General features: G+C 41.7%; 2 protein-coding genes and 1 pseudogene across 4 annotated transcripts; 2 read left to right on the forward strand and 1 right to left on the reverse strand.

The window, feature by feature from the left end:
• Positions 1-27,959: 27,959 nt before the first annotated feature.
• On the reverse strand, positions 27,960-28,366 carry LOC132216537 (cytochrome c oxidase subunit 6C-like). Its single transcript, XM_059665805.1, has one exon. It carries the CDS (start codon positions 28,309-28,311, stop codon positions 28,084-28,086), a length of 228 nt encoding a protein of 75 aa, XP_059521788.1. The 5' UTR covers positions 28,312-28,366; the 3' UTR covers positions 27,960-28,083.
• Positions 28,367-29,078: 712 nt separating this feature from the next.
• LOC132238552 (broad substrate specificity ATP-binding cassette transporter ABCG2-like) lies at positions 29,079-37,987 on the forward strand (annotated as a pseudogene).
• Positions 37,988-51,350: 13,363 nt separating this feature from the next.
• On the forward strand, positions 51,351-100,252 carry LOC132216519 (broad substrate specificity ATP-binding cassette transporter ABCG2). Of its 3 annotated transcripts, none has more exons than XM_059665776.1 (16): positions 51,351-51,480; positions 62,928-63,149; positions 71,805-71,864; positions 72,478-72,592; positions 73,181-73,333; positions 75,914-76,071; positions 78,925-79,076; positions 80,569-80,673; positions 81,570-81,823; positions 86,631-86,713; positions 91,957-92,046; positions 92,989-93,113; positions 93,939-94,093; positions 96,761-96,850; positions 97,652-97,734; positions 100,041-100,252. In XM_059665776.1, the coding sequence occupies exons 2-16, from the start codon at positions 62,947-62,949 to the stop codon at positions 100,186-100,188; spliced, it is 1,974 nt and encodes a 657-aa protein (XP_059521759.1). In that variant the 5' UTR covers positions 51,351-51,480; positions 62,928-62,946; the 3' UTR covers positions 100,189-100,252. The 3 variants fall into 3 exon arrangements, with proteins under 3 accessions (XP_059521759.1, XP_059521768.1, XP_059521776.1); XM_059665785.1 differs by lacking the exon at positions 51,351-51,480 and adding an exon at positions 51,583-51,915; XM_059665793.1 differs by lacking the exon at positions 51,351-51,480 and adding an exon at positions 52,354-52,372.
• Positions 100,253-104,010: the final 3,758 nt, after the last annotated feature.

The following is a 104,010-nucleotide window of genomic DNA, read 5'->3' on the forward strand; positions in this document are numbered from 1 at the left end:
ACTGATTATTGATATGTCTGAACTAATATCTACCATATTTGTTGTTGTTTTCTATTGATTGTGCTAAGTTTTTGTTCTTATTTTTGTATTCCACTCTTTTTTTTGTTACCAATGATGGATTAATTGAGCATTTTATATGATTCCATTTTCTCTTCTTTTCTATCATGTAAATTATTTATATTTTAAAAAGAAGACATCTTTTAAATATATATACCAGAGGCCCAGTGCACGAAATTTGTGCACTGGGGGATGGGGGAGGGGGTTCCCTCAGCCCGGATTGCAAGAGGGCACAGGCCAGGCAGAAGGACCCCACCGGTGCATGATCAGGACCAGGGAGGGTGACCAGCCTGGGAAGGACCGCAGGAGGGTTCCAGGGCATATCCCATTCTTCTCACTCAGTCTGGATCGGCCAGACCCCAGCAGCAAGTTAATCTACCAGTCAGAGCGTCTACCCTCTGGTGGCCAGTGCATGTCATAGCGACTGGTCAACTGTCTGCCCCCTAGTGGTCAGTGCACATCATAACAACTGGTCAACCGGTCGACTGTTGCCCCCTGGTGGTCAGTGCACAACATAGCGAGTGGTTGAGCAGCCTTAGCATATCATTAGCATATTACGCTTTGATTGGTTGAAATGGATAACTGGACGACCAGACACTTAGCATATTAAGCTTTTATTATATAGGATTTTTTAAATGATTTCAGAGAGGAAGGGTGAGGGAGAGAAAGAAACATCAATGATGAGAAAATCATTGATTGACTGCCTCCTGCATGCCACCTATGGGGATTGAGCCTGCAACCCAGGAAAGTCCCTTGACTTCCTGGCTCATAGGTTGACGTTCAACCACTGAGCAACACCAGCTGGGAAAGAAGATACCTTTAAAAAAAACACAAAACTTTTCTCAGTGGTTGCCCTAATGAAAAGGAAAACGGTGGGGGTTGGGATGGGGGGGCTTGCAACCTAGTTCAGTATCTGGTTAAAACTGTAGTCTTACTTCCCCACTCTGACTGACTTAGGCAGAGCTGCAGAGCCTAACACCAGGGCCCCACCACAGCTGGCTTGGGCAGAGCTGCAGGGACCCTCAGGGCCCCATCACAGGAGGAGATATATAGGTCAGAGCCTCCCCACGAGTTCAGTTCAGGCTTTGGATCTGGAATTCCCCTGGACTAGCAGATCTGCGAAACAAAGGTTAAACTTTCCTCCCTCAGAGTGCTGGCTGATTGTTCTCCTGTGCATTCTGCCCCAACACTGAAATTTCTGACCTATAAAAATTTCCTTCATTCTAAAAAACTACTTTGACATTTCTTGCAAGGCAGGCATGGTGGCAAGCAATTTTCTCAATGTATGTTTATCTGAGAAAGTCTTTATTTTTTCTTTACTTTTGAAGTGTGGTTTTGAACAGTACAGAATCCTAGGTTAGTGGGTTTTTTTCTCTCAACACTTTAAATATTTCACTACAGCCGAACCGGTTTGGCTCAGTGGATAGAGCGTTGGCCTGCAGACTCAAGGGTCCCAGGTTCGATTCCGGTAAAGGGCAAGTACCTTGGTTGCGGGCACATCCCCACTGGGGGGGGCGTGCAGGAGGCAGCTGATCGATCTCTCTCATCGATGTTTCTAACTATCCCTCTCCCTTCTTCTCTGTAAAAATATCAATAAAATATATTTAAAAAATATATATTTCACTACAGTATCTTCCAGCTTGCATGTTATCTGCGGGGAACTTAGATATAATTCTTATCTTTGGTCCTCTATAGATAAGATCCTATTTTTTCTTTGGCTTCTTTATTTTTTAATTTAATTTTAAATGTATGTGATATTTATTATGTTTATTTATTTATTTTTATTTATTTATTATTTTTATTAATCCTCACCCGAGAATATTTTTCTATTGATTTTTAGAGAGGGTGGAAGATAGGGGGAGAGATAGAGAGAGAAACATTGATATGAGAGAGACACATTGATTGATTGCCTCCCACATGTGCCCTGATGGGAGTTGGGGATGAAGCCTGCACCGAAGGTATGTGCCCTTGACCATAATCAAACCCAGGACCCTTCAATCCGAGGGCTGACGCTCTATCCACAGAGCCAAACAAACTAGGTTTGGCTTCTTTATTTTAGACTTTATACAGTTTGAATATATGCCGAGGTATAGTTTATTTGGTAATTACTCTGCCTGGTGTTCTTTGAGCTTCCCATGGTTTTATAGACTGAATAATTGTGCCCCCCAAATTCATATGTTGAAATGTTAACGAACATGTGATGGTATTAACAGGTATTAACAGATTGGTAGGCAATTAGATTATGAGGGTGGAGCTCTTATAAAAAGATGTGAGAGCTTGTCATGTGAGGACACTCCCTGCCATGTGAAGATACAGCAATAAGACAGCCATCTACAAACCAGGACACATGCCCTCACCAGAACTGAATTTGCTGCCACCTTGATCCTGTACTTTTCTGCCTCCAGAACTGTGAGAAATAAATGTTTGCTTTTTAAGCCACCCAGTCTATAGTAGTTTGTTATAGCAGTCTAAGCTGAATAAGACATGTGGTTTGGTCTCTGACCTTGATTTGGAGGAAATTCTCAGTTATTATTGCTTCAAATATTGCTCTTGTACCTTTCTTTCTCTCTTTCTTCTCCTGTTGCTATTCCCATTTGCATCTACTATACATGTTTGTAGTTGTACCATCTTTCTTGGCTATTATTCCCTTCTTTTTCAGTCTTTTTTTGTTGTTCTTTCAGTTTCTATTGACATATTCACAAGTTCAGAGATTTTTTTTCTCAGTTGTGTTCAGTCTACTAATAAGCCCATTAAAGACATTCTTTATTTCTCTAACATTACATTCTCTAACAGTTCTTTTTGATTCCTAGAATTTCCATCTTTATTTACATTACCCATCTGTTCTTTCATCTTGTCAACTTTTCCCACCAGAACCCTTAGCACATTAATCATAGTTGTTTTATTTTATTTTTTTTATTGCTTAAAGTATTACAAAGGGTATTACATATGTATCCATTTTATCCCCCCGCCCTAGACAGTCCCCTAGCCTCCCCTATCACCCAGTGTCTTATGTCCATTGGTTATGCTTATATGCATGCATACAAGTCCTTTAGTTGATCTCTTACCCCCCTACCTCCTGCCCCCCAACCCTCCCCGGCCTTCCCGCTGCAGTTTGACAATCTGTTTGAGGCAGCTCTGCCTCTGTATCTATTATTGTTCAAAAGTTTATAATGGTCTCTATTGTCCATGAATGAGTGAGATCATGTGGTATTTTTCCTTTATTGACTGGCTTATTTCACTTAGCATAATGTTCTCCAGTTCCATCCATGACGTTGCAAATGGTAAGAGTTCCTTCCTTTTTACAGCAGCATAGTATTCCATCGTGTAGATGTACCACAGTTTTCTAATCCATTCATCTACTGATGGGCACTTAGGCTGTTTCCAGATCTTAGCTATGGTGAATTGTGCTGCTATGAACATAGGGGTGCATATATCCTTTCTGATTGGTGTTTCTGGTTTCTTGGGATATATTCCTAGAAGTGGGATCACAGGGTCAAATGGGAGTTCCATTTTCAGTTTTTTAAGGAAACTCCATACTGTCTTCCATAGTGGCTGCACCAGTCTGCATTCCCACCAGCAGTGCACAAGTGTTCCTTTTTCTCCACACCCTCTCCAGCACTTGTCGTTTGTTGATTTGTTGATGATAGCCAGTCTGACAGGTGTGAGATGGTACCTCATTGCTGTTTTGATTTGCATCTCTCGGATGATTAGTGACTTTGAGCATGTTTTCATATGTCTCTTGGCTTTCTGGATGTCCTCTTTTGAAAGGTGTCTATTTAGGTCGTTTGCCCATTTTTTGATTGGATTGTTTATCTTTCTTTTGTTAAGTTGTATGAGTTCCCTATAAATTTTGGAGATTAGGCCCTTATCAGATATGTCATTGGCAAATATGTTTTCCCACACAGTGGGTTTTCTCGTTGTTTTGTTGATGGTTTCTTTTGCTGTGCAGAAGCTTTTTATTTTGATGTAGTCCCATTTGTTCATTTTTTCTTTAGTTTCAAGTGCCCTAGGAGCTGTATCAGTGAAGAAATTGCTTCGGCATATGTCTGAGATTTTGTTGCCTTTGGAATCTTCTAGAATTTTTATGGTTTCCCGTCGTACATTTAAGTCCTTTATCCATTTTGAGTTTATTTTTGTGTATGGTGTAAGTTGGTGGTCTAGTTTCATTTTCTTGCATATATCTGTCCAATTTTCCCAGCACCATTTATTGAAGAGACTATCTTGGCTCCATTGTATGTTCTTGCCTCCTTTGTCAAATATTAATTGAGCATATTGGTTCGGGCCGATTTCTGGGGTCTCTATTCTATTCCATTGATCTATATGCCTATTCTTGTGCCAGTACCAGGCAGTTTTGAGAACAGTGGCTTTGTAATACAACTTGATATCTGGTATTGAGATCCCACCTACTTTGTTCTTTTTCAGGATTGCTGCAGCTATTCGGGGTCTTTTTTTATTCCAGATGAATTTTTGGAGAGTTCGTTCTAGATCTCTGAAGTATGCCATTGGTATTTTAATGGGAAGTGCGTTGAATTTATAGATTGCTTTGGGTAGTATGGACATTTTAATGATGTTGATTCTACCAATCCATGAGCACGGTATGTTCTTCCATCTGTTTATGTCTTCCTCTATATCTTTTTTCAACGTCCTGTAGTTTTCTGGGTAGAGGTCTTTTACCTCTTTAGTTAAGTTTATTCCTAGGTAGCTTAATTTTTTTGGTGCAATGGTAAACGGGATTGTTTTTATAATCTCTCTTTCTGAAAGTTCACTATTGGTGTATAGAAATGCCTCAGATTTCTTGGGGTTAATTTTGTATCCTGCTACATTGCCAAATTCATGTATTAAGTCTAGTAGCTTTTTGATGGAATCTCTAGGGTTTTGTATGTATAATACCATGTCGTCTGCAAATAAGGACAGTTTTACTTCCTCTTTTCCAATTTGGATGCCTTTTATTTCTTCTTCTTGCCGAATTGCAATGGCTAACACTTCCAGTACTATGTTGAACAGGAGTGGTGAGAGGGGGCATCCCTGTCTTGTTCCTGTTGTTAGGGGAAATGGTGTTAGTTTTTGTCCATTGAGTATGATGTTGGCTGTGGGCCTGTCATATATGGCTTTTATTATGTTGAGGTATGATCCTTCTACTCCCACCTTGCTGAGAGTTTTTATCAAAAATGGGTGTTGAATTTTGTCAAATGCTTTTTCTGCATCAATTGATATGACATGTGGTTTTTTTCTTTCAATTTGTTTATGTGATGTATCACGTTTATTGATTTGCGGATATTGTACCATCCTTGCATCCCTGGGATAAATCCTACTTGGTCATGGTGTATGATCTTTCTGATGTACTGCTGGATCCGATTTGCTAAGATTTTGTTGAGGATTTTGGCATCTATGTTCATGAGGGATATTGGCCTGTAATTCTCTTTCATTGTGTTGTCTTTACCTGGTTTTGGTATTAGGGTGATGCTGGCTTCATAGAATGAGCTTGGAAGTGTTCCTTCCTCTTGAATTTTTTGTAGTAGTCTGAGGAGGATAGGTTTTAGTTCTTCCTTGAATGTTTGGTAAAACTCCCCTGTGAAGCCGTCTGGTCCTGGGCTTTTGTTTGATGGAAGCTTTTTGATGACTGCTTCAATTTCTTCCATAGTTATTGGCCTGTTGAGATTTTTAGATTCTTCCTGATTGAGTTTTGGAATGTTGTATTTTTCTAGGAATTTGTCCATTTCCTCCAGGTTGTCTAGTTTGTTGGAGTAGAGCTGTCCATAGTATTTTTTAACAATCATTTGTATTTCTGTGGGGTCTGTTGTTATTTTGCCTCTATCGTTTCTGATTTTATTTATTTGGGTCCTCTCTCTCTGCTTCTTGGTGAGTCTGGCTAGAGGTTTGTCAATCTTGTTTATCCTTTCAAAGAACCAGCTCTTGGTTTCATTGATTTTCTGTATTGTTTTTTTGGTCTCTATGTCATTTATTTCTGCTCTAATCTTTATTATCTCCTTCCTTCTGCTCACTCTGGGGTTTTCTTGTTGCTCTCTTTCTAATTCTTTGAGTTGTAGAGTTAGATGATTTACTACCATTTTTTCTTGTTTTTTGAGATAGGCCTGTAGAGCTATAAACTTCCCTCTCAGGACTGCTTTCATTGTGTCCCATAGGTTTTGGATTGTTGTGTTTTCATTGTCATTAGTTTCCAGGATGTTTTTAATTTCTTCTTTGATCTCATTGGTAACCCAATCAATATTTAATAACATGCTATTCAGCTTCCAGGTGTTTGAGTATTTTGGGTTGTTTTTATTGTAGTTTATTTCTAGTATTATGCCATCGTGGTCTGCGAAGATGCTTTTTATGATTTCAATCTTCTTGAATTTGGGGATACTTTGCTTGTGACCCAATATGTGGTCTATTTTTGAAGATGTACCATGAGCACCTGAGAAGAACGTATATTCCCTGGCTTTGGGGTGAAGTGTTCTGAAGATGTCTATTAAATCCATCTGATCTAGTGAGTCATTTAGGATTGCTGTATCTTTGCTGATTGTTTGTCTATAGGACTTATCCAGTGCTGTCAATGGTGTATTAAAGTCCCCTACTATGATTGTATTGTTGTCGATCTCTCCTTTGATATCTTCCAGGAGTTTTTTTATGAATTTGGGTGCTCCTACATTGGGTGCATATATGTTTACCAGGGTTATATCTTCTTGTTGTATTGATCCCTTTAGTATTATGAAGTGGCCTTCCTTATCTCTTGTTAAGGCCTTCACTTTGAGGTCTATTTTGTCCGATATAAGTATTGCTACCCCAGCTTTCTTTTCCTTTCCATTTGCCTGAAAGATATTTTTCCATCCTTTCACTTTCAGTCTGTGTGAGTCCCTTCTAATGAGGTGGGTTTCTTGTAGACAGCAGATGTATGGGTCATGTTTTTTTATCCATTCAGCCACTCGATGTCTTTTGGTTGGAGCATTTAGTCCGTTTACGTTTAAAGTTATTATTGAAAGGTACTTGTTTGTAGCCATTTCTTTTTGTGTGTGTGTGTGTGGCTGTTTTCTTTCTGAGCTTTTTATTTCTTCTTTTTATACCAGTCCCTTTAGCATTCCTTGCATTGCTGGCTTGGTGGTGACAAACTCCCTTAGCCTTTTTTTGTCTGTGAAGCTTCTTATTTCCCCTTCAAGTTTGAATGATAGCCTTGCTGGATAGAGTATTCTTGGATTCAGTCCTTTGCTTTGCATCACTTTGTAAATTTCAGTCCATTCTTTTCTGGCCTGATGTGTTTCTGTTGAGAAGTCATTTGACAATCTAATGGGAGATCCCTTGTATGTAACTTTCCGTCTCTCTCTTGCAGCCTGTAAGATTCTCTCTTTGTCCTGAACATTTGCCATGGTGATTATGATGTGTCTTGGTGTGGGTCTTTTCGGGTTCACCTTGTTTGGGACTCTCTGGGCTTGTGTGACTTTTTTCTTCCCCACCTCAGGAAAGTTTTCTGATATTATTTCTTCAAGTAGGTTTTCTAATCCTTGTTCATCCTTCTGTTGTTCTGGTACTCCTATTATTCGTATGTTGTTTCGTTTCATGTTGTCCCAAAGCTCCCTTAGGCTCTCCTCCTGTCTTTTAATTTTTTTCTCCAATTGCAGTACATTTTGGGTGTGTTTTGCTTCCTTGTCTTCTAATTCACTAATTCGGTCCTCCGCTTCTCCTAGTCTACTGTTGATACTTTCAATGGAGTTTTTCATTGCAGCTATATCACTCTTCATTTCTTCTTGGGTCTTACTTAAGTTGTTGATTTTTTCATCTGTTTCTTCTAGCTTCTTCCATATGTTATCGATTTTTTCATCTGTTTCTTCTAGCTTCTTCCATATGTTATCGATTTTTTCATCTGTTTCTTCTTGCTTCTTGAAGAGGTTGTCGATTTTTTCCTCCATCCAGTTTATGCACTCTAGGACCCTTATTCTGAATTCTTTATCTGTCATGTTGCATGCCTCTGTATTACTTAGCTGCTTTTCTGGAGAGTCCTCCTTCTCTTTCCTTTGGGGGTTTCTTTGTCTACCCATGTTTGATCTCACTGACATATCTAGATGTTGAGTCGTTCAGTGGTTGCTCCCTGGGTGGCAGTGACTCCTTGGTCTGTGGTTGCTCTTCGGACGGTTGAGGTAGCTGCTGCTCTTCAGTTGGCAGCAGCTCCTCTGGTGGGTGCTGTTCACAGCTGTGGTGGCTCTTCTGGCTGGTGGGGCGAGGTTTCACGTCCAGCTGCTGTTCCTCAGCAGAGGATGTGGTGCTCAGGAGGTTGCTGTTGCTTGGATCTGCTGCATTGATTTAAAGGCACAAAATACAACACAACAAGGCACCACGTACCAGGCACTATACACAAATATATTCACGATATTAATAACTCCAAATAAAGGTGACCACCTGAATTAAGAGAATTAGGGGATAAGGAAGAAGGAAGAGAAAAAGATAAAAGAAAAAAAAGAAATGAAAAGTAGGGACCAAAAAAAGGAGTGCAAAAATGAAATCGGGAAAAAGGAGGGGGGAAAATAAAAGCGAGAAAAGAAAAGAAAAGAAAAAAAGAGCGAAAAGAGAGAATGAAGTGGAAGAGGGGAAGAGACTTTTTATATGAGGAGAATACTCCTATAGAACAGCCATTAATCCCAACAAATTCCAGCAACAGCTCCCTGGATATGAATGCAAACTAGAAACAACCAATAATATAACAATGAAAATAGAATGGAGAACACTAATCCCAAAATAAAATAAAGAGAAAATAAAATGGCACTTTAAAAAATGGTAAAATGGTAGCAGTAATAATACTGGTTAAAAAATAAGAAGGTAGTAATTAAAAGGGTAAAATCAGGTGATGGAAAAAGAAAAAAAAAAAGAACAGAAAAAAAAAATTGATTTCTTAGCTAAAAAGTGAAAAAAGAAAAAAAAATGCAGTAGTGAAGGTCCTTCGGTTCTTCTATTCTTCAGTGTGGCTCGCCTTAGACCTTCCAGGTATTCAGGAGAGTGTTGAGTTTCCCTGCAATATACTGTTCCTCAGTGTTGTGAACCACAGTCCTTATTTTAAAGCATGCCGCATTTATTTCCCAGACTGCCTTATTTTGTGTTTAGCAAAGAGTCAGTTTGTGGGTCAGCCTCTGGGTGGCAGTGTTCTGGGGTTGGCCTCTGGGGCTATAGGGCCTCTCTTTCCAGTGGAAGTTCACTGCCCAGAGCTGACTGCGTAATAGTTAGTTACCGGCGCTATGTTGTTGCTGGGATTGAAAATCCCTCTATAGGCCAGACCCTGTTGACTCCCAGGGACTGATAAGGTTATTTTAATCCTTGATCTCGTACAGGGTGGAATCTGGGTGTGGCTGTGCTCCTTGCCTGGGGGCCAGGGGGAGGAGCCTCACTCTTTGGAGAGAGTGGCTGCCCCAGTCTTGGGCTCAGGGGTGTCTCAGCACTCAATTCGCTGCCACCTCTCCTGGCTCCCCCTCTCTCCCCAGTCTCTCCCCAGATTCCACTCCTCCGCACACTCTCCCTCTCTTCAGCACAGGTGAGTGTCTGTATCCGAAATGTCCCATGAACAGGATTCAGTGAAAACAGACAAACAAACACCGGCCGCGGAAATGGGGAAGGCTTGGTTTCTGTAAGCTTCTTCTCTTACCGGGACTGTATGGTCAGGTCAGCTCTTCAGGCTGCCCCCTTTAGGCTCAGTCCTCCGCGGTCACAGAACCCAGCTCTCAATTTCCCTGGCGGCGCCAGGAATCCCGCGGTTCTCCTTTCCCCCGTCAGGGGCTGTGCCTGTCCCAGGGGACGCGGCTGTCTGCCACGAGGTCTCCCTCCGACTCTCCGGGCTCAGAGGTCTGGCAAACTTTCCTGCCCAAATCCCTGGTTTTTTTACCTTTCCAGGGGAGTTCTGCTCTTCCCGGCTGCAAACCCTCTCACCAGCTGAGCAATTTCGCCAATTGGGTGTGGGTGTTACTAGTTTCAGCTGTTCATTCCATTTGCTCCGGGACACGACCTGGGACGCGTCTGCCTATATCGCCGCCATCTTGGTTCTCCCCATAGTTGTTTTAAATTCATGGTTTGATAATTGCCACAATCCTGTCATATCTGAGTCTAGTTCTAATGCTTGTTCTGTCTCTTTAAACTGTGTTTTTGCCCTTTTGTATACCTTTTAATTTTTTGTTGAAAGCCAGACATGTATTTGATAAAAGAAACTCTGGTAAATAGGCCTTTAGTTATATGGTGGTGAGGTGTGGGAAGAGGGGTGGCATTTTGAATTCCTATATTCTGTATTCCTATGATTAGCTCTTTAGTGAGCCTGTGCTCCTAGGTTAAAACTTCACAAGTGCTTCTCATCCCCTGCTCAAACCGCCCCCCCCCCCCCCCCCCCCAGTCTTAGATAAGTCAAGATGGCTATCTGGAGTTGGTTATTTCGTTTTTCCTGGGTCATTTGGGCTCTGATAAAACCTCAATTAGATTAGGATCTAGTAAATAATTTTTCTAGGGCAGGCTTTGTTAAGAACAAAGTGCTCTGGTTTGTTTCAAAATGGTTACTTTCCCTGAAGGAAGCTCAAAGGGATTTTTTCTCTGATCTTTCCTGGTAGAACTCTAGGAGGTAAAAGTCACAGAGAGGGGACCTTTGAAGTTTTTAGCTCACAGACTTGTCCATTCTGAGCCTCTAGCAAGTTGTCAATTACAATTCAGGTTTTTCTACCATAGAATTGGTCCATTAAGTTGTGATTCTGTATTTGTCTGACTGTCTCTCCAATTTTAGGGGTAGCCAGTTGCCTTGAATCCTTACTTTTCTGATAGCTATAAGAGAAGCTATTGTTTTTCAGTTTGGTCAGCTGTTTGTTTGTTGTTTTGTCAGAGAGGTGACTATGGATGAAAAGGGGTCTAAGAAAAGTGTCCTCATGGAGTTATCGGATCATAAATTCTTTTTTTAAAAAACAAAAACAGCTCTAACCGGTTTGGCTCAGTGGATAGAGCATTGGCTTACGGACTGAGGGGTCCCAGGTTCAATTCTGGAAAAGGGCATGTAACTTGGTTGTGGGCACATCCACAGTAGAGAGTGTGCAGGAGGCAGCTGATCAATGTTTCTCTCTCATCAATGTTTTTAACTCTCTATCCCTCTCCCTTCCTCTCTGTAAAAAATCAATAAAATATATTAAAATAAAACAATAACAATTCAACATCATTTATTGTCATCTGGTGGTAACATAAGGGTATTGTAAGCCAATATAAATAAACTTGAGGCCTGGTACACGAATTCATGCACCAGTGGGGTCCCTCGGCATGATTCCCTGGCCTGCGGGATCTGGCCAAAAATGGATCTCCAACATCCCCCAAAGGGTCCCGGATTGCAAGAGGGTGCAGGCCAGGCTGAGAAATGTGGGAGGTTGGCCAGCCAGGAAGGGACTGTGGGAGGGCTCCAAGGCATGTCCGGTCCATCTCATTCAGTCCTGATTGGCTGGACCCCAGGAGCAAACTAATCTACTGGTCAGAGCATCTGCCCCCTGGTGGTCAGGGTGCTCCCACAGGGGGAGCACCGCTCAACCAGAAGCCGGGCTTATAGCTGGCAAGGGTAGCAGCAATGGCGGGAGCCTTTCCTGCCTCCACGGCAGTGCTAAGGACCTCTTGGGGGATGTCTGCCTGCCAGGGAGTGGGCCTAAGCGGTCAGACAGACATCCCTTGAGGGATCACACACACACACACCAGCTTCTGCTTCTGGAACTCGTTTCCTGAGCCATCACAGCCCAGCTGGCTCACTTCTACTACCTCAGCAACATTCTAAATAAACTTTCTCCTATCATTTGAAAAAAATAAAATGTAAACCAGGTCGCTTCATTCTCAAACCTCTCCTATGGCTTCTTATATCTAAATAAAAGTTCAAAGTGTAACCGGACAATCAATGGGTCCGTGCTACCTGTCACTGCTTGAGCCAATTAAGCAAAGACAGGGTTGAATCATAAAGGAGCTTTTTTCCCAATACTGCCGGCACTATATGAGAGCAGCAGGTCATCTACAAAAATCTGCTCTGCACCCCACCATAAGCCAAGTGCTTATATTGGGTAGAAGAACAAAGATTACATGGGGAAGTAGGCAAAAAGGTTTGCCAAATGGGCAGTTCACAGGTTTGGAGGTTTGCAAAAGCCTGTGAGTATGCAAGGGCTGGGGGTCTTCAAAGAGCTGGTGATATGAAAAGGCTGGGGGTCTTCAAAGAGCTGGTGATATGCAAGGGCTGGGGTCTTCAAAGAGCTGGTGATATGAAAAGGCTGGGGGTCTTCAAAGGGCTGGTGATATGCAAGGGCTGGGGGTCTTCAAAGGGCTGGTTTCTGCAATAAGATTATTAATCTTTCCATGCTAATAGGAGCTCCCTGTTGGGGAGGATGGGCTGCATTTCCAGGTGAGCTCCCAGGTCCCGAGTGCAGTTGTGCTGCCAGCCAGGTTAGAATGTGCCTTCTTTAATCAGAATAAAACAATCACGATTAACAGAGCATGATTAATATTTCCTACAATTAGCTGGTCCCCAATATTGTATTTCTGTCCCTATCACAAGTACCATTAAGGTGAGGGAAAGGCACAGACTGTTACCAGTTAGATAATAACAATAGTCACCAAGTGGTGAGTGTTCTTCCCTTGGTAGTAGACACAGTGGTAAGAACTTTCATTTAATCCCCAAATAAATAAATTAAATTGAATAAATAACAACTCCAAGTACTAATGAGCTGCCTATACCATCTCATTCCTTGTTAGCCCTCATCCCATCAACTACCATTCTCCCTCCCAGACACAGGTAAGATGCTAAGTGCTTCCTGTCTCAGAGCCTCTAGCTGCACCACTCTGACCTCAGTATATTCCTTAGGATTTAACTTAATTGAAGGACAGTGGCATCTACAATATAAACATTTATCTCTCATATTCAAGAAACCCAAAGGAAGGCCCAAGGTTTCAAGAGCCCACAGTCCTTCCATCTTGTTGCTTTGCCCTGTGAGTCCCCTCAGTCCACGGCAGCGGCAGGAACTCCAGTCAACGCGTTTGGATTCCAGCCAACAGGAAGGAGGAAGAGGAAAGAGCGCTCCGTGTTTCTATGAAATGTTGGGCAAAGGAGGAAATGGAAATCTCGGTTTTTTAAATTTTTTTTTTGAAGTTAAACCTTTGCTGTCTTCATGGAAGCCTGCGAGAACAATAATGCGGTGTCCTTTTAAAGTGAGCCTGTTTCAAATGCCCCTTTTCGTACCAGTGTGAGAGTGTCCAAAGCTGCCAAAGACCAGGCTGGAAACAGGCTCCTTTCCCCGGGGCCTTGCATTTTCCCAGAAGGAGTGAATTTTTGTCTCTTTTGGTCATTCCTACCTAGGCCACTACCTGTGCACATCTTCTGCCCTCTCCCCCCCCCCCAAATCCTTTGAGATTAGATGCCCTGGCTCTTTCTCTCAGCTCCCAGAAGAGTCAGCGGAGAGAAGGGAATTGAGTGAGGGGGAAACCAGCTCACGAGGCAGACTAGGGGAGGGGGCCAACAGCCCCTCAGCCCCTACTTTGCTCCAAGCACATCAGCAAGATCAGTGCCTGTGTGCAAGGTTTCTATAGCATTACTCCCTTGTACAGATAAGAAAAATGAGGTTTAGGCTGAGTGCCCCTTTCCAAATGCTGGAAATGAGTGAAATAAGGGAAACAGGACACTGTTGTGAGTTCATTATTCTCAGATAATATTCTTCCTACTTTCTTTAGGATGGGGGCTATTAAAATGTCCCTTCTTTTATAATATCATGATGATAATGAATCTTAGGTTTTTAATTTTAAAACATGCTCAAAGCTGTAGAGAATTTTTATAAGAGTTTATCTGGGCCAAAACTTTCAACCATTGTCAGGAAGCAGGATCTCAAATGCTTCAGAGAATGACAGTTTTGCAGTTTTTTATGCATTTTAAATTAAGGAGGGAATACAGGAAGGTGGGGGAAAATAGGAATATTACAGGAAGGTGGGGGAACGCAATGTGGGAATTAGTTAACAGGATAGTTAATAAGACTATGTGCTCTCTTGAAGGTGCTTACTCTTATTCTCAAAGGTGTGTTAACCTAGATGCACAAAAACAATGGTCAGGGCTTGCAAGGCAAATAAAAAAGTTATATACTCCTAGGCAGCGACTGCCCACCATGCCTTCTCCAGTTTGGAATTTATGATCAGATCAGCCTGTGAGGTCACTTTTCTATAGAACCTCCCCCCCTCCCCCCATGTACCTATGGCCCAGGAGAATTTAAATTTCTTCTGTGTTAGCAACAGAAACCTTTTTAAAAATTAAAAATAAAGGCACAATTCAAGTACACACAAATATATTTATTAATATTTATGTGCTACAGCATTTACTTATTAGGAACTTAGTCAATAAAAAATAGAGTATTTTTAATGAACACAAAATGTTGTGAAAAGGGTTTTTTTTTGTAGTTGCAAAAAGCCTCTGAAATAAATTTATCTCTGCATTTGTTTTAGTTGTAGAGTATCAAGAAAAATCTTATTCATAAACTAGTAGTTGAAAATATTTTCAGGTTCGTGTACTGTTTCATATAACTGATAATTTTATAATTTCCTGATTAAACAGAGATGACAAGAGATGATGCATTCTGAGATACACATGAAAATAGCACAAGTGAACACTTAAGCTTCCAGTATGTCAAACTTTGGTAGATAGCACATGAAAGGGCAGAATATGTTTTTTTACAATTTCTTAAATGTTATAAATATATAAATAAATAAATAAAAGCTTCTCTATATTTAGAATAAACATGCTTATTGGCTTTTTAAAAAGCTGCTTTATTGAAATTCATTTACCAAAAATGTTAACTGTACCACTCAATGAATTGTGGTAAATTCATAGAGTTGTGTGACCATTACCAATCCAATTTTAGAACCTTTTGATCACCCCAAAAGCTTCCTGCGAATCTATGCTTACTGATGCCAACTGTGCCCCCTTCACTTCTTCCTCCTTACTTCCTAGTCTTCCAGCTGAGAAGAGTAGATGGTCCTGGAAACTGGTGTGTTAGTGTCTGTGTGAAAATATCTGTGGTCTGTGTTCTTGTAAAGAGTGTCTGAATATAGCGACAGAACTTGAAGTCACGGATCTTTTTTTTTTTTTTTTTAATACATTTTTATTGATTTCAGAGAGGAAGGAGGAGAGACAGATAGAAACATCAATGAGAGATCATCATTGATCGGCTGCCTCCTGCACGCCCCCCACTGGGGATTGAGCTCAAAACCTAGGCATGTGCCCTGACAGGGAATGGAAAGGAACTGTGACCTCGTGGTTCATAGGTCGACACTCAACCACTGAGCCACACTGGCTGGGAGAAGCCTTGGATCTCGGAACCCTACCTGAGCAGAGCACAGGCTTCTTATTGGGCTAGGAGGGAAGATTCTCTCAGTAAAGTGCTCTTACGTGGTAGCCCAGAATAGGAGAGAGTTTGTTTCCTCAGTGTTGGTCCTGCGTGTATTTCCATCTGACTGGTGTATTTTGCAGGGATGCCCTGAATTTGAATTTATATTTGTTTTTTTGTTGTTGTTTTTTTTGTCTTTGCCTGAGATAATTGAGTTCATAGTACCACCTCGTGGCCATTGTGTCTAATTACAGTCTGGGCTTCTTGCTCTGGATGGAGGAAAGCTATTTCATTTACCTTTGAGTGTGGTTTTCACTGGGAAAATGAGACGGTGGCTGCTTCCAGCCTTCTCTGGGGCATTTCTAGGCGACTAGAAACCTTTGCCGTATTGTTTGGACTCATAGTCTACCAAGTGCAGCCTGTCTCCCAGGACTCCCAACAGAACACACACCCCAGTTCCTGGGTCAGAAGGGCCATCTCTGGCTTGTGGGGAAGGTACACAGAAGGGCTTGGCCACCCCAGTATCCGAAATATCCACCAGGTATTCGGGCCCTTCTGAGACCTGTTAAGAGAGTAGTTACCCACCGCTGGGGAGGGGCACTCAGGGAGCAACACTCCACTGAGAGAAACAACTTCCTATCCTTGATTGGTTGAGAGGAATTTAGTTATGGGAAATAAAAACTCAGAAACTCTTCCTGTTCTTCTCCACAAAACACCAGCTGGTGCTATAAATAAGAAATATGAGGCTGAGTCCTGCACATTTATATGTAAACTAGAGGCCTGATGCATGAAATTCTTGCAAGAGCAGGCCTTCACAGCCGCAGTAGCTGCCTGGTTCCCTCCCTCACAGCCAAGTGCATGTGCAGACATAGCATTAAAAAAGGAAACCCCATCTAAACATTCCCATTTTTATAATCTTTTTTTTTAAAAAATATATTTTATTGATTTTTTACAGAGAGGAAGGGAGAGGGATAGAGAGTTAGAAACATCGATGAGAGAGAAACATCGACCAGCTGCCTCCTGCACACCTCCCACTGGGGATGTGCCCGCAACCAAGGTACATGCCCTTGACCGGAATCGAACCTGGGACCCTTCAGTCCGCAGGCCGACGCTCTATCCACTGAGCCAAACCGGTTTGGCGCCATTTTTACAATCTTATCCATCGTTACATTTCCATGTTGTTTTAACCTAATTGTAGCAGGATTCGGGCTTCACCCATGGGTTTCTGTACCACAGTTCAAGAATGCCCCTATCAAGAAGTCCTGGAAATTCCTCTTTTCTATCCTGAGGACATATACAAATTTTAATATCATCCTTTGTGGCCCAACATTTCACAGTTTGAATTCCCAGGCTGCTTGCCGTGACGGCTCCTTGGACTTTTGAAACTGACTAAACAGGCGCCTCCAGTCTGGCGACGCTGCTCACCACCACCCCGCGACCCTCCACGCTGCTGCCGCTGCCCTGTGAGTCCAGTCCCCAGTCCTGCTTTGCTGCCACCCAGCCCAGTTCCCCGTGGTTCCCTGTTGGCCATCCAGCGATGGGAGCCTGCAGGCTGGGGGGAGGGACTGAGAGGTGGTCAATGCACCTCATAGCAACTGGTCGATTGGTCATTCTGGTCATGATGCCTGGCCTTTTATTATTATAGACTAGTGGCCCGGTGCACAAGATTTGTGCGGGGGCGGGGGGGGGGGTGTCTCTCAGCCCAGCCTGTACCCTCTCCAATCTGGGACCCCTTGAAGGATGTCCTACTGCTGGCTTACAGGGATTGGGCCTAAACCGGCAGTTGGACATCCCTCTCACAATCCGGGACTGCTGGCTCCTAACCAGTCACCTGCCTGCCTACCTGATTGTCCCTAACCACTCTGCCTGCCAGCCTGCTCACCCCCAAATGCCCCTTGTGCCAGTGTGCTTGCCCTCAACTGCCCTCCCTGCCAGTCTGCTTGCCCCCAACTCCCCCCACCCCTTGCTGGCCTGCTTGCCCCCACTTTCCCTCCCCACTGGCCTGCTCACCCCCAACTGCCCCCCCCTGCTAGCCTGCTCACTCCAAATTGCCCCCCCACTGCTGTCCTGATCACTTCCAACTGACCCCCACTGATGGCCTGCTCACCCCCAACTGGCCCCCTGATGGTCTGCTTACCCCCAACGGCCCAGCCTCCCATCAGCCTGATCATCCACAACTACTGTCCCATTCTGGCCTGATCACCCACAACTGCCCTCCCCTCTTGGCCTCTAACTGCCTCTACCTCGGCCCGCCACCATGGCTTTGTCTGGAAGGTCTCCTGGAAGGTCTCCCAGTCTAATTAGCATATTACCCTTTTATTGGTATAGATAGAGGTCTGGTGCATGGGTGGGGGCTGGCTGGTTTGCCCTGAAGGGTGTCCTGGATCAGGGTGGGGGTCGCCACTGGGGTGCCTGGCCAGCCTGGGTGAGGAGCTGATGGCCATTTTCAGGCTGGCCACGCCCATGGGTTAGAAGCAGGTATCTGGGATTTATTTAACTTCTATAATTGAAACTTTGTAGGCTTGAGCAGAGCTCAGGGTCGGCCAGGGCAGGCGGGAAGCTTGGCTTCCTCCATTGCCGGGGGCAACCAAGCCTCCTGGCTAATTGTTACCATTCATCGTGTGTATAGCTTAAAATTAAGCTATTTACTTTTAATTCCCTGGGTGCTAATATTTATGGGGTTTTCTACTTTTCCAGTTTTCAACATTTAATACATTGTTGTAAATGTGATAACACTAGAGCAGTTTTTGGGTACAGAAATGATTGCTGAGAAATTCGTTTGGGTTTTTTTTTTTTTTTTGGCAGCTTTACTATGATATGCTCAGGTGTGATTTTCTTGCATTTATCCTGCTTTGTCATTCTTAGAACTTCTTCAGTCTGTGGCTTGATACCTTCATACCAAGTTTTAGAAAAAGCTTGGCCAGTCCTTTTTCAAATATTTTTATTTTTATTGATTTTAGAGGAAGAAGGAGAGAGAATCATTAATTGGCTGCCTCCTGCATGCCCCCTACTGGGGATCAAGCCTCCAACCTAGGCTATGTTCCCTTGACTGGAATCGAACCCGGACCCTTCAGTCCACAGGTTGACACTCTATACCCTGAGCCAAACTGGCTAGGGCCTTTTTCAGATATTGATTCTGCTCCATTTACCACCCCCAGCCCCATTTAGGTCTTCAGTTACATGTATGCTAGACATTTCCCCCCCCCCCCTTCCCATATGTTTATTAGGCTTCTTAAAATGTAGTTGTCATCCTTTTTAGTGTGGGATTTTGTTTTTTTCCAAAGTGATAATTTTTATCCAAACTTTCATTTGGATGTTTTCTACATACCAGCCTACCACTAATTCTCTTTGCTAATCTACATCTAAACTGCTATTAAACTTGATTGATTTTTATTAAAATTTTTTCCCCTTTATTGATTTTTAGAGAGAGAGGAAGGGAGGATAGATAGAAACATCAATGATGAGAGAGAATCCTTGATTGGCTGCCTCCTGCACACCACCTACTGGGGATCGAGCCTGCAGCCAGGCAGGACCAGGAATTGGACCAGTGACCTCTTTGTTCATGGGTTGACACTCAACCACTGAGCCACACGGGCTGGGCATGATTGATTTTTAAATATAGATTCTGGTTGCTTGGTGATAGTCTATCTTTTCATTTATTCTCTTAAATATATTAGTCAGTTATTTTAATGCCAATGTCTGAGTACTCTAATCTATAGTATCTGTGATTTTATTTCTATTTTTTTTAACATCAGGTCCTGTTTTCTGAAATGGCTGGTAATTTTTGTTAGAAGATTTGGATGTTGACATCTTTTAGAGTGGATTTAATTTTCCTCCGCTAGACAAATAAATTATGAGCAGAACACTTTGATCCTGTGGAGGCTGGGCCATTTCTGGGCCCTTATTGCCAGGGGGTTGCCCTTCTGGGTTTCCAGGGCTGCCCCGCTACAGTAGGCTTGCAACTTCAAGTGTCTCCCCAGCACTGAGAGACTGCTGAAATGCATGCTCAGCTTTTAAGCTTCCGTCAGCTCCTTTCTGCTGCTTTTTCTGGGTTTTGCCTCGTGTGTGCCATTTGTCTCGAGAGGAAAGGGCGCAGTGTGCTGGGTTTCCTGTCATGAAGTTTCCTCCTTTCCAGTATTTTGGCTCCTTGAGTCTTTTTCCTATTTTGAGCAATTTTCATGCTCTTCCTATTTGCTTATTAGATATTTAATTGATATCTAATTGGGGTTTATGTGTTCAGAGTTGTGTCTGCCCCCATGAGAGGAGTTCCATATTTCATGATGTGGTGTTCCGCGATAGGAGTTTTTTCATGATAGGAGTCCAATGATAGGAGTTTTATCACAGTGGTATGGGTTGTTTGTTGGGAAATGAGCTATTTATTACAGGGGAGTTTAAAATTAACTTTTAAAAAGTTAATAATATATCTTATTGAACCCAATAAATCCAAAATATGTTTATTCAAACATGTAATCAGTATAAAAATGACTAATGAGTTATTCTACATTATTTTTTTAAAAGATTTAGATCTCTATTATTTTTACTGTTTTTCATTGAGGTATAATTGACATATAATTTCCTAAAGCCTTTAGTTTCTGGTGTAAAACATAAGGATCCGATAATTGTACATATCATGAAATGATCACCACAATAAGACTAGTTAATAGCCATCACCACACATTGTTACAAGCTTTTTCTTCTCATGATAAGAACTTTTAAGGTCTATTGGTAGCAACTTTCAAATATATAATACAGTATTTTAAACTATAATTACTATGCTGTACATTACATTTCCAGGACTTATTTATTTTATAACTGTGGTGTTTACTACAACCTCATTTATCTGACTCTCAACTTACCTTGGCTTTTTCCTCTACAGAAAGGCAGATGCTCTCCAGATGTCTTCCGATAAGGACCAAGTTTTTATCCCAATGTCACAAAGAAACACCGATGGCCTCCCGGGGACCACCCCCAAAGACCTGAAGATGTTTACTGAGGGAGCCGTGTTAAGTTTCCATAACATCTGCTATCGAGTGAAAGTGCAGAGTGGATTTCTACTTGGTCCAAAGACAGTTGAGAAAGAAATACTGATAAATGTTAAGTATGTGCATGAACTTTGGTTTAAACAGCTTTATCGACAGCAGTGAGCTCCACAGGTTTAGCCTCATGCAAGCACAGGTGCTATGACATTTTATTTGTATACATGTCTGTAGAGATACATAGACACACACTTTCATTTCTTTGGGCTCAACTGGGAATGAAATGGTTGGATCGCATGTTGGGTATAAGCTTAAGTTTTAAAGAATGGCCAAACTGTTTTAAAGTGGTCGTATCGTGTGCACCAACTTTTGTCTGAGAAACTGAACGATTAATGTGCCATTTAGCTTTTCCTGGGTAAGCCTCGTGGTTTAGTGGGAAGAGGCCTGGCTGTGTGACTTACAACTTCCCGACTGTGGGGATAGAACTGTAATCTCTGTCTTCAATATTCTAACCTGTGAGAGAAAAGATCTGTCACTGTAGTTTACGAGACAGACACTTCAGGTACTTATGCCCTTTATGTTCTAGAACAGCGGTTCTCCACCTGTGGGTCGCGACCCCTTTGGGAGTCGAACGACCCTTTCACAGGGGTCGCCTAAGACCATCGGAAAACACATATATAATTACATATTGTTTTTGTGATTAATCACTGTGCTTTAATTATGTTCAATTTGTAAACAATGAAAATACATCCTGCATATCAGATATTTACATGACGATTCATAACAGTAACAACATTACAGTTATGAAGTAGCAACGAAAATAATTTTATGGTTGGGGGTCACCACAACATGAGGAACTGTATTAAAGGGTCGCGGCATTAGGAAGGTTGAGAACCACTGTTCTCGAAGCAAGAGTCAGGAGGTTGAAAAGACAATATACTGTGAAAGCTTAGCTTAAGTTATGCAGTGGAGGTCCAGCATGACAGAATTTAGGGTCTAAATCAGGGGTGGGCAAACTTTTTGACTCGAGGGCCACAATGGGTTCTTAAACTGGACCGGAGGGCCAGAACAAAAGCATGGATGGAGTGTTTGTGTGAACTAATATAAATTCAAAGAAAACATCATTACATAAAAGGGTACGGTCTTTTTTTTTTTTAGTTTTATTCATTTCAAACGGGCCGTAGTTTGCCCACCGCTGGGACTCTAAATCAATACTAAACTATGATTTTCATTCTCTTCCTCCATGAATGAATTTATCATGTGGTGGCAGAGTGGGCAGGAGAGTGAGGAGGGAACGGAGAAAGGAACCTCCTTGGGACCGCATGTCTCTGTTCTTTCACAGGTGCCAGCCATGAGGATTGTTCGTGTTTTTCTGATTTCTAGAGCATTGAGCCTGATTCTTCCTCTCTGTGGAGTGGGGACTGCATCTAGGTTTCTCGGACACCATGGCCTATGTGTTTTGTTTAGTTAGTGTGTTTGTTTGATAGGGGAGATGAGTATTCCTGGATAAAACAAGCACTTTCTCTAGCTCTCTGAGACTGGAGGAGTGGTTATAAGAGCCCATGGGCCAGGTATGACCTCCAACCTGTACAGAATCAGATGCTTCTCATGCTTTCCTGATGCGTTCTATGGGATTGTGGTCTTTTCTGTTAGTAGCAGCCAACTGCTCCCAGGAGGCTAGGACATGACAAGAAGGGGTGAAAAGTTTTGCATGTGGGTGGGGAAGAAAGAACAGGGACCTGGGATTGGTTGGGTGGTGGTGAGGTAGGGGCTGTGTGGAGTTGATAGAACTTTCTTCACGCAGCAGCACGTACTGTCATGCCTGCTTCCTTGTTGCTTTGTTGTATTGGTTAAGAGGCCCTGACCAGGAAAATAAGGAGAGGTAGGTAGTCACAAAGCTTTTATCTTTTGCTACATGCCTAGATAAAAGTGACTGACTTTTTTGAAGGCTGACAAGGATTTTGTGGAACATAACAGTCAAGAAAAATGTTGTGCTAAGTGGTAGGTAACGAATAATTTGAAATATGTGTAGATTGAATGAATTTCAACTGCATACTGGGTGAGTGGACATTTATCTTTCTTATAGTTTAAAGCTAGTAGATTAATAACTTGGTACACTAAAAGTGTCATATGCTCAAGGTTTCATAATGATTTTATGGTTCAGTAGTATGCATTCCAGCAATCTATGAGTTATCTTTATGTGCACTGCTGTGTTCATAAAAACTGTACCAAATAATTTTTTAATTTTTCAGTTGTAGTTAACATACACTATTATATTAGTTTCAGATGTATAGCATAGTGATTAGGCATTTATCACCTACTAAATGATCACCCCAATAAGAAGTCTCAGAGGTCATCAGAGTTTCTTGCTTACTCGTATTTCTAGTTTAGGCATCTATGAGAAAGCGCATCCCTTTTATTCAATGTAGCATTTTTTTTTATTTTTTCTTATCACTAGGTTCTACTAAGGAGCATTTCTGTCATGGGAAAAAGGTAGCTCTCATTCGTTTTATTCTTGACTCATGTTAGATAGCACCACTACCATTCAAAGTAGTAATTATATTCCAAAAAAGCTGATGAGAAGCTTGATTTTTATTTTTCCTCATTTTTAGAACTAAGTAACTAGAACCTGATATCCTCCGTGGGAAAAGAAGATACAACAAAATCTGACTATGAACATCCAGAAAGGTCAGATTTTACTACCTTATGGAAAACCATTCTGTTATGCTTTGTGTCCATACCTACCATTTCAGCTTTTCCTCACCAATGCTAAAGATCTATGGAAAAATGGTCCATTCCAGGAGTTGTGTGGATATCCTATAATCTTCAGGGAAATTCATTATCTACTTGGAGATTTCTTAAGTTAATAATTTATTTGGAAATAATTTCAAACTTGTGCAAACATACCCTTTTACCCACTTGTTAACATTTCACTTCATGTGCTAGTATGTTGTCTCTTGTGACAACCAATTGTCATTAGCATTTTTCTGAACCATCTGAGAGCTGTCCACATGGCACTCTATTATCCCTAACTCCTCCAGAGTCTATTTTTTACAACTAGGAACCTCTCCTGTATAACCAGTCAGTCATTGCCTGGGAGCAGCCCAGAGGATGCACAGCATCTTAATAGCTGCAGTGATGGGTCCTAAGGGGCTGTTGGCCACCATGGTCTTCACATAGTTGACTGACCATCACATCATGTCTCCTTAATCTCATGCAACCTGATATTTTCCTATCTCTCTCCAGGTGATGTTGATCATGGTGGTGTCTGCCAGCCTTTACCATAATGTCACTGTTTTCCCCTATTTCATTAATAGATATTATAAGCAGAGTTACCATGACATTATTCTAAAGCCTTATTTCACCACCTAAGCCCTCATTGATGTCTCCTGCCTGAATCAGCAGTAACTGTCACTATGGTAGCTACCAAGGGGTGATTTTCTGTTTTCATCCATCTCCTTCATTCTGCTTCCATCCATCTCTTCCATATGGACTAGTTTGCATTCTACTGAAAGGACAAACTCCAGTCATCATCTCTTTATTGATTTATGTATATCAGTATAGACTCATGGGTTCATATTATACTTAGTACCATTCAACAGTAATGCGTTGTCATCATGATTAATCTTGATATGCCTATTGTCCTTCATTTGGTCAGTGGGAGATCTTTAAAAGTAGGTCTGTTCTGTTTTTTGTTTTTTAAACTCATTCTCTCATATTTTGAGTATTTTGTTGGCACAGCAGAAGTTCCAGACTCACTGTCTACTTGCCTGTCTCAGACCTGGCATAAGCTGATCTTCCTTTTTGTGGAGTTTTATATTTACTAACTGAGATCTGGATGTTTGGAGTGTTCATTGGTATTGGGATGGCATAGCTCCTAGGCCTTCTCAGCAGACAGACCTAGGGAGCATATGTACATATACATGTATACACACATCTAAACCTTTTTATATCTGTTTGTATATATAGAGCAAAACCCATGACCTCCAATTCTGATCTAATACCCCAGGATTATTTCCACGTTTCCATGTTTGTAAAGCATCTTCTCAAAAAGTAAAAAACCTGGTTCTAGTTATTTAAATATATTTACTGATTTGCTCAACCTATTTTCTTATTTCTTAATAAAAGCAATCATGCCACCCATCATCCAGCTGTCTCTGCTCTTCCTCCCATCTTCCTTTACAGCCTGTGATATAGGGTGCTGGCTATTGCTGCTTCTCTACCCAGCACTTCCATCACCTTCACACGAAGAGAGAGGTAAAGTCTAATAGAAATGACAGATGCATTATGTGAACATGATATAAGTAGGAGTGTAACTAATTTTTCTTTCCAGTCAGGCTATACCTATTTTCCACAAGTCTTTTTCTACCTCTGAACATTTTTTTTAAATTGAAAACATTTGTTTTTCCTGTAAGTAATCTATACTAATAAAAAGGTAATATGTAAATTAACCTTTGGAGGTATATTTCTAGAACTCATAAATGATGAAAATCTCGGGGTTCTTGCTCTACGTGTTTCACTTTGCTTTAATTTGGCTTTAAAAATTATTTTCAGTCAAATTAGTATTTATTTCTAATTGGTGTAGCAGCCAACTTGTTTTCCTAAAGCCTTTCTTAGGACACTCTATCTCCCATCCCTCCCCCCTCTCTTCCTTTCTCCCTTCCTTCTGCCAGGGTTTCTTACAGACTGTCATGTGCTGGGCTCCCTTGGATTTTAACATCTGTGGGCAAAAGAGACAAAAGTAGCTCCCTGTGTGGGCTGTGCAGGATCAGGAAGGAGGAATGAGATGAGGGAGGGAATGATTTACAGTTGATGAGTAGACAGGAAGATTGGTTGGAAGACATCAATGCTTTGGGTGAAGATGAGCTTTTCAGGTTGTCATGGCTCTAGCTCAGTCCCCCTGTGCTATTCCTTACTTAGAGGTCATGAAGATGGGGTATTCTGCTGGCTGCCGCTTCACATGATGCTTTCAGTCTCCTATGTAAAGTGTATTTTGGAAGAATAAGTCTGAGCTGCTCCCATGTGTTGGGGGCCAGATGTAAGCTGGCAAGGCCCTGACACCCATGTATGCTTATTTTCATGTTATGAGTGATTGGGCCCATTTTGTTGGGGCTCTGTTCATGTGATTCTCTTTCCACTAAGGTGCTTTCCTGTCTTTACCTACAGGCCGCCATTGCCTGAGTCCCTTGCCTGGATTTCTAGGCAAAATAAGTTGAAGGAGTTGTTCTCTTCCTTAGAATAAATTTATCAAATTGATTGAAACAATACATTAAAAATATTTTACCTGTTATGAAATTGTAAACACAACAGAAATTTAGAGAGAATAGTCTGATTTCTATAGTTATGACATGGTTGTAGTATAATATGCTGGTGTGATTGCTAGAAACTTGGTTTCCCTGTTGTTAACATCTTCAGCTTTTTATTTCTGAAATATTTTAAGGAAAGTTATTAATAATTTATTTCTCCCTAAATATTCATTATGCATCTTTTTTTAAAGGCCATTTGCCTACATTACTATTATCAACTAACACAATTAAGAATATCTTTTAAAATATATATTTTTATTGATTTAAGAGAGGAAGGGAGGGGAGAGAGAGAAACATTCCTAATAGTTTATTACTGTTTGGCAGTACCTTGAAGTTCTGGCAATGGGTAGGAACTTAGATTTCTGAGAGAGGATGGAAGATGGAGAGAGGCATAGAAACAATGATGAGAAAGAGCCATTGATCCGCTGCCTCCTGCACACCCCCGCAACGGCATTGAGCTTGCAACCTGGGCATGTGCCCTGAATGGGAATCGAACAGTGACCTCCTGGTTCATAGGTTCACACTCAACCACTGACCCACACCAGCCGGGCTTTTTCCTAATGGTTTAACAAATATATTGACCTCATAGCCAGCTATCTTGTCAGTTGAACATTTTTGGAAAGGCCTAATACCGCCCTTCCCCCCAAATCATTTGTCATCTTGACTACACAAAAAGTCAAGGTAAGAGTTCAGGTGTGCTGTACTAGTAACGTCTTCTTGAGAATGCTGGACTTGTTCTCTGTATTGGATTTACAGCAGCATAATAGATGATGATTTAGACCTGAATTTAGCAAATGCAGTGGGTACCATTGCTAAACTGGGTATTCACATTCTGGCAGATCCAGGTGAACCCTGGAATTCTCCCAAACAGTCCTGCTATGCCTTAATTGGCTTTGCTTCAATAAGCACTGAAAAGAGCCAGAACATACTTTTAGGTGGTGAATGTTTCAGGGGTCAAGAGTTACGATAAGTAAAGCTATCTGGGAGACCCAGGTTGATTTGGAGCAGGTTTTGTGCCAGGAGACAGAGAATTGTTGAGATCTTGTGAGACTGAATATGTAAAAGGAAAGAGTAAATTAGTGAAGGCAGAAGAGAGGGAGAAGTCATTATATTCCGTCTCTCCCAGCCTCATCTCCCTCACCCCCTGAAAGTGAGTCTTTTTTTCCCAAGACCATCATGCTTGTGTACCTGGGTTCCCTTCTTCTGTAGGTCACCGCTGTGAGCCCTATAATAACCCTGCCGACTTCTTCCTGGATGTCATTAATGGAGACTCCTCTGCTGTGTTATTAAACAGAGAGATCGAAGATGGTGAAGGAATGTGCATCTGTCTAGAGTCACAGATTATCATCCATTTGAATTGACTGCAGTTGAGCAGTGTGGTATGTTATTAAAACGTGACTTTGTGAATTTATATTACTGATGCTGCTATCTGATACCAGTTGCCATAGTTAGTCCAGGCTGCTGTAACAAGACTACCATAGGCCAGGTGGTTTAAACAACAGACATTTATTTCTCATGGTTCCAGAGATGGGGAAGTCCAAGGTCAAGGCACCAGCAATTCGGTGCTTGTTGAGGTCCCTCTTCCTTGTTCATAGGTGGACCACCATCTTCTCATGGCCTCTTCACATAGAGAAGCGGGAGGGACCTCTTGGAGCCTCTTTTACAAGGACACTAATCCCATTCATGTGGGCCCACCTTCATGACCTAAGCACTCCTCAAAAGCTCCACCTTCAAACACCATCACACTGGGGATTGGGTTTCAGTAGATGAATGGGGGAGGGAGGCAGGCATAAGTATTTCATCTATAGCATCACTCAACACGTATTTTGCTGTCTGTGAGTGCTGTATTTTTAATATATAAGAGCACATTTATGTGATAGTGTCAGTTCTGAGTGTTTTTTTCATTTTAAAAATGCTCATTTTTATATAGTATCTTCAAATAAGAAACTTCGTTATTTATGCATTTGCACACAGTGGAAAGAAAGGCAGAGGTTTTTCTATTAAGAATTACAACTGCCTATGGTAAGAAGTTTATTTGAAAAGAATCAGGGTACACATCTTATAGCTAGGAAATGGTGAGTGAGTTTGCTGTATCCACCAGTGTATGGATACAGCAAGTCAGGCCATTAACTTATTTTTCTAATGTGTAAAGCAGTGACAGGTCTAATAATTTTTTATAGTCAAACTTAGAATTAAGGTGTTAGGGAAGAATTTAAGAAGCTGATTCCAGAAAAAATGGGCTACATCAGTTATTTTGTTAAAGTTTCCCCCTGTCCACTTTTTTTTTTCATTGTTTATTTATCAAGAGAAACTATTCCTTAGCTCAAATATTCATGTTTCATAGTTCAGGAACACAGGTCAGTGACAAACTTCCTTGGAATTCAACCCAAAGAAATTCTTTACATTCCAAGATCACTTTGTACTCTGAAAGATACCAGCCTTCCTCATCTCCTCAAAATCTTTCATGGAATCATAATTTCTGTAGAAATCTGCATATGCCTTCTTTCTTGGTTCAGCTACACCAAACTTATAGGAAGCTGCAACCCCCAGGGATACAATTACGGCTCCAACAATATGAAATCTCAGAGGCTTGGCCAGAAGGCCACGCATCTGAGGTTTTGGCAAAGTACTGGAAGACATGGCAGTTATATTCTCCCCAACACCAACGTCCGTCCTTCCAGAGGGAGAACTGGAGGACCCCTCTGTCCACTTTTATTCCAAGCCAAGGAGACTGAAGAGCCTTCCAAGAGAGATAAGCCACTCATAGAAAAACTAGCTGAGTGTTAAGTCAACTCCACCTTCTTCAGCAAAACAAAAGTTGAGTTAGATCAACTCTTGGGGATCAGAAACAGAAGAAGAGCACAGCCTTCAAGGAGATCACCTATGCCACCTCCTTCTGTCATCAACTCAGATGGGTTTCCAAGCGCTCCTTCAAAAACTTACTGGGTAATCCCCAGGCCTCCATAGCTCAGGTAACCTGACAGATTCTTCTAATTATGCTGTGAAATGTTCATGTGGGGGCATTAGATTCTGATACAATTTACTATAGATTATACTTATCCTCTGCACACACTTCCATCTCACTTCATTTGGGATATGGAAACAGACAGTGGCACAAATTAAACACTATTAAGTTTTCACTTAGAGAAAAAATTTTAAAGTAGTTTTCTGGACTACCTAATTCAATTTTTTGCTGACTTAGACAATCTATAATAGATCATCTTTGTATAGATCCCACCTCCCCCCACGCCCCTCCCCCACCCCCTGCTGCAAATGGTGAAGTAAAGGAATTGTTTGGCCACATTTGTGGTTTCCTGGTAGCTGCACACATTCATTTCCTGATTTAGTCAACAAGTTTTTATCGATCATGTGCAGCGTTTGGGAGCTTGTACACAGTAGTGAGCAAAATGGGTAAAAATAAAATCCCTGCGCTCCTGGAGCATACTTTCTTTTGAGGAGAGACAGCTGTTAAACTCATACAGAAATAAAATACATAGCGTGGCAGAGGGAAGAGTGGGCCACGGAGGAAGTCTAAGCAGGTAAGTGGAGAAAGGAAGAGAGAAGGAAAGGAGAAGGAGAAGGAGAGAGAGGGGACAGGGGTTGGTTTGCATTTTAAATCAGGTGATCAGGGAAGCCTTCATCTGAGTGTGGGAGGGGCCGCCGCTGTCTGAGAGGAGAGCCTGTGTGCAAACGCTGCTCCTTGTCATTGACCTGCATTTAGGGATTCTAGTCTAGGAGAACACTAGCCCCCAGAATCAGTTTTCCAAGAACACGAAGGTAGTAAGCAAACTGGACTTCCGTTAAATAAAGCTATTCACTGTCTGACTAATTTTATCTTCAAACTTCTATGCATATATGCATAACCCATGGACACAGACAATGGAGTGGTGAGGACCTGGGCAGGGAGAGGATGGGAACAGGCTGGAAGAAGTTAATTGGGGGGAAAAGGAGAACCTATGCAATACTTTCAACAATAAAGATTTCATTTTTAAAAAAAGATGAAATAATGTTGCCCTAGCCAGTTTGGCTCAGTGAATAGAGTGTCGGCCTGCAGACTAAGGGTCCCGGGTTTGATTCCAGCCAACGGCACGTACCCTTGGTCTGGCGTGGGCAGGAGATAACCAATAGATATGTTTCTCTCAAATTGATGTTCCTCTCTGTCTTTTCCTCTCTCTTCCACTCTCTCTAAAAAAATCAATGAAAAAATATCCTTGGGTGAGGATTAACAACAACAAAAAGATGAAATAATGTTCTTTTCATTTTTGGGCTGACGCTGTTGATAGTGGTTGATCATTGCTCCTGTATGGTTTTCCTGTTATTCTCAAGCTCACTGTCATAAAACACTCTAGTATTTCCTTTTCATTGGTCCATCATTTCCAAGGGTATTAGTCAGTTATTTTTGAGGTTGTTAATTTTATTATTGATCATTGAATTTCTGCTGACTGCATAGTTGGCTCTGATGAACCTGACTTCTTCCCACATGCACCATAATTTCCTACTTCAGTACTGTTGCCCTCTGATTATTAATACGAAGGGCCTCGATCCCTCTTTGAGAAGTACTGCTAATTGCTCCAGACATTTTTGTTATTTGGCACTTTTGTCAGAAATGAGCACTTTTGTGTACTATCAACCAAGGGTAAATTTCTATTCTTTTAGAGGAGATTTGATGTCTTTTGGAAACAGGTCAACGTTGGCCAACAGAGACACTATAATGGAGCTGCCATTTCAGGGCGAAAGCAGCCATAATAGCATGGCTGTGCTCCAATTAAACTATTCATGGACACTGAAATTAGAATTTCATGTGCATTTCAAATAATCAGTATTTGCAAATCATATACATTTTTCTTGTTTTCTTTTTTTCAATCATTAAAATGATGGTAAAGAAATCATTCTTATCTCATGGACTGAAGAAATAGGTGAAGGGCCCTGTTTGGCCTGTGGGCCATAGCTTTCTGACCACTGGTTTTGGAATTTTAAACTTGCTTGTATGTCAATTGCTTCTCTAAATGTTGGAATGTGTAGCTATAAAAGTGTTTTATGGCCTCCTGCTGTGCAGAAGCTTTTTATTTTGATGTAGTCCCATTTGTTCATTTTTTCTTTAGTTTCAAGTGCCCTAGGAGCTGTATCAGTGAAGAAATTGCTTCGGCATATGTCTGAGATTTTGTTGCCTTTGGATTCTTCTAGAATTTTTATGGTTTCCTGTCGTACATTTAAGTCCTTTATCCATTTTGAGTTTATTTTTGTGTATGGTGTAAGTTGGTGGTCTAGTTTCATTTTCTTACATATATCTGTCCAATTTTCCCAACACCATTTATTGAAGAGACTATCTTGGCTCCATTGAATGTTCTTGCCTCCTTTGTCAAATATTAATTGAGCATATTGGTTCGGGCCGATTTCTGGGCTCTCTATTCTATTCCATTGATCTATATGCCTATTCTTGTGCCAGTACCAGGCAGTTTTGAGAACAGTGGCTTTGTAATACAACTTGATATCTGGTATTGAGATCCCACCTACTTTGTTCTTTTTCAGGATTGCTGCAGCTATTCGGCGTCTTTTTTTATTCCAGATGAATTTTTGGAGAGTTCGTTCTAGATCTCTGAAGTATGCCGTTGGTATTTTAATGGGAAGTGCGTTGAATTTATAGATTGTTTTGGGTAGTATGGACATTTTGATGATGTTGATTCTACCAATCCATGAACACGGTATGTTCTTCCATCTGTTTATGTCTTCCTCTATGTCTTTTTTCAACGTCCTGTAGTTTTCTGAGTAGAGGTCTTTTACCTCTTTAGTTAAGTTTATTCCTAGGTAGCTTAGTTTTTTCAGTGCAATGGTAAACGGGATTGTTTTTATAATCTCTCTTTCTGAAAGTTCACTATTGGTGTATATAAATGCCTCAGATTTCTTGGGGTTAATTTTGTATCCTGCTACATTGCCAAATTCATGTACTAAGTCTAGTAGCTTTTTGATGAAGTCTTTAGGGTTTTGTATGTATAATATCATGTCGTCTGCAAATAAGGACAGTTTTACTTCCTCTTTTCCAATTTGGATGCCTTTTCTTTCTTCTTCTTGCCGAATTGCAATGGCTAACACTTCCAGTACTATGTTGAACAGGAGTGGTGAGAGGGGGCATCCCTGTCTTGTTCCTGTTCTTAGGGGAAATGGTGTTAGTTTTTGTCCATTGAGTATGATGTTGGCTGTGGGCCTGTCATATATGGCTTTTATTATGTTGAGGTATGATCCTTCTACTCCCACCTTGCTGAGAGTTTTTATCAAAAATGGGTGTTGAATTTTGTCAAATGCTTTTTCTGCATCAATTGATATGACCATGTGGTTTTTTTCTTTCAATTTGTTTATGTGATGTATCACGTTTATTGATTTGCGGATATTGTACCATCCTTGCATCCCTGGGATAAATCCTACTTGGTCATGGTGTATGATCTTTCTGATGTACTGCTGGATCCGATTTGCTAAGATTTTGTTGAGGATTTTGGCATCTATGTTCATGAGGGATGTTGGCCTGTAATTCTCTTTCATTGTGTTGTCTTTACCTGGTTTTGGTATTAGGGTGATGCTGGCTTCATAGAATGAGCTTGGAAGTGTTCCTTCCTCTTGAATTTTTTGTAGTAGTTTGAGGAGGATAGGTTTTAGTTCTTCCTTGAATGTTTGGTAAAACTCCCCTGTGAAGCCGTCTGGTCCTGGGCTTTTGTTTGATGGAAGCTTTTTGATGACTGCTTCAATTTCTTCCATAGTTATTGGCCTGTTGAGGTTTTTAGATTCTTCCTGATTGAGTTTTGGAATGTTGTATTTTTCTAGGAATTTGTCCATTTCCTCCATGTTGTCTAGTTTGTTGGAGTAGAGTTGTCCATAGTATTTTTTAACAATCATTTGTATTTCTGTGGGGTCTGTTGTTATTTCGCCTCTATCGTTTCTGATTTTGTTTATTTGGGTCCTCTCTCTTTTCTTCTTGGTGAGTCTGGCTAGAGGTTTGTCAATCTTGTTTATCCTTTCAAAGAACCAGCTCTTGGTTTCATTGATTTTCTGTATTGTTTTTTTGGTCTCTATGTCATTTATTTCTGCTCTAATCTTTATTATCTCCTTCCTTCTGCTCACTCTGGGGATTTCTTGTTGCTCTCTTTCTAATTCTTTGAGTTGTAGAGTTAGATGATTTACTACCATTTTTTCTTGCTTTTTGAGATAGGCCTGTAGAGCTATAAACTTCCCTCTCAGGACTGCTTTCATTGTGTCCCATAGGTTTTGGATTGTTGTGTTTTCATTGTCATTAGTTTCCAGGATGTTTTTAATTTCTTCTTTGATCTTGTTGGTAACCTAATCAATATTTAATAGCATGCTATTCAGCTTCCAGGTATTTGAGTATTTTGGGTTGTTTTTATTGTAGCTTATTTCTAATATTATGCCATCGTGGTCTGTGAAGATGCTTTTTATGATTTCAATCTTCTTGAATTTGGGGATACTTTGCTTGTGACCCAATATATGGTCTATTTTTGAATATGTCTTATGAGCATTTGAGTAGAATGTATATTCCCTGGCTTTGGGGTGAAGTGTTCTGAAGATGTCTATTAAGTCCATCTGATCTAGTGAGTCATTTAGGATTGCTGTATCTTTGCTGATTGTTTGTCTAGAGGGCTTATCCAGTGCTGTCAGTGGTGTATTAAAGTCCCCTACTATGATTGTATTGTTGTCGATCTCTCCTTTGATATCTTCCAGGAGTTTTTTTATGAATTTGGGTGCTCTTGCATTGGGTGCATATATGTTTACCAGGGTTATATCTTCTTGTTGTATTGATCCCTTTAGTATTATGAAGTGGCCTTCCTTATCTCTTGTTATGGCCTTCACTTTGAGGTCTATTTTGTCCGATATAAGTATTGCTACCCCAACTTTCTTTTCCTTTCCATTTGCCTGAAAGATATTTTTCCATCATTTCACTTTCAGTCTGTGTGAGCCCCTTCTAATGATGTGGGTTTCTTGTAGACAGCAGATGTATGGGTCATGTTTTTTAATCCAGTCAGCCACTCGATGTCTTTTGTTTGGAGCATTTAGTCCGTTTACGTTTAAAGTTATTATTGAAAGGTACTTGTTTGTAGCCATTTCTTTTTTTGTGTGTGGCTGTTTTCTTTCTGAGCTTTTTATTTCTTATTTTTATACCAGTCCCTTTAGCATTCCTTGCATTGCTGGCTTGGTGGTGATAAACTCCCTTAGCCTTTTTTTGTCTGTGAAGCTTCTTATTTCCCCTTCAAGTTTGAATGATAGCCTTGCTGGATAGAGTATTCTTGGATTCAGTCCTTTGCTTTGCATCACTTTGTAAATTTCAGTCCATTCTTTTCTGGGTATGGCCTCCTGCTGATAAATCTTGTATCTACAGTCTTAGAGCTGTACTTAGGTTTCAACTAGTCATTTACATGAGTCAGACTTTGCCTCTGATAATGCAGTTAACCAGAGGATGTATTTGGAAGGTCTTAGACTGAATAGATTCTCTGTATAAGAAGAATTAATGCTCATTTAACATGCTATGGGTTTTCTGATCCTCTCTTAGAGATTCGTTGTTTCTATTAGCATATTAAACATTTGATATGGATTATTTTTTTTTAGTAATGTTCATAAACATCCCTCAGAAACTCACCTTTAGAAATGTTGGCAAACATATAACCACAGACCAGATACACAGATACACTGACAGGGTCTCCTTGCTCAGTTGTGAAAAGTTAAGTTTGGCTCTTTGTTTCCCTTTTCTTTTTAGAAAAATATATTTTTATTGATTTCAGAGAGGAAGGGAGAGGGAGAGAGAGATAGAAACATTAATGATGAGAGAGAATTATTGAATGGCTGCCTCCTGCATGGAGCTCACAACCCAGGCTGTGCCCTAACTGGGAATCAAACCATGACTACGGCAGGGATCAAGCCTGTAGCCAAGATACTGACCCTTGACAGGGACTGAAGCCGCAACCCTTCAGGCCGTGGGCCAACATTCTAACCACTGAGCAGCACCGGCTAAGGCAAATTATTTGTATTTTAATTTAGAAGGCAGTCTAATAGCATACTCTTTTATATTTTCCCAAGAACTTTGGTCCAATCATTTAAAGTATCTATCTCAATGCTGTGGTTTGCTTATGTAGCCATATATATTATAATAATAAATGGTGTGTTAAGTTTTTACCTTTAATTGAAACTCTTCTTTCTTTTTAAAAAAGTAATCATAATAGTTATCCTGGGACTGGTTATAGATGCCATTTTCTATGATCTAAAAAGTGACCCCACAGGAATCCAGAGCAGGTAAGTACATTTGGATCTTGGTTTTGAGGACAAGCTATTACTTTTTGTAAGGTTATAGAAATCCACTAGGAGTTTGAGTTTCAGACAAGTATAGGATGAACTGAAGAGTAGAATAAGTCCGACTTGAAAGCTAGCTGTGTGGGAAGGTTACTTTTCATATGTGGTGTAAAATATACAGAGCATGAAGTCTACCCTCCTATCCAGGTTTAGGTGAACAGTTCAGTGGCGCTAAGTGCGTTCACATTGTTGTAAAACCATTGCCACCCTCCAACTCCAGAATGTTTTTCATATTCTGTTTTAGGATAGCGAGAAGCTAGAAAAATTCCAAGGTGGGAGAAATAGGGGAACCTGAGACAAGAAAATGAAACAAGGCCAAACTGTTTGGCAGCCTGCAGCCGGCTTGTAAATCTCAAGCCCTATGGTCCCCCAACCAAGGATGCTGGAAGGAAGTGGTGACTACCTCTCCAAAGACAGCAGAGGAGGGAGGAGAGGGACAGGAGAATGCAGTCTTCTCTCATCCCACTCCCTAAACAGGAGAGCTAGCAGTCTCAGGACTTGGCAAGATAAAACTGTCAGGTGCTTGTCACAAATTCTGGGATAGCCACAACCAAGTAAAAGGGGGACCTTGAAAATTAACTTGCACCAAGACATTCGGCAGAGGAACTTAAACATCTATAGACGGAAAAGCGTATAAGGCAGAGACCCCCCACCCGACCGGCTCTTCAGAGTAGCTTGAGATTTGCTTGCCTTGCTCCTTTGATAAATTTGCATGTTTTACTTTCTTAATAAATGAGTTTCTTAATGAATTCACTTCAACAACGCAATAATCTGGAGTCACTCATTTGAATTCATTCTTAGGCCAAGATAAGAATTGAGGTGGGGCCAGCCCTCTCCCTCTGACTCAGGGGGCTGTCCCATAACACCTCTCTGGTGTCTGTATATTTAAAATATGCATTAGGACCCTTAAGGAGACATGAAGGGTATGGAGTGCCACCTTAAAACATTAGAGTCTATTAAGTTATTTAACAATAAAACTTAGGATATGGAAGGAATTTTACTATCTACTAGTTCAGAATCATTATGAACATTATTGTACTGTTAAGTGAAAGACCTAACAAATTGAGCTGAATGTTGCCTTCTCCCATGTTTCTGAAATTAGCTTTTCCTATGATATGAGGCTTTTGTGTGTGTGTGTGTGTGTGTGTGTGTGTGTCTAGAAAGTTGCATATCTGCTTGTGCAGTGGGCCTGGCTATTTTTAATTTATTACATTTAAAAAAACACTCTCTTAATTTTGTGTCATTTTAAATAATATATCACTTCATCCCTTTTAGTTTCTGCTCACATCCTCAATGTTAATTAAGCTTTTTGGTTGTCCAGGGAACTGTTTCAGGAATTCTGGCATGCTGCTTTCATAAAATTTATTTATTTATTTATAAAATATGCTTTTATTGATTTTAGAGAGAGAGAGGAAGGGAGAGGGAGAGAAAGATAGAAATATGCATGAGAGAGAAACATCGATCGACTGCCTCCTGCATGCTCCCTATTGGGGACTGAGCCCACAACCTAGGCATGTGCCCTTGACTGGAATTGAACCCAGGGCCCTTCAGTCCATAGGCCTGTGTTCCATCCACTGAGCCAAACTTGGCATTTTCCTTGCCACTTTAATGTGAATAGTTGTTTAATGTTTCTCATGTGAGGAAACAGCTCAGCAGGTAGGAATGCCCTAAGAACGTGTAACTGACGCAGTGCTTTTCTTCCCCTCTCTCTCCGCAGAGCGGGGGTGCTCTTCTTCCTGACCACCAACCAGTGTTTCAGCAGCATAACAGCCGTGCAGCTCTTCGTGGTGGAGAAGAAGCTCTTCATGTGAGCGTGGCTCTGTTCCCGGAAGGGCGCTGTCCGGTGTCAGGGCTGTTGGTCAGACTGGTCACATCCAGAAGCTGGCCACGGATTGGTCCCTGGGATTACCAGTGTTCATTGAGAAAAGCAGCCTGGGGCTGGGAGGGACATCATGAGCATGTGGGGCCTGAGACCAAGGGAAAGGGAGTTTAAAGATTAGGGTATAGCTGCAAAGGCAAATGGCACAGAGAATGCAAGAGATAGAGGCTGAAAAGGAGCTTTTGTTTTAGCAAATAAGAAGTCACGAGGACCTTCACGTGAAAAGTTTGAGGAGCTCGGTGGAGAGAAAGTAGTGGGTTAAATTGTACATTGAAGGTAGGGAAGTAAAGTTGACAAAGAATATAGACCATGCTTAGCCCTCAATGGAAGGGCGGATGCAAGAGGCAGAAGGCAGATGGTTTGTTTCTTGTGTTTTTCAAAGTGGGAAGAGATTTGCCCATAGTTACAAGCTGGAGGACAGGAATTGTTAGGGAGGGAAAGAATGAAGATTTGTGGAAGAGTTTGGACTCACCGGAGGAGGAGGTCAGGAAGAGGAGGGACCTAGGTCTTCCCTGGGGAGGATTTGATAATTGAACAGGCATGTATGGTTGGGAGGCATGATCATTGAAGGAAGAAGTGTCATGTGTTTTCATCACAAGATTGGGAGGCATGAGAAGGTTTAGGGACCTGAAGATGTCCCGGGGGTGGGGGGAGAATAGCAGCACCACCTTCTTCATGGTCAGAGTGGGGAGAAAGCAAAGCCTGTGTGACCACTGAGATCATGGAAACCCAGAGTCAGAGGAGAGGGAGGAGAGGTAGGACGTGTTTACCTGGAGTGGGGGTCCTGAGGGCTAAGTGGGCGGCATGGGGAGGGAATTCTAGACTGAGAAGAGGGGTCCTTGCACAGAGCTCTCGGAACCAGACTGGGTGAAGCTGTAGTTGTTAGACCCCTGCTGGCAGCAGAATGGATTAATCATCTGGCCTGTGTCTTCTTGAACTAATGTGGGATGAATTTTTGTGTTTGAGGCATGAATATATCAGTGGATACTACAGAGTGTCATCTTATTTTTTTTTGAGAAACTCCTATCTAATGTACTACCCCTGAGGATGTTAGCAAGTATTATACTTACTTGTATAACATACTTCTTGTGAGGTAAGTGATAAGATACAAAGTATGTGTCTTTAGTCTCAGAGGGAAGCTAATTTCTTTTGGCAAGCATGATTTTGGTTCTTAAAACTATAAACCAAGCCACGAGATAAGGAAGCATCTGTCTATTGTGCACAGTATGAAGTAACTGTCCTCTAAGGTCATTTTTGTGTGTCAAGATTTTATCAAAACTAACTTTTAACCCTTTTATAGTTTACTGAGTGATGGCATGTCATATACAGATGTGGAAAGAATTCATTAACATATTGAGATTGGCTGGCTGTCGTGGCTCAGGGGTTGAGTGTTGACCTATGAACCAGGAGGTTAGGGTTCGATCCCAGTCAGGCCATATGCCCGGGTTGTGGGCTCGATCCCCAGAGAAGGGCTGTGCTGGAGGCAGCTGATCAATGATTCTCTCTCATCATTGATGTTTCTGTCTCTCTCTCTCTCTCCCGCTCCTTCTCTGAAATCAATAAAAATATTTAAAAAATATTTGAGACTATGTTGGAAGAACTGGAGCTGGGATATTAATCACCCATTTATATTCGAGTGTGTGTGTGTGTGTGTGTGTGTGTGTGTGTGTGTAGATAGGGAAAGATAGCAAATTTGGGGGCTTATTGGATAATAAACATACTTGTTCAATACATGTAGACAGATTCATTTGTGTTGTGTTTAGGCTTCCCTCCAAGCTTATAGTCTTGGAATTTCCATATAGTTCACTGATATGCACATACAGATACCAGTAATATATATATGTATATTTGACAAAGCACTATAGGACAAGGTCCACTGATTGAAATTATGCCTCAATTTTACAAATAAGGGGTGTTTCTTAAAGAATTAGGCACAGAACCAGACCCTCAGCTCCTGACCAGTGTTCTTGTGGCTGCTCCAATACCTCCAGAGTGTATGACCCGCAAAAGTGCCCCGTTATAGCTATACAGTAGTTTTGTGAAACTTCATTTAACCCCACCCTCAATCCCAAGCTCTGTGGTATTTGTCTCAGAGACCTGGCAGCACTCCCTCAGAGAGTGAAACGCCTGGAGGTCATGGGATCCTGATCTCCCAGTTTCTTCACTGTCACTGCTACAGCAAACGGCGAGGAATGCGGTGATGTCTCTGGGGAAAGCATGTGCTCTTGACAAGTTTCCTTTTTAGAGAGAAGGCGGTAGAATTCTGGCCAGGTGTGTAGCCTCCAGCCCCCCACCTCAGCACTCAGAAATTGGTAATAATTGCACAACAGGGAGCACAGGTGTTATGTTGTACAGTGCTTATGCAGTAGTATAAAAAAGAAAACTGAATCACTCTGTACAGTTATATGGGGGGCAAGAAAATTGGTTGACTCAGGTTAGTTGGATAGAGGATGAATTTTTTCACGCTAATATTCATTTCTCCAAATATTGTAGTGTTTGCACAATAAACAATCCCAAACACACAGAGAGCTAGGCGATTAGACAGGAGAGAGAGAGAGAGAGAGAGAGAGAGAGAGAGAGAGAGAGAGAGAGAGAACCAAGATAGATACTAGTAGACTACCCATGGAAAAAATGTTTCTTGGTGACATACAGTGAAACCTTGATGACTGGGAACTTGAAAGCCAGAAATATTTTGATTGGAAGTTTCCCTCATAAAAATGGCAGGTTCATTGCCTGGCTTCTGCGCTGGTGTTAGAGAACAGCTGGCTTATTTCCCAGCAGCTTAGCTGGGTTGTTTGGATCAAATACTGTCCAAAAAGCTAAGCTCCATGAGAAATAGGACAGTGTGTGGCATGGGTAGTCTACTAGTATCTATCTTGGTTCCTCCTCTATTTTCAAAAAGAGTGTTTTAAAAATAGTGAAAGATCCCAAAGCCCACAAATCCCCTCCTTTCTGGGTTCCTGACATTTGTTTATATCAGACCTTTTTTTTTTTTACATTTCCCTAAATTTTTAAGGGTCATAGATGATTAACAGGTGAAGGGGACCAGTTAGCACATTTCCCCATACTACAATCAAGTAAACAGGAATACTTACCCTATTTACTTAATACATGTCCTTTCTGCGAGAGTAGGAGATGTCTCTAAAATTTTGTAGTTAGCCGAAACTCTTGCCAAAGTTTAATTTTCCATTTCTGAGTTTGAAAACTATCCAATCTAAATAGAATTGAAAAGTGATAAACCTATAGTTTCATCCAATCAATAAAATGTCCTTTAGTATATAAAACTATTTTGCTTGATAGGTTGGATGCTTTGATTTATTATTATTATATTATTAATGGATTACATATAGAACTTTTAAAATCACATGCAAAACTGTATTTTACTGAGAGATGTTCCATATTAAAGCAGTTTGCTGGGTCAAGTTGAAGAATATGTATTTCCAACAGCATCAGTTCTTGTTATGCCCATCTTCTCATGGGAAGTGCCAGTTAGAAGTTTTGCATGAACCTCTTCTTATGTAGCCATCTCCTGCTGGAGCAGTCCTTCCTGGGGTCTCCATGGCAATAGTGCTTTTTTGTAGCTTGAAATGAAGGTACTGGTTCTGTTTTATGCTGCACTTCACATTATGCAGTACTAGTCCTAGGCTTTGGGTTATTTTAAGCATCCATTCTGAACCCCAAATTATTCCTAAAGTCATTTGGAGACGGAATGCAAACCCTGTGGGTCAGAAAGCTTCCTGTGTTAAGGAAGTATAGAGGCCCACCAGGTGCTCAGGATACGTTCTGGTGTGTCCACTGGTGGGAACACAGTGGTTGCATCATTACAACAGTCAGGACCATGGCCTTCCATTGTGTGCTGTTACAGAGAGTAAAAGCCTTGACAATTAAGGATCTTCCCATTCAATGAAACGTAGATATGTTGTCATTCCTTCACAGCCACAAACAGCCTCGGCTAAGAGAGGAATACCCATGCAAAGAGGACATGGTAAGCCTTTAGAGCAGTGGAAGAAATTTTAAGAAAGCGTTGGCCTTAGCAGAAATGTCTACAGGGATGTAGGGGGTTGAAGAGGGTAAGCTTTAGAATTCATGAATCACTCCCCCAGTTCTGATTGCTGGGATTCTCTCTTGTAGATTTTCTCAGGGCTGTTGGTCAATCTCACAACCGTTGTGCCTTGGCTCTCATGGCTCCAGTACTTGAGCATTCCTCGGTATGGCTACGCGGTAAGTTCTCTTCTGTCCCTGTGACTAGTCCATTGTTCCCCAGCTGGGACAAGCAGAAGCAGCCTGACCATCGTATGTCCCCAGACATGAGCTGTGGAGGTCTCCCAGAAATTTTCTTTTAGGAGCAGTGATGGAGCCTTTCCTGTTAAGCCTTGGGCTCCCTGATGATCACCTGGCTTTCCCCAGTCATCCTGCAGTGTGAGGGAGATGAAGGGTGGGGAGGTAGATCATAGCGAGGTAGAAAGCATGACGAATTCATGTAAAAATGAGATAATTGTATTTTAGTTTTATAAATAAGGAAATGGGAGGATAGGATCTTAGAATATGTTTTTTATATTGAAAGGGAAATTTGAAGAAAAATTAATACCATTTAATATTCAAAGCCACCATTGGCTTTAGAATCTAATCAACTAACCCAAACTGTCTATGTCTTAATTTAGTATAATTCAGTGTCTAACTCCCAAGAATTATACTTGATTTTGATTAAAACAAAAAAGTATAATACAAAAGATTATTATATAAATAAACAATAGCCATTGAGTATCACTGAACCATTTTAATTACAGAATTTATGAGCTTGTAACATTGGAGAGAGGAGGAGGATAGTGCTGTGGGGTAATATAGCCAGCAGTTTCCTGGCTTGGGGAGGACCAGGCCTGCAGGGGAGGCAGTTGGGGGTAATTGGGCTGGCAGGGGAGCAGTTAGGCATCAATCAGGCTGGCAGGGGAGCAGTTAGGGGGCGGTCAGACTGGCAGGCAAAAGTGGTTAGGGGCAATCAGGCACGCAGCCAGGTGAGCGGCTGGGAGCCAGCAGTCCCGGATTGTGAGAGGGATGTCCTACTGCCGGCAATTGGACATCCCCTGAGGGGTCCCAGATTGGAGAGGGTGCAGGCTGGGCTGAGGGACACCTCCCCTGGGCATGAATTTCATGCACTGGGCCTCTAGTATAAATATATCTCACATATATATATATAAAGAGAAATAGATATCTATACTTTATACACAAAATATACTTAAACAAAAATAGCCAAAAATACTAACAGTACCTACTTTTAAAACCAATAGGAATTTAATGATATCCTATCATAAGTATTCTCCCTTTTTATTATAATTATCTTTTTGTATAATTCTGTTTTTAATTATTATGTTAAGAAACACATGCATAGATTGAATCATCTTAACCATTTTTAAGGAAGAAATATTTTGAAAAGTATAAGTAAAAACATAAGTTCTATAAAGTAGAAGGAAAATATTAGTTTATTGGTGATCCATTTATTGTTTAATAACATGCTATTTAGCTTCCAGGTGTTTGAATGTTTTTGAGTTTTTTTGTTGTAGCTGATTTCTAGTTTCATGCCATTGTGATCAGAGAAGATATGATTTCAATCTTTTTGAATTTGTCAAGATTTATTTGTGTCCTAACATGTGGTCTATCTTTGAGAATGTTCCATGTGCACTTGAGAAGAATGTATATTCTGCCTCTTTGGCATGAATTGTTCCATAAATATCAATTAAATTAATCTGATCGAGTGTTTTTGTTTAAGCTCACTGTCCCCTTGTTGATTTTTTTGACTGGAAGATCTATCTAGTGATGTGAGTTGGGTGTTGGAATCCCCTATTATAACTGCATTGCTACCAATATTTCCCTTAAAGTCCACCTAGTTTTTTAAGTGTTCCTATGTTAGGTGCGTATATGTTTACAAGTGTTATATTTTCTTTCTTTTTAAAAAATATATTTTTATTGATTTCAGAGAAAGGGAGAGGGAGAGAGAGATAGAAACATCAATGATGAGAGAATCATAGATCAGCTGTCTTCTGCACGCCCCCTATTGGGGATTTAGCCTGCAACCTGGGCATATACCCTGACCAGGAATTGAGCCATGACCTCCTGGTTCATAGGTTGAGGCTCAATCACTTAGACACATCAGTTGGGCTCATTCAATCTACTTTTAATTCCTTCCAATGTATTCTTGATGTCAGGTGTGGTATTCTTATTTCCAACTGGCTCTTGTTCATGGTTCCTATTTCATTTCTCATCCTGATGTAGTTCCTATTAATTTCCTTGTGATTTTCACTAAGTTCCATGAGCATCCTTATAAGCATTGCTCTGAACTCTATATCTGATAAATTGTTTGCCTCCATTTCATTTAGCTTGGAACTTCCTCCCCCCTCCCCCCCACCCGCCATTTGGCAGTTGTTTCTTTGTCTCCCCATTTTTTTGCTGTCTCTTTGTGTTTATTTCTATGTATTAGATAGAATTGCTATGACCCACAGTCTTCATGGGGTGGCCTTGTGTAGTAAGTGTCCTGTTGGACCCAGTGGTGCAGTCTCTTTGATCTCCTGACCTGGATTCTCTAGGAATATCCCTTGTATGGGTTATTTGGTTTCTCCTGTTGTAATTGAGTCTTAATTATTGTCCATTCATGGGTGGGATCTCCCCTTAGGCTGGTTGACCATGTAGGGGTCTATTTGCCTATGCACATAAAAGCCAAATGAGATATGAATAGGAGTTTGCATCCAAGAAAGTGAGGATTTATTCATTAAGAAAATGGTGCCATGCCAGGAGTTGTAATAGCTAATGCACAAAGACAGGGCTCCAGAAAAGATAGATTTAATTTATATTTTCAGAGAATTTTATCTCAAAGCAGCAAATATTCTTTTCAAGTTCATGGAACATTTTCTATACTAGACCACATGTTAGGACACAAGACAAATCTCAATAAATTTAAGAAGATTGAAATCTTACCAAGCATCTTCTTCTCTGACCATAATAGTATGAAACCAGAAATTAATTACAAGAAAAACACACAAACACATAGAGGCTAAGTACCATGTTACTAAACAATGAATAGGTTAACAACGATATCAAGAAAAAAATCACCCCTGGTTGGTATGGATTTTCCCCAGTACAACCTCAAGATGAGAATGCAGCCCAGCTGATACTTTTTTGAAGTCTTGTGAAACCCTGAACAGAGAACACAGCCATTCCTGGCTCCTAATCCATAGAAACTGCAACAATAAATGCATGTCATTTTAAATCATAAATAGTCTGAAGTTCCAACAAGCAAAACAGGATTATGAATAGTCTCTTGTTAGCTGGTAAGCAGCCATTAACAGAATTGTCTTCCTCTTACTCTTCAGCTGCTGAAATTTAGAATATCTCAGAATTTTTTCCTTGTCATTTCCTCCTTTTTATCCAAATCTTTCAGAGAAAGCATTGCTGATGAAGGTCTGCATGATTTTAATTATGTTTAAATGGCACATTTTTGTTCCACGGGTTGTCCCATGTTGCTTGGAAGGCTTATTCCTAAGAGGTTGTATACTATGAAGGATGGAAGTTCAAGGATTCCATCAGGTGATGAGATGTCTTAGGCCAGTTGTGGGCCACAGAAGGTGTGTGTGAGAGAGAGTTTTACCAGTTAACCACTGCAGAAAATTTTAATTTCTTTGAAGAGTAACTTCTGGAAAGGTAATGGAACCTAGTTCAATCTGCCAAGTAAGCATTTTAGCTGGGGCTGATTTATGGTTTTACACAATTGAGAGAAGCTTTGGGTATAACATCTAAAAATGATAATAAAAAGAAGCAAAGTAGGATTATTGAACCAATTTGTAGTATTTTTCTAAATAATGAGCTCATCCCTGCTGGTCACCAACTGAAAGATTACTGTAGTATCTAAGTAAGAGCTATTTCTATGGAAACAAAACAAACAAAGAAACAAGAATAAATCCAGTATTCGAATCTATAAGGCTGTCAGTTGAGATTTCTAGATGTAAGGCTGGAAGCTTCTTTAGTTGGAGTTAAGGCAGGCAGTGGCAGTCTGGCCTGCAGTAGGAATGCCTTCAGTGATGTAATCAAGTGCTCAGGCAAACTCTGCCTGGTTTACTTAGCATCACTCACTGATATTGACTAAGCTGGTGTAGCCTTCTTCCTGCAGTTACTAATGGTAAGGTTCAGAAAAAGAATTTTATTTCTTAATAATTCTAAGTCAAAGTGTTAAGTAGGAAGTTAAATATGAGTGGCTGAGGTAGGGCCTGCCCTGGGGTCCTGAACAGGGGCTGGACCAATATTGCCTTTAAACTGCCTCTGTATGGGCGGCCCAGTAGCCAGCAGACCGCCAGAGGGCAGGTTCGGAACCAGCTGGTACTCTCTCCTCCTCTAGCCTATCACTGGTCATGCAGTTTGGTACCCCTCATCTTTCATATTGCTGGTCAGGTGGTTTAGACCCCCTGACCTTTTCCTCCCTAAAGATCACAAGTAGGCCTCAGTTGTATTTCAGCTCCGGGCCCAGAAAAGCAGCAAAACCAGACACGTGGTGCTGAGGCTGCCTTATTGACTAATTAGTTAGTTGGCACCAACTAATCAGTGGACACCTGACCCCAGAAAGAGCGCGCCTGGAAAGCTGATGAATATTCTAGTAAGACCTTTCCCTGAGGTGGAGGTCTCAGGGAAGGGTCTGGAAAGAGAGAGATAAATACACACAGGACAAAGGGCCCAGGGCATGCTCTCCCTCCAAGGAGCACGCCTGTGCCATTCCCCCACAGGCACGTATCCCTCAGCAGCATACTCCCCAGCAGCCACTCGTCCTGGGCCAAGCCCTGAACCTGTCTCCAAGGCCCCCTTTACTCTGACTTTCCAGTGAGCTACAGCAGCCCGGCCCTTCTCTCTCTCTGTCTCTTGACTGGCCCACTCCTTGTTTGGAGTAAATCTTCAATAAACCCCATTTTGCTTTAATTTTTGTTGACATTAACATCTTTTCTGCGTTGACAAAAAGAACCGAGGTCCCAGCTGGCAACCCCAATTGGTAACAAAAGGACGGAAGAAAAGTTTAACTCTAAAAGACATGTCTGTTCAAACCAAACTTAAACTAGTGTTAATATTAAATATTTCCCTAGAATGTGTGAGTTAGGACTGTAGAGCAATACAATCCTTAATGGCCATGTGTAAGCTTCCTGCCACAGGAGAACAAAAGAGCAGGAAGAAAGCTTGCTGGACACCAGGAGTCAGCCCCTACAAGGAACTGAAACTGTCCTGAAGACACCTGGTGACACACCTGCATTCCACCCACATTCCGAGCCCACCGACTCAGCCCCAAGCCCACTGACAACACAAGCTGCATGTAAGGATGAAACTCCAGCTCCTGGGTGTTGCCATCATCTAGCCACAGCTTTGTCTCAGTGCTGTGCAGCCCTTCCCTTTGGGCCCCCCTCCCCCATCCTTCATCCTTAAGTAAATTCACTTTTTCTTTAATCACCATCTAGATGGCTATTTAGCCTAACCGCGCACCAGCATGCTAACCTTCCATGTTCACCTTTCTTTCTTTTTCTTTTTTTAAAATATATTTTATTGATTCTTTACAGAGAGGAAGGGAGAGGGACAGAGTTAGAAACATCGATGAGAGAGAAGCATCGATCAGCTGCCTCCTGCACACCACCCACTGGGGACGTGCCCGCAACCAAGGTACATGCCCTTTGACCGGAATCGAACCTGGGACCCTTCAGTCTGCAGGCCGACGCTCTATCCACTGAGCCAAACCAGCTACGGCCCATGTTCACCTTTCAATGTGATCCTGAAAATAATGTGTGTTTTTTTAGTTTATTTCTTAATTCATGAATCAATTAAATATTAAAATTAACAATACTTTTTGGAGGTAAAAAACACTATAACATAAAACATATGTTTTATCAAAGGGATCAAAGGGATCAAAACATAAACACAATTACTAATAATTATAGAGAGACACAAGATTTTTTATTTGCCCTCACAATTTTTAAGGAGGCAGGGAAGGTTGGGGGTCAGGCATGGGATACTTCAGCTGCTTGTGTTTTAAAATACCCCTTTCTTGAATATATGCACCCCTATGTTCATTGCAGCATTATTTACAATAGCCAAGATCTGGAAACAGCCCAAGTGCCCATCAGTAGTAGATGAATGGATAAAAAAGTGTGGTCCAGCCCGGCTGGCGTGGCTCAGTGGTTGAGAGTCGACCTATGAACCAGGAGGTCACGATTAGATTCCCGGTCAGAGCACATGCCCAGGTCTCGGGCTCGATGCCCAGGTTGTGGTCTCAATCCCCAGTGGGGGGCGTGCAGAAGGCAGCCAATCAATGATTCTCTCTCATCATTGATGTTTCTATCTCTCCCTCTCCCTTCCACTTTGGGGGAAAAAAAAAAAGTTGTGGTGTATTTACCCCACAATGCTACTCGGCCCAAGAAAAGAAGGAAAGCTTACCTTTTGCAACAGCATGGATAGAATGGATAGACCTGGAGATTATTATGTTAAGTGAAGTAAGCCAGTCAGAGAAAGACAAATACCATATGATTTCTCTTCTATGTGGAATTCAATGAACAAAATACACTGTCAAACAAAATTGAAACAGAGGTATGGATGTAAGGAACAGACGGACAGCTGTCAGAGGGGAGGGGATGGAGAGACTGGGTGAGAGAAGGTGAGGGAGATTAGCCAAAAAACATATATACATAACACACAGACACAGACAACAGTGTGGTGATAGTCCCGGGGAAAGGGGGTGGGGGCTAGGTGGAGATGGGCAAAGCGGGGGAAATGGAAAGAGGCTTGGCGTGGGATGATGGGCGCACCATGCAGGGTGCAGATGATGTTTCATTGAGATGTACACTTTAAACCTGTATGGTGTTGTGAACCAATGCCAACCCAAGAAACTCATTTAAAAAAAAAAAAAAGCAATAGAACATTTGAATAAATAAAAATACGCCTTTCTCATTTTTTTTTTCCCTTCAGTTTTCAATCCTCAAGCAGTTATGAGCTGGGTTTGCATTTCTGATTACCTGGCAGGAAGACCTGCTGAGACCTTCAAAATAGTCTTGTCAGCCTTTGAAAAACCAGCTTCCAATTTGGCAAAACTCCTGATCAATTACTAAAACCTTTAAATTCTGTTGAAATATACCAATTTTTATAATCTTATATCTCAATAATCTCTAAACAAGTTCCACCTTTTGGGAAATTTCTAGGTTTTCCCTTCTGTTTCTTTTAATCCCTTGTTGTGTTAGAATCTATAAGACCCAAGTAGCAGAGATAGCAAATTCAAAAGGCTTAGCATTTGTATTTATTTTTGTCCCATTGTGTGTGTTTTTTTCTTAGTGCTGGGCAATTGTACTTCCAATATTCTATTTTTTCTCAATGCCCTAATTTTTTACAATATCTTCAACTATCTGAAGGTACATAGGAAGGGGTCTGAGTGGGTTTTGATTTTCTAATTTTTGTCCTTTCATCTTTTGAAAAAATTTTATTCATTAAATTGATTGGGGTGACATTGATCAACATGGACACATAGGTTTCAGGTGTGAGTCTCTATGTTATAAGTTCTGTATATAAGACAAAAAATAGGTAGTCAGGATGGTGCATGCAGTATCTCCGGTCTTCCACCAAATGCGAGACACTTCAGTCACAAACCTGCTAATCTGTGACAGCTTGAACAACAGGCTTATGGAAAGTCTGCAAGTCTGCGCTTGTGTTCTATCCCTATGGTATTTCCTTCTTATGACAAATAGCACAAGAGACATGGACAGAAAAAAAAAATGGCTTCCTCTGGGAGGAAAGATTCAATAAAGAAAACCCAAGAGCCAGCAGGCCCAAGAAACTAGCTTCATAAATATTTTCTCTTGCCAATGTAAGTTTAGAAGAGAGAAAAATAATTCTCATCATTTCTAACTTGTCATTTTCAGTAAGGTTGAACCATTCAGATTTTTTTTTTAAAGGATGAATCAGCCCCATATTGTTCTCTCATAACAACTGGTGTTTTGTGGGAGGGGCAGGGGATGTCTGGGAGTTTGACTTCCCCCAGTTTAAATTGCTTTCAACCAATCAAGTCTGGGAAGTTGTTTCTGGTCGGTAGAATGCTGCTTTCTGGTGCCCATCCCCATTGGGTCGCCGGCTACTTACTCTCTTATCTTCAGAGTGGAAAGCCAACCTTCAGAAGATAATTTCCCAAACAGCTTATAACCTTGGTCTGGAGCAAAAACCCAAACTAATTACACAGAATGGCCACCAGATGTCACTATGAGTTCAATGATCTCAGACAAAGAAAAAAAATACAGGTGCATTAAAATTGAGGGTGTCCTTCAAAAACTCACCAGTGAGGTAATTCTCTCCTTCACATTTGTGGTACCGAATTGGTACTGACATGGTATCAGCATGAGGAAATAATTCCTCACCACCTCCTGGGCTGCCACCTACTAATACTCTCCTGAAAGGTACTCTCTGGCACCATAAAGCCCTGGGCTTCCACCAAAAGGCATGTGTTCCTAAGATCCAAGACTTTGGAGGTGCAGAAAGGGAGCACACTAGGAGTCCCATGAGCCCCAAGGGTATGTAGATGTCACACTTTGACCTTGACCCCAAGAGTAGCATTCCTCTCGCCTTCTCCAAAGTTTAGCGCCACATTAGGCAACAAATGTTAAGCACAAAGTTTATAGTTTTTAAGTAAAATTGGCTATGTGTATTAAAAATTTTTTTATTGGAAATAACCTTATTTCTCAGCAATTCCCTTTCTGAAATTTATCTGGGAGTGTGCAATGACATTGCTACAAGGATGTTTTGTGAACAGTAGGAAGCTTGGTTAAATTAATTATGGTACATAATAAACAACAGGATACCATGCAACCATTAAATATAAAGTTGTAGCAAGATATTGAGTGACAGGGAACCATGTTTGCAATAGAGCAGTTTACAAAATAATAATAGCTACCAATTATTTTGTGCCAGCCAGTGAGAATGACTGTTCAGTGCTTTACACACATGATCTCATTTAATCTCTGTAACTACCTTGAGAGATTGTTTCCCCTGATCACCAATAACCACCTAAAGACTAAGTAACTAGCTCAAGTTCAAATCTCCAGGGTGTAGGAGAGCCAGGATTCAGACACAGGCTATCTGACTCCGGAGATGTTGCCCTTCATCCCTGTGTTTTGTATATAAACTCACTTAGTTTTTAAAGAAAGTATGTATACATAGACACAGACTAAAAGCTGATGAAGCTGATGAAGCTGATGGTATGTAGTGGATGGATTACAGGGAATTTTTATTTTCTTCTTGTTTGATATGTAATAAGAGAGAGAGAAAAAGATTAGTTAAAAGGAAAAGAAAATGTGGGAGTCCCAATACCCTGCTCTATAAAGAATGGTACCCTTTTCAGGTAAAATAATGGAGAGGTCATGAGGTGGAGGGTGGTGGGCCCTGGTCCAAGTAAGGCTGCCACCCATTTATCCTCTTAACTTTTTTTGTTTTAGTATTTTTTTTTTTATTGATTTCAGAGAGGGAGAGAGAGAAACATCAATGATGAGAGAGAATCATTAATCAGCTGCCTCCTGCACACCCCACACTGGGGATTGAGCCTGCAACCCAGGCATGTGCCCTGATCAGAAATGGAACTACAACCTACTGGTTCACAGGTCAATACTCAACCACTGAGCCACACTAGCTGGGCCATTTTCTTTAGTTTTATAATGCCTCCTGGAACTGTTTTCAGAATCTTTTTTCATCTTTAAAGTTTTATTCTGTAGAGGGTGTTTTTCAAATTTTCAAAGTTATTAAGAGCCAGCTCTGAAGAAATTTTCCCAACGTTGGCTTAAAATGACAAATATATGTGTATGTGACTTTGTAAGGGTCGTTAAACTGACTCAGAAATTTAATCCAAAAAAAACCCCAACCCAATTTCATCCGAGTATTTGGGGGCTTAATAGATATATACTTTTAAGTCATTTAAAAGTATACAGTATGGTGTTTTTAACATCCTAAAAACATTGTGTGTAAACCATTTTCTTATCTAGGCCTGTCTGAAATTTTCTTGTATGGGGTAAAGAATTAACAGCAATTCCTTGTGTTGCTTTAAACAATTTAACGAATATTATAATTTTTTATTTTTTTTGTAAATACAAACCAGAAACTACCCAGGTGCAAGTACTGATTTCGCAGAGCAGCTGCGGCAGGTGAATTTTGGCATGGCCATCCACACCCAGAAAGCCTGACAACCAGCGCTTTTCCTGAATCTGCAAATCACTTTCCAGCTTTCCCTGTGATCAGTGTCTTGCAAAGAAATGTTTATCACTGCACTGTGAAGCATTTAAACTATTCCCAGTCATATTTTCATTCCAAGGGTTTTGTCTCCATTTAGCACCCCCACCCTCCCCACCCCCCGCCCCGCCCATAGATTTAGCTCCTGATTCCATTGGCCCTGGGGCACAGGAACCTAACTTCTCAGAAGCTCATTTATAAAGACCACCACTTGCTCTGGATGCGCAGCGCGTGACACTGAAAAAGGCCTAGGCGTCCGCGTCCCCTGGTGGGTAGGCCGGGCCCCGGCGGTGACCAGATCCACCCGGGGAGACGAGGTATTGATGAGCTGGTGGCGTCCTGGGATTACCGGGCTCGTGGCCAACTGTCCATTTCCTACGCGCCCTGGACACAGAGTTTTCGGTTCGCCTCTGGGTGCTCTGGGACAGTCGTGTCCGTGACCCCGGCCCACGGGCGGGTGGTGGGTCCAGCGCGGAACTCGGTACCTGCGCTCCTCGGGGCGCGGGCTCCACCCCAAGCTTATCCAGCCGGGCAGGCGGCGCCACGCCTTCCGCCCTCCCGCGGGCGCGGACCCCGAGAGCCTGGGGCGCGAGGGAGGAGCCGCTGCCCGGGGCTGTCCCGGCCCAAGGCCGGAGCCCTGCCTTTTGAAGCTGTGTCGCCTTGGTCCCGCGCTCTTCTCCTCGCCATCCCAGCTTGCCGAGCGCTGCCCATCGCTCCTGACCGCGACCGCGACCCCGGGCCGGCGCCTTCGCGTGAGTGCGGGGCCCGCGGGGAGCGCGCGGGCGCGGTGGGGGGGCTGCGGGTGGGGCTGTGAGCCCTGGTCCCGGGAGGTCGCCTCCTGCCCGGCTTTCCCTCAGGGGCTGTGTCCCGAGTCTGTGGTTACAGACCGAGTCCCGAGCGCGCAGGAGGGGAGAGGGAGCCCAGGAGCGCCCACCAGAGAAGGGGAGCGGGGGTCCCTGGAAGGAGGCAGCCTGGAAAGGAGCCGGGAGAGTGTGGAACAGCTTCACGTGGGGAAGCAGGACAGATGCTTGGCGTCCTGGTGCAGTGGGACCTGCTTCCCCACGTGTGTAGGGGCGGGCTGGCGGGCTCAGCTCCGCGGTTACAAGAGTGACTTAGTGCTCTGCCTCTGAGCACAGGGACCCTGAGATCCGAGCCCTGGAACTGCTGAGTGAGAGGAGACAGGCCTTTGGGATGCCAGTGGCTTGAAAGGTCCGTGGGTGTTGGAGGTACATTTGGTAGAAAATAGAAAACTGTTCAACTGAGATGACTAGGTTTTAATCGTCCCTCCCAGTTTCGTTTGAATAGGAAATGCATACTGAAAATCCACACTGCTCTTTTGGAAAACGATGTGTTGGTGCAACAGATTGTGTGTGTGTGGTAGTGTGTGTTTAGGGCCGGTTGGTACAACTGTTGCCTTTCTCCAATTGTGTAGAGTTGATATTGGATAGATAAGACCGTGCGCATGGAAGTTCCTACAAGGTGGGAGAAAAGTGTGTTAATATTAGTGCTTTAAAAGGGATTAGCCAACATATTGCTTTGTTTTTTCACATCCAGGACATAGAGTTTTTTTCAGTACTTTGGATGATTTGCTAAAGAGTTATTGAGCTCCCTTGTGTAATTTTTCTGTGGATAGTTTAATGATTAACTTCAAAGAGTTAACCAATTTATTACAATACTGATTAAAAATAATACAGAAGAAATGAAAACCAAACAGAAAAATAGAAGATTGCAACCTAACTTATTTGCAAACAAAAAAGTTAGGTTGCAAATCTAGCAAACAATTAAAATGCCTCTCATGTTGCCAAGTTTCGTTGTCTTCGCTAATGGTGTTCCTATAAATAATTCCATTTTCAGATTCATAGCAACAAATATTTATTGGTCATCTTTGTTCCCGAACCTGGGCATTCAGCAAGAGCTCCACCCCCACCCTCAGGCAGCACGGTCTTTTGCATCAAGATAGTATTAAAACACACTTACACCCAAAATCTATTTCTGCATTTATTTATTGAGCATCCATGAAGCAGTTGAGGTGAGCACAAGTATTACAGATAGAAAATAAAACACAGCTGGGAGTTACTGTGGGGAGCACATTAGAATGGACGTGAACAGATTGAAAGATCCTATGCAAACTAAGTTGCATCCCGAGGCCATCGGTCACACAGTTCAATGAGGGTAAAGGGGAAACATACCAGGTCCTTAGGGAAGCATTCCCTGGAACTTACTTCTGAGGGAATGTTTTGCATCACAGAAGGATGTGGAGGAGACGGAACAATGGCAGTGGGAGAGTATCATGTGTGCCCATCTGATAGTGCAAGTAATGGTGCGTTTTCTAGGACTGCTTGCTGTTTTCTTGACTCTATGTGTTATGAAAAACACTTGTTGGATGCTAAGACCCTGGGCTCACACATGGTGCTGTTGAATGGTTTGGCTTCCTTGGGGATAAATCTAGATTTTCTAAGGGGATAGGTGGATCTCATGTGCTTCAAATACTCGGTATTTCTCTCTGTCAAGGATTTTTGATAGAAGTTTGGCAACAGTTGAAAGATACATCAAGTGGGGAGATTTATCCTGTGTTTTCTTACTGGGGTCAGGCTTGAGAACGTTTAGTAAAAATGAATGAACCTGAATGGCCATCCTCTCTATAGGATCTACAGAAAATTAAAATGTATCCTTTAAGAAATCAGTTCTCAGTTTACTCCTGGATATGACCCAATAATTGATAAAAGTGTCTGGATGACTTTGGCCTTCAAGTTGTGTTTTTTTTTTATTACTAACAGCTTTATGAGATAGCTTTCACAGATGATACAAAACACCTATTTAAAGTACACAATTTGTGAAGCCATCACATTTTATCATCTTCCCCTTTAAAAATCCATTAGCAAGTAACTCCTTCTCTTCATTGTTTCACCCCATTGTTTTTTGAAGCAGGTATTCTATTTCACTGGGAGGCTGTTAGAAAGTGGACATATAATCTTAGAGTCACAAAGTTGGCTTATTTATAGAGATAAATGAAATATTCAGAGAACTGTAACACTGAAAGTTAGTAGTTTAAACTAGGTGTGGATATGTGTGTGTAAAGCAAAATTGCTCCTGTCTTTATTTCAATGAAGAAGTTATGTTTTGGTGAGAAGGTAAAATAAAATCTTAGCAAAGTAGAAACCCCTTTGAACAAAGTTTCTTACACTTTTCTGATGTGGGTGAGGAATAAACTTTTCTTTACCCTCAAGGTTCTTTTAGTTGGTCTAATAACCAAATGAACATTAGACAGATAAGCAAGAGAAAATAACCAAATTTAATACATCTGTGTGGGAATCTCATACACATGAGAGAGTCAGAGACCTCACATGCAGGAGAGATTCAGAGACAGAAAGGTAACATCCTTTCTATATAATAAAAGGCTAATATGCAAATCAACCGAACAGTGAAATGACCGGTCACTATGATGCACACTGACCACCAGGGGGCATACACTCAATGCAGGAGCTGACCGCTGGTGGTCAGTGTGCTCCCACAGGGGGAGTGCTGCTGGGCTCACAACTGGTGAGTGCAGTAGTGGTGGTGTGAGCCTTTCCTGCCTCCACGGCAGTGCTAAGGATGTCCGACTACTGTCAGTCAGACATTCCTCAAGGGCTCCTGGACTATGAGAGGGCACAGGCTGGGCTGAGGGACAACTCCTCAGTGCACAAATTTCATGCACCTGGCCTCTAGTGGGTGTATAAGACATTCTGAGCGAAATCCTTAGAGATAAGGTGCTTTGGGGGCTAAAGGGTCATTATAGGAAGAACAGATGCTTAGTGAACTGAAGTTTGTCCTGCTTTATACACAGGTCAAAAGAGGTTGTCTCTGATCATCTCTTATTAAGTATGGGCAAGGCCTCTAATTCAAAATACTTTTTAAAAAATTGATTTGTTGATTTGAGAGAGAGAGGAAGTGTATGTGAGAGAGAGAAACATTGATTTTTTTGTTACCACTTACTTATATATTCATTGGTTGATTCTTATGTGTGCCCTGACTAGGGATGGAACCTGCGATCTTGGTGTATTGGGATGACACTCTAACCAACTGAGCAACCCAGCCAGGTCAAGTTCTTATAGGTAGTTAGTGGAGGGGTGGGAGTTTCTCTTCTGCTAAACACTAAAGTTGCCTTTAGCTCAAAACAATACAAGTACCACAGAGGCACACCTTGGGTTGACTTGGTCTGAATTTTCACACGATCATTAGCCCAATCCCTTTGGGCTAGGTCTTAGGCAGCTGTCATTTCACTGGCATTGCATTCTTTGTTATCTGGAAGAGTAAAAGTGGAAATCTCTAGAAGGCCACAAGCCCTCTAATCTCCCTCTGAAGCCACTTGAGGTGAGTGTCTTATAAGGAAAGAGGAAAGTGCTGAGAGGCACCCAAAGTTTGGACACTTCACAGAGGTATGCCTCTCTGCTTCCTATCCTACACAGCCTGACCCTGACCTGACCCTGTCTTCTCTGTAATTATTCGTAATTGTGCCGGACTAGTAGGAGAGAGTGTTAAGTGTGCTGAGAACACTTAGTATTAATATCTAACCCGTCGCTGGGAATGGGAAAGGCATTCAATTATTATCCTATTGTTAATAAAATACCATTCGATCGATCTTATTACGTAAGTGTGTAGCCAATGGAGTCATCACCCAGTAAAAGTCTAAAGACTTAGGATCTGGTCCTACTAGGTCATAGTCTACTCAGTAAAATGGAATGACTCAGCACAAGATGTGAGCATCAAATGAGATCATATAGCTTAGTATTGTTTGGAAACTATAAGACACTACTTCTATCTATCTTTTTCTACATAAACAATATATTAAATAAATTGTTTCAATATGCAATCAATGCACAATTATTAATGAGCTACTTTACCTTCTTTTTTTCATACTGTCTTCAAAATCTGTAATATATCCTACAGTTACTGCACATCTTCATTAGGCCTGTCTGCATCTCAAGTGCTTAACAGGCACATGTGGTCATAGCTGCAGAGTTGGGTAGCACAGGTCTCTGGGCATTAACTGGTACAGTGATAGAAGTTGGTTTGGACAATGCCGTTTTTTTATCCCAAAGATAATCTATTTGTACATGTGTCTCGTGCTTTTAATAACTTCTAACTGGTTTCTAATTCCTAACTCTTCTTAATCAATGCAGAAAGAATAAAGTTTCAGGAAATTCAAGAATCTAGGAAATAATATTTGTCAGTTATTTTAGTACAAACCTATGGTGGGCAAGGTGGTTTACAGAGCTGAGTCTTATTTCTGCAAAACTGCCATCTGACTTTGATTTAGGACCTTTCTGATTTATTTCTCCTGTTTAATAACATGGGGAGTCAGTTACGTGTCTTTCCAGTATACCTCATATGATAGTTACCTCAAATAAAACAGGTGTACTTCTGACACCCATGAAGCAGTAGGCTAATTTTAGTTTAAAAATCGAATGGTATCATTTCAGTCACACTAAATCTAATAGTACTATTGTTATGCCAAACCACTCACCCACTTGCATCTTGAATCTAAGCTAGGAGTAGACTCCATTTGGCATGTGCAGTGTTGATTTATGCCCAGATGTAACTAGCAATGTAGGGTCAGTTGACCCACTCCAGTTGCTACTGTGTAGGTCTGGCCTTGCTACTTAGCTGTTCTCTGCAACTATAAACCACTCCTGTCCTTATTTCATAAATACATATCTTCCCTTCACCCCAGTGGGATGTGATCTATCTTTCCTCATAGACTGCCACCCCAACTTGGTTAATTCAAGTGGTTTGAATTTTTCAGTAAAAACCATGTTGCTATCTTCTTCTCCCTCCATAATTTCTACCTAAACAGGGAAGAGAGTGCGAATCGCTTCTGGAGAACAGTTTACAAAACGTAAGCTTCCTGCTCTTACTTCCCTCTCAATGTGGTAGAGAGAGCCCCAAGTCTTGGTTTTTAGGAGAACCTCACAACTGTCATATCATTTGAATTTCAGCCAAACATAAATATGCCAGATTAGAAAAAAATATGTTTCTGATGTGTTATTGTTTAGAAAATTATGCTTTTTAGAATACAGATAGCTGTGACTGGGTTGTATAGCTCTTGATGAAGAAGTTTTCAAGAACAAAGAAGGCATTTTAAGTCTAATATTACATTTCCCTTGTAAACATTGAAAAAAATTGGCATTATTTTATTTAAAAAAATTTTTTAGACTTATTAATAGTTGCAAAAAATGGTATAGAGAATTCCTGAAATATTTTCCAAACTATAGTACAGTTGTCAAAACTAATAGATTAACATTGGTACAATGCTGTGACACTGTTAACTAAACTGTAGACTTACTAGGATTTCACTGGTTTTCACCATCCTTTTTCTGTTCACAATGTGGTCTAGGATGTCATGTTGCATTTGATTGTTATGCATGCTTAGTTTCCTCCAATCTGTGACAATGGCTCAACTTTCTGTTGTTTTTCATGACCTTGACACTCGTGAAGAATACTGATTAGTTATTTTATATAATGTCCCTCCTGATGTTTTCCCATGATTAGATTGAGGTTCTGGCATTTTGGGAAAAAATAGCAGAAAATTCCAGGGAATTTATCCAGGGTACATGGCATCTCGTTACTGATGTTAACCTTGCCAGGTTCCCAATGGAAAGTAGATTATCTTGGGAGAGAAACTTGGAGTATGCAAATATCCTGTTTCTGCTCGAATTTAAACTTGGATTATGCTAATATTGTGTTTCTCCTTAAGGTTTTATTCACTGATTTTAGTATCCATTGGTAGAACTGGGTATACATTGTACTTTGTTGTTCTAATGGTAATTTGAAAAATAATTCTTCTCATTCCTTCTATGTTTACTAATTAGAATTCTTTTATACAGAACAGCTGTCTGGTATCAGGACCTACTCATGATTACTTATTTTATTAGATGGGTTATAATCCAATACTATTGTTATTTAATTTGCTGCTCAAATTATTCCAGCTTTGGCCACTGGGGCCTCTTCTTTCAGGTTGGTCCCTGCCTCCTTTTGAAATAACCACCATTCTTCCCCTCCCCCCTCTTTTAAAGCAGAATGTACCAGACTCATTTTGCATTTTCTATACCCCAAACCTGGAATCAGCCATTCCTCCAAGACACTCACTCTGGTTCCTTCCTTCCTTCCTTCCTCCCTCCCTCCCTCCCTCCCTCCCTCCCTCCTTCCTTCCTTCCTTCCTTCCTTCCTTCCTTCCTTCCTTCCTTCCTTCCTTTCTTCCTTCCTTCCTTCCTTTCTTCCTTCCTTCCTTCCTTCCTTCCCTCTTTCTTTGTTATAAGAAACCAAGATCTGAGCACCAGGTGTTATACTGTAGTAACTCTGAGTTTTTTAAGTTTAATAGATTTATGACCGAGAGAAAATGCCTGTCTACAAAGAGGAGCAATGCCTTAAATTTCAAATACTATGGAGGACCTAATTAGTTGGGTTCAGTTTCTTACGGGAAAGAAATGAATTTGGCAGGGTTTAGCATTTTTCTCAAATGATGATTTATAAGTGCTTATAGATAGAACAAACAAAATGAACACATGAATTTTCATTTATTAGGCTAAGAGAAAGTAGCCTTTTTTTAAAAAACAAAACAAAACAAAAAACCCAACCTATTAGCTTAATTAAATTATATCCTGACTATTGGTTGAATAAATGGGAAGTGGAGATATGCCTAGGCCATATATTTGAGATGTGCTGTTAACGTCAAAATGAAAAGCCAAAGTGAGAGGCAACAAGTATTTATTTGAGACCCCAAAGAAGAACTATTGTGGTAGCCCTGATTTAGGCAGAAATATGAGTACTATTCTGATTAGGAGGTGAAGGCAAGGAGTATCTATGAGAAAGGAAAGGCGGATAATTATGTGAATAGAAAAAGGAATTTTTATAGGTGTAGATAAGCTAACATAGTGAAGCGAATTCTAAAGGATAATAAAATAAGAAGATTGTCTTTCATTTTCAGTTCAGTAGTCCTGATGTCTGTTTTCCAAACAGTTTGTTTGGGACACAAGGCTGCTTTGGGTCCAATCCAAAGGCTATTTTGCCAGTTTTAACCTTGTAAAGGTTTGAGGAGTGAGATGTGTAAGGCAGTTCTCCTAGGATGACAGCACCAACTTCATTTTGGAGTGTCTCTGTTGATATTGTTTTTTACCCACGTATGAGTGTGGTAGGCAGTTAGACATGAGCAGATCAGTGACCACAGGTAGGTAGAGAAGGTCATCAGGGTGGAAAGCTCTAGTTGCCTAGCAACAGGCACAACTGGGAAAACAAGAACCTGGACCCCAGAGTAACCTTTCCTCCCTAGCATATTGCTGGTCATGTGGTTCAGATCCTGCCCTGACCTTTCCTCCCAGGGCTTGCCAATACCATGATGTTTTGATTATCCTTGCTTTGTAGTATAATTGTACGTCAGGTGGTGTGATACCTCCAGCAAGGTTTCGTTTTTTCCCCCCCTAAGGATTGCTTTGGCTATTTGGGGTCTTTTGTGGGTTTTATAGAAATGTGATGATATCTTTGTTCTAGTTAAAAGGAAATCATTGGGATTTTCATGGGGATTGTGTTAAGTCTGTATATTCCTTTGGGGAATGTGATTACTTTGAGTTTTAAAAATTAAAACCATGTTTATTGAAGGTTTTCACATTTCAAGCCTGTTCACAAGCTGTTAGGTCATCTAATTTCTGACCTTAATTAGCCATTTTAAAATTCATTTTAGAGAGAGAAATATCAATGTGAGAGAGAAACATTACAACAATTGGCTTCCTCCCTCGTGCTCCCTAACCAGGGATTAAATCTGAAACTTGGGTATGTGCCCTGACTTGGAATCAAACCCCGCCACCTGTTGGTTTGCGGGATGACGGAATGACGCTCCAATCAACTAAGTCACACTGGCCAGCGTTATCCTAATATCTTTTAGAGGGGCTTTTTGTAATTTTTTTTTTTTTTTTTTTTTTATTCTTTGAGAGACAGGAAGGGAAAAAGAGAGAGAAACATTGATGTGAGAGTGAAACATCCATTAGCTTCCTCCCACACAACCCCCACTGGGGATGGGAACTGAAACCGAGGCATGTCGCTGACCAGGAATCTTGCCAGCAACCCTTTGGTACATGGGAGGGCAACCAGCAAACTGAGCCACACCAGCCAGGGCTAATATGCAGTTTTTGTCTTCAGTTCTTTAACTGTTTAACTATTGGTTTTCTTTTCTTAATTATTTTCATAATTACTTATGCATCTTTCTGAAATTTAAATATATTCACCCATTAAGGAAATATTTTGTCATCCCAAACAATTTTGGAATTTGTCTTCTTAGCTGACTGAAGGAGCATAACCATTAGTGATATAAAGCCTGGAATTGCAGCTATAAATTCAGAGGAACTTTTCTAGTCCCTGACTGTCTGGCTAAGGCCCTTTTTGTAGCAACTATGTCATAAACCCTAAAATTAAAAAACAACAACAAACCAATAGCAACAACGAAAAACAGGGGATGAAGGTGATCATGCAATCTGTCCGTAATCTTGAGTCAGATCATGATATACTTTTCAAGCTAGACAAGTTTAACTCCTGCTGCATGACTTTTTAAAAAATATATTTTTATTGATTTCAGAGAGAGGGAGAGATAGAAACGTTAATGATAAGATAGAATCATTGGCTGGCTGGCTGCCTTCTGCACACCTCCTACTGGGGATCGAGCCCTCAACCTGGGCATGTGCCCTTGACTGGAATTGAACCTGGGATCCTTCAGTCCATAGGCCGACACTTAATCCCCTAAGCCAAACCAGCTAGGGCCCTGCTTCTTGACTTTTTTAAAAAAAAATATATTTTATTGATTTTTCACCGAGAGGAAGGGAGAGGGATAGAGAGCCAGAAACATCGATGAGAGAGAAACATCGATCAGCTGCCTCCTGCACACCCACCACTGGGGATGTGCCCACAACCAAGGTACATGCCCTTGACTGGAATCGAACCTGGGACCTTGAGTCCGCAGGCCGATGCTCTATCCACTGAGCCAAACCGGTCAGGGCCCTGCTTCATGACTTTTAAGTAATATTCATACTCTTCTTATTTACTTACTAGTGACCCGATGCACGGATTCATGCACATTGAAAGGAAATTAATTAGAAGGTGGCTGGTGAGGCGGGATTGGGCGAGAAGGATCCAACACACCCTAGAGCAGGGGTGGGCAAACTTTTTGACTCGAGGGCCACAATGGGTTCTTAAACTGGACCAGAGGGCCGGAACAAAAGCATGGATGGAGTGTTTGTGTGAACTAATACATGTTAACACTGCTGCTGGTGAAGGAGCGGAGGGGAGAGCAAGAGAACCCTCCGCTCTTTCGGCTCCACAGGCCGGATAGAACAGCCGAACGGGCCGGATTCGGTCCGCGGGCCGTAGTTTGCCCACGGCTGCCCTAGAGCCAACCTCCCGAGGCCCTTCCCCGGCCGGCCGCACCTGGGGTGGCACCGTGGCTCCAAAGGCATCTGTGGAGTGAGTGGGGTCCCTCTGGCAGATGGGGTCCCTCGGCCTGGCCTGCGGAGATTAGGCCGAAATTGGCTCTCTGACATCCCTGAGGGGTCCTGAAGTGCAAGAGGGCACTCTGCAAAGTTGCTGTAGTACAGGGTGTGGAACGCAAATGCAAGTGTGCAGTAAACCAGATTCGGGGCGACAGTGCCCCAGCCACAACCTAACCCACGGCCGAAGGTGGAATTGCGTGGCCCTGTGAGGAATCGGGCTCCCTCCTCTCTGGTTCCGGGGCGTGTCACCTGAGAACTACTGCTGCCAAGTCATTGCAGCTCGGCAGCTCCTGCATTGAGCGTCTGCCCCCTGGTGGTCATACACGTCATAGTGACCGGTTGGATGGAGGGAGGGACACTTAGCATATTAGTCTTGATATATATACGTATATACTAGAGGCCCGATGCATGAAAATTCGTGCAAGGGTAGGCCTTCCTTCTCCTGGCTGCCGGCACCGGCTTCCCTCTGGCACCCAGGACCCGGGCTTCCCTCCTCCAGCCGCCCACAGGCACCGAGGACCGGGGCTGGCTTCCCTCTGGCCCTAGCTTCATCAGGAAAAATGTCCAAAATGATGTCCAGTCTAATTAGCATATTACCCTTTTATTATTATAGATAGATTAGGTATTTAATTGAATCTAATTGCAGTGCATGCATTCATAGTTGTGTCTGCCTCCCTAATATGGGTTCTAAGATTGTTCTTATCACAGTGATATGGGTTGCTCATTGGAAATGGCTCTATTTTTGCAGTGCAGTTTAAAATGGACTTGTTAATTATAACATTAATTATAACTAATGTTAATAATATCTCTTATTGTTAATGTTAATTATTAACAATAATTAATGTTAGTAATATCTCTTATTGAATTCAGTATATCTAAAATATTTTTACTTATACATACAATCACTATAAAAATGACTAAAGAGATATTTTGTATTATTTTTTAAAAACTTGGATTTCTATTATTTTTAATTAAGATATAATTATCATATAACATTTATTTCAGGTGTACAACATACTGAGCCAATAATTACATGTATTGTGAAATGATCACCACAATAAGTCTAGTTAATATCCATCACCACATAGTTACAAGTTTTTCTTTTCTCATGCCGAGCACTGTCAAACATATAATACAGTATTATTAACTCTACTTAGCCTGCTGCACATTACATCCCCAGGACTTATTTCTTTTATAACTGGAAGTTTGTAACAAGACAGACTATAAACTTACTGTTGCTTTTCTCTCTGTAGAAAGGCAGAGGCTCTCCAGATGTCTTCCGGAAATGACCAAGTTTTTATCCCAATGTCACAAACAAACGCCGATGGCCTCCCCAGGACCACCCCCAATGACCAGAAGACATTTTCCGAAGGAGCCGTGTTAAGTTTCCATAACATCTGCTATCGAGTGAAAGTGCAGAGTGGATTTCTATGTCATCGAAAAACAGTTGAGAAAGAAATACTGACGAATATCAAGTATGTGCATGAACTTTTGTTTAAACAGCTTTATCAACAGCAGTGAGCTCCACAGGTTTAGCCCAATGCAAGCACAGGTGCTATGGACATTTGTATGTATGTCCCTATAGATACATAGACACACTTTCATTTCGTTGGGCTCAACAGGGAGTAAAATGGTTGGATCACATGTTGGGTATAAGCTTAAGTTTTAAAGAATGGCCAAACTGTTTTAAAGTGGTCGTATCGTGTGCACCAACTTTTGTCTGAGAAACTGAACGATTAATGTGCCATTTAGCTTTCCCTGGGTAAGCCTCGTGGTTTAGTGGGAAGAGGCCTGGCTGTGTGACTTACAACTTCCCGACTGTGGGGATAGAACTGTAATCTTTGTCTTCAATATTCTAATCTGTGAAAGAAAAGATCTGTCACTGTAGTTTACGAGACAGACACTTCAGGTACTTATGCCCTTTATGTTCTTTATGTTCTAGAAGCAAGAGTCAGGAATTTGAAAGATAACATATTGTGAAAGTACTATGGTTTTCAAATAGACTTGTTTTAAATGAGTGGCCTGTTCATACAGTCATCTATCATCTATAACAATTTACCTAATGCTTTCCCGCATTATACAGATAGGCAGAAACTACTTAAATACAAGAAAACTGTAGTTTAGCTTAAGTTATGCAGTGGAGGTCCAGCATGATAGAATTTAGGGTCCAAATCAGTGTAAAACTGATTTGCATTCTCTTCTTCCATGAATGAATTTATCATGTGGTGGCAGAGTGGGCAGGAGAGTGGGGAGGGAACGGAGAAAGGAACCTCCTTGGGACCGCATGTCTCTGTTCTTTCACAGGTGCCAGCCATGAGGATTGTTCGTGTTTTTCTGATTTCTAGAGCATTGAGCCAATTCCTCCTCTCTGTGGAGTGGGGACTGCATCTAGGTTTCTCGGACACCATGGCCTGTGTGTTTTGTTTAGTTAGTGTGTTTGTTTGATAGGGGAAATGAGTATTCCTGCATAAAACAAGCACTTTTCTAGCTCTCTGAGACTGGAGGAGTGGTATAAGAGCCCTTGGGCCAGGTGTGGCCTCCAACCTGTACAGAATCAGATGCTTCTCATGCTTTCCTGATGCGTTCTAGGGGATTGTGGTCTTTTCTGTTAGTACAGCCAACTGCTCCCAGGAGGCTCGGACATGACAAGAAGGGGAGAAAAGCTTTGCATGTGGGTGGGGAAGAAAGAACAGGGACCTGGGATTGGTTGGGTGGTGGTGAGGTAGGGGCCGTGTGGAGTTGATAGAACTTTCTTCACGCAGCAGCACGCACTGTCATGCCTGCTTCCTTGTTGCTTTGTTGTATTGGTTAAGAAGCCCTGACCAGGAAAATAAGGAGAGTTAGGTAGTCACAAAGCTTTTATCTTTTGCTACATGCCTAGATAAAAGTGACTGACCTTGTTTTTTGTTTTGTTTTTTTAAATCCTCACCTGAGCCCGAGGACATGTTCATTGATTGGAGAGAGAGAGGAAAGGAGGGAGGGAGGGAGGGAGAGAGAGGGAGAGGGAGAGGGAGAGGGAGAGGGAGAGGGAGAGGGAGAGGGAGAGGGAGAGGGAGAGGGAGAGGGAGAGGGAGAGGGAGAGGGAGAGGGAGAGGGAAAGAAAGAAAAAGAAAGAAAGAAAGAAAGAAAGAAAGAAAGAAAGAAAGAAAGAAAGAAAGAAAGAAAGAAAGATCTGTTGCCTCCTGGTATACATTTATCTTGCTTATGGTTTAAAGCTAGTAGATTAGTAGCTAAATACCCTAAAATTGTCATATGTTTAAGACTTCATAATGTTTTTATGGTTCAATGGTATGCAATCTGTAATGCATGAGTTATCTTTATGTGCATTGTTGTGTTCATAAAAACTCAAGTCAAATCTACTTTTAGGTATGTACTAGTGGCCCGGTGCATGGATTCGTGCATATGGAAAGGAAATTAATTAATCTCTCTGGTGCAGGGACTAATGCAGGTGGTCCCGAGTGGTGGCCAGCAGAGCGAGACTGGGCAAGATGGGCCAGACACGCCCTGGAGCCAACCTCCCGCGGTCCCTCCTCAGCCGGCTGCACCTGGGCTGGCACTGCGGCTCAAAGGGCATCTGTGGAGTGAGCAGGGTCCCTCTGGCAGGTGGGGTCCCTCAGTCTGGCCTGTGGGGATCAGGCCAAAACCGGCTCTCTGACATCCCCCAAGAGGTCCTGTAGTGCAAGAGGAATTGTGAGGAATTGGGCTCCCTCCTCTCTGGTTCTGGGGTGCATCACCTGAGAACCACTGCTGCCAAGTGACCACAGCTTGGCAGCTCCTGCCTTGAGTGTCTGCCCCCTAGTGGTCAGTGCACGTCATAGGTACTGGCTGGTTGGATAGTCCCTTAGCCTTTTATACATATGTAGATGATTTTTTATGTTTTGATTACTGTTTACATACAATATTATCTTCATTTCAGGGGCACAACCTAGTGATTGGACATTTATATACCTTAGGAAGTGATTGCCCTGATACGTCTCGTAGGGTATCAGCGTTGTCTTGCTTACTCATATTTCTGGTTTAGGCATATGTGAGAAAGGTCATCTCTTTTATTCAATGTTGTGTTTCTAATTTTTCTCTTATCTGCTGGGGTTTCAACTAAACAGAGCTACTGAGATGGGAGAAAGGTTGTTCTCATTTATCTTATTTTTTACTTTCTTTTGGTAGCACCACCACCATTCACAATAGTAATAATATTCTAAAAAAACTGATGAGAAGCTAGCTATTTGTTTTTCCTTTGGACATTTTATAATTTCACTTTTAGAACTAAGTAGCCAGAACCTGATGTCCTCTGCAGAGGAAAGAAGATAAAACCTGACAATGAGAATTCCAAAAGATGAGATTTTACTACCTCATCAAAAATCATTCTGTTATGTTTAGTTTGTGTCCATACCTAGCATTTGGGCTTTTTCTCGCCAATGCTGAAGATCTATGGGGAAAAAAAAGTCCATTCCAATAGATCTTCATATCATATAATCTCCAAGGAAATTCATTATACTATTGGGAGATTTTAAAAATTAATAATTTATTGTGAAATAATTTCAAACTTAACCATTGTGGGAACATAACCCTTTTACCCAGATTCCCCACCTGTTAACATTTCACCACAATTTGCTAGTCATTTTATATATAGATAACTCATTGTCATTAACATTGTTCTCAAGCATTTGAGAGCTGTTCGTACCCTGCTCTATTATTCCTAACTCCCCCAATTCTGTTTTTCAGAAATGAGGACCCTCTCCTATATAATCTCTCAGTCATTGTCTGAGTGGTTGCTTAGCCTCATAATAGCTACAGTGGTGGGTCCTTAGGGGCTGTTGGCCACCATGCTCTTCACATAGTTGACTGACCATCACATCATGTCTCCTCAGTCTCATCCAACCTGGTATTTTCCTGTCTCTCTCCAGGTGATTTTATCTTTTTAAATTAATCCTCACCTGAAGGTATATTTATATTGACTTTTAGACAGAGAAACATCGATCCATTGCCTCCTGTATGCGCCCCGACCAGAGCTCAAACCTGCAACTTAGGTATGCACCCTGACCAGGAATCGAACCAGAAACCTTTTGATGTATGGGACTGCACTCCAACCACCTGAGCCACCGGGCCAAGGCTGATGTTAATCTTGATCACATGGTCATGTTGGTATCTGCCAGCTTTCACCACAATGTCACCATTTCCCCTATGTCATTAATAAATATTTTGAGGGGAGTTACCCTGACATTATTCCAAAACCCTATTTTTCATGAAACCTGAACTCAACAGCTTCAGCCCTATTGATGTCTCTGGCCTGAATGAGCAATAACTATCACTGTGATAGTTACCACAGGGTGATTTTCTATTTTCATCTCACTGTTCTGTTTGGATTAGTTTGCATTCCACTAAAAGGGTAACTCTTTGTTCTTCAGCTCTTCGTTCATTTATTTATTTTAGTATAGACTCATGGATTCATGTTATATTCAGTACTATCCAATAATAATATGTTATCATCATTAATCTTGATACTGTTATTGTTTCTGATTTGATCAGTGGGAGACCTTTCAAGGTAGGTTCTGTGTTTTATTTTTTTAATTCATTCTTTTGACACATTCTTTTCTTTGAGTATTTTGTTGGCACAATAAGAAGTTCCAGACTCACTGAACTTACCCCACCTGGTTCCTTTTTATGAAGTTTTGCATTTACTAACTGAGATCTGGGTGTTTGGAGTGTTCATTGGTATTGGGATGGCATAGCTCCTAGGCCTCAGTGGACAGACCTAGGAAACATATGTATGTATACATAGATACATCTAAACCTTTTTATATCTGTCTGTGTATATAGATCAAAACCCATGACCTCCAATTCTGATCTAATATCCCAGAGTTATTTACACATTTCCAGGTTTGTAAAACATCTTCCCAAAAAGTGAAAAATCTTACTCTCACTATCCTAATATCCTAAATGATTTGCTCAGTTGATTTTTTTAGAGATAGAGAAAAAAACAACAACACATCAATCTATGAGAGAGATATCAATCAGTTGCCTCCCATATATGTCCTGACTGGGAATCGAACTGGCAACCTTTTGGTGCCCAGGACAACACTCCAACCAACTGAACCATACTGGCCAGGGTTCAGTTAATTTCCTGGTTCCTTAATATAAGCAATCTCCCCACCCTCCAGCTGTCCTCTCTCTTCCTCCCACCTGCCTTTGCAGCCTATGATCTTGGGTGCTGGCCATTGCTGCTCCTCCACCCAGCACTTCCATCACTTTCGCACTAAGAGGGGAGGTAATGTCTAATAGAAACGACCGATACATTATGTGAACATGATAGAATAGGGAATGTATCTAAGTTTTCTTTCCAGTCAGTATGCCTGTTTTGCATAAGTTTTCTTTATAGTTCTTATTGTGTTTTTTAAAACATTTGGTTTTTCTTGTAAGTAATTAATTGTAAAAATTCATCATTTACTCAATTGATTTTTTTATCTTTATTGTTGAAAGTATTGCATATGTTCCCTTCTAGCTTCACCACCCCATTGTCTGTGTTTGTGGCTTATGCATACATGCATGCAAGGTCTTTGGTTGATCACTTCCCACCTACCCCCCCTCTCCTGCCTTCTCTCTGAGACTCCCTATTCTGTTCTATGCTTCTGTGTCTCTGGATCTATTTTGTTCATCAGTTTATTTTTTCATTTATTCAACTAATTTTTAACATCTGTTAGGAGTCGGATATTGTGCAAGATTCTAGTGACAGAGGTATGTTCTCTGTTCTCTGCAACCTCTACTCCAATGGGGATTCGGGCAACTAAAGTACTTCACTGTGTTGCTCTGCTGTGATACAGGGGTTAAGAGACATGGAAGCTACCACCCTACATTGGAGGGCCAGGGCCGTGAGGAGAGAGAAAGTAAAGATTGTATATGAGTGAGTGAGTGAGTGAGTGAGTGAGTGAGTGTGTGTGTGCATGTGTGTGGGGCAGGGTAGGGAGGGACAATGCTCCAAGCTCTGGGAATGGCATTGACTTCTCACCTATTAAATGAGATTTATCATTATTCACTGAGATGTAATAGATATGACAGGAATCCTGTAGCTAGGTTTCATTTCTTGTATCCAGTATTCTCTGCATACTATGGGATGGTGGTGAAAAAGGATGACACAGTTCTTCTTGCAAAGTTTTACAATGTAGTGAGGGAGACTTTCAGGCACATGAATGTTATATAAATCAATAAAGAAGGGTGGGGAACTGCCGGGAGCCGGTCCATGCTTGCTGTTTCAAGGGACCTGGCATATATGGCATACGGTTCTTAATATGTTTGCTCACCTTCTTGGCGCTGTGTTTTAACCAAAGTCACCTCTCCGAGAAAGGTTGAATCCCCAGGTAGGGATTTTCCCCTGAAGTTAGGGAGGGAATAAAACCCCTCAACTAAGTGCCAGGCGGGTAATTAATCCCTTTAACTACGAACAATCATGCTTAAACTACATAATCTTTTCTCCCTGGAATGGAGATAAGAAACGCCCTAACCTTTGTAATAGAGATTGATAGGATTGAATCAACTGGTATAAATACAGTTGTAACAAGACAGAAACACTCAGAACTTAGAACAGAATCAAGAAGACAGAGCCTACACTGAGCCTAGAGACAGAAGAACTTTGCTGGAGAGAGCATGCCGGAGGATCCTGGAGAGGGACTGGCCTCGGAGCCTAGAGATAGAGCCTAGCGGGAGAACATGGCAAGGGATCCTGGACTGAACCTGACTGCAGAGGTTGGCAAGAGAGCCTGACTAGAACCTGGCTACTGAACCTGGCTAGAGGAACCTGGCTATGATGATCACCCGAACGCTGTCTCCGTATCATTCCATCTTCGCCGACTCCGTCCACACCTTTGGGGACCCCTGGATCTGCTGGGGTTGGACCCCGGCAGGGAACAGGCTTTGAAGGCGGGTGGGGTGGTGTGGGGTGGGGTAACAAGGGAATTGCATACTAAAGACTAGAACAGGTCAGCAAACATTTTATGATAGTGAATATTTTTGTTGTGATGGGTCACTCCTGTGTGTTGTAACTACTCATCTCTGTCACTGCAGCAGGAAAGCAGCCACAGACATAAATGGGCGAGTGCAGCTCTGTTCCACTAACACTTCGTTTTTGAAAACAGAAAACATGACCACCTGTAGTTTGCTGATCCCTGGACTAGAATGTAGAATCTAAGAAGGCTAGAACTTTTTTTTTAATGTTTATTGATTTTTAGAGAGAGAGAAAGGGAGAGAAAGAGAGAGAAATATTGACATGAGAGTAAAACATCAATCAGCTCCCTCCCCAATGTCCTCTACCATGGATGGAGCATGCATCCCAGCATGTGCCCTGACTGGAAATCGAACAAGTAACCTTTTGGTGCACGGGATGTGCCCAACCAACTGAGCCACACCAGCCAGGGCTGGCTAGAACTTTTATGCTGAGTGTCTTGTACACACATAGACACGGAATAATTGTGTTGAGTGAATGGAGGGAGAATTAGCCACTGTTCCAAACTGGGACTCTTGCAGTTAGGATTGTCTGTTTTCTGTGATGCTAGGGTTTAGTGCCAAAGGAAGCCAACTCAGGTACCTGTAAAATTCTTTGTCTGAGAACGTTCACATTCATTTTTGGGTTAATCATTTAGGATTGTTTGGTTTTTATTTGAGTAGAGATTTTTAAAGCCTGGAAAGGTTTTCTGGCAAGGAAGTCTTAATGCATAACAAGCTTATCTCTGGTCACTTTAGAAATAGTTTGTAGGTAGCTGTCAATGCAGAAGGTACATGAAGAGCTATAGATAAATGCATCTTAAAAGTTCACCCAACCATTAGCATGTCTTATTACATCAGGGGGGAAAGGCCACTAAAAGAATAAGATATTTTTCTGTTTTAGAGCTTATGTCTGCTTTACCTAACTCATTGCATTTGTCCAGTGTTTCAGCGAGAGGCTCCTCAGTTAATGAGCAAAGTAGAAGGTAAATTGCACCCTAGCACCCACCAGGCATTTTACACTCGTGACAGTTCGGGCACAGCAGGCAGGCAGTGCGGAGGTCCTCCTGGATTGGCGCACTGAGCGCAGCTGCACTGTGACGTCTATCACTCACGGCAGCTGTACATCATAGTGTTTGCCCCGTGAAAGTCACTGTCTGGGCATGAAATAGCCTTCTGTTTGCACCTTCCACTGGAATAGATACTGGATCCTCTGGGGAGTAAATTATGATTTACCTACCAATGCCACAGACATTGGGCATAGATTTTTTTAATATATTTTATTGATTTTTTTACAGAGAGGAAGGGAGAGGGATAGAGAGTTAGAAACATCGATGAGAGAGAAACATCGATCAGCTGCCTCCTGCACACCCCCTACTGGGGATGTTGCCCGCAACCAAGGTACATGCTCTTGATCAGAATCGAACCTGGGACCTTTCAGTCCGCAGGCTGATGCTCTATCCACTGAGCCAAACTGGTTAGGGCTAATACATTTTTATTGATTTCAGAGAGGAAGGGAGAGGGAGAGATAGAAACATCAATAATGAGAGAGAACCATTGATTGACTGCTTCCTGCACACCCCCTACTGAATTTTGTGAGCATTAAAACCTGGTAAGGTTTTCTTTTTAACATCTGATGTGCTTTTTCTAGCCATTAAATTTCTACTTCAGTTATATTGTTTCTTTATTTGACTAGATTTGAGCAGTGAGAGCATTAATACTGGTGGTTCTAGAAATCCATGTAGAAGTTGAATAGGTAGCAAATAATTATCACCTAACACTACTCAAGACCCGTGATGTACTTTACATTGTGTTAAGAGAAGTAAGGGTAACAGATGTTTTACCAGAATCTTTTACTTCAAGGAAATTTGAATATTTGCGTGTCCTTTTCCAAAATGTGTAAGTAGTTTAGAGAATAAGTAAAGGAATTTAGAGGGACCTGAGCCATTTTTCCTACAGATGCTGACTAGTGATGACATCCTTTGTATACTAGACTTCTATTAATTGATAGTTTGGCTTCCTTTTCCTTGATAAGTTTGTTTGTGCTTGTTTCCTGTTTGATTTCATCACCTTTCATTGAGTATATTTAATGCGGACTATAAATTTTTAGAACTAGTTTTAAAGTGAACCAGTAAATCAGTCTGTTTCTGCATTTGCAGTGGGATCATGAGACCTGGCCTCAACGCCATTCTGGGACCCACAGGTGGAGGCAAATCTTCGTGAGTATAACAGAGTTTCAGTAAGCGTTCCCTTTGCATTTTTAATGGGCTTTTACAGATCACTTTTACGAGGGCAGGCATTAATTGAATATATGCTGCATGTCTAGTCTGGGTGTAGGCACTGTGGCTCACATGCCGTTGTGCCAGTTGTGGTTCTATCCTGAGGAGCAGGAAGTCTTAGAAGGGCAGCTTTCCTAACAGGATGTGATAGCTGATGGCGTACAGCTGTCATCTATGATGTGAGCTAATGGGGAGGAGAAGGAAGGGGATGACTTAAAAGTAAAGAGATGGAGCCAAGGGCATAAGTGAAGACTTACATCTCAGCTAAAGGAGCACATCGCCTGTGTTGGGACCCAGAGGTCAGGCAGCTTGGAGGGCTGTTGGGGAGGTCTGTGCTGGGTCAGCCAACAGTGCGTTGTTTTCATGGTTTGGGGCTTTATTGTAGCATAGAGTAGACAAATGGAAGTTGAGAATTTAAAAAATTATATAATTATAGTTGAACCCTAGACCTTGATCAGTTCATTGTCTAACTTGAGTGGAATTTGCATTCAGAGTAGCTGAGAGATATAGACTGAAATGGAGAGAAAAACTCACCATATATGTCCTTTTATAGGTTGTTAGATATCTTAGCTGCAAGGAAAGATCCACAGGGATTATCTGGAGATGTTTTGATAAATGGAGCACCTCAAACTGCCAATTTCAAATGCAACTCAGGTTATGTGGTACAAGTAAGTATTTGTGGATTTCCCTTTTAGATTTCTTCTGTCTGGACAAGTGCCTTGGCCAGGTCTCCTGGTCCCACTGCTCAGTGTGCTTCCCACTGGCTACACAATATGAGCATAGAACCAACTTTATTTATTCCAGCTATTTGTAATCTCCCATAATCTATAATATAATGTTAAATGAAAAGGCAAGGAGAATCTAGAATATGACCCCTGTAAGTTCAATCATATCAATTCTAGTTGTCATATTCCCAAAAGACTCTACCGTTTTACTTTTTTCCCTACCTTCCCCTCTCTCCCTGTCCTAACTTAGAAATATATTTTGTCAAAGCCTTCTATAAAGCAGTCTGGAAATGTCTGACAGTAGTAATCATAATTACCTCTGTTCTATTCGGGTGTACAGAAAGGGAATGAGAATTATTCCATCAGGGTTGCAGCTATCTGAATATGGAGTTATTGGTATAATTTGTGTAATTACAAGTTTGTCATTGGCTAGAACTTTCCCTCAGGCATGTTATTCTTGTGGATTAAGTTGTATATACTGAAGACTGGTGGTAGTAGAAAAGACCTGATATGTCTTGTTTTGCCCTTCAGGATGATGTTGTGATGGGAACTCTGACAGTGAGAGAAAATTTACAGTTCTCGGCAGCTCTTCGCCTTCCATCAACTATGAAGAATCATGAAAAAAATGAACGGATAAACATGGTCATTCAAGAGTTAGGTCTGGCTAAAGTGGCAGATTCCAAGGTAATGAGGACACAACTGATGGGGTCATTGCCAGCAAGTAGGACCTCCCCTGTGTGGGTGGTGTTACTCTTATTCAGAAGTTTCTATAGTGTGTGTGGTTAACAGTGGCTGCTTTCTGTAATGATGAGAAAAGTGACTAGTTACATAATATGAAGGTGGATATTAACCAGGAAAAGGAAATTTAAAAATGATTGAATCCTCGAGGGAAGTATGGCCCTGTGGGCTGGTAGGTAAAAGCGTTCTTGCAAAGACTACATGTCCCTTCCCTGTGATGACAGTGCTTGCTCCTCCCCCTCACTAACTGTGTAAGTCCTTCTCATTCAGTGTCTGTTCACTAACTTTCATTGTTTTGTTTTCTCTTCCCCCACCCTTTGTTTGTTTTTTGTTTTGTTTTGTTTTTGTTTTGTTTTTAGCTATTCTTCTCTTCCTCCAGGAACTTTGTTCTGTTGCTTTGAAGGTATATTTCTAGAATTCATAAATGACTAAAATCCCAGGGTTCTTGCTCTATATGTTTCACTTTGCTGTAATTTGGCTCCCAAAATTATTTTCAGTCAAATTAGTGTTTATTTCTAATTTGTGTAGCAGCCAACTTATTTTCCTAAAGCCTTTCTTAGGACACATTATCTCCCATTCCTCCCTCCTCTCCTCCTCTCTCCCTTCCTTCTGCCAGGGTTACTTACACACTGTCATGTGCTGGGCTCCCTTGGGTTTTATAGGTAACAGTTGTGGGCGAGAGAGACAGAAGTAGCTCCCTGTGTGGGTTGTGCAGAATCAGGAAGGAGGAATGAGATGAGTGAGGGAATGACTTACATACAGTTGAGTAAACATGGAAGACTAGTTGGAAGACATCAATGCTTTGGGTGAAGATGAGCTTTTCAGGCTGTCATGGCTCTAGTTCAGTTGCCCGGCGCTATCCCTTACTGAGGGGTCATGCATGAAGGTGGGGTATTCTGCTGGCTGCTGCTTCACCTGATGCTTTCAGTCTTCCGAAAGTGTATTTTGGAAGAATAATTCTGAGCTGCTACCATGTACCACTTATTTTTGTTTTATGAGTGATTGGGTTCACTTTTTTGGGGCTCTTTCTTTCCACTAAGGTGCTTTTCTGCCTTTACCGTGAGGCCGTCATCACCTGAGTTCCTTGCTTGGATTTCTAAGCAAAATAAGTTGAAGGCAGTTGTTCTCTCCCTTAGAATAAATTTATCAAATTGACTGAAATAATACATAAAAATGTTTTAATTTTTTATGAAATTTTAAACACAACAGAAATGTAGGGAGAATAGTCTGATTGCTATAGTTATGACACGATTCCAGGGTAATTAATATACTGGATTTCCCAGTTGTTAACATCTTTTTTCAGGAATGGGTTTAGTTTTTTATTTCTGAAATATTTTAAAGACAGTTATAAATGTCACATTTCACCCCTGAGTTCTTATTATGCTTTATTTATTTAGTTATTTAGTTTTAATCCTCACCCAAGGACATACTTAGAGAGAGAGAAGGAAGGAGGTAGGGAGGGAGGGAGGGAGAGAGAGAGAGAGAGAGAGCGAGAGAGAGAGAGAAAGCAACATCAATGTGAGAGAAAACATTGATTGGTTGCCTTCAGTACGTGCCCTGACTGGATTCAGACTTGCGATGCTTTGGTGCACAGGACTGTGCTCCAACCAGCTGAGACACTCTGGCCAGGCTATGCATCTTTTTAAAAAGGACATTTGCCTATGTTACTGCAATACCGTTATCAACTAACATAATTAAAATCTTAATATCAACTATGTAGATCCCAGTTATTTTTAAATGTATTTTATAGCTCAATTTTTAATAGGATATAATCAAGGGCATGAGTAGCATATGATTATTATCTCTTTGGAGACTTTTACTATAAGAGTTGTTTCCCACCTCCTGCCTCACCCAACCCTTCCTGTTCCTCCACCACACACAGTGACACTGACTGGTTGAAAAGATTGCGCCAGTCACCTGTAGAATATTCTGCCTCTGAATTTGTTTGAAAGAATGAGTCAGGTATTATGTGGTGTGTTAGAGTATAGATAGGGTCAATTTGGGAGGCCTTATGGTGATTTTAGAGGTGCTAATGTGGATGATAGAAAGTGACCATCCACATTAGCTGCCAAGGCCTAGTTTTTTAGTCCACTGGAGGACTTTTTTTGGTGGGGGAGAAAGGGAGGAGTGTAAGGAAACTAATATATTATAGATGCTGTCACCTATTCATCTCCTATCTTTATCATCCTTTGTGGATTGTGCTTTCACTATGTCTGGGCCATGTCTTTAAATTCTAACTTCTGATCTTAAAACTAAATATTGGACTTGAAAAGGAACATATAGAACTATTGAAAGCATGGGTTTCATATCTGGCTTAGCCAGGAGCCTGCTCTGACCTGAGCCTTAGTTTACTTGTCTACTTAAAGAGAAACCTATCTCTTCTCCAAGATACTCATTTACTTGCAGTTCAGAATATATGAGGACACCAGACAAAGTGCCTCTTATAGGGTTGGCACTTGTTAGCAGCTCAACAAACAATAGTGCCTGTGGTTGTTTTTGTTAATAATGATAACATTTGTGTGTTAGGTTGGAACTCAGTTTACTCGTGGTGTGTCTGGAGGAGAAAGAAAAAGGACTAGTATTGGAATGGAGCTTATTACTGATCCATCCATCTTGTTCCTGGATGAGCCCACAACTGGCCTAGACTCAAGCACAGCTAATGCTGTCCTTTTGCTCCTGAAGAGGTAAGTGCTATGGGAACATTGTTCTTACATTCATCCAACATTTGATGCCCTGCTTTGTACCAGGTATGAATCTTGGTGTAGGGGATTCAGCAATGAGCACAACACACAAACATTTCTCCCTTCTTTGTTGGAGGGGAACAATCAATTAGCAAATATAAGTGTTTCAAGAAAAATGAAGCAGGGTAAGAATATAGATAGGGAAGGCTGATATGGCGGAGGAGGGAGGTACCATATTACATAGCAGGATGGTCAGGGAAGACCTCACTGATGTACCATGTGAGCTGTGAGTGAGATCTGGAGATCTGAGGAAGAGAGTTCTCCTTGGAGGGAACAGCCAGTGGCCCTGAGGCGAGCAGTGGCCTTGACTAGGATGTTTGACTAGGATGGTAGGGGTGAGGTGGTAAGAAGTGTGTGGATTCTGGATTTATTTTCAAGATAGAACCAACAGGATTGGCTCATGAAGTGGACATGGGGTGTGATTATTGAGAATGACATAAGATTGATTTACTGACCTGATTCTTTTTGAAACAGAACAAAACTTGTACACACTGCTAGCATATAGTAGGTACTTAGAAAATGCTTCAATTGAAATGATCCTATATAATAAAAGGGTAATATGCAAATTGACCCTAATGGTGGAATGACCAGAACAACCACTCAACCAGTTACTATGAGGTGCACTGACAACCTCTCGGTCCCTTCCCCTGGCTGGCAGGCTCCCATCGCCTGATGGCGAATGGGGAACCAGGGGTGGGTGGTGGCAGGGGGTGGGTGGCGCCAGGCTAAGGCTCCCACCTTGCTGGTTGCCCCACACACAGAAGGCAACCCATGGTGGGGCGGGGCCAGTAAGCGGGCAGGAATGGCCGACCTCTCGGTCCCTCCTCCCTGCCAGTATGCTCCGATTTCCCGATGGCAAACAGGGAACTGGGGGTGGATGGGGCGGGGGTGGGGGGGGGAGAGGCAGCTTCTGGAAGCCAGGGAAGATGGCCCTGATCTCAGGCCAGACCTAGGGATTATACCCACATATGAATTTTGTGTGCTGGGCCTCTAGTTCTATTAATAAAATACTTTTACTTATGATAGTTTTTGAATAGTACTTTTGGCCTTTGTTTCTTTGACACATAAGTAATAAATCCTGTGTAAAGGTTGTTTAGCAATGTTTTGGCCATGGGCCAACAAATCCCAGCCCTGCCCCTTATCAACTGTGACACCTTGGGCCAGTTGCTTAACCCTCTAGACTTTATCTGTAAAATGAAGTTTATAAGACTCTTGGTACTATCAGTACTGCCTTATTGTCTCATAACAATATTGTGAAAGTTCAAATGAGGTTATCTATAAATATTTAAAAAGGTATAGTAAGTATTCAGTAATGTTAATTTTACTATTAGGACAGAAGAATGAACACCAATTTCTATAGAAACAAGGACATACAAATATTGTTTTAATATTTAGTCCATAATAAGCTGTCATACTTGAACATACAAGTTATCTGGGTGCTTGTTAAAAATATGGATTTCATAGACCCAATAGGCCTGGGAAGACTGTCCAGGAATCTGTAGTTTTATTGCTCTAGTGGATTCTAGACCATTTATGGGACACACTTTAAGAAACTTTAGTCTTGAGTGAAGGTAGGGCTTCAGTTGTGGACTTTGAGTGGACCCTGCCTAGATGGCCGCAGTAGTTCTAGATGAGTGATGGCAAACTTATGACACGCGTGTCAGAGGTGACACGCGAACTCATTTTTTTGGTTGATTTTTCTTTGTTAAATGGCATTTAAATCTATAAAATAAATATCAAAAATATAAGTCTTTGTTTTACTATGGTTGCAAATATCAGAAAAATTCTATATGTGATACGGCACCAGAGTTAAGTTAGGGTTTTTCAAAATGCTGACACGCCGAGCTCAAAAGGTCCGCCATCACTGTTCTAGGGGAAGACCCCGAGCCCTGAGCATATCTTCCCTAAACAGACTGAGGAACTAGGGCCGCACCAGGGCCCTACAGAAAGCACTGGAGTTTGGAGCAGTGAGGAGCCTGAGGAAAAGCCAGAAGAAACCAGGACTGGCCCAGCTGGCTACTCCTACCAGCCCCTAAACCAAGATCCTGAACCAGAGGAGGTGGCGCTGGCACCAGCAGGGGATAGAGAAGATGTAGTTGCTGATACCTGGGATCAGATACAGGCCCTGGGGCTTTATTTGCCAGACCCATCATTAGAAAGTAAGGGAGATGAGGGAGCTACAGCACTGAGCGACCGCTGCTCTAGTCCCCTGAACCCAGAACATGTAGAGCTGGTGAAACGGAGGATGGCTGGATTAACCCTGCCTGCACCAGGAGCAACTGCCTGGGATGGGGAGATACAGACGCCCAGGAGAAGACATGGAACAGAAGACCCTCCAAGCCCGGCAGCATCCCCTTCCTGGAAGTGACCACCTGGGACGCTGCCTAGACCCTGCAGTCCAGACTGGACCCAGCACAGGACTGAACACATCCCTGGTTCCATCCGCCCCATCTGCCTTTCCACATCAAGGCAAATCAGACTTGTCAGAGACCCACTTTACTCCGTTCTGTACATATGGGGACATCGGTGCAAGCCCAACCCACTGTAGCATGTATCGCTCTGGAGAATAAAGGATCCTATGTACATAGCCAAAAAAAAGAAAAGAAAAAAAGGAAACTTCAGGCTTTCATAACAGGGTTGAATATAGATCCCTTAACTATCAGAGAGATAATATGAGATATGATGTTAGTAAGAGAAAATCAAGTTGAACCAGGAAGAAATTAGCTAAAGGTAGGAATAAACTTTTTTTTTGATTCAGATGTTGAATGACTCATTATTTTCTCACTTTTACCTTAGGATGTCTAAACAGGGACGGACCATCATCTTCTCCATTCATCAGCCTCGTTACTCCATCTTCAAGTTGTTTGATAGCCTCACCTTATTGGCCTCAGGAAAACTGATGTTCCATGGGCCTGCTCAGGAGGCCTTGGGATACTTTGCATCAGCTGGTATGGTCACACCCTTTCATGCAGTGAGATCCTTCCTTAATAGAATCCTGAAAGAGAGCGGAGAGGTGGTCAGAGTGCTGCTTGATCTTTGAGTAGAGATAACATGGTTTCCACCGCTCCAGACCATCTTTGGTCAGTTTGGTGCTAGAATTTGTCTTCATTTTGCACTGCTGGCTTATCATTTAGGTCTCTTTTTTGTCCTGTTTGAATATGCATGCATACTTTGTGTATGTATAGGACTACTTCTACTGAGCCTATACTGTTCTGCTTACCAGCTCTAGTGCCCCTTTCCTAACAGTTCAATATGTTAGCTTCATAATCAGTTATTAGTCTAACTGAACATTTTTGGAAAGGCCTAATACCGCCCTTTCCCCCCAAATCATTTGTCTTCTTAACCATATATATAATAGATCAAGCTGTATCATTTTTCCCCCTGCATGGGATGTTGGTCTGCCTTTATGAGGATTTATGGAGATGCTGCTTAATTTTGTAGTAACATTTGATTGAAGATTTAGTCCTTGAGTGGATATGAGTGACTTATTGAAGATTTAGTCCTTGAGTGGATATGAGTGACTTACCAGTTAATAGAATGACTACTTCTGAGTCTTACTTTAATGGACCAATACTTCTGACAGTTCTGGGTTGCCTGGTTCTATTTCAGATGACAAGGTATAATTATTATTATTATTTTATTTTTTAAAATATATTTTTATTGACTTCAGAGAGGAAGGGCAAGGGGGACAATATAAAAACATCAATGATGAGAAAGAATCATTGATCGGCTGCCCCACAACTGGGGGTTGAGCCTGCAACCCAGGCCTATGCCCTGACCAGGAATCAAACCATGACCTCCTGGTTCATATGTCGATGCTCAACCACTGAGCAATGCTGGTCAGGCTATAATTACTTTTTATGACTCATGCAGTCTGCTTCATTTTAGAGATATTTGATATTATTGTAGATGATGCTCTATGACCCTAACTATAGTTTTAAATATTCCCTAGCTATCTTTTAAAAATTGTTCTTGTATAATCTCTGTTACTTAAAATCAAGGATACTTGCGTTGGGGATTGTAGGGGAGATGAATCTGAGAGAAGACTATAGGCCAAGTGGAGCTCAGAAGAACAGGCACAAGAAGTGAAGGTAAAGCGTTCAGGTGTGCCATGCTGGGCACGTCCTCTTGAGAGTGCTGCTCTGGTGATTTGTTCTCTTTGCTGGAACTATAGCAGCATAAGGGGTAATAATTTGGACCTGAATTCAGTAGGTGGAGAAGCAGTCATTGCTAACGTGGGTACTGGCATTGCGGTAGTCACTAGCTGATCCCAGAGAGCAGAACATACTCTTGGCTTCTCCCAAACACGATCCTGCCGTGCCTTAGTTGCCGTTGCATGTTGCCTTGTTTTAAGGAGCATTAGTCCCAAGTTGCAGCTTTTTTTTTTTTTTTAACATATGTGTTGTTTTTCTTATTTGCCTGGGTTGCCTTCTTCTGTAGGTCACCACTGTGAGCCCTATAATAACCCTGCCGACTTCTTCCTGGATGTCATTAATGGGGACTCCTCTGCTGTGGTATTAAACAAAGAGGTTGAAGATGGTGAAGGTATGTGAATCTGTCAAGAGTCGCAGATTATTGCCTAATTGAACTGCCTGAAGTTCAGCAGTATGGCAGCTCATTGAAATATAGTTTTGTGAATTTATATAACATATAAATCTAATGATGCCCTCTGATACCAGTTGTCTTAATCCATTTGAGCTGTTGTAACAAGAATACCACAGGCCAGGTGGCTTAAACAATAGTCATTTATTTCTCACAGTTCAGGTGCTAGGAGATTGTTGTCTGTTGGGGCCCCAGGGCCTGGTTAATAGCTGGACTACCGTCTCCTTGCCTGGTGGAAGTGGAGAGGGGACTCTTTTAAAAGGGCACTAATCTCATTCAGGAGGGCTCCACCCTCATGATGTAACCACTCCTCAAAGTCCCCACCTTCAAATAACATCACATTTGGGATAGAGTTTAGCATATAAATTTTGGGGGAACACATGTATTCAGTCTTTAGCATCAGTCAACACAGATTTTGTTGCCCATGAGTGCTGTGATATGATAGTGTCAGTTCTAAGGGGAGTTTTCATAAAAAATAAGCTCATTTTTAATACATTGTTTTGAAAGAAGAAACTTAGCTACTTATGCATTTGTACATAATAGAAAGCAGGGACCAGGTTTTATATTAAGAAATATAGCTCTTTGTGGTAAGATTTTTATTTTAAAACAATCAGAGTACAAATATTACAGTTATCAGTGGGTTTGCTCTATCTATAAGTTTATGAAAGTAGTCTGGCAATTAACTGTTTTTCTAATGTGTAAAGCAGTGACAGGTCAATAATATTTATATTTAAACTTATAATTAAGGTGTTAGGGAAAAATCCAAGAAATGGATTCCAGAAAAATGGGCTAAATCAGTTATTTTGTTAATGTTTCTCCCTGTCCATTTTTATTCCAAGTCAAGGAGACTGAAGAGCCTTCCAAGAGAGATAAGCCACTCATAGAAAAACTAGCTGAGTTTTATGTCAACTCCGCCTTCTTCAGAGAAACGAAAGTTGAGTTAGATCAACTCTCAGGGGGTCAGAAACAGAAGAAGAAGAGCGTAGCCTTCAAGGAGATCACCTATGCCACCTCCTTCTGTCATCAACTCAGATGGATTTCCAAGCGCTCCTTCAAAAACTTACTGGGTAATCCCCAGGCCTCCATAGCTCAGGTAACCTGACAGATTCTTCTAATTATGCTGTGAAATACTCATGTGGGGAATTAGATTCTGATATAGTCTATTGCAGATTATACTTTTCTTCTGTCCAACACTTCCACCTCACTCTATTTGGGATATGGAAATAGTCAATAGAATAAACAAAGCACAGTTAAGTTTTTAACTGTGGATAACTTTTTTTTTAGTGTTTGTTTTTTGACTACCTAATTCAGATATTTTGTTGATTTAGACAAGCTATAAGAGGTCATCTTTGTAACCCCCGCTTCCCTCCACGCCCCCCCCCCCCGCCCCCCCTTCGCAAAATGGTTAAGTAAAGGAATTGTTTAGCCACATTTGTGGTTTCCTGGTAGCTGCACATATTCATTTTCTGATTTATCCAACAAGTTTTTATCGATCATGTGCAGCATTTGGGAGCTTGTACACAGTAGTGAGCAAAATGGGTAAAAATAAAATCTCTGCGCTCCTGGAGCATACTTTCTTTTGAGGAGAGACAGCTGTTAAACTCATACAGAAATAAAATATATAGCGTGGCAGAGGGATGAGTGGGCCATGGAGGAAGTCTAAGCAGGTAAGTGGAGAAAGGAAGAGAAGGAAAGGAGAAGGAGAAGGAGAGAGAGGGGAGAGGGGTTGGTTTGCATTTTAAATCAGGTGATCAGGGAAGCCTTCACCTGGATGTCAGTGAGTGCACCTGAGTGTGGGAGGGGCCGCCGCTGTCTGAGAGGAGAGTCTGTGTGCAAACGCTGCTCATTACTTTTATTTATGTATATATTTCAATCCTCACCTGAGGTTGAGAGAGAGAGAGAAAGAGAGAGAGAGAGAGGAGAGAAACATTGATAGGTTGCCTCCAGATGTGTCAACCAGGAATGGAAATAGCCACCTGAGTATGTGCCCTAACTGGGAATCGAACCACCAACCCTTCACTTCACAGGACAACACTTCAACCAACTGAGCCACACTGGCCAAAGCCAAATGCTGTTCCTTATCACTCACCTGCATTTAGGGATTCTATTCTAGGCGAGCACTAGACACCTAAATTGTTTTGCAATGAATACAAAGGTAGTAAGCAAACTTGACTTCCACTAAATAAGGCTATTCATTGTCAGATTAAATTTCTCTTTATTAAGATGAAATAATGTTCTTTTTGTCTTTGGGCTGGTGCTGTTGATAGTTGTTGATTATTACTCCTTTATGGTTTTTGTTATCCTTAAACCCACTGTCATATAAAACCCTAGTATTTCTAGTTTTTCTCTAAGAAAATGATTTTAGACAACTATTTCTGTTAATTTTATTACCCATTATGGAATTTCTGTTGACTGCCTACAGATGACACAAAGCTGGCTGTTATGAACCATTATTGACTATTTACCACATGCATCATAATTTTCCTACTTCAGTACTGTTGCCCTTTAAGTATTAATACCGAGAGCCTCGATCCCTCTTTGAGATGTACTGCTAATTGCTCCAGGCATTTTTGCTATTTCGCACTTCTGTCAGAACATGAGCACTTTTGTGTACTATCAACCAAGTGTAAATGTCTACTCTTTTAGAGTGGATTTGCTGTCATTTGGAAACAAGTCTGGTGAATCAGGTCAACTGATTACTCAATGGTCAACAGTGAGACGCTGTAATGGAGTTCATTCTTTAGTGTGATTTACGCATCATATTTTTTTTTTTTTACTTGGAAAACAACTGCAATTTCTCTTGCCTCTAAAAGTGTTTTTAAGGCGTCTTGTCCAAGTCATATATATGGCAGCTCTGGGCAGGGCGTGATTGGAGTGTGGAGCTATTTCTGCTGCACCACGATTCCGCATCTTCTGGTGCTGGGCTCCCTTCAGCGGCAAACCCCAGGCCTAGTACCTCCAGGTCACACGCTCAGCCTATTTGCCTCCTCAGTGAACTCAGTTCCACAAAAGAAATTCTAACCATGTTCAGAGCCCTGGCAATCGCATAGAAGTAGCATAGAACCTTGCATCTCTGAGCACCTGATGATTGCGGAGTGGGTGCGGAGGGAGGGTTGGTACAGCTCTTGTTCAGATTTGTGAATACTGGAATATTAGCTTAGGGCAGGAGTAGGCAAACTTTTTTTATAAAGACGAAATAGTGAATGTTTTAGGCTTTGCAGGCCATGTGGTCTTTGTGTCATGAAGTCAACTGCCATTTTAGGGAGAAAGCAGCCGTAATAATTCATAAACAAGCGAGAGTGGCTGTGCTCCAATTAAACTATTCATAGATATTGAGATTTGAATTTTCTATAAATTTTATGTGTCAAAAATATTTTTTTCTCTTTCTTTAACAATTAAAAAAATGGTAAAGTTCTAGCTGGTTTGGCTCAGCGGATAGAGCATCTGCCTGTGGACTAAAGGGTCCTGGGTTCAATTCCAGTCAAGGGCACATGCCTGGGTTGCAAGCTCAATCCCCAGTGGGGGCCGTGCAGGAGGAACCCAATCAATGATTCTCTCTCATTGATGTTTCTATCTCTCTCTCCCCTCTCCTTTCCTCTCTGAAATCAATCTATAATAATAAAAGCATAATATGCTAACATTCCCAACAAAGCCTTCCCAACAAAGCCTTCCCAACAAAGCCGGGGCTGCGAGGGCCGAAGCAGCCAGGCTGAACCCCTTGCACGAATTTTGTGCATAGAGCCTCTAGTAAAAATATATTTTTTTAAAAATGGCAAAAACTGCTGTCATCTCATGGACTGAACAGAAATTAGCTCTCTGACCCCTAGTTTTGGGTTTTAAACTTGCATGTATGTCATTTGCTTCTCTAAGTGTTTGAATGCGCAGCTATAAAAATGTTTTATGGCCTCCTGCTGATAAGTCTTATAGCAGTTTTGCAGCTGTACTTAGGTTTGAACTAGTCATTTAAACTATTCAGACTTTGCCTCTGATAATACATTTAACCAGAGGTTGTATTTGGAAGATCTTGGACTGAATAAATTGTCTGTATAAGAAGATTTAATATTCATTTAATGTGCCAAGTTTGTTCTGATCAAACTGATTTGAAAAACATTACCATATCTCTTGGAGATTCATTATTTCTATAAGCATATTAAATATTTGACTTTGGATTAGTTTTGGCTATAAACATCCCTCAGAGCTTACCTTGAGAAATGTTGGTAAATACATTTGAACAAAGATGGAATCATACATGTGGGGGATTTATTTTTCTATACAAAATAGAGGCCAGATACACAGATACGCAGGCAGGGTCTTTGCGTGTTTCATAGTGCAACATGTTTACTCTGTCTGTTTTCTTTTTCTTAACTCAAGAATGAATCATGTAGATGCTTTAAAATTATATTAAATATAAAAGATAGAAAACATCCTAATGATAATGTTGATAATCTGTTAGTATAAAATATCAAGTTTGAATGCAAAAGAAACAAAGCATGTGGAGTGGCCAGTTTAAAAGTCAGAGTATTCTTAAAGTAGCACTGTGTGAAACTATAGACTTGGATACATGCTCATGCATACGTGTTGGTGATGTCATCATCACCTCTTTCGGAAGCATGATCTGTTGACATGAAGTACAGTATTTTCTGAGGTAATTAAAATATGCCAGGGTAAAATAGTTTGGTCAGATTTCTTATTAGCAATGGAATTTTTAAAGGCCATCTCTAACCATATTCTTTCTAGACTGTGGTCTTCACAAATCAGCCTTCACAGATCCTGGTCCTGTTCTCCAACTTGGTTTGCTCCACACCTAGAGTGTGCTTGGCAAGTTACTTCAAGTCTGATAGCATTGCACAGATGTAGGACTGAGGTTTTTGTTTTGTTTTGTTTTGTTTACTTGGAAGGTTTCAAGATACCTACTGGGATATGTTCTTTTGATGACTTTCTTATCTTTTATATTTAATATAATTTTAAAGCACAATAAGTAGGATATCCTCAAGTAAATTATATCATAAAAAACCCTCTACCCTTTGCTTATAGAAGTGTCCTTATGAGACATTTTTTCCAGTCTTAAGAACAGCAGTGATGTTTATCCAGTCTTCTCAGGACTCATCAAAGGGACTAAGTGAAGGTAGTAAGAGTGGGAAAGAATCAGCAGCTGAGTTCTACACTGCGAGCTGTGGGCCCTAAGGGCTGTGCTTGCTGGAGAAGCAGTGACCGGAGAATGGGTAATGGGAGCACTCGGTGCCCTCAGAGAAAGCTGGCTGAGTGCCTTGTTGACAGTGACAATGCATTTTTCCATGGAGGATGGAGACTCCCCTCGGTAGGAAAGGCGGTTCCCCGCTTACCCCTACTTCCTAATTGAGCAAAATTCCATTGTTAGAAATGTTGCTGTGTGTGCTTTAAAGGATATATTTGCTTTAATGTTAAGAATAAAGATATCCTGTTTTCACTTAAACCTCTTGAAATATTATAAAACAATGACTGTTCTCTAGTACAAAAGTTGAGAGTTCAGGCCAGAACTCTTAGCCACTTGAATTTTATTTTCCTTCCCGAACCATTTGCTAGATGCTTGCGCTGTTCTCTGGTCTCCGTGGCATTCCCAGGCCCAGCAGCTTGAACTGGCCCCTGAACTGGAAGTGCCTAAAGCCCCCGGAGGAATCTCGCTTTTCCAATAGCCTACTTCCTTCTCTTTCATTCTCCCCAACAGCAGATATTTTTATTTTAGTTTAGAAGACAGTCTAATAACATCTACTGTTTTATATTTTCCCAAGGATTTTGGTCAAGCCATTTAAAGTGTCTATCTCAATGGAGTGAGTTGCTTATATAGCCATATATATTTGTAATAGTAAATGGTGTGCTAAGTTTTTTACCTTTAATTGAAACTCTTTTCTCATTTTGAAAAGGTAATCGTAACAATTATCCTGGGACTGGTCATAGGTGCCATTTTCTATGATCTAAAAAATGACCCTACAGGAATCCAGAATAGGTAAGTACATTTGGATCTTGGTTTTAAAAAGTGCTGTTACTTATTCCAAGGTAATGAAACTCCATTAAGAATTTGCTTTTCAGACAAATAGAAGATGAATTGACAAATAGGATAAGCCAGTGAATTGAAAGCTGTGTGGAGGCTTAATTTTCCTCTCTATATAGTGGTAAAATATACAGAACATAAAGTTTAACCTCTTGTCCAGCTTTAGGTGTGTAATTCAGTGACATTCATTTCATTCACATTGTTGTGCAATCACCACCAACCAACTCCAGAACATTTTTTCCACATTCCCAAAGTAAATCTCTGCACTCATTGAACAATTCCGTACCGCCCGCCTTTTCAGCCCTGGGAACCACCATTTTACTTTCTGTCTGTGAATTTGACGATTGTAGGTATCTCATATAAGTGTATCATACAGTATTTGTCCTTGGTGATTGGCTTATTTCCCTTAGCACAATATCTTCACGGTTCATCCATGCTGTAGCCTGTGTCACAATTTCTTCCTTTTAAAGGCTGAATAATATACCTTTGTAATATTTTGTTTTCTTGTTTTATTCGCCACATTTTGTTTATTCATTTATCTGTCCATGGAGATAAGGACTGTTTCTACCTTTTGGCTGTTGTGAATAATTTTACTATGAGCATGGGTGTATAAGTAAAAACTGTTTGAGTCTCTGCTTTCAATTCTTTTGGATATAAACCCAGAAGTGGAGTTATTAGATCATTTCATAATTCTATTAATTTTTTTGAGGAGCTGCCATACTCTTTTTTGTAGCAGCTGCACTATTTTGAATTTCTACCAGCAGTGCACAATTGTTTCAATTTCTCCCCAACCAGGTCTACACTTGTTATTTTTTGTGTGTGTGTGTATTTTATTTTGTTGTTGTTTATTTTTGTCATTCCCCCTCCTCCCCCATTATAATAGCCACCCTAATTGGTTGAATTGATATCTCGTTGTGGTTTTGATTTGCATTTCCCTAGTGATTAGTGATGCTGAGCATCTTTTCATGTGGTTATTGGCCTTTTATATGTCTTCTTTGGGAAGATGCTTACTCAAGCCATTTGCCCATTTTTTAATTGGATGTTTTTATTGTTGAGCTGTAAGAGTTCTTTATATATCTGGCTATTAACCCTTCCTGGATATAAATTTGTAAATATATTCTCCCATTCTGTTGGTTATCTGTTGATAGTGTCCTTTAATACATACAGTTTTAAATTTTCTCTTAGTCCAGTTTATCTGTGGGGAGCTGCTATAGGGTTAAGCCTCGGACTGACCTGTTGGCAAAGTCACAAACAAGTCCAAGCTTAGAGGGCACAGTCCTCTTACACACGCTCCCTAGATCTTACCTGGGAAGCTAATGGGCTGAGGGAAGTGCAGCAAGAACAAAAACAAGTGAAACTCACAAGAACAGTGTAAACAAGTGAAACTCACAAGAACAGTGTAACTTTGGTAACCGCTACCTTGTTTACCTCTGACTATAAAATAAAGGCTCAGCTTGCCTCGGGATCTTTGTCTGTGGCCTCAGCCTCAGCCAGGCACAGGAAGATCCACGGAGACTAAGGAGAGCTAGAGAGTTCTGAACGCTGTCTCCGTGTAGAACATTCTTCGCCGACTCCGTCCACACCTTTGGGAACCCCTGGACCGCTGGGGCTGGACCCCGGCATTTATCCATGTTTTAGTTTTGCTGTCTGAGTTAATGTCCATTCTATTTTTTTTTATTTGTTTGATGTAATATGGAGTACTACCAGAAAAGAATTAGAATACATTAAAATATTTAACAAAAAGTATTTATAATAAAATAAATTCTTGTAATTTAGAAGGATTTTCATTCACTACCTACTAGTTCAGAATCACTGTGAACATTATTGTACTACTATTAGATGTAAGACTTAACAAATTGATCTGAATTATTGTCAGGCCCCATGCTCCTGAAATTAGCTTTTACTTTTTAAATTGGTTTTTACTTGGATATTAGGCTCTTCATGTGTGTGGTTGTGGTACATGCTTAGCACTTACTCAGTTTACCTTTCTGAGTTCCAGTCACATTGTGCCCTTAAAAATATTGTTTCATGATAAGACTTTGCAATGGGCTCATGACATGTGTGAGTACAGGTGCTCAGCGAGTTGCAGACAGCAGAGTCCCCTGTGCTTTGGGTATCGAGAGCTGCCTTGTGTCAGGCACTGTGCTCCATGCTTTCTACCCATGGCCTCAGTTCACTCTCCTGCCCAGAGGGGTGGGTGGTATTATCCCCATTTTGCTATTGCCGCAGGTTTCAGTGGCTTTAGTTGAATGTATGCTGAGGTCTAGAAAAGGGTGATTGTTTATGCAAGAAAGAAAAAGCATAAAAATTTCTCACTCAAATAAAAAAATATATTTCCTGGATGGAATCAGATAGTGTCATTCTACAATGAGATTATTATGGCAGCGCCTCTTCAGAGCTATGCCATTGTTTTCTCTACCCTTTCCTGAGGGCTGTGCTCTTACCTGCAGTTTCCAAACTGGCTTGTAGTTAATGGCTTGTGCCTTTACAGATGCCATATTTTAACTGATCACAGGATTGGGGTCTCTGCACCTTTTGTGTTGTGCAGTGGGAAGCATTTGGAAAAAAGCATTTGGATACCTGTCCTTAACTGTAATTTAAAGAGGCACTGCAATTCTAGCCATGGAAGATCTTAGGAGAAGAATCCAGATAAATAAAGGAGAGCTTTAGCTGTTTCTGTAGAAATAGAACATTGGATTTATTTTAATTGACTTAAGTTTGCCATCAGATTTTCATCAGTTGAAATTTCTCTGGAGGCCAATGCTTTGCTTCTCTTCTTTGGGAATGAATTATTCCAGGGAGAGGCTCTGTCTGTTTTTACTCTAATCTGTACAATGGACAGGCAGTTTTGTTTTTAAATTTTAAACTTTATCTACTGTACTTTTTAAAAATCACCATTAAATGCTGACCTCTTAATGTCCAAAGTTGAGAAGTGAAGGGGCTGTTAGGAAGCGATGTTATGCATTAAGCAATTATGGTTTGTCTACATTTTTAGTGGCACAACAAAACTAGGGACTGAAGTAAAACTCAGTTGCAATTGTTGGAAAAACCCGTTCAGGACCGAACTGAAGTCTTGGTTGCTATCAACAATCTCTCCTTGACTACTACCTTTATTAATCAGGAGAAAGGGCAGCAGGATAGAGTCAATTATTGGCACATGCCAATCTGGATAGTGGGTTGCAGGGCCAACTGGAAGCTGGAAATCTGGCTGGTGGCTGACGCTCTTTCAGGATCTGGGGTGGGACAACAGGCTGGAAAAGTCTAGAGGCAGAATCAGAATACAGTAAATTCTTTAAAAATAAAAACTGTTTTTTACTATAAAATAAATTATCTTATGATTTAATAGGAATTTCACTATCTGCTAGTACAGACTCAGTATTGACATTATTGTGTTGTTCGATTAACAAATTGAGCAGAATATTGCCATGTCCCATGTTTCTGATATTAGCTTTTCCTTTGATATTAGGTGTTTTTTTGTTTTGTTTTTAATTCTAAAAAGTTGCATAGCTGCTTGTGTACGGGGCCTGTTTATTTCCCATTTATTCATTATTGTATAAACACTTACTTTGAAATCAGACTATTGCCTAAGTTCTGTTCTTTATTATCATTACTAGAGGCCTGGTGCATGAAATTCATGCATGGGTTGGTTCCCAAGAGGGGTGGGGGGTAGGGGGCAGGATGCTATTGACCCTCCAGGTGGGTGGTGGGACGTCTCTGCTGGCCCAGAATCTGGATCCGTCCTGCTGACGTTTGTGCTGGTTGTTGGGAGTCACCTCGCAGCTGCTTTTATATCCTTTCTTCCTTGCAGAGTGTCTAGGGAGGGGAAGTGGCCGCAGTGTCTGAGGCCAACTTCCAAGAGGCTAGCGGTGCTGTTGGGATCATGCCGTGGCACTGGTCTGTCGGTGCCTGGCCTGTTCTCCAGAGATTGGACATGCAGGACTACTGAGGGAGTGGCTGCCGGGAAGAGTCGGTCAGCTGAGTGGTGCTCCCACTGTGGGAGCGCAGTGACCACCAGGGAGTAGCTCTTGCATTGAATGTCTGCCCCCTGGTGGTCAGTGCACATAATAGCGACTGGTCATTCTGGTCATTCAGTTGCTTAGACTTTTGTATGTATAGATTATTGTTGGTAGAGACAATGAGTATCTACAGACTCTTTGTTTCTGGAGTTGTACCCTTGGATTTACATAATGTGCCACTTCCTCTCCTAGTTTCAATTGGCATCCTTAATGTTAATTAAATTGTTTGGTCATACCAGGGAAGCCCAACACTGTTTCAGGTGTGTGGGCATGCTTTCATAAAATTTATATTTCTATCAAAGTGTAGATAGACTGAGTACTTTCCTTTTTCGACCTTAATTATTTTACTGAGAGAGATTTGCTTACATTTTGAGCACATTGGAAGGCATGGAGTGGGTTGTCCAGAATAATATGAAGGTTCTTCTAACTACTGTGTGGTGAATGTATATAAGGAGATATTGCTAGAGATATCACTCCACTCTTCCATTTTGCATCCTCATGTCTTAGTTCCTTCTTTGCTTTAAAAAGTGGCTAAGAGAGGCTTTAAACTTTTGCAAGCTTTACTTGACTATTTCTCTGTTCATGCGTTAGGGTGGTACTTGTGTTTTTGTTACTTGATATTAAAGGTGGCAGCACTTTATGACCTAGGTAATCGTCACCTTGGCTGCCATAACAAAGAACCACAGACTGGATGGGTTAAACAACAGAAACTAATTTCTTACAATTCTGGAGATTTGGGTGCCAAGATGGTCAGTTTCTGATGAGGGCCCTCTTCTTGCTTCCTGCCTTCCTGCTAAGTCCTGGCATGGCACAGAGAGTGCTGATGTCTCCCCCTTTCCTTCTCAGGGCACTAATCTTGTCATGAGGGACCTCCCCCATGACTTCATCTAAATTTAAGTACCTTCCAAAGATGCCACCTTTAAATATCATCACCTTGAGGGCTTCAACATAGGTATTTGGGGGAGACAGTTCAATCCATGGCTACCCAGGGCTGTGAATTGGGGCACCACTGTGGTACAGTGGGATGGAGAGAGACTTGTGGGGACTCACACTTCCCTTCCCTCGCTGTTCTAACTTGAACAGTTGTTTGACATTTATCGTGTGAGGAAACAGCTCAGCAGGTGGGAATGACCTAAGAACGTGTAACTGACGCAGTGCTTTTCTTCCCCTCTCTCTCCGCAGAGCTGGGGTGCTCTTCTTCCTGACCACCAACCAGTGTTTCAGCAGCATAACAGCCGTGGAGCTCTTCGTGGTGGAGAAGAAGCTCTTCATGTGAGCGTGGCTCTGTTCCGGGAAGGGCGCTGTCCGGTGTCAGGGCTGTTGGTCAAACTGGTCACATCCAGAAGCTGGCCATGGATTGGTCCCTGGGATTACCAGTGTTCATTGAGAAAAGCAGCCTGGGGCTGGGAGGGACATCATGAGCCCAAGGGAAAGGGGAGTTTAAAGATTAGGGTATAGCTGCAAAGGCAATGGTACAGAGAATGTAAGAGATAAAGGCTGAAAAGGATCTTTTGCAAGAAGTTGAAAGAGATTTGCCTATATTTACAAGCTGGAGGAAAGGAATTGTTAGAGAGGGAAAGAGGGAAAGTTTGTGGAAGAGTTTGGACTCACCGGAGGAGGATGTTAGAAAGAGGAGGGACCTAGGTCTTCATTGGGGAGAAAACAGGATTTGATAGCTGACAGGTTGGGAGGTATGATCACTGAAGGAAGAAGTACCATGTTTTCCTTCATCATGAGAATGAAAGGAGAAGGTTTAGTGACCCAAAGCTCTGCTTGGGGAGCATGGAGAATAGCAGCACCGCCTTCTTCATAGTCAGAAGTGGGGAGAAAGCAAAGCCTGTGTGACCACTGAGAGCAGCTACTGAAGTTCTTTTTCACGGAAACCCAGTCAGAGGAGAGGGAGGAGAGGCAGGACGTGTTTACCTGGAGTGGGGGTCCTAAGGGCTAAGTGGGCGGCATTGGGAGGGAATCCTAGAATGAGAAGAGGGGTCCTTGCACAGAGCTCTCGGGAACCAGGTCTCAGGGGAGGCGTGCCCCTGAGATAGTGCCTGATGCTGACTGGGTGAAGGTGGTGGGTTGACCTGGAGGATGTGAGAAGCTGTAGTTGTTAGACCCCTGCTGGCAGCAGAAATCAGGACAGCAAATGGTTTAATCATCCGGCCTGTGCCTTCTTAAACTAAAGTGGGATGCATGGTGTGCATTTTTGTTTTTTAGGCATGAATATATCAGTGGATATTACAGAGTATCATCTTATTTCTTTGGGAAACTCCTATCTGACTTACTACCAATGAGGATGTTACCAAGTGTTATATTTACTTGTATAACATATTTCTTGTTAGGTAAGCAATAAGGTAAAAATTATGTTTCTGTAGTCTTGGATGTGAGAGGAAGCTAATTTCTTTTTGCAAGCATGTGTATATATATATATATATATATATATATTTTTTTTTTGACAAAGCACTATAGGACAAGATCCACTGATTGAGTTTAAGCCTCCATTTTACAAATAAGGGGTGTGCCATACACAATTAGGCATAGTACCTGGATCCTCAGCTCCTGATTAGTGTTCTTGTGGCTGCTCCAATATCATACACAATACAGTGTATGACCCATAATAGTGCCCCATTATAGCTATACAGTAGTTTTTTGAAACTTCATTTAACCCCACCCTCAATCCCAAGCTCTGTGGTATTTGTCTCAGAGACCTGGCAGCACTCCCTCTGAGAGTGAAACGCCTGGAGGTCATGGGATCCTGATCTCCCAGTTTCTTCACTGTCACTGCTACAGCAAACTGTGAGGAAGGTGATATCTGGGGGGAAAGCATGTGCTCTTGACAAGTTACCTTCTTAGCGAGAAGGCAGTAGAATTCTGGCCAGGTGTGTAGCCTCCAGCCCCCCACCTCAGCACTCAGAAATTGGTAATAATTGCACAACAGGGAGCACAGGTGTTATGTTGTACAGTGCTTATGCAGTCATATAAAAAAGAAAACAGAATCAATCTGTACAGTTATATGGGGGGCAAGGAAATTGGTGATTCAGGGTAGTTGTTGGATAGAGGATGAACTTTTCATTCTGATAACTGTTTCTCAAAATATTTGCACAATAAACAATTCCCAATACACAGTGAGGTAGGTGGTTGGATTAACCCCCTCTTTCCTTCCTCAGGATTGAAACCGACGGTGGAGGCCTTCTTCATCATGATGTTTTCCCTTATCATGGTGGCTTACGCGGCCAGTTCTATGGCACTGGCCATAGCAGCAGGTCAGAGTGTGGTATCCATAGCAACCCTTCTCATGACCATCTCCTTTGTGTTTATGATGGTGAGTAGGAACTGTGCTTCTCTGAGAAGCAATTATTTCCCCTCCTTCCTTCCCAAAAGTTTACCTGTCATGGAAAACCTGCTTTGAGGATTTTGTCAATGGGACTCTTAGCTTTAAGGAAGCCATATGTTAAAATATAACTTATATTAGAGAATGTACCAGCTTTTTCTCGACCTTACCCAGCCTCTTTTGCTACTATTCTAATCTAGTTACTATAACTTTAGTTAACATTTTTTTACAAATAAGATTTCAAAAGATGCTTCTTGGTGACATACAGTGAAACCTTGATGACTGGGAACTTCAAAACCAGAAAAGTATTTTTCTTTTTCTTTTTTTAATCCTCACCCCAAGATATTTTTTCCATTGATCTTTAAAGAGAGAATGGAATGGGGGGAAAAGGTGGGAGAGAGGAGGGAGGGAAGGAGGGAGGGAGGGAGGGAGGGGGAGAGAGAGAGAGAGAAAGAGAGAGAGAGGTGAGAGAGGTGAGAGAGACACATCGACTGGTTGCCTCCCATACTCTCCCTGACCTGGGCAGAGGATGGAACCTGCCCTGCCGCTGAGGTACATGTCCTTGATTGGGAATTGAACTGGCGTCCCTTTGGTCCATGGGCCAACACTCTAACCACCCAGCCCAACCGGCCAGGGCAAAACTAGAAGAATTTTGATTGGAAGTTTCCCTCATAGAAATGGCAGGTTCATAGCCTGACTTCTGTGCTGGTGTTAGAGAACTGCTGGCTTATTTCCCCAGCAGCTGAGAGGGTTTGTTTGGATCAAATACTTTCCGAGGGAGAAGCTAAGCTCCATGAAAAATAGAACAGTGTGTGGCATGGTCACTCCTCTATTTTGAAAAGGAGTGTTTTAAAAATAGTGAAATATTCCAAAGTCCATGTAATACTAGGTCCTCTCCTTTTTGGTCCTTGACATTCTCTTATATCAACATATTTCTGGTTACCTTTTTTTTTTTTTTTAATGGTTACTTAATCCTAATCTTACATGCCCTAACTTTTGCATAGGTGAAGAGAACCACTTAGTACAGCGATTTTCAACAGGCGTGCCACAAAAGGCACAATGGTGAGATGCAAGAATTTTTACAACATACAATACCCAACTGTTTAATCAGGGGCATTGACCTCTTTTCCCTTATATTATCAAATAAAAAAATGACCACAGCCAACACAACAATACCCATCTGGTGTGAATGACTCAAAATTATACCTGTTTTTTCTTGTTTGTCAGATAGGCAAAAAAGATAACATATTTTTTGGTGTGCCACAGAATTTTAGAGCCTAGTTAATATGTGCCATGAAATGAAAAAAAGGTAGTGAATTGTCGATTTAGCACATTTCCCTATATTACATCAAGTAAACAGGAACACTTAGCCTATTTGCTTACTACATGTATCCTTTCTGCTAGAGTAGGAGTAGAGGCCGTGAAAAATTTGTAAATAGCACAGTCTGGCCATTGAAAACTACCAATCTAAACATTATTGAGAAAGTGATAAACCTTGCACAATTTTTCTATAATGCCATCCAATAAATAAAATATCCTTTGCCCTGGCTGGTGTGGTTAAATGGTTAGAGTGTTGACCTGCACATTGAAGGGTTGCAGGTTCAATCCCTGGCCCTGGTTGACTTATATAGAACTTTTAAAACCACATATAAAATCGTGTTTTACCAGGAGATGTTATATACTGAACACTTGGTTAGATCAAATTAAAATATATGGCCCTAACCAGTTTTGCTCAGTGGTTAAAGTGTTGGCCTGTGGACTGAAGGGTCTGGGGTTCTATTCTGGTCAAAGGCATGTACCTTAATTGCAGGCTAGATCCCTGGCCCCAGTAGGGGCATGTGTGGGAGGCAACCGATCGATGTGTCTCTCTCACATTGATGTTTCTCTGTCTCTCCCCCTCCCTTCCACTCTCTCTAAAAAACCAGTGGAAAAAAAATGTTCTCGGGTAAGGATTAACAACAACAAAAATGAAGTCACACCAACATCATTGTCTTGTTATGCCCATCCCCACATCCAGAGTGCCAGTTAGGAGAAGTTTTGTATGAGCCTCTTTTTATGGAGCCATCTCTTCCTGGAACGTTCCTTCCTGGCTCTCCATGGCAATGCTACTTTCGGTATCTTTAAATGAAGGTCTTGACCATATTTTATGCTGCAGTTTGCCACTTTATATCTAGGCTTTGGGTTATTTTAAGCATCCATTCTAAACCCCAAGTTATTCCTAAAGTCATTTGGAGACGGAATGCAAACCCTGTGGTCAGAAAGCTTCCTGTGTTAAGGAAGTATAGAGGCCCACCAGGTGCTCAGGATACGTTCTGGTGTGTCCACTGGTGGGAACACAGTGGTTGCATCATTACAACAGTCAGGACCATGGCCTTCCATTGTGTGCTGTTACAGAGAGTAAAAGCCTTGACAATTAAGGATCTTCCCATACAATGAAACATAGATACGTTGTCATTCCTTCACAGCCACAAACAGCCTCGGCTAAGAGGAATACACATGCAAAGAGGACATGGTAAGCCTTTAGAGCCGTGGAAGAAGTTTTAAGAAAGCGTTGGCCTTAGCAGAAATGTCTACAGGGTTGTAGGGGGTTGAAGAGGGTAAGCTTTAGAATTCATGAATCACTCCCCCAGTTCTGATTGCTGGGATTCTCTCTTGTAGATTTTCTCAGGGCTGTTGGTCAATCTCACAACCGTTGTGCCTTGGCTCTCATGGCTCCAGTACTTGAGCATTCCTCGGTATGGCTACGCGGTAAGTTCTCTTCTGTCCCTGTGACTAGTCCATTGTTCCCCAGCTGGGACTAGCAGAAGCAGCCTGACCATCGCATGTCCCCAGACTTGGCTTTCCTGAGTGAGGGAGGTGAAGGGTGGGGAGATAACTCATGGTGAAGCAGGAAGATTGACCAATTGATGTAAAAAATGTTGGTTTTCAGTTTAGTAACGAAATACATGAGAGGATGGGAGCCTAGACTACAGTTTGTTTTTCTAGACTCCATATTTTATATTGCAAGGGAAATTAAAAAACAAAACAAAAACCATACGAAGACCACATACTATTCACAGCCATTATTGGCTTTAGAATCTAACTCCAGTGAAAACTGTCTGTCTTAATATAGAATAATTGAGTTTCAACTCCCAAGAATTACAACTTGTTTTGATTAAAACAAACAAGAACAGTGCAAAAGATGTTACCATAAATTAAAAATAGTCACTGAGAACCATTGTATCATTTTGTTTATAGTGTTTTGGGGTTACAACATTGGGGAGAGAGGAGGAAGGTGCTGTGGGGTAATATAGCCAAAGGTCTTCCCTGTTTGCCAAATAATTTATTTCCTTTGTATTAGAAGCCAAACTTTTAACCATAGGCCTCTTGAATACCAAGAACAATCATTTTAGCTGCTCTGGTGTGACAAAGACTGTGAATGTGAAGCTTGGTTTGGTTTCAGAAATAATAAAGAATTAAACTAGGAGGATGGGATTGTGGTAATTCTTTGGAAGCTTTGAAATTCAAACCTGTTTACCTTGCCTGTTCCCACTCCCTCTTGTGTTATAGGCTTTGCAACATAATGAATTTTTGGGACTAGACTTCTGCCCGGGACTCAATGTCACAGCAAACAGTACCTGTGACTTTGCAATGTAAGTGATGCGTTTGGTTACTGTTTGGTGTGACAGAGAAAGGCCACTGGGCTGAGCTGGTATGAGTGCTTTCAGGGACATTGGCCTAGGACAGCAGATGCCCCTCAAAGTGAAAGGAGAGTCCCTAAGTTATCCCTGAGGCTCTCATAAAAGTTGGTTTCAGGGACCAGAGAAGATTCTTAGTGACTTATATATGTTAGCTGGGCCAGCCAGCCAGAGAGCACCTCAGGCCCAGAGGGCAAGTCCTGTCGGCCTTCTCTAGGAATATTGGAAACTGCCAGCTGGCTCTTATTTTCCAAGCAGGGTGAGGTTAGGGCAGGCTCTCATTTATCCAGCAAAAGGTCCTGTTTAGACCCTAAGAAAGCAATCCCAACTGAAAAGCCAAAGTTAAAAAGCAACCATCCATTTCCCCCCCTCCCCCACACCCTCTGCCCCCCCTCCGCCCCCTTCCTTAGTTACCTTGACCCTTATCTGTAGCCTAGGGTCTCTCAACCCTTAACCCTTAGCTTCACCTTAAGGATTTAAAAAAGCTGAAAGAATGTCAGCCTGAACTTCAGACACAAAGGAAGGAAGAGAAAGGGGAGAAAAGAACATCCTTCCAGCCAAAGGGCAAGGATCTCTCTCTCTCTCTCTCTCTCTCTCTCTCTCTCTCTCTCTCTCTCTCTCTCTCCATTGTAACTAGTAAGCTGACAGGGAAAGCCGCAGGGAAGGGCCTGTTGTGACATCACAGTGTTTGTGGGTACATGGACATTGCCTTGCAATCCGTGGGATGCCTAGTGCAAACTTGCCCAGTCCGTGACCAACTCATCCTGTCATGGGAGTCTTTTAGCAGCGAGCACCTTAATGGCTTTTCAGTGCTTGACCCATGCGCCCACAGTGCGGCAATCCACAGAGAAAGAGAGAACCCCATGGCCAGAGGAAAAGATGCAGGAGGAAAGAGAACACAGTAATGTCCTTCAAGCCAAGGTGGGGAGGACAACTGGCTTACCAGGGACGAAACAATCTGAGTCATGGTATCCAATATACTGTAGGCCTCGGGAAGGGCACCAGGTGTCTGACCAGTGGGGCCAGACCAGACCTGGGTTCAGCAACCTGGCCACCTGGCTTCTGGCTAGGAAAGAATTCAGAGCAAGACCCAAACTGTAAGAGAACATTTATTTGGTAAATTACAGAGGTAGAAGAAGTAATTCCTAGGAGAAATGGGCTTAGGAAACGATTTCTGGAGGTAAAGGAAGAAACTTTGGAGTTTGGGAGTAAGGATGCTAATGGTAACATGCAATTATAATACATGTAACATATAAAATATGTGTTAATTGTTTATGTTAACAATTAGGCTTTTATGAACAGGAGGCTATTGGTAGTCAAATCATGGGAGGATCTAGTTTTATGTAGATTACTGACTGTGCGTGAGGGTCAGTGTCCCTAACCCCACATTGTTCAGGGGTCAACTGTATTGCCAGGAAACCTGTACGGAGGAAGAGAAAGTTTCTTTATCCTGCCCACCCCCTCTTTTGATCTGGGTGTGACATTTTTCAGCACTGCTAAATTCCAGGAGTCACACAGCAATGGTACCAGACAAGAATGGTGGCTGTGCCCGTTATTTTTAGTACCGGGTGCTGATCTGACCCGTGGCAGGGCTCCTCCTTCCTGCTCTACTTCAGCTTCTCTGAGCCTCACCTGATACCTGGGTCTGCGGTGATGTCCTGTAGCTGAGCATCTGCCAGGCTCATCCCTGTCTTTGTCCCAGAGCTGAGGGAGTGCAACAGTCAGGAAGCTCTTCCCCACCTCTTTTCCTAGTTTTGTGTTCCTTTGTGTGGCTGATTTGTGGTTATTGTGCTCTATAAAGAGCCTTGACCATGTTTGCAAGGGCCTACGTGTCATCTGTGGAAGCAGAGGATTTTCCTTTCATGAGCAAGTGAAAATTTACATGATAAACATTTCTGCCTTTGAAGAGAGCAATTCATAGATTGGGAGCCAAATGAATCTGGAATGGATAGCAACTTGGTTCAAAGTGTGAGCCTGTGGACTTGGCCAAGTTCCTTAAACCTCAGTCTCTTCATCTTTTAAATGTATATAATATCCACCCCACTGAGTTGTTTTAGGAGTTAACTAAACTGTGATATGCAGGCTGCTTATCCTGATAGCTAGCAGAATTGTAAGTACTCATTGACTTTACCTGTTATATATGAAGGGATAGTTATTTCAGACTTGGTAATCTATAGGCTTCTTTAAGGAACAGCAACTATTTTGAGTAAAATTGGACAGAAGCTAAGAATGCAGTCATATTCTTTTCTGTTGAATTTCAGATGTACCGGAGAAGAATTCTTGGTAAACCAGGGCATCGATCTCTCACCATGGGGCCTGTGGAAGAATCATGTAGCCTTGGCATGCATGATCGTTATCTTCCTTGCAATTGCCTACCTAAAATTGTTATTTCTTAAAAAATTTACTTAAATTTCTTTTGAATGTACATGGCCTATCTATACATTAAAAAGAGCATCTTGATTTATGTATTCAATGAAGTTTTTGGGTGTCTTTTCATTTGCCATCATATTATTGTTCAGCCAAAATCATTTCCAACAGAAAGCATCATAGAAATCACAATGAACTGAATTGTACATGAAATAACCCATCGTTATCTAGTGGTACAAGAGGCCTGGTGCATGAATTTGTGCACAGGGGAGGGGGAGAGGGAGAGAGATCTTGCGAGGTTGGTTGGCAGCTCCGAGGAGAGAGCCGGCCCTCGGGTCCCCTAGGAAAGGGGCTGCGTCCACTGCCACCCACCCCTGGTTCCCTGTCCTAGCCTGAGGCCTGAAGGACCAGCAGGGTCAGGAGAGAAGGCGAAGGTTGCTGGGCCAGGTGTGGAAGGAACAGATGCTGGATGCTGCCGGGAGCCGGTCCATCCTTGCTGTTTCAAGGGACCTGGCATATATGGCATACTGTTCTTAATATGTTTGCTCACCTTCTTGGCACTATGTGTTTTAACTAAGGTCACCTCTCTGAGAAAGGTTGTTTCCCCAGGTAAGGATTTTCCCCTGAAGTTAGGGAGGGAATAAAACCCCTTAACTAAGTGCCAGGCGGGTAATTAATCACTTTAACTACAAACAATCATGCTTAAGCTACATAATCTTTACTCCCTGGAATGGAGATAAGAAACGCCCTAACCTTTGGAATAGAGATTGATAGGATTGGAATCAACTGGTATAAATATAGATGTAACAAGACAACAGGACACATAACCTAGACACAGAACCTACACAGAACCTAGAGACAGAAGAACTTCGCTGGAGAGAACATGGCAAAAGATCCTGGACAGAAACTGGCCACAGAACGTAGAGACAGAACCTAGCGAGAGAACCTGGCTGAAGAACCTAGAGACAGAACCTGGATAGAACATGGCAAGAGAACCTGACTAGAACCTGGTGACTGAACCTGGCTGGAGAACCTAGCGAGGGAACATGGCTACAGAACCTGGCTGGAGAACCTGGCTGTCAGGAGAGGCTCTGCTGGGGTCCAACCCCAGCGGGTCCAGGGGTCCCCAAAGGCGTAGACGGAGTCGGCGAAGAAGGAATGACACGGAGACAGCGTTCAGTTGATCAGCAGCCTTGTCAGGATCTCTAGCCACAATCTCCAGCCAAGTTCTGTGTCCATGTTCTCTTGCTAGGTTCTCCAGCCAGGTTCTGTAGCCATGTTCCCTCGCTAGGTTCTCCAGCCAGGTTCTGTCTGAGATCTCCAGCCAGGTTCGGTCACCAGGTTCTAGTCAGGTTCAGTCCAGGATCTTTTGCCATGTTCTCTCCAGCAAAGTTCTTCTGTCTGTAGGTTCTGTGTAGGTTCTGTCTTCTGAGTTCTGACTTCTAAGTTCTGTGTTCTAAGTTCTGTCTTTCTCTGTCTTGTTACATCTGTATTTATACCAGTTGATTCAATCCTATCAATCTCTATTACAAAGGTTAGGGCGTTTCTTATCTCCATTCCAGGGAGTAAAGATTATGCAGCTTAAGCATGATTGTTTGTAGTTAAAGTGATTAATTACCCGCCTGGCACTTAGTTAAGGGGTTTTATTCCCTCCCTAACTTCAGGGGAAAATCCCTACCTGGGGAAACAACCTTTCCAAGAGACCTTGGTTAAAACAGATAGTGCCAAGAAGGTGAGCAAATATTTTAAGAACAGTATGCCATATATGCCAGGTCCCTTGAAACAGCAAGGATGGACCGGCTCCCGGCAAGGCTAGAGTTGACTATTGCAGAAGGGACAAATTCACAGAAGAACCTTGGGGTTTCTATGTCCTGTGTTTACAGTAAACAGGCAATCCAAGCAACCACAGCCTGGAAAAGGACAAAGGACTTTGAGCCCTCAGCAAAGAAGATGTGGGTTATCACACCAGGCAAGCAGCTTTATACAGCGGAAGCACTGGCTAAGAGTGAGGGAGCTCTGGAAAGGCCAGTAGAGGAAAGATGTGACATAATTAAGGCCTTGTGACAAGCAGTGGCGATGGGACTAACTGGTTCCACTAACCATCCTGTGATCTGTTTTCTAGAGATTATAGCTGGCTTCCCTCAAATCAAAAAGTCCAGAGTAGACTTAATGTGGGCATGAGTGGGTGGATAAAGCAGATGCTTTTGGTGCTTTGTGTCATATCTCTTCTGTACCTCTGACTTCAATTGCAGCTGTGGTCAAGTTCCATTGCTGGGGTCCAACCCCAGCAGGTCCAGGGGTCCCCAAAGGTGTGGACGGAGTTGGCGAAGAAGGAATGACACGGAGGCAGCCTTCGGGTGATCATCATAGCCAGGTTCCTCTAGCCAGGATCTCCAGCCAAGTTCTGCCTAGGATTTCCAGCTAGGTTCTGTGTCCATGTTCTCTTGCTAGGTTCTCCAGCCAGGTTCTGTCCAGGTTCTCCAGTCAGGTTCAGTCACCAGGTTCTAGTCAGGTTCTCTTGCCATGTTCTATCCAGGTTCTGTAGCCAGGTTCTGTCTCTAGGTTCTTTTGCCAGGTTCTGTCTCTACGTTCTGTTGCCAGTTTCTGTCCAGGATCTTTTGCCATGTTCTCCACTAGGTTCTGCCTCTAGGTTCTGTGTAGGTTCTGTGTCTAGGTTATGTGTCCTGTTGTTTTGTTACATCTATATTTATACCAGTTGATTCCAATCCTATCAATCTCTATTCCAAAGGTTAGGGCGTTTCTTATCTCCATTCCAGGGAGTAAAGATTATGTAGCTTAAGCATGATTGTTTGTAGTTAAAGTGATTAATTACCCGCCTGGCACTTAGTTAAGGGGTTTTATTCCCTCCCTAACTTCAGGGGAAAATCCTTACCTGGGGAAACAACCTTTCTCAGAGAGGTGACCTTGGTTAAAACACATAGTGCCAAGAAGGTGAGCAAACATATTAAGAACAGTATGCCATATATGCCAGGTCCCTTGAAACAGCAAGGATGGACCTACTCCCGGCATTCCATGTGAGCTCAGATCCTGTTGATAGCAGCTTACCTCAAGCAACAGGAATCCCTTCACTTTTCTGCCCTAAGGCCTTCTCCAAAATGGAAAGAACCTGCTTGGCTGAGGGCAAGCATAGCTTGAAAATGCAGGTGTTAATACCTCAGGGGATTAGGGATTGGGGCCAAAAGACAAATAAATGCCCCAGCTTTATGTTCCTCAGACGGGATTATGGGAGGCATTTCATAGTGCTGTCAGAGGTGGAATTGAGCTCTTGTCGCCTGCAGGGCAACTTCAGTCACACACCTGAGTATTGGCATTTCTTCCTTTCCTGGCTCTCTGTTTCCTATTCCAGATTCCAGGTATCACCTCCCAAACAAACTACCTGGACTCAAGTTCTTGGTTTTGCTTGTAAAGGAACACAAACTGAAACACATTTCCATTAAGACCAGAAACAAGACCAGCATATCTACTATCACTGCTACTGTCCCACATGATACTGTCCTTATTTACAAATGATCTGGCCTTCTACATAGAAAACCAGTCAATGCAGACTCTATTAGAGCTAGCAAAGTATGTGATATATGAAATGAATTGATAAAACTTAGTAATTTTCCTCTAGATCAGCAATAACCAACTAGAAAATATAATGGAAAAAAGATTCTGTGCATAGTAGCAATAAAGCCTTATTAAAGAGTATATAAGACCTTTATGAAATTTCAAGAAACACTTAAAGGATATTAAGGAATTTCTGAATAAATGGAGAGTCATGTTTCTGATATTGTAAAATGTCAGTTCTCCCCAAACTAATCAATAAATTCAATGCAATTCCAATTAAATTTCAGTGGGACT

This window comes from Myotis daubentonii, chromosome 1 (genome assembly GCF_963259705.1).
Source record: "Myotis daubentonii chromosome 1, mMyoDau2.1, whole genome shotgun sequence".
In the NCBI taxonomy this organism is placed as follows: Eukaryota; Metazoa; Chordata; class Mammalia; order Chiroptera; family Vespertilionidae; genus Myotis; species Myotis daubentonii.

What these genes read in the sequence shown, in the direction of transcription:
- LOC132216537 (XM_059665805.1), bottom strand. Translation starts at nt 28,311, where the DNA reads ATGTCTTCCAGTACTTTGCCAAAACCTCAGATGCGTGGCCTTCTGGCC.
- LOC132216519 (XM_059665776.1), top strand. Translation starts at nt 62,947, where the DNA reads ATGTCTTCCGGAAATGACCAAGTTTTTATCCCAATGTCACAAACAAAC. An exon ending in GTGGAGAAGAAGCTCTTCAT is followed by an intron (nt 92,047 to 92,988) that starts GTGAGCGTGGCT and finishes TTTGTTTTTTAG; the next exon opens with GCATGAATATATCAGTGGAT. An exon ending in TTCCTCGGTATGGCTACGCG is followed by an intron (nt 96,851 to 97,651) that starts GTAAGTTCTCTT and finishes CTTGTGTTATAG; the next exon opens with GCTTTGCAACATAATGAATT.